The 109,692-nt window shown below is 48.0% G+C and overlaps 1 protein-coding gene across 6 annotated transcripts; it reads left to right on the plus strand.

Moving 5' to 3' along the window:
- The first annotated feature begins 8,048 nt into the window (after positions 1 to 8,048).
- On the plus strand, positions 8,049 to 84,017 carry LOC122163709 (gamma-aminobutyric acid receptor subunit alpha-3-like). 6 transcript variants are annotated; one of them, XM_042825151.1, is made up of 10 exons: positions 8,049 to 8,242; positions 35,562 to 35,684; positions 38,614 to 38,735; positions 57,173 to 57,240; positions 59,813 to 60,033; positions 68,086 to 68,168; positions 71,592 to 71,735; positions 72,878 to 73,030; positions 75,270 to 75,481; positions 83,520 to 84,017. In XM_042825151.1, the coding sequence occupies exons 2-10, from the start codon at positions 35,602 to 35,604 to the stop codon at positions 83,847 to 83,849; spliced, it is 1,416 nt and encodes a 471-aa protein (XP_042681085.1). In that variant the 5' UTR covers positions 8,049 to 8,242; positions 35,562 to 35,601; the 3' UTR covers positions 83,850 to 84,017. The 6 variants fall into 6 exon arrangements, with proteins under 6 accessions (XP_042681085.1, XP_042681084.1, XP_042681086.1 ...); XM_042825150.1 differs by lacking the exon at positions 8,049 to 8,242 and adding an exon at positions 25,779 to 27,912; XM_042825152.1 differs by lacking the exon at positions 8,049 to 8,242 and adding an exon at positions 28,244 to 28,273.
- Positions 84,018 to 109,692: the final 25,675 nt, after the last annotated feature.

Raw genomic sequence — 109,692 nt, forward strand, 5'->3', positions numbered from 1 at the left:
ACTGAGGGACATGGTATAGTGGGCATGGTGGGGATGAGTTGACAGTTGGACTAGATGATCTTAGTGGTCTTTTCCAACCTTAATAACTCTATGACTCCAAGATCTAGATTTAAAAAGTGCCTTTGAACTCCATAGAGAGAGCTGGATGGCTTCAGCAACTTTTTCTGCCTCTATCCATGCAAATTTCTTGCTTTAAGGTCAGTTGAGAACAATCACCAAGGAGGAAGGAAAAGACAATAAATCCAGAACCTGGGCCCCACTGGCCACAGAAGCAGGGAGTTTCTAGAGTAAACCTTGAAGCTGTCTCCTCCAACTTAAATGTTGATGGGCTGAAGCCAATGCAATAGAAGAGATTGTTCCTGCCCTTTGCAGTTGTAGTGGAAATGCAAAGTCATTGAATTAGTGACTGATCACCTGGTGGGAAGGCAGGGCCAACCCAGAGGAGCTCAGGTGCATGCAATGTACCTGAGTGACAAGAAAGGTGGAGCCAGGATCCAACCCTTCCCAATCCTCATTTAAGGGTTGGCAATGGAGGTAAGTGTTTCTTGTTGGTGATCTCTCTGTTTCTGAGGCCTTCTAAAGGTAAGCAGCTTCTTCCCTTTATTTTTGTCCTTATGGCTGTTGTATCTGAATAAACTGTTGCTTGCTGCAGCCTAGGACTTTGCTGTTCTGCTGTCACTGCTGTGCTTTCCATGGTGTTATAGGAGGGTACCCATTTCCACCATTAGCCTGATGTTGTTCAAGTCCACATCTGCTTCAGCCCGGGCACATAGAACCCTGTATTTTATCCCAAGACAAAGCTCACAGTGGTCTCCTTCATGGGCTGGAACCACCTCAGCTGGGAGATCCTGTTTATTTCTGCACCTATGAAATGCTCTCCAGCTCTTATGTTTTCAGTCATTTCTTATGCTAGAGCCCAGCATGGAGCTCAGGCCCCAGCAAGGGCTAACTGGACCCCAAGCTTGAAGTTTGTTTGTAAACAGTGACCATGCATACAGGGCCTGTAAGGGTCATCTAGGCTCAATCATGTTCTGGAAATAACAGAAAAAGATGACCTTTACTGTCTCAGTGTGGAGGACAATGGTGAGTGATAACATCACAGAGGGCATGCACAGGAGGTGTCTGAGTAAGAGCATTACTAAAGGGAGGATCATGAAGACTGAGAGCTTCAGAATGACATTCATAAAGTCTCCTGGCTGGAAGATGACAGACACTGGTGTTACACACATCAAGGTGCTAATCTTGCCTTTCTAATCTGAGTAGAGATAAGGAGATAACATAAAACTGCTTTCAAACTTTCCAAGACTGTAGAAGGAACGACCCTACTCCTTTGTGTGTCATAAATTTCTGTTTTTATTTTTCAAGTGGGAAATTGAGGCAGATATGTGCTTCTTCCATGACTGCTCCTGACTGGAATGGGAACTTTGTAAAATGTTCTCACTGGGCACATGATGTGTGCTCCTCGTTAACTCAGTGTTTTATGTGAGATAATATTCATATGTGCTTTCCCATGGCCTTCAGCCTCTCTAGTGGTTCCAAAGGGCTTTATCTGATGGTTCTAAAACAGGTGGCTGAGGTTGAGTGACTTTTACAACCTGAGAAGGGTGATAATGGTGCCAGAACTTGCTCTCAGGAGTGTTATATTGCTGTCATGAAATGCAATTTGTACATTATAGAATGGAAGACAGTGCAACATGTATCTTGGTCCTGAAATAGGACTGACAGTCCATCAGTCTGCTGACAGCTAATAAGCTCCGGTCATGCCTCAACTTCTAAGTCATTCAAGCATTCACTTTGCAAGCATGAGAGCAAAACACCTGTGTAAGTCCCATATTTGTGTGCTAGGCATACCTCTGCCATGGAAAACAACTTAGATGGGTTCTGTGTTCCCTCTTGTACTGGTGAGAAACAGCCCTGAGTGGAACTAGATTATTCTGGATTTGAACCAGGCAGTGCAAACAGTGGCAGCTGGGGCACCTCACTGTCTTGGCTGCACCAATCCAATGTCTATGAGGTTCCTCTCCGGATAAGCAAGAGGAGAATTCCCTGTATATGCACTTCATTTTGGAGATTGAAAGTGAGATGTGTGTGATGCTGTGTTGCCTGGCAACAGGCTGGGAGCGATGGAGCACAGGGCAGATCTTACTGGGGGCTGTGCTGGAGAGGAGCATCTGGTGCATATGGCAGAGGGAAGGGGTGAGTGCTCCAGCAGAGAGGAATGTGCTTGGAGCAAGGTAGAGACACAAAAGTGTGGGAAGGACCATGGGGGAGATGGAAGTCCAATTGAGGAGGAAAAGAGAGAAGATAGTCACCTTTGGTGGGGAGTGGAAGGTGGAAGAGGTGCTGAGCTGTGAGAACTCATGGCCATCACCTTCCAGGGAGTGGCTGTGATCTCTCTTCAGATGTGTTGTGGCTTCAATCCAAAGAACAGCAGAAAGAGGCAGTTTTCCTCTGAATTGTGTCTGTTCTCCTGTAAGGAAGTCACATACTCCTGATGCTCCTGTGATGCCTGGATACTCTACGCAGGTTTCAAAGTTGATTGCAGTGACTTTTTCCTGAGTGACAAGAATCCACACAAGGCTTCACTGGGAATAACAGCACCTCTCTGACTAATCCCGAAAGGGTCCCAGTCCAGCTGTCCTGAGGGACCACGTTCAGCCTAACTGGTCAGTTTGGTCAACACAGCAAGAATCTGTCCTTCATTTCCTTCACTTTAAATTGCTTTGAAATTGCAATTAGGGGGGAAAAAAAGAGTTATGTAGGATCGGAGGAAACAGATGTGAAAAGCAATTAGTTTCCATCCACAAGAAATGTTCTTGGTCTGGGTATCCCCCCTCAAAGTCACAGGTCTCCCTGGACCTCTGTCCTCCCATTTGCATCCACAAGGACTTTTGGCTGTGCTCTCTGCACAAAGAAAGGAGGGGATTCTGTGCCCTGGCTTGGTTGCAGGTGAGGGAGGCATGCAGGGCACCAGCAGCCCTTGGGAAAGACCCCAAGCAGACCGCTTCCCCCACTGTTGGAGCAGTGCGAGCTCCTTTCTCACTGGGAATCCTTTCAGGTAGGTCCCTCCTGCATTACTACTGACCCCGCCAGGCAGAGGACTCCCCTATCTGGAGCATGGCACATTAAGTCCTGGCTGCAGACCTCCACCCCCAAAGAAATTCTTGGGGATGCTGTATTGTCCTATGCATGAGTCTTCCTTATTTCCTGCTTTTATTTTAGTCCATGTGCAGCACTGATTTGGGCAGGCGATAGAGCTCAGCCTTCTGCATCTGTCCCAGCTGCCATGCAGGAGCGTCTCTAAACACAAGGATGTCAGCCGACGTTCTGGCTGCTTGCTGCCTTCCCCCTTTTGCTTTTTCCAATAAGCACACCACCTCACGGTGTTCTCAGGACGAGGCATTCATCCACTCTGCCTCTGGGACACATAAAACAAGCTATCATGTTTGCTCTGACACAGCGAGCCAGTAGCAGCGATGCAATGGACTGTGGTTTCCCTGTACTCTGGTCTACAGTCTTAATTATTAAGATAAACCTTTTAGGTCAGTTCTTTCCATCTTGATACTTCTCCATCTTGACTAAAAGCAGCTTCGTAACAGGACTGCCACCTGGCAGAGAATTCCAAAACTTGTCCTTGATTTATCCCAACTTAAGAAGAAGAGCAAAAATACTTTTCCAGACCACAGCTACTTCTGAGATGTGCAGGATAAAGTTTTGTTTTGCCTTTCTTGTCATTTCCAATATCATATGATACTATATTTAAACTGACAGGGACTGTGACACTTATCAGAATAAAATCTATCTATGTCCCTTATGCAGGGCACAACATGGAGGAGCTGTGAATCCTTTCTAAGCCTTCCTCCTGCCAGGCCTTTCACTCCATTGCCCTTTTCTTAGGCAGGAAAATCTCTTCCTGGGAAGAACTGTATATCATGGCAGCAATAGCAGAAATACTTGATTTCCACCAGCCAAAACCTCCTGCTGCAGCTCGCACCAGCTTAAGGTGTGTGCAAAGGCAACACTTGAGTAGTGTGTTAACCTTGCTTTATGCTGGTGCCAGCTGCTGCAGAAGGTAGCATAAAGTGAGTTAAAGCTAGCACAAGAGCTTTGGGAAAGCTATTGACTTAAATTCAGGCTGTATCTGACATGTTTTGAACAAAGCCATGGTAGAGGGGCACAAGTTTTTTCAGTTTACACCCATTCTTTCTCCACCAAGGTAGAGAAAGAATTATTATGGAAAGGATTATTTTTATTCATGTTCCCAATTGAAGCTTTCTTTGCTCACCAAATCTGTTGGGGAGAAATGTTTTCATGTAAAGGAAGCCCAAGGCGAAAATTAAGTTTTCCAAGGAAACTGCAGAGAAGCAGGAAAACAAAGCAGCTGGAAATTCATGTGATGCTGTTGGAGTACAAACCTCCACTGGGAGGGAAAGGCAGTTTCCAATGTGAATGGGAACAGCAGTGGCCACAGTGCTCAGCATCTTTGTCCATGCAGGCAAGGAGCAGCCCAAGTGAGAACGACTGCAGGCTGCGCTGTGCTGGGACCATACCGGGCTCTGGCTGGTTGGTGCTCCCATAAGCTGATGTTTGAACGTGAGCTCCCTGTTCCTGGGAACTTCACCTTTCCGTTTTATTTCCTTATGACCCTCATTTGAAAATCGAAGGGCCGTAGGAGGTGGCCTAGGCTCACAAATCCTACCAGGTTCAGAGCTAAAACAGAACCCAGACCTTCCTTTCTTCCCTCCTTCCCTTTCCCCTTTCACTCCTGCTGCCAGCTTGCTGCACCTATTTGCATCTCCAGTGCACCGTTTCTCTTCTCTGTCAATTTGGTGCATCCTTCCCTCCTCCATCCCTGAGACTTCTTCAGAGCCAGCAGCCCAGCACTGTCCACACTGAGGTGATGTAACCTGTATTTCTGCTACTTCTTTCTTCCAATCTCTGCTGCCTAAAGCCAGGGCCACTTTTCTTCCACATTTGGAGAGAGCAATGCACTTTGCTAATGTAACCTTAAATGACATCTGAGCTGGATGTGTGTCCCCAAGGCACAGAGGACTTGGCCAGTAAATTATCTAGTCTGCCAACCCACTCCCACCATGCCTGCTAACCTGTGTTCCCCTGTGCCACATCTCCGTGTTTCCTGAACACCTCCAGGGACACTTGACTCCACCACCTTCCTGAGCAGCCTGTTCCAATGCTTTACCACTCTTTCAGAGAGGAAAATTTCCTAATATCCAATCTGAATATCCCCTGGCGCAACTTCAGGCCATCACCTTTTTGTTCTATTTCACCTGTGGGAAGAGACAACCCTCACCTTGCTACAACCTCCTTTCAGGTAGTTGTACAGAGCAATAAGGTCTCCCCTGAACACTGCTTACAAGGGAGCTCTGGAGATCACATTGTCCAACCTCCCATTCCCTTGCAAGTAATCCATACCTTGTAACAATCACAGCCCTGATCTAAGGGGATTCACATTTTCTCAGATAAGTGCTGTCTGCCAGTGTGCTCTCAATTTCTCTTCCATTGTAAGTCCTACGACCCCTCCCCAAATTGTCACAAGGACATTTCTCCCTCCAGGGAGAACAGCCTGGAACGTGCTGGGGACTAGATGACAGAGCCACTGCTTCCCCCCCTCCTCAGCTCCCTGGGGGAGGATGCTATCTCCTGATGCAGGCTCAGATCTACAGCTGCAATCCTCCTACCAGCATCTTCAATCTGATGGAGAGAAGCAAAGATCATCAAACTTTCCTGTGTGGCCCTGCAGGACATCTGCTTGACAAGTTTTAAACACACATGCTGGCACAGGGCCCCTCAGCTGCCCTGCACTGTAGGTTTGCTCCACCCCAGCCCTGCATGCTCCCTTCAGCTCTGCCTGCTCCACAACAGCAGTGTGAGCAGGGAGGTGGTGTGATGTTGCAGGGAGCGAAGAATTGTTTGCTTTGCTCTATCTGATTCACAATGGAAGTGCAGGGGTCAGGAGAAGGCTGTTTATCATGAGAAGGTGTCCTGATTAAGTCAAGCAATGATGATGGCATCTTAAAGGAGCAGATGAGAGGTAGATCATCGCCTGGGACTGGAAGATCTAGGGAAAAAACAACCCCAAAATCCCCTGGTGAGGGGTCAGCATCAGTTGGGCATGTTGCCAGCCTGTGGTCCCTAGGAAAGCAGAGCATTCTTTCACGATGCAGGGATGACAGCCTCTGTTGGCATGGCAACATGGGATGCTGCAGTGGGGATGGCCGGGCAGGAGTTTGCAGTCGGCAGAACGGTGAAATGTTTGATAGATTAAAAATCCACCAGCCGCACGCCATCGTCCTCCCTCACTCGCTCCACCTTGTGCTGCCAAGTTGAATAACTATGTTGTTATGGTGGGAGAAAAACAGCATAATCTGAGCCCAGGCTGTCAGGGAGGAAGGAGCGAGAGCATTTTCTGCTGATATCCTCTCATTTCCCTCTTTTCCTCCCCAGCACTTCTTTTGGGGAAGCAAAGCCAAGCAGTGAACAAGGATCTGGGGTACAAGTGGGAGACCCAGGCACTGTTTGGGCTGTGGTATCCCACAGATCTCATCATCACCATGCACAGCTTTAACATCCTCACTGCAGGTTGCACTCTAAATTAGATTAAAAAAAAACCAGCAACAACAAGGTTCAAGCATGAGGTAATTCTTGTTCACTTGGAAAGCCCGAGGAAACAAAAGAGTGAAGAAGTAGGGGGGTTAAAAAGCACATCTGTTTGCATGGCCAAACCTTCACTGTTTCCATGCAGAATCTCTGAAGTACTGGTGAGGACACCAGGGTTTTCTGTGCAATTGACAGTTGCAGAGCTCCCTGCTCCCACTCTGGATGTGATGTGACTCACAGGGGTTTGCCCATGCACCCTGAGCAGGAAGGTGTGTGTTAACCTCAGGCACATAATTTAGGATAATTTCAATTATTTTGGATAATACCGGGCTAAATATTTTGCTGTCTTTTATTCAAGTATCTCAAAGGGATGTTCTGCTTTCTCACGGGCTGGGTCCTCAGATTGGTCCTGGTTGCACTTCAGGTCTCTTATGAGGGTTCAGTGAGGTTTCCCCCCAAATTCTGAGCACCACCCAACTTTCTGAACAGCTCTGCAAGGCTTTTATTTCACACCTGCACTTTGCATACTGCTGCTTCCTGAACCACAATAGCATAAACCAAGAGATGACAAAAGGAAAAGTCACCTGTGACAGCAAAAAAAAACACAACCTCAGGACAGAGCAGCCTCTGGGGAGTTTTATCTCATGATGTGGCAGCTGTGCCAGGATCACGAGTGCACCACCAGACACTGACTGCCCCAGCCTGCTTCACCTGGGGCATCCTCCACCCACTCACACCACCCATTGGGCCATGGCTCCATTTAAGCTCAGGCTCATGCACCCACCCTTTGCTTTGGGCTGTGCTGTAGCTACCTCTGAACGTATCTCTTAGATGGTACCTAGATGTGCTTTGCAATCTTGTCTCTGACTGGGCATTCTGGTTCTCATTTGTGACAATAGGTAGGACGGTGCTCAGGTACAATGGAGCTGTACACCCTGGTCTCTTTGGTTCTGGCCTTATCCCTTCCTGTGGGGCAGTTCTGCTCTTGCTGCCTCCTTGATATGGAGTGGGGCAGCCTGCTGAGAACCCTTGCGTAGCCTGCATCCGAGAAGAAAGGCAGGTACCAGAAGTATAAGGAGATGCTTAGCTGAGTTCCCTACATCCCGTTTTCTCTTTGTAGTTGGGCAGAGCCTTTCATGGGGCTAGACAGAGCAGGAGACCATTTCCTAAACAACCCTTAAGGTAATAAATTAAGGGCTTTCACTTAAAATGAGGTGCTACACAAGGAGCAGGGGTCCCAAGGTCACTCAGGAAGTCTGTCAGAGAAAATCAGTGATTAGTTGTTAAGATTCGGCTTGAATCTAGATAGGGTTTTAGACTGTAAATTTTGCACTCTGGTGTGGTGCAGCACGATCATGAATGCGTGCGTGGTGTCACAGCTCCTTTTTACGACGAGGAAAGCCATAAAGGCTGGGCTGTGGGAAGCACAAAGAACAGCGTTTGCGTCTCCGGAGCTGCTTTGCTTGCCCCTGCTGTGCATGCAGGAGCACGGCGCCTTTGCAAGGCTGCTTGGCGCTGGCTGTCCTAACAGCTGCAGGATGGGATGCGTTGGTTCTCGCTGAAGGCTGAGCGCCCAGCACGGAACGGGGAGAGAATGCCGCTTCTCTGGAGGGGAGCGTCGGGGGTGAGGCTGCTGTTAACCGTGCATACAGGGAGAGCTCCGCTCCAGCAGCTTTTCGCCGGCAGTGGGTGGCGGAGGGAATCCCTTTACAGGAGGAGCACGGCTGAGCCCAGCTCCTGGCAGGGAACCTCCCCAGGGCCCGGTGAGCTGCGCCCTGCCGAGCCCTCTCCGAAGGAGTCTTTGAGCATCCGCTCCTCTGTTCTTTTCCATCTCCCCCAGCACATCCACCTCCCTCTCCTGCATTTCTTCTGCCTCGCTCCACACCGCTCTGCAGCTTTCTCTGCTCAAAATAATTTCTGCTCAGGGAATTCCTCTCCCTCCCTCTTCGCTCTCCTGCAGTATTTCTCTCTGGCCTTTGCCCCGGGATATGTAGCTGAGCATTAGCACAAACATCATCTCTCGCTGGTGATCTGGAGCAGACAAGATGACTTTAAAGCCCAGCGAAAAAGCCTTCCTGTGAAAACATCTTGTTGCAAAAGCAGGGCATTAGCGAGGAAGGCATTGCTCTCCAGGTGGGGTGTTTGCTGAGGAATTATTCTAAGCACTCATCGTCTCGGCGAAGTGCTGCGCTCACCCAGGGCGCTCACAGCCTGAGCAGGAACAAACCCCCGGCCTGGCAGCGGCAGCCCTGGGCGCTGCTGCCAGCATCCGTCTCCTGTGCTGCCACCGGGAGGTGCCACCTCCAGCAGCGCCGTGATGCTGGGGGGCAGCCCCGCAGCCACCCGCAGACTGCAGCAAAATCTGCGCTTAATCGCCGGCTGATCTCAATCGGGGCACTTACCGATTGTAAACGCTGTGTTTTTGTGGGAGGTCTCACAGGTTGGATTTGTTTTGTCTTTGTGGTGGGGCTGCGGGGTAGAGAGGAGACCTGGGTCCGTTGGTTTGTCTGCAGCCTGTTCTCATTCGGTGCTGTTCCCTGTTTCTGCTTTTCATTTCAGACTTCTTCCTTCTGCACTTCCATCTGCTGATGCTTTGTGGTTCCCCTGCTAAATGCTGAGGGGACCTGAGCAATTACTGCCTTATGGCACACGTTATGTCTGTGGTAAACCTATTTCTTCACCAAGCCTTACAGGCACAATTGTTAGGGCGCTGTGCATGCCACAGTGTGTTTGCAGCAGTTGCTGATTGGAAATTTCTTGAAGAGAAGAAAGCTGTGCCTGTAACCTTCCTTTTAAAATAGAACAGTCTAACCTGAGTGTGTGATGGGGTTAGAGGGGCTATTTTTAGCAAAGTGCTTCAGGTGAGTTGGAACTTTCCCTTTTGCCTGTGTCTTCAAAACACTGCTTCCAGTCTGGAGAAACAAGGCCAATAAGGTTCTGTTGCTTTTCAGCTCTCCTGGTGCTGAGTTTACTGTCCGATATGCTGCTGAAAATTTGGGCATGGTCTTTCAGCTGCAGCCTGAATTGCTCTGTGTCACAGTGTTAAGTAATAAAATGAAGAGAATTATCGTGGGTATGCAAGGTTTGCCAACCTTGTGGTCTTTCCTTGAAAACAAGCTAGGATGTGTTAGCAGCTGCTCTTCAAGGTTTCTAAGGAGAGTGACCTGCATGAGCTTAATATATTGCAAAAGGAGGTGATAACACTGTAGCCGACAGGAAGATGCAAAGTGTGCCCTTATCCTGCTGGGGTAAAGCATGGAGGGCTGGGGGTGCCATCCGCCCAGCTGGTGCTCCCAGCCACGGGGAGAAGCTGTGCTGATAAAGGACCATGATTTCAAAATGCATTAGGCAGCACTGAGAGCTGTGTAGCTTTTTCTAAAAAATGCTTTCCCCCGCTGACTGACAGACCAGTTCCTTGGGGAAAGTCCCATCTAACCCAGTTCTATACCCTGCACTTAACACAATGGATCTCCTTGCTTTCCCAAAAACTCCTCACTTACAGCAAGCTCAATTGGCACATTCCTGGGTCAGACATATCTTTTTTTCTTTTCCCAAAAAGTCGTGCTGTCATGCCTTCACTGGGCTGCTCTTAAAGCTGGCACAGATAGCAGCACAGAGAAGAGCTGCCATGAAGTTTGCATTCAGTTAGTAAATATTCATGCTGACTTTCTTAAGGTGAGTGGCTTAGCAGCTCAACCCTCAATAAGAGTGCAAGGCTTCAGCTCTTGGAGCTTGAGGCTAGAAAGGCTGATTAAATAAGGTCTGTATAGGGGGTCCTTACATTTTGGATGACTGACACTCCTCATCTGATGAGCCCAATAACTTTATGTGGATGAAGGCAGAGTATGTTTGGCAAGGCCAGCTTGTTACAGCAGCTGCTTTGATTTGCAGATATCTTGTCAACAGAAGCTCCCATGCAAGCAGCTAAATTAGGAATGCAGTTGCAGGGAATGTAATATTTAATTATCCTTGCCATTAAAAGTGTTGTATTTGATTTCTTTTCTTGGCTATTTCAAACCACGAAGGTCACTATTTTTTGGCAGAAATGAGGCAAGCAAGTCTTGTTTAGCCATGGGGAGAACAAGGGGTGAAACTAAGTCAACTTTTTGCTGCTGAATGTAGAGCTTTGTATTTGAAGCTTGGCAAAGGTGAGTGCTTGTGGTCCAGCACAGTGCCAGGTGTAGGAGTTGCTTAGCTGGGAGAGCGGGTCTGTAACTCATGGAAGTGTTTATTTGGCATTTAAGCTCTCCTCACTGGTAGCTGATAAGGATGTCCTGTGTTGGACCTGAAGTCCAGGGGATTACAAATGATCCTGAGGGAGACTGAGGGTGAATGCCGAGTAGTCTGTGCTGTCAGTGTGATGGGATATTACAAATGCAGCTTATCCTCACTCTGACTGTCTGGGGCATGATGGGTCAGGTAAGCACAAAGGGGCTGAGGAAATCTGTAGCTAAAGCTTTAACCAGAAGGCAGATGCTAACTGTCAGGGCTGCCACAGAAGCAGGTCCTGACCTGTATCAATTCTGGGACCTGTTTGCAGTGTCCTTGTCCCAGCTGGGCTAGTTCTGTTCTGCCAGAGCCTCCTGGGGCTGCAAAGTAATGCAGGAGGTACTGCTTATGTTAAAGGCAGCCCCTCAGCACTGCCTGCTGGGGTGCAACAAAGCTCTCTGAGCTGATCTCTGCACCAGGGCAAAAGTGATGCTTCTTGGAGCTTTCCTTAGCCAAGCACCAGGCTCCTACATGAGCACTACAGCATCTCCCTTCTGTATGCCATTACTATGAATGTATGCTTATTCAAGGCTTGTCTGCTGTTCTGCCTGAATGCAGTGGTTAGAGCACTGAGACCATGTGCTACCTGTCATGCCTTGTGTCAGCATATGGTTTTGAAAGGTCACTTAAAATATAGCTTCAGTTAATCTTATTGTGCTGGCTGTTCTGTGCCAGGGAATGTTGGGGGGCTGCACGCCTCCCAAGAGTCATCAAGTTAAATCTTCAGTCTTTCTGGAGCACTGATGTTTGGATCACCACCAGATTGTGGTGTAAATTGTGGTGTAAAGCTTCTCCAGCTCACCAGCAAAGTATCGCCATTGAGGTAAGGATCTTGGACCAGTAGGGTTGTAGGAGACTCCTTCCGAAAGCACTGTTCCTCTGCAACATGTCTATGGGATGCTTCTGCAGGAGATAGGACAGAAGATCAGGTAGGACTTCTGGAGCACAGAATGGAAAAGACTAAGATAGCTGGGAACTGGATAAGAAAAGGCTTTCCTTTATCAGACCAACTTCTGCTTTCTTCTTTCCTCCCTCCCGTTCAGCTGAGAGCACACTAGCATCTGGTGAGACACTGTTGTGACTCCTATAGAAAGGCATGTAATGAACACAATTTATATACCACTATCACACCTGGTAACATATAAAGACATTTAACACAGGAGAAACCGCCCGCTCCATGGGGATTGAGGACTGTGTTTGGCAAAGTAAGCACTCTGCCATAAAATGAAGAGATCAGCTATGCTTGCTGGAGCCAGCAATCCTCTGTTCTGTTTAACCCAGCAGTTTTCACACTGTGAGAGTAAGTATGCTCTTTATATCTCATTTCTGAGCTGGGTGCCCTGTTGCACTACAGCTGTGACAGAGGTGATATGTTTCCCATTAACACCTTTACAGGCTGCTTAGTGCATCTAGGGCTCCTAAAGGGTGGGAGAGAGGGAGATAGCAAAAGCCACTCTGGAACCTGAAGCTGCTGGCCATGGCTTATAACCAAGCTCTTCTCCCAACCCTGGTGGCCTGACATCTTTCCAGCTCTGCAGGTAGTGCAGAAGAGTCAACATGTTGAGTTCACTCTTGGTCTTTGGGAGTGTGGCAAGGCACTATAAGAAGGAGAGGAAGAGGCACAGGCTGCACAGAGAGGTGGGGGAGTCACTGTCCCTGGAGGTGTTCAGGAAACATGTGGATGTGGCACTGAGGGACATGGTTTAGTGCGTATGTGGCGATGGGTTGGTAGCTGAGCTTGGTGATCTCAGTGATCTTTTCCAATCCTAAGTGGAAGCTGCCAGGGAAGTGTGAGCAGACCTGGAGCGTGGAGACTTGCTGGTGGCTGCTGCAGCTGCCTGTATGGTGTTGAGCAGCACAGGAGATTGGGCATCACTCCCTGCTCCTTCATCCCTAGGGCATAGCAGGTTCAGAGCAGACATGGAGGGAGAGGTAAGGCAGTAGGGTCTGGAAGTCCCTGTGAATGGGGTGCTGCCCAGATGCATGCTGCAAACAACATTGTGTGTCTTGGCTGACAAGGAATTGCTATTTGAGAAATGGATTTGGGGCATGGGGTGAAAATGGGGGAAATGCTGGCAATTTCATTTCAGGTTAATGAAAATATGATTAACAGTTGTAATTAACTGATGAAACAGTGGCTAGTTCTCTGCCCCCTCCTGATGATTTATGAGATGCAGAGGTTACCTGTGCCCATGGTTTCTGCTTATGGCAGCACTTTACAACATCTCAAACTTTCTGCCTTAAAATCCCCTCCAGGCACGAGTTGCTGTGGCTTTAACTCCTGAGATACATGTGGGGATGTGCTGCACACCCAGCATAACTGCCTCTGATCCCAGTCCTGTTGTTGGGAGGCTCAACAGCAGAGCCAGAGGCTATGGGTGTGCTGAGGGAAGAGCTGGGAAAGGGTTACAATCTGAAAGAGTAGCTGCTCCACAGCAAAGCTGTGGGGAAACTCAGCCTTGATCTCAGATGGAGCTGAGAGCTGAGCACCTGGGAGAAGCGGGTGCTTTCTAGACACAGGAGATGCCTTTCAGCCTTAAGTATATATTTAAATATCTAGGTGGACTTGTACAAATGTGAGATCTTAACTTAGGGGAGAAAGAAACAGAAAAGCACTGTGTGCACAACCTCCTACCGTGAACAGGACAACTGCATGAGTAACAGACAACTTCCTTTGGCGTATTCCAGTATGAGGGCAGCATTTGTCCCTATGATGGAGACAGATGGCACTTCTGGTGTGTGTGCCCAAGGCAGACAAGAAAGCAATCCTCTGTCCCATCTGATCAGCTTCTGCTTTCTTTGGAGTCATTGTTAGGGATGTGCTTTTGGCTGTAGGGAAGAACAGGTGAGCTTTGCCTTGTTTGTCTGATTGCATATGCGTGATCTAAAAAAAGTGACTATCCATTTCTCTAAGGATACCTGATGAGCATTAAAAATACAATTGCAAGAATAATCAGGTCAGACTTCAAACAAATGCAAGGAAGCAGATCTGTTGAAGAAAGAGATACCTTGTTATGTCATTTTCTCTGAACAGTTCTTAAAGGCTGATCTTTCTCTTGGAGATCAAACTAAGGTTCTTCAGCCCAGGGATGGAACCCAGTACTCTTACCTACAAGCTATGGGCAGATAAGAAGTCCCAACATGAAAGATAAAAAATGAAACAAACAAACAAAAACAACAGAGAGGGATCTCTCCAGGGTTCGCACCAGTGTAGGACATGGCAGGAGTAGACTTCTAGGGATGGCCTGTGCCTCTGTGGTCTGTGTGTGTGCAGACATGGTTGGGAAGCACAGTGCACTGGGAGAAGTACCCTGAGGTCAGTGAATTGATCTGCTGGACATGGGGCTCTGCCAGCTTTGGGGGACACCTGGTTTGTGGCAATTTGAAGCCCTTGGAGAGGCATGAGGCTGTTGCTGTGAGCCCACGGTATCACAGAACCACAGAATGTCAGGGATTGGAAGGGACCTCAAAAGATCATCTAGTCCATCCCCCCTGCCAGAGCAGGAACACCTTGGTCAGGTCACACAGGAATGCGTCCAGGTGGGTTTTCAATGTCTCCAGAGAAAGAGACCCCACAACCTCTCTGGGCAGCCTGTTTCAGTGTTCTGTTACCCTCACTGTGAACAAGTTTTTTCTCATTTATATGGAACCTCCTATGCTCCAGCTTGTATCTCTTGCCCTAGAAAATGTTCCATTCCCTTAATTATCTTGGTGGCTCTGTGCTGGACTGTCTCAAGCAGATTCCTGTCCTTCTTGAACTGAGGGGGCTAGAACTGGACACAGTATTCCCCATGCAGTCATACCAGGGCAAAGCCTCTCTACCCTCTAAATACACCCTCTCTCCTACACCCCAGAATGCTATTATCCTTCTTGGCCACAAGAGCACAGTGCTATAGTGGTTCCTGGGGTTGTACTTGCCCCTGTTGTTTTTCATTATATTTGCCCTTGCCCAACTCTCCAGCCTGTCCAGGTCTCACTGGATGGCAGCACATCCTTCTAGCAGCCATTCCTCCCAGTTTTATGTCATCAGCAAACTTGTTGACAGTGCACCCTATTCCCTCATCCAAGTCGTTGATGAATATATTGAATAGTACTGGTCCCAGTAGTGACCCTCAAGGAACTCCACTAGATACAGGCCTCCAACTAGACTCTGTCCCATTGACCACAACTCTCTGGCTTCTTTCCTTCAGCCAGTTCACAGTCCACCTCACTACCCAACTCTTATCCTTGATGTGCCTAGAGACAGAGCCATGGATAAGTTGTTCCATCACCTTTCCAGGAATGGAAGTGAGGCTGAGTGATCTATAGTTACCTGGGTCCTCCTTGCCCTTTTTGAAGACTGGAATGACATTTGCTTTCCTCCAGTCCTCAGGCACCTCTCCCATTCCCCTTGACAGTATGTCTATACTGGTATAGTTGGAAAAAGTCTAGTGTTAAATTGCTGTTTGGTTGCAGCAGAAATGCAGAGTCATGGCTTGAAGCAGTGGTTGAGCACCTGGTGGGAAGGCAGGGCCAATCCTGGGGAGCTCAGGTGCATGCAATGTATGTGAATGACCAGAAAGGGTGCAGCCAGGATCCACCCCTTCCCAGACCTCATTTATGGGTTGGCAGTGGAGGTGAGGGTATCTTGCTGGAGATCTCTGCCTACCTGGGAAACCCATGATTTCCCAGATGTCCTGAGATATCGAGAGCAGTGTAAGCAAGGAACTTCTGCAGGTCTGTGGTTGCTGGGTTAAGAGGGCTGGCCAGAGGTTCTGTTGGTTTTGGCCCTAATGCTGATAGGTATCTTGACAGTCTGAGGTCTACTCTACTGGGTTAATGGAGCCTATAGTTTAAACCCTGAGTCTCCCTGGAGGAGGGAAAAACAACTTGAACAGCCAACCATAGCTCAGTTTTTGTTGTTGTTTTGTTTGTTTGTTTTGTTTTTGTTAAGTCTGGATGCAAAAGTATCATCTCATGGTCACTTCACCTACAAGAGGGATGCTTTCATGCATCCATCAATGGGATGCTAACGCTTGAATAAGCCTGTGTTTAAAGTGGAAGTTCATCTGAGAGAGCTGTCTCCCACGGATGTTTCCAGCTATGAGAAATGCACTCGCTGACCTGAATGGCTGTGACATGTGTGCAGGTGATATTATTTATCTACAGCCTCTCTTAGCACGTGTGCAACCTTAGAAAAGCACTCAGAAGCATGTGTTAACGGCTGCCAGAGGTGCTGTGTGTGAAGGGTGGAGTGGTCTCTGAAGACAAGATGCTCCGTCTGACTCAGGGCTTGGGTTTTGCTGGAGACCGGACAGCAAGCACTTCTCAAACCGTTTTCCTTCCTCAACAATCGGTGGCCAGCGATTCCCAGTGGGCGCTCGTTCCTACGAAGGAGCGTCGTGAAGGCTTCTCTGCGGCCGCAGCTGCGGCGCTTCCTTCGCACGGCTGGCAGAGGGCAGCAGAAGCCACGGAACCGGCGGCGGAGGCGGGGCGAGCGCGGCGGTGCTTCCCGCGGCTGTGGTGCCCGGGGCCGGGGGCTTTTCCTCCGCGGGAGCGCCGGGCTCCTTCAGGCACTGAGCTCGGCAGCATGTGTTGCGGTTTGCCCAGCCGCTTTGCGGAGTTCTTTCACTGTGTTCGTGTTGTGCGTCCCTCCAGGCTCCTTCCCTAGGCAAGCCTGCAGGCAGCGCTGCGGCTTTAAGGGCGTGGGCATAGGTTCCTAGTTAGAGCGGCTGTGGCTGAAGCCCGAGCAAAGGAGGGAGGAGAGCGGAAGGCAGATGTACGGGAAAAACTTGCTGCTGCGGTGAAGGGATTTGGAATCTCCCCCGGTGAACCGCTCCCTCCCCATGAGCCGTTTGGGGCCCTGGGACACCCCTTCTTGGCCCCAGGGTGGTACACAAACGGAGCCCCGGGCTTGGCTTTGCACAGAGCTTTTTCTCTCCAGAGCAGTGGAGTCCAGCCTCGCATTGATTTCCATTTGAGTCAGGCACTTCTTAAAAGCCCCAGGGGGAGCTTGCACAGCATCTGTGTCTCTGACGTTTCCAGAGAGAGCATCTTGCCAAGTATCTCGGTGTGTCAATAGCTGAGGGAATCCCTTGGTAACCTCCTTCCTGAGAATACTTCTCTCCAGGTCCTCTGAAACAGGGCACTCTGGTGCCAGACGTTCCCACAGGAACTGCAGCCCTGTTTGGAAAGAGGCCATGATGAACACACTCCATGGCCACTCTGGATGTGGCTCTCCTTCCCTTTGCATTTTAGGAAGGCTCTTTGCAAGCAGGCATAACCTCACGATATCTGAGTGACTTACACATGTGTTTAATCCCCTGTAGAGCTCCTCCTGCAGACAGTGTTGTTCTCTGACCCCATCCTGGGTGGCACCAGGGTTGCTCCTTGCAGTGCATCCATCTGCATGCAGCACTGCCTCTTTCTTGGGGCTCAGAGCTTTCTGTGAGGGTGAAGGCAGCTTTGCCATCTCCATACAGCGCATGACTTAATTCTGTAATGTTTTACAGTGATGTGATTATCAGCCCAAGTTAAAAATATTTTTAGCAGCAAGCACTAAGCCCTCTTCTTTAGGGGAATGTCTTGGCAGAGGAGTTGAAGCAGTTTTAAATAGGTGGCTTCTTGGTGAGAAGTAACCTTTCCCTGAATTGTCTCATCTGTTTTCACCTGACAAAACTTTCTTTGTTCTGGTTTATTATTATTATTATTTTCTCTTGGGGAGGCTTACCAGGCCTTATCAGCTTCCCAGCAATGGAAAGCCCACATTGCTTTTCAAGGTAAAATGAGAGTGGAGAAAGAGATTAAGGCAGAAGCTACTGAAAAATATTCTGACTTCTTTCTGATTCAGGTGGGGATGGAAAGATGAAAAGGAAGCAAATTTCCCTCTGAAAATTTCTTACTGTTCTATCTGGAAGAGAGCTTGAAGTAGGAATGCAAGTCCTTAAACAAAAATTCGAGTTCTTAAAAACATATATTTCTGAAGTCACTGAGGTGCCACTTCTTTCTAAAAGGTGATCTATTTTGATCTCAACAGGCTGCCACAACCCGTCCTTGTATCTGGTTCCTGCTAGCAGGGCAGTGCTGGAGCCCGGTGCAGCTGATGCACAGTGAGGTCTGTTTGGTTCCTGACAGCGGCGCCATCCTATGGCTGCAAACAGCTGCCCAGTGTCTGTGGTGAGAGCTGAAGGGCATTTCCATGGTAGGAAGGTTCAGCAGTGCTTGGTGAGCATGTCTTGGATGGCTTTAGGATGACTGGAGTCTGATAGCTCCACTTTCATGTATGTTTTCCTACTGAGAGATAGAAACCTCTCCCCTGCTCCCTCCCCTTTCTCTCTTACTACTGTATGTGTGGTACAGTGCTGTGTTCTTTCACAGCTTTCCTTCACAGCTGCAGTGTTTAGTGAATGAAGTACTGTCTCTTCAAACAGCCTTCTTGAGAAGCCATGCTTCTTTGTGAGCAGCCAAGCTATTTTGCAAGCCTGGTCATCTCTATCTTGATCCCACTGGTCTGTCTTCCTGGCCCAGTTTTTTTTCCTTGGCTTCATTTCTAACTTTCTTTGAGCAAGGCTTCGGTATTTTGCATGCTGATGTTAATGAAATGTTCAGGCAAAGAAGCCTAATCTTTAGGAGCTGGAGGAAGAAAATGAAACCCACATCTCCTTACCTTATCCTCTCCCCTGTACTGTGCATTTGCATCAATATATTGCAATTATCTGACCTCCCCATAGATCTCCTCTGAAGCACCTCTGCCTCACTGAATGCATGTGGTATCTGGTGCTTGCATTCAGTGTGGCTCTTCAGTCTTTCTTCTTTTGCCCATTGTAGGATCTGCTCCTTTGCCTATTCAGGTGCTGCACAGTAGTACTCACCACCATTGTATCTGACTGATTCACACATGGTAATGAACTTAATTTCACACCACCACTACAGGGAGTCAGGTTATTTTTATCTTACATTAGTGAAAATTGGCATGCAGTTCTTCAAGAAAAAAAAGCAGTGAATAGTTTAGGCTGTCAAACTGAAGATATATAGGGTCGTGATTCTGGAATACTTTACTCCCAAAGGTCCCTGCAGCGAAGCTTCTCCTGGGTAATAGTGGCTGCCCAGCACACCTGTAAGGCAAACCCAGGACATCTGTAAAGCAGGATCTGCTGTGCTTCATTGTGCTAATTCAGTCTGACTGTGAGGTGGAAAAGAAGTTGCTGCAGTGACTTTTTCTGCTGCAGCTTCTGGCACTTTGGCTGGCATCAGATCTGCAGTCCACTGAACAAGGTCTGCTGGGCTCCTGGCAAAGCACGTGGCCATGCACCATGTGTGTAAGCTGACTGCAGCCTCCTGGAATTAGCAAAGCTTTCATTTCTTACCTTTCTGATCACCTCTGCAACTGGAAATTATCAGGTCTTCATCAAAATCTTGGTGCTTTGGATGTGGAGAAATTTCTGCTTATGGATGAAAATGTCCTTTTGGAATCCTCTGATTGGAGACCTTTCAGACTTGCTCCAAAACATGTGCTTTTCTAAACCCCACCTCCACATCCTCCCTCCAGCCAAGGGGAGCTGTCTGGTGGTTGCATATGCGATGCCCAATGCTACCCCTTTTGTCTAAGAAATTAAAACAAAGTAACCTGATTAACTAGGATGGAAGGAATTAAGCCTGTGTTTGTGGAGATGAGGATCAACAAGGTCACTTAACAACACTTGTTACTCTGGGCTTCCTTTGATTGGCATATCAGCAGCTACATGCCATAAATTACCAGGATGGATTCTCCTGTGCATCTAAATGCAGAAGTGAGGCAAAGTGTTATTTTAATTAATATCTAGTGCGTGGTTTTCCAGGTGCTGTGCAGCTCCTATCTTGACTTGTAACCTCTGTTATTTCAATTCTAAAGTCCTATCTGTGCTAACAGTACTGCATGCCATCCTTGAACCTGCTCCTGGCTTTCTGTTGCTCCCATGTCCCTTGACAGAGACCTTTCCTTAAAGTGAGTATGTTTGTGTTGCCTTGAGGAGATAGGAGGGGCTTAGGGACTGAGTGACATGATCTCTTGGCAGGTTCTAGGAGTTCTCCCAGGTGATGGGCTGGAGCTGCTGGCGTGGATTCTGGAGTGAATTAGTTTGAGAGGTGTTCCTGGATGCCTGTGGGTCCACAGCAGAAATCTTGGTGCTCCCACTGTATTCCATTAGCAGCAAAGTGTGAGGTTGCATACCTTGGATTAGAAAGCACTTGAGGATGTCATTTACTCGGGCAGATTTCCCAGCTGACTGAGCATTCCTATTCCACTAATTATGAACCAAGAGGGTGTTGTATGCAGTGGCACCCAGACAAGAGGAGCTTTCCTCTCTAATGGGGGCAGGTTGGGAAAAAGCATAATGGATATGCTAATTGTTATCCTCTCCCATTATGTGCAATCAGTTGGAACAAAGTAAAGCTTCCTTTGGTAGCTCCTGAGAAATGTGGTGCTCAGATGCTGCAGCTGGCTCCTTCCAACAGCTGGCATCCGAGTCAGCACTGTAGATGAAGTGTATCAGGAAGGGATAGCTCAGAGCCAGGACTGGCTGGAACTGGCAGCTTTTCTGAAGTCACCTGGAATGCCAATGCAGGACTGTGTTGTTTTGTTTCTAGCTGGTGTGGGTCACAGGAAGATGAAGTTGCTTTTTCAAATTTCCCAGAACTGAAGTTTGGAAAGTGTAGGGCTGAGAGGAAGCAGTGACCTCAAAATCCTACCAACCTCTGGCTTCCCTCTGTGTAGGGCTGCTCTCGGTCAGCTTGTTTGATCTCACTCCTGCAGCTTTGGGGCAGTTTAAAGAATCCCTCTTCTCAACTCGAGTGTCCTTTAAATCCCCAGGCCCATGTTTTCCTATTTGGCATTGCCAGAAGCTGTGCATCCCCATGCCAGGCAGCTGATAGCAGCAGAACATCTGCCTGCTTCTGTGCCCCGTGGATCTTCCTCCTGAGCATAGCTGCCTCGCTCTGCCATGTGTCTTCCTATCATCAGATGCACAGCTCCTTTTGCTGGCTTGTGCTGTTTGTCTCTGATTTAGTTGCACTAAAAACCCTCCTGAAGCAGATAGGTCCTGGAAGGGCCTTGCCTGTTGGTGGTGCATTTGTAGTAGCAACTGGCAGATGGATCCTCAGTGCTCTGCGCTGGAAAAGGTACCAGATCCTGCCCTGGTGCTTAATGCTGTTTGCTGGTGGGCAGCCTGGTCGGGGGACGGGATGAAGAGAGGCAAAGAGGACTATTTAAGCCTCCACTTTGCCCCAGTTCTGACAGGCAGCTGGTGTTGTGGTTTCCAACATACATCTGAAGGTGTTTCTGAGAGTGGGAGTCACTGACAGTGGTAAGGAATTAGGGATGAAGTGGACTGGAACTGGTGGCTAAGCTGTCCTCCAGCATGCTTCCACCCCTGGTACTAGCAGTTGCATATGGCAGATGCATGAGGAACTGCCTAAGTGCCAGGGAGATAGCCCATGGGCATGCTTGGGGCTGGAGCTGTCCCTTTTTTGGTTGCTTCACTGCTTGCCAAGAGAAGGTTATCACAAACCTTTCTAAGCAGCTCCTTCTCTCATTAAGTGAGCTCTGGCTCAATGTTGCTTCCCACGGGGCTGCTCCAGGAGGCAGAGATTGGAGAGTCCTGTCTCCTGCAGCCACCACTCACCTTAATCTCATGAAGAGCTCTTATTACCTGAGTCTCTGCTGTTTTGTTTCAGCTAATTAGTGTTGATGAGATCCACTCACTATTAGGCAGTCTCCTGTTCTTCAGCTTCCTGCAGTCCTCATAAAGCTTACCAAACATGGCAAGATATTAAACCTTTCAGGCACCATAGCACATGCACTGCAGTGGCATTTAGAATCCTTGTTAAAGCAGCAGATTCAGCTGATGTCTTTAGGAAGAGCCTTTAGGAACTTCTTCTCTCCTGCTGACAGGCTCCATCTACAACAGAGTTGTGTGGCTAACTATCCTGCCTGATGGAGAGGATCCTAGAATTGCTACTTCAATGAAAGTACAGCCAATCTCTAATGCAGTAAGTTCTGGATTACGTCAGAATTGATACTTCCCTTGGAATTTATGGTCTTGGTGCCCAAAGCTCAGCCACATCTTTGGGCCAGGAGGTTTGCTGCTGTTTGGTGTACAACTATGAAAAGGGCTCAGTTTCATTAAGCTGTGATGAGACCAGTTTCTTTAAAAGGAGAGACTCAATCTGGCACAGAAAGCTGAGGAAGGTGTTTAGAGGGAAGGTAGGACATGGGATAACATTCTGTGTAATTTGAGCATATGGCATTTTCCTGAGACTTTGGCTAATGCTGTCAACTCCTGCAATTTAGTGTGAATCTCCTGTTGTTTGGCTCTGTTTCAAGCTCCTGGTTTTGGCTTAGTGTCATGTCACTCTCCACACAAAATAAGTTCAGTTTTCTGGAGCCCAGAAGGATCCCAGATCAGAAAAGCAAGCCAGCAGCCATGCTAAAGCCAGTCCTCCCTAAAACCAGCCTTCCTATGCAGTTGATTTATTAGCGTTATGCACCTAAATTGCTTAAGCATATTTGGATTTCACAGGCATACACAATGTTAGAAATAGAAGTGCTGAAGCATCTAAAACCTCATGACTCCACAGGGGGTTTTTTGAACTGATGCTGCTATTGTAACTGCAAAAGAGATGTGCCTGTGTCTAGGTCTTTCTCTCCAGGTTCAGTTTTGCCCTTGCCAATGGACTGCAGGACAAATACAGTTTCTTTCAGGCCCATTAGTTTTTATGAATTTGTTCTACTGCCAGCTTATATTTCTTGAAATTCAAGGCGATGAGCTAGCCCTCCTAAAAGAGCTCTGGTGCTTCTCCATGTAGCTGGGTCTGCCTTCTGGATTTTTGGATGGATGCATTCTGTCAGAGAAACAAGGCTCCTGCTCTTTGCTCTTACAGCATCCGGGGGCACAGACCTGGAGCTCAGCAATGGCGTGTAGGAAGCTTTTTAGCTCGTTGAGTTGTTGGGTGGATGTATGAGCTGAGCATCTATGTAAGACGGAGATATAGCCATCCCAATGGCCATGTGGATTTTATTGTACGTGTTTGAATATGGTAAAACTCCAGATACACTGGGGTTCTTGTCTGAAGCAGCAAGGATTATGTGATGCTGTAGTGTTGTGTAGCACCTTGGGCATCCCTTGGCATTGCATGTAGATCAGCACCTATCAGGTCTAGGAAAAGCAAAGGTGATTTTCCTCAACCTTTCCACACTTCCTGTTTGCTCAGTCATGGCTTGCCTCGGATCTCAAGTTGAACCATCTGAAAGCTATGCTCTGGCCCATTGCCCTCCTGTTTCCCTCCTGCACACTGCTGCAATGCACCAACACCTTCTACAGGCGGTGCTTCCCTTCTTGACTGCTTTGCCAGGTTTATGGAGACTGCACTCCTGGTGGTGGGAGCCACCTTGGCATTTGATTCCAAGGTTAAGCCCCACCATTGAGTTCTTGAAGTGTATGCATGAAGTGACAAACTACATAATGTATGTTGTGGAATATAAAGATAAAGCTGTCTCCTTTCACAAACCCTGAGATTTAGGGTAGGAGACTTTCAGTGTGGGAAAGTTTGTTTCTTATAGGAACCAGAAGGTTTTTAGCTCCACCTGCTTCCAACCACCCAGCACAGGAGATGCCAGCCAATGGGTTTACTGGTAAAGCGGTACCCAGAGGGCAGTCCTGCTGAAATAAAGCTTTGAAGAGGGCTACCACTTTACACTGTGCTGGGGGAAAGATTGTTCTTAGGTGTTTCTGAGGCACCAGGGAGAGCAGAATGCTTTAGGTGGCTTTTGTCCCCTTTAGGAGCTTCACTGTGGACGTGCTGGAGTGGAGAAGGGAGGAGGATTGCTTACCATGGAGAAAGTTGTTACCTTTCTACCTCAGCCCGGTGCTGTGCCTGCTTGCTAGGTTCTGGCCAGTGATGCAGCCCTTCTTGCACACTGCTTAAGACTGAAGTTCTGCATTACTGCAGCAGCAACCCCAGGCTCTTCTCCCTGCACAAAGGAGGAAGACTTTGTACGGGTGGCTCCAGTTTGCCTGCGCACTGGGAAAACCAACATCATTTTGGTTCTGTTCCTTTGTGTCGCTGCTAGACTCTGCTTGAGGGCTGCAGTGTGGTGCACAGCACTCTGCCTGTGTTGGACAGCCCTGAAGGTTGGGATGGCAGTCGCAAAGCTGCCAGCGGTGTGCAGGATGAGCCGTGACCCCCATCTCTGACCGAGGTTGCAGGCAGGTGGCTGATTTATGGCCGTGGTGAGATAGGGGTCTCTCAGAGTTAAGCTGTAGGCGAGTTGCCATGGAGACAGGCTAATAAAGCACCAGGCAGCAGCCGGCTCTGACGATGGAAGCCCTGCTACGGGTGCAAGGAGCAGGTGGGTGGAGAGAAGGAGCAGCTGGTATGGTGGGGATGGAGGGTGAGCACCAGGAGAGTGGGACAGGAGTTGGGTTTTTGAGATGGCCCTGCATGCTCTGAGAGGGAAAGGGATGAAGGGAGAAGAGATTCTTCTTCCAGCCCTTTTTGGGAGGAGTATGTCAACATGGTGCTTTTTGGGGTAAGCGGCAGCCTTTGATGAAGGAGCTGGGCCTGTGTGCATCATGGAGCATCTCCTGTTTTTGCATTAGCTACTTGTTTGCTTACTGTATGCAGGTTGGTTTCTTTCTCAGCAGCTCAGAGGGCCTCAGAGAGGATGAGTGGGGGTGTCAGCTTGCAGAGGCCACCCAGTGCAGGACTGGTGCAACAGACCTGTGGCCATGCTCATGGCTAGATTGTTTGTAGAGAAAATGGGACTTGCCCCATGCCAAAGCGTGTGCCTGCATGCAAGAACCACTCTGACTGGAATACTCTCCTAGTGCTGATGAGCCTTCAGCCTCAGAGCAGGTTTCCAGCACCCAACAACTCTGGGGAGCCACATGTCACTGGGTCACATCTCCATCAACACACTGTTTCTGCCCTTTGGTGTTCCTTGGATCAGCGCTGTACCCTGACTGCTGCTATGTAGGAGCTGCAGCTCCCTTGAGTGCTGGATCTGGGTGTCAGCTGGAATGAATGCGGATGGCACAAGCTTGCTTCAAAGAGCTTGGATGTGCAAGACCTGTGCTGCACATCCCTAATCCCGTGATCCAGCCTGTACCTTCAGAAAGGACCATCCAGTCTAAATGCTTCACTAGGCCAGCAGTTATTAAATCTGCAATCCCTCTCAGTGCAAGGGCACTGTAGTATAGATCTAAAACTAAGCACACTTCTATTCTGGCTGGTTGAACAGGGTGGCAGAAGTGAAAGGCTTAGCTAATTATAAGCAAGATATTCCCAGGCTGCTGTACTTCCATTTTGAGAGATTACTCTTCAGTAATATGGTGACAGCCTGAAAGTTTAACCTTGATCATCATAAAAAGGGTTTTGCCTCAATGCCATCTCATTCTGGAGTGTGCCAGAGTTCAGGTAAGCATTTCAACAAGTAAAGGAGAGGGTTTTTTTTTTCAGTAGTATATTTTAAGAAGGATATAAAGCTTTATGATGGAGGGATGCATTAAAAGATAATTGATCACAGGTCTCACATGATGTTTTTATGCCTCTGAAATAGATGGATGTTATCTACAGAGACTGATTTTTAGGGTAGGGCTGTATTCTTCCAAACAGAGCAAAGGTCAAGATGATTCTGGCTGACTATGAGCAGCTATTGATAACATTGCCTTCTCTTTCAGAAAAGGTTTCCTAAAGCAGGGCTTCCTGAGCTGGTTAATGCCTTCTCCCCTGGCCAGAGTCTCAGCTCCCCTGTTGATTACAGTTATCATGTGCTTCTGCTGAAGACCCTTGTGTCTTTATGTCCCTATCCAGATGACAGGAGCACTCTTCACACATAATCTCTATGATTAGTTGGAATCTTCACTTGCTAGGATGAAAGAGGTCCATTTCTTCCGTTAGAATTGGGGCTTCCATTGATATCCCCATTGCAAGGAGGGCTGGCCAGCCCTTAAGGGGCACAAATCATGCAAGGCTTTGGAGCCTTTCCAGGAGGAGTGGTGTCTGTGACTTGGCTGGTAGAGATTCTGATTACTGCTGCTTGGTTGGCTGGTGGTAGACCTTGCTGTGGGGCACAGGTTCCTGCTCTGCCAAGGGTCTGAGTGTGATATGACCTGGATCCAGTGCATCTGGAAGGATGAGAGGGGTGCAGTGTGCACATCCACTGACCTCCTTCTCACTTATAGTGGCTTTAGGTGGGGTACCTTTTGCAGTGCTGACAGCTGTCACTGCTCATGTGACAACATCCTTCAGTTTGTGCTTCTTTCTGTCTCTGAGAGGGAAAGGGGTGAAGGGAGGAGAGATTCCCCTTCCAGCCCTTTTGGGGAGGAGTGTGTCAACATGATGCTCCTCGGGGTAAGCAGCAGCCTTTCTGTCTGACCCCAGTTATGGCCACTTCCCCCCTTTTACAAAGGGAGTCTACTACATGTTATGGCTGCAAAGGGAGGAATTTTGTATAATTTTGGACTTGTTAGGAAAACTTTTTCAATAAAGAGCTTCATGCCCAAGACTATTTCAGGCTGCTGGCAGTGGCAGAGGAGACCTCTCAGAGAGCCAAGAAGGCATCTGGGAGTGGAGTGAGCTATGCTGTTCCTGGGGAAGTCTGTATTGCTGTTGCTTATGGATGAACAGGCCTCAAGAGAACCACATTCTCTGTTGCCTGAGACTATTGTTAGCGCTACTTAAACCTATAAATCTTGGAATGTTCTTCAATATGAGCCATTTAGGTCTTGAGTCACTTGTCTCCGGATACGCTTGTCTTGCTGATTGTGTTTCATGACTCTTCTACCCAAGGCAGCTCTTGCCAACAGCTGAGTCAGATTGGAAAGGAGGAAGAACAAGCATGAGGGCCTCCTCTGCTCTGATCCTATAGGGAATCAATGCTCCTGAGTTATCAGGGTCCTGTGCGTTGCCCTACCCCTGGGAATGGTTCACAGCAGTGTTTTCCCATGGAGTGTCACTTCCCCATGGGAAGGTCGTAGCTCAGGTCTTCAGGACTCTTACTTCTCTGTGTGTTGGGCCTCCTGCTGCGCTCTCTCCTGTTCCCTTGCCAACACTTATTTACAAGCATATAAATTAGGAACAGAAGGAGATGTGCTGTGGAAGAAACTCTGAAGTAAGCAGAAACTTGGTGTCAATAAGTATGGCTGGCTTTTGTTGTTCCCTGGACTCTTCTGTGTGCTTTGAGTGGGAGATGGGACTCGATGATCTGAAATCTCTTCCAATGTGAATTTTCCTATGTTTTCCCACAACTGTGAAGGAAAAAATATAAAGGTCCTTTACTGGCTGCACATATATCTCACTCTTCTCTTGAGTAATGCTTTAGATTCTCCTGGGAAGCAAGGATTGGGCTATGGAAATGCAGAGAACTGATACTTGGACTGGATTTAACTGTTTACGTGCTCTCCTTCAGATTCTTGCCACAACATTTTTAGTGCTCAAAGGTATTTTTGAGAAGGGAGTGATACTTATGGTTATCATCCTTCCTCATCCCAGACCCTCACTGGCAGAGCAGTGGTTATGTGCCACAAAGTCACAGCTGCGGCTGAGTCCTGCAGAGTGTTCCACAAGGAGAGCTCTGCAGGGACAATATATTTTGAGTGCGCCTTACTGTCAGCTGTTGTCTGCCCAGCTTCAGCTGTGGGGCTCTGCAGAGCCTCCTGATCCCATCTGGCTCTGGCCGGTGCGTCCTGCATTGCTTTGTCTGGCATCGCGCTTCCTCTGGGATCCCCTCACCGCCACTTCGTCCTTGCTTTTACTGCCTACTCCTCGGAGCATCTGAACCTGTCTTCCTCCTCCCGCCCTTCCTCTGCGTTTGTTTTCCTCTGCGCGCCGTTTTATTGCAATATAAATCTCCTGGCAATTCCAAGTTGCAGTCCCAACTTTCCTGCCAGGATTTGGGCCTTGCGGGGACGAGGTAGCAGCCTGATAGGGTTCGGGGTACAGCACCCTTCGGGGTGCCGGCTGCCTCCTTGCAGAGCCTCAGCGCCTCGGGGAGCGCCCACACTTCAACAGGTAGGTGCTGTGAGCAGCCCGCTGTGCTCCGCTCGTCCGGCGCTACGGAAAGGATGCTGGGCTTCAGCGGAGGGCTGTGACATCGCTTGGGGCAGGGAGGGCGGCGGGGTAAGGGAGCTGCCTCCCGCTCCGATCAGCGCAAAGCGGGTGGTTAAACCCTCCTCCGGGCCGCGGGGAGGAGGAGGAGGAGGAGGAAGGCGGGGGGATGCTGCTTCCCTCCCTCCCTCTCTCCCTCCCTCGCCGCGGCCGGAGGATCGCGCAGGCGGCGGCTGGCAGCCCGGGCACGGCGGGCTCGGGGCCGCGGAGCGGTGCGGGCTCCGGCCCCCCCCTCCCCCCCCCGTCTGGGGCAGCCGGCGCAGCGGTGAGTGCTCCGCGGGGGTCCCCGTTTTGTTGGGTGGGTATTCCTCGCCGGGCGTGGAGATGGGCGTGCGGGGAGGGGCTGCACCCCCGGCTATTGTCTGTCGGCCGGTGAGCGGTGGGGGGAGAAAGGAAGAGGACGGGGCGTTGAGAGGGAGCATCCTTGATGCCGCAGCAACTCCGGAGCACGTTCGTCCGGAGCAGAGCGGCAGCCCGAGCTGTGCGGGGGACCCCCGGCCCGGCCCACCCGTGCGGGGAACGGGGAGAGAGCAAATGCCTGAAAGAGAACGAGATGAGCCCGGGTCCTGGAGCCGGACGGCATATACAGGGGAAGGGCTGAACAGAGAGAACAGCGTAGTAAAGCAAAGTCAAATTTCCCCCTGAATCCCATAGCCAGGCCTAATGGACATCGATGCTGAGTTGGGATTGGGATGAGGAAGAAAGGGAAGGAGTGGGGTGGTCTCTGAGAACACTATAGGAGGGAAGGGAAAAAGGCTCCAGATCCTCCTCCTGCAAATTAATGGGACTGAGATATGGATCATTTAAAAGGAGCAGCGTAATGCAATTATACATTAGACAGTTCTCACTGCAACGTTTATCCATTGTTCCCTGCTTTGCCTTCTGCCAGAATGATTCTGGTCTGGACGAGGGGAGTATAATTGAGGAAATAATTCATTTCCCTGGCCGGTTGCAGCCACAGTCTCTCCTGAACCTTCAGGCTACCTGTATTTGCAGCAGAGTCCTCAGGCAGAGAGGGGGATCTGGGACCCTCAGTGAGGCTGCTGCTGCCATGGGCTGGTTGGTGGGAGCAGCTCTGGTCCCTACTCACCTGAGCAGCTCTGACAGTGGCAGCGGCGCAGGTTTGTTCCCTCACCTCTCAATCCTTGCACTGAGTGAGAAGAAGACAAATAACAGGTGGTGAGGCAGGAGCAGCCTGCAATAAGAGATGCTGCGTGTGCTTCGGGCAAGTCCTCTTTTTTCTGTAGTCTGTCTTTTAACTCTCTTTATCCCAATGGATAAAAGATCTCAGACTGTTTTGAGAAGATGCTGTTGTGGAGGATGGAGCTCTGTCTGCTGCCCTTCCGCCAGTGTCTGTGGTGGCTGTCTGCCCTGCAACGTGTGCACACAAGTGCAGTGCAAGGAGAACGCAAACGTGCCGCTCCTGCTTACATCCAGAGATGGGAGCAGCTGGGGTGGTTGTGGCTGCACCTGGGCCCTGTGGCACACGCTTGGCTGGGGGCTGCATCCCTTTCCATTCGATCTCCTCCCAGTTCACAGCAGCGCTCAGTGCTGTGGGTATGCACACATGCATTTGCTGCACCGCTGCACTGGGGGGCTGCTGCTTTTGCTTCTGGAGCTTTTATCAGCACTCTGCATCAAGCAGCTTTCCTCCTCCTGTTTTCTCCTCTCCTTTCTTCTTTGTTTGAAGCTGCCACCTATCCCACTTCACTGTCAGCTTCCCCTTAGCCTTTTTCTGCTTAATTCATTCTTTCACCTTGGTTTCTTTTTCACTAAACAGACCTCTTCCTCTTCACTCTGCTCCCTCTCAACACTGTAGAAGAAGCCCAGCTCCTCATCTCAGTAGGAGTATTCCTGCCAACTGTTTACAAAAAGTAGCACAATACCCAGGCTGAATACTGACATAATTACATACCCAGCCAGAGTGTAGTAAATAATCCTGCTTTCAAGCTTTTGCCCAGTGGAGAGTCTTTTGCCATCTCCTTTAGCCCAGGGGTGAATGTATTCTACTTGGCTGCTTTTACTTATATTCTGGAAATAAAGTCAGTGCAGTCAGTGCACATATATGGTATTGCCATATAAATTTCCCATCTACACATTACGTGTCTGAATGTGCATCGTACATCTCTGCTCCTGGTGCGGGCTGTGAGAATAGTGCTGGGCAAGCATGAAGTCAGGGAAGGAGCAACTGCTGAGCTGTGGTTATTGTTCCATCAGTAAGGAAAGATGGCTGTGGGGTGAAGGTCAGGAGCACGGGGTTGGCTGGCTGCTTGGTTGGGGTGCTGGCTGGTTTCCCAAGGATTTGTGTATGTACAGTGTGAATGCTGACTGTGGGCATTGTCAGCACAGTTGTATTTCCAGTAGTGCTCTGAGCCCGAGTCTGTCTGCAGTTGCTCTGATTGTGAGTCAGTCTGTCTGCAGTTGCAGTAGCCGTGAATCAGTGTCTGCCTGTAATTGTGTGGGTGAATCAGTGTTGGCTTGTTACACTTGTGAGTGCAAGCGGTTTCCTGTAGCGGCTGTGGGTGTGAATCACTCTACAGTCCCTCTGGATGTGTTTTCAAGTGGAGAACTGCAATACTGAGATTAGTTTTGTTTTGATGAGAAACTGTCAGGCAGCTCCTTGTTTTGAAAAATTAAAGCTAAGCTGGGAGTTGGACATGGAGCTCGCTCAACTCCATCACCAGCCTTCTGCAGCAGGGACCCAGATCAACACTTGCTTTTGCGATCTGTGTTAATCTGAACCTTTAAATTTCCTTCCCTTGTGCCTCTGATTTCAAGTGTCCCATTATGCTGGTGTCTCTTGCAGAGCCGCAGACATCACATTTGGTAACCATCACGTGTGCCTTGTACCTTGCATGGCAGATTGATGGAAGGTTGTTTATGGCCTGTGCGGGGTGTGCATTGATAGGGACTGCTCAATGCGCTCCTCTCGGGTGGAAAGCACAAACGGTTTCATGTCTGAGCTGAAAACTGTGGTTCCTCTGCCGTGTGCAGCTTGCTGTGAGCCAGAGCTGTTCCTCTGAGATGGTAAACAGCAAGTTTGATTCACGTAGGCAGGGGTACTGCTGCCTTCTCCTTGTTCTCTGATCCTTATAAATGCTCTGGTAGCTGTTGGGCTTCTGGCAGCATCTATTTAGCACAAAGCAGAGCTAAGCAGAGAGCCAAGTCAGAAATCTGGGCTATGTTAGATGATGGAAGCAGAGCACTCCCGTTGGTCCAAGCTGACAGACAGCCTTCCCTGTGCTTGCTGGTACAGGTGGAGTGGTGCTGGTGGGGCTGGAGTGCTTCCAGTGCATGCTGGCTTGGTGTCTGTGCTGTGCAGGGTGTGTGTGCCTCCTGGTTAGCTCATCTCATAGCAGGGAGCCTGTCAGACAAGAGTCTTGTGAAGCATCATGCTTACTCCACTATTTCCAGGCTCCCAGACAAACAGTGTCTGCTCACTGCAACCCCTGCATCTCCCCCAAAAATAGTTTTATTCAAAGAAACTCTTCTTTTTCACTGAAGCTATTGAGAATTGAAGTGAAACCTTCCCAGCCGGGGACACAAGGCAGCATGTGTATCATCTGCCTTTATTGCTGCTGCACCGTGTGGTCACTGACTGCCCATCCCTGCAGAGAGCTCCAAGCCTTCCCCACAGCAGTGATGACCGCAAGGCTGGTGTGTTGCAGAGGATTGTGGCCAGCTGTTACGTCTGAACAGCTCTGCGATTTTTGAGGAATGTCAGAGGACCTCTCCTGATGACTGGGACCTGGTTTGAAAGGCTCCAAGGCAATAAAGAAGGGCTCTGAGGAGCCACTTGTGCTGTGTGAATGCACCTGATCTGGAGATAAATATGCAGTTGTTGTGAGGTCACCTGCAGTGCTTGGCTGTGCTACTGTGCAGGTGGTGGATGTGCTCGGCACCAGCCGGGTTGAGATAACACTTTTCCCCCAGTGTGGGAGTGTTTCTATCTGAGCCTTTGGATTATGGATGCCTCTGCTTCCCAGCCTGTTTTCCAGCTGGCTTCCCAGCAGTAGCTCCTCTTTGCACATACCCCCTGAGATACCTGATTTGGCAGAGATGCAGAGCAGCTGCAGGTCCTGGGGGCTGTGGACAGAGTGGGAGCTGCAGTGCTCAGCACTCCTCCAGCTGATGCGACTGATAAAGGTATGTGGCACATGGGCACGGCAGCTCAGTGACACTGCAGGTACACCGAGACTCTTGGTGTGGTAACGGTGGGCAGATGTGTCCTATGGGCTGCTGCTTCATCAGTGCCACCTGCATGATGAGCCTGGCTAAGTGAATCAAATTGCTCCCTTGGCTGTGTGTGTTTCAAGGAGGTGGTAATTTGAGGAAGATGCCAGTGTGACTCTTGGAAATGTACCTGTGTGGTTTTGCAGGGCTCTTCACTCTCTATTTGCTCTCCTTTGCTTGCATTCTCCCTCCCTGAGTTGTTCTCCCAAGGTTTTTTTTTTTTGCAAGCTGTACCTTTCATTCTCCACCTCCAGAGCTCTTTCCCTTGTCAGCATGAAACCTGTGCTAATCATAATTTCCTAGGAAATAATTTCAGAATATTTAATGGCTTCTACGATAAGGAGTGCTTGAAAGATTAGGCCCAGCATGCAGAGTCAGGAGATCCCCATTGTTAACGTAGCTACATGGAGATCCTGCTGATCCAAAAGGTGCCAGAACCCATTGGTTCCCAAATCTCATCACAGGAGGAACCAATGTATCACTGTCTTGGGGAGAGGGAAGCTTTTCCAATTCCTCCTTCCAAAACTGCATATCCAGCAGGAAAGCTCTGTTTCTTGGGAGTGTTGTTTTGCTATGGTGCTCTGGAGATTGGGCACGCAGCATGTGTTGGAGAGGAGTGGGCATATTTATGATGCCTTTAGGTATCTGGCTATAAAGAAACCTGCCAAAACCCCAAGTGCACTGAATTGTACTTTAAGTATTGCCGAATCCCAGCTGCAAAATGTTAGCGGGGCTCCTTAGAAAATCTGCATTTGATTCAGCTGTGGAGGTTACCAGCAACTGCAGAATTAGTGATGAATGTGTTTGCTAAGCGTGCCATTAAGAAATGAGCCATGGGCAGATGGAGGAAGGAAGTGCAGAGCTGCTTTGAGCACTTCCCATGCTCATAGAGAAGATGCTGGGAGCTGCTGTGCCATGGGGATCAACTGGGCTCTGGCTAAGCACTATTTAAAACTGTACATTTTAGGGGAAGGAGGAGTGAAGACATCCTCTGCTGAGGTTTCCTTGTGTTCTTCAGAGATGCAGTCCTTGCCTGGGAATGGGGTGACGAACACCAGAGCTGGAAGGAGGTTGCTCCTTCTGTGTCTGCCCCAGTACTGCTTGGCTCAGCATCTTGAGGCCACCAGGGTTCACCACCAGCAGCCCCTCTGTCAGTCAGGAATACCAACCACGGTCTTTCAGACTGGGTCTGCTTTGCAGTCCATGTCTAAGAAGTGTAACAGAGCCAAAGAGTAAGGAAAATGCAGCATAGTCTCTTCTGTCCAAATCCCTCAGGCAAAACATGAAACAAGAACAAACAGAGAGAGCTAGAAAACAGTGCCAAGCTATTTCCCATGCTGTGCAGTCCTTCCTGAGCCCATAAGAGCCTTCTCAGTGAACCAGCCATGCATGTGCTCTCATGCCCTATCTCAGGGGCATCCTGTGTGCTAGAACACTGAGCTCTCAGAACAGGGGGCTGGTGAGGACAGATATTCTCTTAACGCAGGTGTGCAGAGCGGTTTCTGATCCTTAAAATGAGTCTTGAGCATGTGTTTAACTTGATTCAGGAAGCCCTGCTATCCTTGGCTAGCACCTTCAGCGGAGCAAGAAGTACAGAATTGACCATTCATCTCCCATGTAAGGAAAACTGCATGAACAAGTGGAAATGTGGTTGTCTTGAATTTCTTGGTTCAGACAGCCATCAGGTAGCTTTTATCACTTCTCCTGGCCTTATCTTTTCCTGAATTACTTCAGCTGCCCTGTCCCAGTCTAGGTGCATCATCTTCCAGCCTGTGATCTCACCAAATCCAGGAGTTCCTGCAAAGCTGTGAAGCATCTGCTGTGAAATGGGATGGTCCTGATTCACGTGGATAGCACTGGTTAAAAATGCTGGCAGTGCAAATTCTGCCAAAACAAACAGTTCATTGAAATCTGTTGAATGGGAAAGCGATTTCAATAAGATTTCTTTAGCGGTGATGTGGAGAGGGAAGCCAGCAGTGGGTTTTTGCTTTTGGCTGGTGATTGAAGTTGTCTTAGGAAAAAAAAAAATAAATTAAATCCTATTGTATAATCTTCAAGTTAAAGAGAATTGAAAGGAAATCTGTTGAGGAGCTGCTAATTGAAGGAGTTCTGAATTTGCCTTGTAAGAAACATCAACACTTTAGCTGTCCTTGTTCTGTTTTGGAACAAGCTTCCCCAAACTGATGGAGTTTCCCACAGAGCAGATGTTCATTCCCTAATTTGTACTTCATCAGCAAATACTTGAAATCCAACCTGTGTCCTTGCTCAGCTATAGGGTGGCAGGAGTCAGAAGATTGATTTCAAAGCAGGGCTCATTGCCTATGATGGTGCAGGTGTGCCCGTGCCAGGACAGCTTCCCCCAGAGTGTTTGCTTATTGGTAGTGGGAGGGTTGTGCTCCACTTGGTAGCCTTCCACTTGAATAAGGCCCTGAACCTACAGCCAAACTTTCAGCTGCACAGCATCAATCCATGCGCTGAGGCAGAGGCTTTAAATGAGTAATGGGGAGGAAGACAAAGGTAACATGTGAAATATGCTCCATGCAAGGCTGTGGTCAAAAGGAGTCCCTGGCTGTGGCTCTGGGCTCATGGCTGTGCCCGGCTGATGCAGCACCAAGCCGCCCGTGTGTGCCAGGCAGGAGCTGTCTGTCGGGCAGATGTCATGACAAGCTGTATTTATCCTGGCTGTTGCTTGGCAGTACTGTTCTGAGGTGCATCAACATAATGAGATACATAAAAGGGGAAAGGCAGTTAAATGTGTAATTGCATCACAATAAACATAAAACTGAACATTAATGAAAAAATCTGAGCACGCTTAGTGTGGTACAGTTGAACACTCCCACTACCTCGGGCCCTGGTACCCTAAGTTTATGATAATTTCTGGTGATGTCGTTAGCAGAATTAAATGAGTGTCTAACTGTCCAGAAAGACATTAGAAAGAGAAAAAAATGGGTTTTGAGACTTGTGGGTGTCCCTGGGCAGCATGAGTTGGGGAGCTGCTGCCGGGTGATGCCTGAGCATGAGAGGTGAGGAGAAGGAAAGGATGGGTGCAAGAAGCAGTGTGATCACTTTGGAAATGGAACTGTGCAATGACTGGGAGGGATCAAAGCACCTGAGGGGCTGCTGGATGCTCAATGAACATGTATATGTGTACGTACATTCCTGGCTCTGACCCTACAGTGCTGCCTCTGGTCCAACAAATGTGACACTCCAGAAAGAGTATAATGGCTGACATGGATGAACCACTGGGAAAAAAATGGAAGCAAATCAATTGCTTTCCTCCTAGTAAATTAAATCTTCTCTCTTCTGTGCCCCCATGGCAGGTTTTGGAGGCTCGCTTGCTGCTCGCTGCGCGTTGAGGCCATGGCACCGCAGCTCACTGGAATGGCATCTCTCTCTCTTGTTGCCCTTGGACTCCTGCTGTCAGCTGTCCCTGCTGATGCTGGGTAAGGTGGCAAGAGGCAAGGCCTTTGGCCAAGGCTGCTGTTCTTTCTCAGTGCTTCAATATACCTGTGCTGGTACCTGCATGAAGCAGTTCAGGGCATAATCCTGAAAAGATTCTCTGCCATTTCTTTGGTTGTGCTCCTGGGCAGCCTTTGTAGGCATGTAACACAACAGCAGTGACTGCTGCCAGTGCCTCTGCTCTCAGCCCCTGTGCCTTTCACCCAGTGACTGCTCAGTCTTGCACAGCTGAGCTGACTGATTACATTAACACTAGTTGAGCTGTTCTTGCTAAGGACGGTTGTCAGCATCTTTTGCAACAAAACCAGTTTTCAAACATAGCCTTTCTGCATCTCAACTTTGGGTGAGGAGTGTGCTTGGATGATTTTTAACCTGAAAGTGACACACGCACCTCTTTCCAGCTCTGGTTTTTTAAAATACTCTTTAAAAACAAGCAATCTAGAAAACAATACTGCTTCAGCAGTTTGGCTGTTCATGATGTAGGGAGAACTGTGCACGTAGGATCATAGACTCATAGAATGGCTGAGGTTGGAAGGGATCTTAAGCCAATCTAGTTCCAGTGGGGATGTAATGACTTTTTTTCCCAGCCTCTCCTAATTAAATGTGCTGTATAACTGTCTTCCCTGCCTAAAGGCTTTTAATTCATCCCTCCTTGGAGTGTTGCACTGGCTCTGCAGTTTCCCCCCCTGCCCGTGCCACTCCCCTGGTGCCTTCCAAGTAGATCCTATACAGCTCGCGTTGAAGTCAAAACCTCAAATGTCAGCCTAAGTAAAACCACTTTGAAATCTGTAAACTCATTTTTTCCCATTGCTACTGAGTCTCTGTCAGGAGTTCTTTCACAAAAATCTGTCCTCTCGCTCTTTATATTATGGGTAATTTTTAAAGATAGCTTATAAAACATTAATGAATGAGCTTTCACGAGCGTGCTAGCTATTCATAAGTTATAGATGGTTATATACCCATCAGCAGACACGGTTACAGATTGCTTTTAACTGTGACATCCAGTGAAAGCTGGCACAATTGAAACCTCGCTAATTACAGCAGGCACTTGTTAAATTCCTCAAAATCCCCTTTACTTGGGGAAGTGCAGGTATTTCAGATTTCCTTTGTGCTCAAGTCCAGGTGAAAACCAGAACCACTGTTTTGGTTCAGATAAGTATTAAAGGCTGAGATGCTGAGGGGTTTTGCTGTTTCAGCATTGTGATGTTGCATGGGGCTGAGGGATGCATCTCAAGTGCTTCATGGCTTCGTGCAGCTGCTGGAGGCTGAGCTTCCTGCCTTGACCACTGCTCCCATAAGAGCTGGTATTGGTTCACTACAAATCAGACACCAAGAGCCCTTGTGAGATGTGAGATCTGATCCCTGGAGAAACAAACCACAAGTACTTGAAAGCCAATTTCCCACTGTCTTTGGTCACTGATGCAGACAGATTAATGTCAAAATTGCTCAAAATGAGATATTTCAATTAACGGCGACATGCTGAATAACATCGATTCAGCCTCTCTCTAAAAATAACTACAACAGTACTTGCTCTTTTTTTTTTTGGTAGAAATCAGATTTTATTATTCCTTTATCTTACAGGAAAGGGACTTTGTGTTGGGGAATCATTTTGGTACAAAACTCCCAGCAGCTCTGCTACTTGTCACCCTCTCGACCCTTCCTAGAATCTTTACAAGTGGACTCATAACGTCAGAGGTGGCTCATCTAACCAGACGGGATGCTGCAGGATTATGCTTTGAACAGCTTCACTAATATTGCACCCTTCTGCTTCCTCTTCCTTTTTTTTTTTTTTTTTTTTCCATTCTTCTTCATAATGATTTCTCAATCCTTGCACTTCATTTCTGTGGTCATAGCGAAGTCATGGCTGCACCCCATGAGCGGAGCAGAGCTTGATGGGCTGAGTGAGCCCTGTGCTGCTCTCTGGGGCTGCTCCCACCTCCTGAACAGAATTCTAGAGCACTGGTTTGATGGCATTGACCTTCCTTATGCTTTGCACCTAGGAGGAGTTTGTTGGGCTTTCTCCAGTGTTATGCCACGTCCCTTATTTTTTTATTTTTATTCTTTAGTATTTTTATTGCCTTCTCCATCTTTCCTGCATTCTCAGCATCTCTACTGAGTTTTGTTTTGTTTTCTGTTTCTTAGTCTTCTGCCTTTCCATTAGTTTTGTTCCTACCAGTTATTTCTGCTGGGAAAAGCTGTGCTTGGAACTTCAGCACTGATAGATACCCTGTGCTGTTTAAAATCTTTGAAGCAGCCGGTTTTGTGAGGATTCGTAGGCTTCTTTCTGTTGATTGAAAGGGAGACGCAAAATGCAAATGTGCAATTTGAGCCCCTTGGGCTTGCGAAATTGCGCTGGATATTTTGTTTGGTGATATGAGTTTTGTTTGAGAAATGTGCTGCTTATTTTGCTCCACCTGGGGCAGAAAATGCCCCAAGGAAATCATCTTATTTGGGGCTCCTAGGCTTCTTGCATTGAGCGGAGATAGGAGCATGAAAACTCATTTGATTTTATAAACAGGGAAAGTTCAACAAACTGCAGAAATGGCTCACATAGGGTTTTAATGGCAGACTCAGCCTCCCAGCCTGCTTTACTGATTTCCTATTTTTCTGCCCCTCTTTCCTTTTCCCAGGGAAGAATGCTTGGAAATGGGCTGATGTGGTAAATAACTGGCAGCACTTGCTGCGTGCTCCCACAAGGAGAAGACAGCACTTGAATAACCCTCAGATTCCCAGAAGCTCTGTTCCTCCAACTGCCTTTCATAGGGGCAGGAGAGGGACACCAGCACAGGGCACTCCTAGTTGGGCCGGGACATGGATAAGTGTCCTTTCATTTCCATACTTAGAATGTATAAAGAGTATTTCTATTCTGATTGTGGCTTTTTTCCTCTCTCATCTTTTTCCCAAACACACCAGGCTTTCTCAGAAGCATGTTTCAGACGTCGTCGATGACAGCAAAGACAACATCACCATTTTCACGCGCATCCTGGACAGGCTGTTGGATGGCTATGACAACCGCCTAAGGCCTGGACTCGGAGGTCAGTTGGTTGGAATGATGATGTTCTCTGCATCTGTACAGCTTTAGAAATGAGGGGCTGGCTGTACAGATGACTTTTTGACAAAACTGATGGTTCTGGGAGGAAAGCCAGAGCCAGTCTCTTGTTGGTTGTGTTGTTTTGGGTCCGTTGTATCTCGTTGTTTGGTATTTTGTGAGAAGAGAGGCACACGTCTCTACAACTGTTGTGGCCTTCTGTGACATTACATTGGTAGGCCTGTAGATGGAGCAAATATAATTTTATTTTTTTCTGCTACTTTAATAGGCAGTATCATGTCCTAAATTATGACACCACCAGCTTGCAGAACCTTCCATCCACATTGGCTTTGCTTTTTAGTTGCTGAGTTTTGCTGCAGAACCTCTCTCTTGATGTCCTCTCAGCTGCTCCCCAGGTAGCTGTTAGCTGGGGGGATCTTCTATGTGTACTGATCTGGATAGCATGCACTCAGCCAGGCTCTGCTATCTCCTGAGCTTCCTTCAGCATTGCCATTACAGTAGCTGCTGAGCTCTTATCCAAGCACCTGCAGATGTTCAAGTGCTTTAGAAAGCAAAACCCTAGATAGTCACCTTCCAGTGCTCATGGCATGCATCTAGCATGTTGTATGGAGGAAGAATCAGCAGGGAGATGTTCCTTCCTACTGGAGGAAATGCAGTTCCTACCCAGAGCCGGACTTGCCATGCATCTGTCATTCCCTGTACCTCTCACTGCTAAGCTTTCTGTCTTCCTGCATGCTGGTTAGAAAGCAATAGCCAGGAATTGCACCCTGTGTTCCTCTGCGCACCCCCTTGTCCCCACCTTGTCGTGGCCTTCTTGTATCTCTCCTAGAGAGCTATGGCCCTAAGAAGAGGCTATGGAAAATCTGGAAAAGAATGGTTTCTCCAGCGAGCATCCTCACTTCAGATGGGCTGCCATGCCACAGAGCCCAGCTGGGAAAGGGTTACTCTATCTGCATAGGCTATCCATCAGTTTTATTGCTTTTGTTGCTTGTTTCTTTCCCCCAGAATTAACTGCGGTCCCACTAATAGCTTTGCTTCCTCAAGTCTCCCCGATGGCTCTATTGATTTAACTCAAATGATTCTGAGAGGGGACTGAGGGGGCATTTATGTTCACCGTAGGCTCAGTTGCAGACAGCCCTGTGCTAAGTATTAACAAGAGGACTCCCAAGAGCCCCCTTGCTGGGAAAGTTAAAACCTTTCTTGGAATATCTCTGCTCTGTTGCTTTAGATCCTTTAATAATGTGCTTAACATAATAAATTGTCTTTGGAATCTGAGCCAGACATTGCATGCTCAAAGGCTGCTTTCACCTCCGACTTTCCCTCATGGAACACTCTGGCAGATGCAGATAGGAGGTTGTAACAAAGGCTGTGGGTTTGGGGGGCTCAGGCAGAAATGGACCTGCTGCAAACTAGGAGCCATCCTGGGGTGACTGTCAGCAAGAGATGGGCTTCCAATGTCCAAGGTTACGCAAGAACCAGTGGATAACCAGACAGCAGGGCTTGCAGGCTCACTTCTTGGCCTTGTTTTCCTCACCTTGTGTCAGATGTGTTCTTCTGAACCCCCTTGTCAGCACATGGGAGCAGTATGGGGCTGGCTGTGCCCAGGCTCCTGCCCCCGCATCCAGCAAAGTCTTTTCCGTGCCCACTGGGAACTGAGCAATGTTTGTTTAGACTTTGGAAAAGGAGTCTGTGTAAGCAACAGAGTGTTGATGTGGCGACTTCTCCCCTCAAGATAGCCTCTTTGTATTTATTTTCTTATCCCCTCTGCTTCCACCATCTGGTGCCACCCACTCTAATAGCTGCCATGCCAAAGCTCCTCTTCCCACCAGGATGCTGCAGACTCAGACTGAAGCACAGCAGTGCTGAGGCTGCTTAGCACCCAGAACTGCAGAGATTGTGGCCCCGTGCCTGGATGCTACCCCATCCCTGAGATGTGGCTCAGGGCATCCTCTTAAGTGAGGAGTCCTTGCAGTCCTGGTGATTCTTGGATATCTGGGAGCATGCACCAAGCCATGTTGGAAGAAAGGCTGAGGGTCCCTTCTTCAGGAACACCCACAGCAGCGGGGACACAACCACTTGTGTCAGCAAGAAGTCTTCCATGCCTGGTAGGAGGTTTTTCCCCTGTTTCTGTCATGTGCCCTGGGAATGGCTTGCTCCAATGGGCTGAGTCCTCTGTTCTGTCTGACCCCATGACCGCTGAAATGGTCTGGGCTTGGGAAAGGAGTAGCTACATAAATGGATCGTGTTATGGAGCGTGGAGAGGAAGGAACTTTCAGCAGATAACCTGTCTTTCCCCTGGGTAAACACAGTGCAGATGGGTTATTAAGTCAGAAGAGGAATAGAAATGGACCCTGAGGGAATGGAGACATCTGTTGTCATGGCCAACCTTGTGGGAGAAGAAAATCTCCTGCAGAGTGAGGTTCTATATGGGCAGCTTTGGCCTCCCCTCTCAGTCTGGAGTAGTGGATCACATGGATGCTCTGCCTGGCCCCTCAGGGTTGATGAGGGGCATCTATTTATAGCTCACAAATTCTCTTTGCTGCAGGGGCTTCCTGCAGAGAGGGCCTCTGCTTTGAACCTGGTGCTTGCCTTACTGCAAGGGCTGGAGTGAAAAGTTATGGCCAGGAGAAATAGGTCGGACTGGCTGACGAAGGGAGAGATGTCATACACCTGGCCAGGAAGGGTGTGAATGTGAGTGATGGGACACTGAGTAACACTCTGAGAATGACTGATGCACACACAACTCTGTGGGTTCTTTGGCTGCTTACTGTGAAGAGTGATGTTCTGCAGGCCTTGCACGGCCAGCTGGATGCCCACAGCATCACCTCAGAGAGCTCACAGTGCCTGTCGCTGGGTTGTTTGAGGTTCAGCGATGGTCCCTGTGCAGCTCTCACCTCCAGCAGCATTATTTCCATCTGGTAGTTGTAGGGTTTGTTCTGTTGCAACTTAAATACATCGATCCTGTGAATGCCAGGGGAGGAGTAGAAGGGAGGTTTCCAGACTTTTCACAGCCTTTTCCTTCCTTTTAATGCTCTTTGGCAATACCACATGGAGAGTTTCAGCATTTCTTTCCTTTTCTATCAGGAAGAAGACACAGGGGCTTTTCTATAGCTGTTTCCAAAGCAGGGGAAGAATTTATCCCATCTCATCCTCCAAAGCTATCTGCTTTGGAGGAGATGAGGGAGTCTGAGGTGCTGCTCAGTGTAAGTGTGAGGTTCTGAGTGAGTCTGGAGCAGCGTTGGACTAAACTCCCATACTGGGTGGTCAGAGAAGCCTGCACTCCAGAAAGCTGCTGGCCTTTCCTAGGGGCTGCCAAGAAGGGCAGGGTTTTGTCACAAGGAGAAGGTCCATGAGGACGCAGTTATTAAGAGATGGACTTTAAACTTTCTGGATAAGCCAGTTTCTCCAACTGCAATTTAATTGTAATTTGTAGCATGTTAAGCAGCTGGTCTGGTCTCGATGGCTGTTCTCCCACCTGGATGCAGCATCACCTTCAGGGTAATCTGTGGCATTTCCTTGGAAAATCTCCTACTTCATCACTCTGGAGTCCCCAGATGTCTGTCCACACGCTGCCCCATCAGCAGGACCAGGTCAGATGTCTTGCTGGTCTGTGTCCCCATGATGCGATGAGAGTTAGGAGCCTACTGCAGGGCAAGGGATCAGCAAATACAGGCAGTTGGATTAAAGCAATGCCATTCCCTAAGAGCAAGGTATGTGGCCCTTATGATCTCTTCTCTCCTGGTGGCAGGGCATCATCCTCAGGGCTGGCAGCAAGTGAGTCCCCCCAGGCAGAGAGAAAGTCCCAGCTTGTGTCCTCACAGCTGGGGATATTGATTGCCTCCTCTTCTTCATCTCCAGTGGGATGTTGTTCTTCATGCCTTGCTGTCAACATCTTTGTGCTCGCAGTGGGCGCAGTGCAGAAACCCTTTGGCTCAAATGGGTTTCAGGCTCTGCCTCTTGTACAGCACTCAAACCAAGAATGCCCAACACAGGCACCCCGGTGCCTTTTATCTGGCCTTGCTACGTCAGCTCTGCCTTGCAATTGGTTTTGATCTGTAACCACCTGTTAATATTTATCCTACTAATAGATTCTCTTTATTATTCTCTAAGTGAAGTGCACCCCAACTGGAGCTTTCCCTGTTTTCTTTCCATGGTTCAGTGTTTTTTTCTGTTTGTTTTACTGATGGTGCAGTTTGGCATGATGTCTTCTGAGCAAGCAGAAGTCTGTATCCCTCTTTTACCACCCATGTGTCACTGACTCAAGTGCTGATGGCCAAATGTTTTGGTCTTGGGTTCAGAGTGGCTCCATCTGGGTTGACACACTCCTGTGAGCCACTCAGTGCATTACACCCAGTGCCTCTGTCTTCTTGTCATGACCTCCTGCAAGTAACGGCTTCTCAGTTATTACATGGCCATTCAGGCAGAGGGGCTGAGATAGAACGAAAGAATTACAGAAGTGCTCCCTGCAGCTGATTCCAGGAACCAGGGGGGCTGGGCTCTGTCTGCCCTCCAGTTCCTTTTCTCTCCAAGGTGCAGTTTTTCCCGTGTGTCATGAAGGTACCTACGACTCATGTCATAAACATTATCTCGATCTGTTGTTTGTGCAGGAGAAGCATTAGATGACAAGCCCAGCGGTCCATTGTGTTTTGTTATGATTTCCAGGATTTCAGGGCTATGCTTAATCTGTTTCTCTGCCTCAATATTCCACCTCTTCTAAATTCTCATCTTTTCTCTCTGATCTGACTTCATGCCTTGCATTGATTACTCCGGGGAGGAATTTTCCTCTTTCTTAGAGGAAAATCCATGTCTTATCTCAGCTTTTTGTCTTTGTATGAGATTCCTTGATGAGTTTTAATTTGAAGCTGAGACATTGCCTGAGCAGTGATTTCTTCTATTTACCTTTCTGGGCAACAGGGACCCTGCTCTGTCTTGTCAAATTTCTGAAGTTAAGATCTGTGAACAAAAAAAAAAAAAAAAAAAAAAAAAAAGTTGTTTTCCCCTTGAGTGCAGCTCTCTGAAGGCAGCTTTGCCATGGATTTGCACAGCCCCTGATGCTCCCCTCTCTTTTGCAGAAATCCCTGGTGCTGCTGTTTAAACCCCTGGTGTAGAGGGAGAGGGAGCTCAGTGTGTAAAGGCATGTACACATCAGAAGGCAAGTGAGGAATATGGGCTTGACAGCTGTGCCTAAGGGTGAAAGTCTTCTCTTAAATAAGTTATGAATTTGCTTAGGGCAACGGGCTTGTTATCAGAGCTTCAGGGATATCACAAACACTCCGGAGGGGTCAGAAACCCATCGTGAAAAGATTCATTGCTGCCAGTATGAAGCAGCACCTGAGCTTTAGGTGAGTGCCGTGTCCCTTGGGGGCAGGGGCAGGTGGGGCAGACACCGTGTGGGTCCCTGCCAGCAGCCCTGTCCAGGCAGTAGCTGTGCAGCTGAATGATCCCCAGTGATTAAGCTGTCCTTGGTCACCTCGGTTCTTCATGGGGGAGTGACCAAGCTTTCAGATTGCAGGCAACTGGAGAGGGTAAAGGTGTTTTTCAAGCTGCTTTGGGTGCCTTTTTTAGACAGTACCTTAATTTACTGTGTTTGCAATGAGGAGTGTGTCCCAAGCCACTTACCCCACTGTGCATATATGCATGTTAGCAAGATTTTGCTAAAGGTTGAGAAATTTTTCCAGGAGAGTAAGTTTTTGGAGGACTTTTGATCCAACTCATTTATACCTCTCAAAGCTTCAGTCCTAGACTTGTCTGAAGCAGTGCTGAGATCAGGCAGCTTGTTCCTCCCCACAGGGGAAACTGTGGATATGAGCTAGAGATAGGATGATGCCATTTGTGTTTATGACGACTCTGGAAGGCATGAGCTGGTGTATAGGCATGCTGAACATGTGTTCGATGGTTCTAAGAACATTAGTAGATGGTGTTATAGATGGCTATAAACTGCTTACAAGGATGTCTTTATTGATCTGTTGGACCATGGCAGCTAGACATTTATTAGAGCTTCCATCCGTTCAGTTCCATGTAAGGGATTTGTAATGTGACTTTAATTCTGATTGTGAAATAAGATTTTTTCTTTTTATTAGCTTCTACTGAGTTTAAAAACAACTTTAATTGGTTAATTCTGGGAAATTGGTGTTGAAACAACTGGTCAGATATTGAGGAAAGAGCAGTTATTTTATTCATTGCACCAGAAGACAAAATGCTTGCAGCAATTCATGTATCTATACAGAGGCACCAATTGTGTCTGCTTGATGAGGAAAAGTCACTGATTGTGCTGGTGGTGGATTTCAGACCAGTTTCATCTGGAAGGAGAGTTCAAATCACATCTTCACGGCTCCCTGTGACGAGGGGACTGATGCTGCTGATTTAGACCAGTTAGCGTGTTAATGCTGTTTTGTTTGTTTAAGGGTTACTATCTGATTAAATCAAACTATTGGAGTGTTTATGGGGCTTTGGGAAGTGAACTGCTACAAGGCTGTGTGGGCTGAGCCTATGGGTTCCCTTAGCCAAGCTCTGCTGCAAGTGAAATTCTCACTTTGTTGTCGGTGAATAGCAAAACTCTCACCTAGTCTGTTGGGGCCAGGAATTTACCCTGCTGATGTATTTGTCCCTAACCTTCAAAAGTGGGACTCCGAAAGACATACAACTAATGGTTATTTTAAAAAAAGAAATGCTTCTGTGGTTTACTGCTAATTGCAAACATGGGGCATAGCTTAGTTCTGAGTCTGCAATTTGCTTTGTGAGAAAAGGACATCCTGTTCACTTTACTTTCTAGAATAGCATAATTCAAACCAACAACATGGGTAAAGCAGTGTTTTTTTTCCCTCCAAGTCGACTGGAAAATCCCATTGATGACAAAGTTCAGATTGAATCAGTGGATGGGATGATTCACGGCTGGAGCGAAATAAATTGAAAATTCAGGAGGCATTATTTCAACTGCAAAAGTAATTTCAGGTGCTTCTTTTTTGAAAGGATCAGTTGCAATTCTGGTAAACTTTCTAAGGGAAGGGATGCAGTGTCAATAAAGAAAAGGAAGAACCTCCACACACGGCAGTTTGCAAAGGGGGAATATGGCAAAGGCTCCGCACTGAGGAAATGATCTGCATTCACACACACCAGGTCAGCTTTTTGCAGTCCTGAATTCATGCTTACCTGAAGACACGTCTCCTGTAGTGCTGTGAGTGCCGTGTTAGTCACTTAACAGCCACTGTTCTGCCAAAAATGAGGTGTAAACTTCTCGTTCCAGACGTTTGGTTTTCTATAGAGGGACTTGCACATGTGGGCATTAAATTAGAGGTGTTCCAGTTAGAGAGATCAGAGCCCTTCCCTCTGGAGAGATGTACCTGTTCTCATGCTGAGAATTTGGAAAAATCTTTTCCCAGAAAAGGATCCTGCCTGTCTGTGAGAGCCTTAAGGAACAAAAGTATGAAACCTCAGCTCTTCTTCTCCCATCGATCTCACTGTCATTACAAGAAAGCTTTTCTGATCACTTTTCTTTGTCATGTAACTCTAATACCATTAGGTCCACTTTGGCAAGGAAAGCGACATATAATTAATTTGCACATCAGGAGGGTAGCTATGTGATTTTTGTACAAACGAGAAGCTCCTCAGATGCAGAAGGCACTGCTTGGGCATGGCCATGGTGTAGGTGGGAACCTGCCTCTACCCAGGCAGGGATGGGACTGAAGGGAGCAGGTGAGAAGGGAGAGAAGAAGATGGGGTGGGTTAGGAGCGTGCAGTTGGTGTGAATGTGTGCTGAGTGGTTGTTTGAGGCAGGTGGAAGTATTTTCAAGCCTCTGCCTCCATCCACTGTTTTGTTGGTGGTTGGTTTTTTTGTTTTTTTTTTTTTTTTTTTTTTTTTTAATCCACAGCTGTATTAGAATTATTATTTTGATGCACAATGCATTAAAAAGGGGAAGAAGAAACCCCAAACCCTATCCTGACTGATTTGTTCCCAGAAAGATGTTTAATTTTGTATGTATAATTGAAAGGGGCTAAATATAGCTGTATTAATATTTATGGGCCTGCTGCTGGAGTCAATACAAGAGTTGCTGTTCAAGGCAATTAAGCTTTACCTTTTCACGTCCAAGATTTCGGTGTTTGGAGATGACATTAGCTGTGTGACCTGCATCCAAGAGAGAATAAACTAAAAGCATGCCATTATCTGTTGAATATGATACCCTGTGTTTAATGCTGTTTGCTGACAGGCATTTTGTCTCCAGCACAGGTAATCTCTTGGAAGGACACCTGCTTGAACAGGAGCGGATCAGTAGGCTCAGGGTTTTGCGGGACTGTCCCCAGATGATGTGGATAAGGAGGAATTCAGTGACTGGACACACATAGGGTTGGAAAGTGGGCACTGTTCATCTCTGGGGATAAGGGGAAGGAGTTAGGGTTGCAGTTTGTGGGCTGTATTCATCTCCAGCCTGGAGCTGGGGCATTGGAAACAAGGTTGTCGCTGCCTCGGGAGGGCAGGGAATGCTCTTTGCACCTTTTTCTCAGTCCTAGGCTTTCTGGGGCTAGTCACAGCCTTCATGTCACGAAAGCACAGAGAAAGCAAATCCTGTCCAGAGATCTGAGCCACTGTAGGGAGCGTGTGCACGGGGAATTAGGTCGAGGCTGTAACGATGAAAACAAGTCAGTTTGCGTTAATAGCAGAAGCAAAATGATGATGCACTTGATTTCCAAAGAACTGCCTTTCAAGAGAAGGGTATCACTAGGATAACGTGACAGCAGTCCTGGCAGCAGCTGAATTGCCCTGCATTGCTGCTTTTTGGAAGCCGCAGCTCCTTGCAGCTCCAGTTAACAATGAAGCTGTTAGACACCATACAAGTCCCACACTGATAAGGGCTGTCTGGATCCAGCCTTTCTACTAAATTTGATCAATGTGTCAGGTTTTACTTGCTTCCATCTGGATGCTAATAGCTGCCTCTGAGGGGGAGAGCTGCAGGAAGGAGCCTTGGGCACTGCTGTCCTGCAGCTGCCCCAGGGTGAGTGCTGGCTGCAAGTGCTGCAGAAGAGAGGTGGTCCCCGTGGGAGTGAGCCTGGTGCTTGGCTCTGCTCCCAGCCCTTGTGCCCTGTGCATTTCGAAGCGTTGTGTGGGTGTGTTTCACTGCTGTGCTAGCTTGGTTGCTTTTCACCCCCTTCAATAAGCATCCAGGAGAAGAATTTCCCATGGCTTTCATTTGCTTTTGGAGCACAACAGTTGCTTAAACAAGGAGGGAAAAGCATAAATCAAATGGCACCGTGGAGGTAGAAATGGCAGCCACACTGTTAGTGGCTTAATGTGAGGTTTGCACTCCAGGTAGTTCTCCTGAATCCTGAAGCTGTGGTTCTGGGGATTTGCACCAGGTCACCGTGACCCCAGCAGACTCATCATACCAATGACAGCATCCTTGCCAAAAGGTGTCGGCCTGAAAGCAAGGCACTGCTCCTTGGTATGCCACCAAGCGCCCTGAACAAGGGCAAGCCAAGCTTTATATTAAGGAGCATGGGAATTGCACCAGTTAATTTTAAAAATCTCGTTTAGCTAAAGCAGCACAAGCCTCCATGAATATTTATCTGGTGTTACAGAAGCATGTGGACTCCCACCTACTTTATTAAATTGATTTTCAATAAAAATGCCAGTGGAAGACATTTGATTAATGGCTGGTGGGACAGCACAATTAATGTGAAGCCTGGAGTCAGCAAGAAGTGTCCCCTGGGCTGCATGTCCCTGCTGGAGGCTGGGCTAAGAAAACATGGAGCAATTTCTCTGGGGGACAGTGGTAACATTTATCTATATGGTGTCTGTGATGACATGAGCAGGAGCTTTACTGAGGGCTAGTGGGGCCTGCTCCCTATTCTCTGCCTTGTTTTGTGCTTTCTGCTCAGGCTGCATCCAAGAATGGAGCAGAGCAGTGAGCTTCAGTGGTCGTGTAGGGTCTGAGTGAGGCTCCCTGGGCGTTTTCATTTAAACGTGTGTGGGATTAGCTCTGTCAGCTGGATCCTTGCAGCTCCCGGTGATTTGCCTGCCTGGATTTGTCTCCTGGTGGCAGGCAATTTGAAGCTGCGATGTTACAGCTCTATTAGGGAGCTCTGACGTGGTTTCCTGCCAGAATGCCCTCCAAGACCAGCACCGCCTGTGTGCTGTGCACTGGTGGGGGGTGCTGGATGTGGTGCAAGCAGGGGTCACTGACTGTGATACAGGGCAGAGCATCACCACCAGTGGGGTGGTGCATCAGGGCCAAAGCAACTGGGAGCAGAAAGGCGACTGGAGCTCCTGATGCTGCTCCACCCTCCCTTCCAAGGCTGAGGGACTGTTGCAATAGTTTCTATTTTGCAATCCTTTTTTTTATATATTTTTGCTGGTTTTTTTTTTCTTGTGTAAGTGTTCTGAGGCCTGCTGCAGTGCTATTCCTGCAGGTGAAAAGGGGATCTCTGGATATCACTTGCCATGGGAATGCAGCTTTCCTTGGAGGTTGATGCTATGACTCTGCCACTGCCCTTTGCTGCATCAGAGCCTGAGAGAGATGGGTACAGAAAACTGTGGGATGGAGCCTGGCTCAGCTCCTGCCCAGTACTGGGTTCCTACTGTGTGTTTGCAAAACTCACAGGCAACCCCTGTGTCAGCAAGGAGCTAGGTATAGGGGAGTGATGGGAACAGGGGACTGAGGGGAAAAAAGGAGACAAGACAAAGCAGGTTCTGGCTTTTATGTGGCAAGTAAAAAGAAAGAGTCTTTGCTGAAAAGAGGCAGAGAAAAGGCAGTGTGGCAGCCAACATATTCTGGAGACAGCTCTCTCCATTGTAGGCTGCAAATCGCCAAAAAACATGTCAGTAAAGAACACTGGCATACACTGCCTCTAATAAATACATATTTGAGAAAGACATTTCTTCAAAACTTCTGCGAGGAGATGTCTAATTCTGATGGGATGGGATGAGAAATGACATCTAAATGGAAGCAGGGAGTTGCTATGGGAACTGGGATGGTTTGAACGCATGTTGCTAAAACAAGAAAACATTATCCCCAGCAAAGGAAATTAAAAATCACATCTAGAGGCATCTGCCCTCCGTGCTTCTCTGCTGGGAGTGTTGTTGTGTGGTGCAGCACGTCGTAATTCACGTAGTGGGCAGGACTGAGAATTCAGTATTTACTGCCCTGTGTAACTGCAGTGAGCAAAGAGCCTTCCTGCCCACGGGGCAGGCAGTGCTGTTGTCTAAAAGCTGCTGTGGAGTGGAAGATTTGGAATCGTGATGGAGTCTCCTCTCAGAGGATTTTCCTCACTTGGGGGTGAAACAGCAGCCAAGCTGACCAGGGCCAAGCAACGTGAATTTAAAAGTTTATTTGTACCTCATATTGGTATGGCTACCAGCTAAATGAGCAGTGGCTGTGTAGCCAAGCAACCCATGCATCGGAGGGGAGAGACAGCACCTCAAAACCTTGCCTCAGCCTTCAGAAAGGCAAAGGCAGTGCTGGGGGCTGTGCCACTACCTCGAGGATCAGTGAAGGATGCTCGCAGTGTCACCAGCAGCTCGCTGCTGCAGGGGCTGATTGAGTTCTCCCACTGATGGACATGCGAGGCAGGAGCTCACAGGGGAAATAAGGGAGCCAGCGTGCAAATTACCGTGCTGCTCCCTGCTATGGTTTGCTTGTATCTTTCTCTCTGTACCTGGCGCTGGCCTCAGGGGACACGCTTGAGAATTAAATGGACTTTTGCTCTGAGCCATACAGCAAGCCCCAGGAGCTGCTGCCTTTTGCTGCTTTTTGTGCACTGCTGTCCATCACCCAAGCTGGGGCAAAGTACAGCCAGGGACATGGGAAAGCACTGCTGAGGCAAAGGGACATGGGAAAACTGAGGCACGGCAGAGATGTGTGTCTCTTCCAGGGCAGGTTGGCACTGCCAGTGAGCTCAGAGCTCAGGCTCAGCCTGCAACCCACATGCTCTGGAGAGCTTGTATTGTTCTCTCTCCCTCTGCATTGACATAAAATTAATGTAATGCAGCAAGTCTCTATATTTTTTTCCCTGCTTGTTTCCTAGTGTTTCAGCCTTTCCACTGGTTTTCTACATCTCAATGATTATCAGGTTAGCAATAGCAGTTCTGTATTTCACCCTTGTGTTATCTGTTTCCTGGAACTCTGATGAGTTACAGACTTCAGCAATCAGTACAAAGCTGGGGATTCCACTGGCAGTGTGCTGAGGTTTTTGCAGCTCATATCTGAGCATGTGAATGGTTTCTGGGGGCCAGAGAGATGAGTTTGTGTTAAAGAAGGGCTTCCTGGCTCTGAGCTAGGCAGAGTGTATGACAGCCCAATGGGGCTGGGGCAGAAGGGGCCAAACTGTGCCCATGCCAGGACTGCCTTCCCCAAGCACCCCTGGCTGAGCCATTGAGGGCAGATATCAGTACTGAATTTGTTGTTATGTATTCTAATTAACATTTACACATTTTCTCGCTGTTCTTATAATATTTAACAAACATGTTTGCATAGCATCTCTTTTCCTTTACCACAGGGTTTCAAAGAGCTGGAGCTCTAAAAGCACGCTCACACATACATATTCCTCCTCTGTCTTTACAGCATCTGAGGGTGTCCTGAGTCCTTAAAATAGAAACTACAGTAGCTTTGTTCATTCTCTTGTTTCTGTCTGTAGCAAAAATAGCTCAGCTAATTTGTAGTCACTGTTTGTAGTCTGGATGTGTGAGGATGAGGGCTGCGTGTGAAGCCTCCATGACTGCACATCCTTGCACCTTGCTTCTTCTGACTCTTCTCTGCATGGATATTTTAATTTTTATATATATATATGTTGCCAAAAGCTTGCACCATATACTGATTCTAGCCTCTGAGCCTGTTTTTGATGTCACTCATTTAATGCAGTAATATGTGCATGTCTACATGGAGCAATGAGGGGAAGCTAAATTAAATTACATGAGCCGTGCCTGTGGTTCTGTGAAGCCTTTTTGGTAGTTCTTTCTGCCTGGGCTCCTGATGGGGCAAGGTTTATCGCAGCTTGCTTTCTGTCTTTTGTTTTCTGAAAGCTTCAGAGCTGATTTGCTGATCTGAACAAAGGCTGGCAGAAAAGCAGGTACCTCAAAGATGTTAAGTGCCTGCAAGACTTGTGAAATTATGCAGATGAATGGAAAAAGTAAGAGAAAGGGTTGCTGGATGGGATCAGCTGGTGTGAGGCACTGGAACAAAGAGGCAGGGAGGCTGCTCTGTTCCAAAGGCTGAGCTGGCCCTCCCCATGTAACCTGCAGAGCTCGTGCCCAGCAGGGGTCCTCGGGGATGAGCATCCATAGGCATGGAGGTGCTGTACGTCCTGGATGCGCTGTGCTCAGGTGGTGACTGGCTCACCTCTTGGTCCCCTGTCCAGTTCCTGTAAAGGACACTGGATGCAGCCAGCTGAAATTTCAAGGAGAGTGACCAACAGCCTTGATTCCTTTACATTTGTGAGGCCTGTTTGATTCCAAGCCTTCAGAAGTCACCAGGAGTGTAATGGAGAGGGGTCGGATCCCTTACATGGGCTGAGTTATCTCCACTTTGTGAGACTGTTTCTGAAAGCAAGCTAATGGCTGAGCAAACCACATTAGACAAATAGTTGATGACATATAGGCAGAGCTAGATACAGATCTGATCCAAACGTCTCATTGGCAATCCCCTGCAGGCTTTTACTCACCCCTGCTTTTGCTGAGATAAGACATTTATTTCAGACATTTATATTGTTTCTTTCCTCGCTCTGTGGTTTATTTTGCAGTGAGCAAGTTTTCCTGTGCACAGTCCTTGGCTGACCCCACTCTGCAGTGGGTGAGCATCCCGTTGTTTTTAACCCCACTGCCCTTTATAGGTGGGAGCATGAGGCTAATGCCAGCCTTCCTCCATGAGACCCTCAAACTCCTCTCCTTCTGTGCTCAATAGAGAGAGGCAGATGCCACCAGAGGTGGCAACTCTGGGTGGCACAACTGCCTCCAGGATTGCCCTCCCTTTGGAGACAACAAGCTTCATCACATAGCTCTCTATTGTTTGTGTTCTTCACGGAGGTGGTGGCAATTTATTCCTCTGTGAAGGAGGCAGATTAGATGACCAAAGTATCTTATGTATATTCTTGTTTCACTTGGCATACCTGTATATGCTGCCATCCAATTTGGGGAAGGATTCAGAGGATGAATTTGTGAAACCTGGGCACGTGCATGTAGCGTGAGAGTGGCCACTGCTTCTGGACAAGTCATTTTGTATTCAAGGATGCTGAGGCACTAAAGCTGCCAAATGGCATTTGGAAATACAGACGCTGAGTTTGGTTCAATGGGACCGAGGTGCCAATGAGAGGAGGGGGCTCAGGGTGAGGTGTGGGCTGCAGTTACAGCATGCCACCTCCGAGGGCGGCACAGCCAAGGGCAGTGGCATAGGTCATCTCTGTGTTCCTCAGAAGGCTGCACTCCTGGGGCTGCAGCACAGGATGTGGGAGGAGAGGATGTCCTATTCCTCCTTTGTTCCACAGTCTGACACTGGAAGGAAATTAAATCCGCACAGTAAAAAGCTGAGAAAATGAAGGCGAAGACACCCAAAAAGCAACTGCAAAAATGATCTTCTGCTGCTTATTAGTTAGCGAGGCAAGAGCTTTGGGAGAAGGCAGGAGGTGGGGCTGGCTGTACTGACTGCCCTTCTGTGTTTTTCCCTTCCTGGAGATGCTGGCTCCAACGCACCATGCCGCCCGGCACGGTCGCTCTGATGTGCTGCAGGGATGGCTGTGCCATCCCCTCTCTTTGCACGGTGACGCTGCCCTCACCACATGCATGCGGAAACTGTATGTGAGCAGATTTGGGGCTGGTACCCTTGGGTGCTGCGACAGCACCGTCTTGCTCTCTGCTTGCTGCAGTTATCTCAGAAACCCCCGTCCTTCTCTCACCCAGCTCCTCGGCGAGCTGAGGCTGCGCAGCCTTCCCTACGTCAGCATGGAAGCCCGGAATCCCCAGCACGGAGCTGCTGCGGCTTTGCCCCCGTTTTAGCAGCACACAGCAGCGGGGAACCTCCGGTGCATCACTCTGCAGACTGACGGCAAGGCTTCGGGAGCCCCGGCTGGGAAACGTGACCTTGTTTGGCACATCCAGAGCCAAAATGCAACCGGACGAGTCGGTTATAATACGGGTGAGATTCTTAAATAAGCAGCACTCGATGAGCGCATCAAGACGTTTAGTAAGAGCCTTCATAGTCGTTCCCACCCCCGCCCCTGAGCCCCCCTACAAGCGCTCGAGGCAGCGCTGCCATCCACAGCCGGGAGGAGAGAGGCGCAGTGATTTGTATTCCGGCTCTGCCTCTGCTCCCAGAGCAGAAGCGAGTAAAAATAGCACTCAGTCATTTGGTAAATAATAACCATCTCCTCACGGGCCCGGGGAGCCGTGAGCACTTAAAGGGGGGAGTGCGGGGAGGGGGATGCCTGCCTCTGCCTGGCTGTGTGCAGAGAAACCAGGGCTGGGAGGGGATGGGCGACTGGTTGCTGTGGAATGGGAACCCCAAAGCACTGCTTTACACTGCATATGAAAGGGAGGCAGCCCACCCTGCTGGCATGGGGTGGCAGAATCCAGCCCTCCGCATAATGCTAATAGAGGGTTTGTTGCCTGCACGGGGGAAGTAGCAAATTCCTGAAGAAAGAAAGGAGCGGCTTTAAGGAGCAGGCAGGTGTAGGGAGTGCCATGGTAACGCTGTGAGAAAGGATGTTGCAGCATTTGTTTTACATTTGCATTGCAGATCTGCCCAGCAGTGGAATGTGAGCAGTAGAAGCAAAGCATTACCCACAGGGAGGGACTTTGTGCCTGGGAGAGAAGGGGCAGTGCTGATGGGTCGACTGTTGGACTAGATGACCTTAGTGGTCTTTTCCAACCTTATTGATTCTGTGGTTCTAAATGGCTCAGGAGCAGGATATGCCACTTGGCTGACTTAACTCTGCCCGTGTTCAACAATGCTGAGCCCAAAAATCCCTTACTCTTCTAGTCCCATTGCTGTTTCTAGGTTCTGTCTTCTATTCCCAGTCCTCAGGTGGCAGCAGATGGGAACATAGTGCTCCTACATGTTCTGCAACAGGTCTGGGGATAATGCCTAACTCTCTGCTTAGTTATCATATCTGTTGGCAAGGCAGCTGGCTGCGGGCTGGGAAGGAATTGGCGTTTCCCTGCTGTACCTCTGAAACCGGGGCAGGCAGTTCTGCTCTGATGCTGCCCGGGTGTGTGCAGATCCTTCTTGCTGGGGATGCAGGGGCAAGGAGGTATCACTGTCATGCGGCTGTGAGCTGTGCAGGCACCCTCAGATTTCAGCCTCATGCAGGAAGCAAATCTCAGGGGCTCAAACTGCTCTGCTGGTGTTTTCATCATCGCAGGATTCTCCTGCTCTGCTAAAATCCCTGCTTGCTCAGGAATGGTTCAATTTTAGAAATCCCTTTGGATCCTGGCCAGTTCCTGCCCTGCCTTGATGCACTTATTAATGGAAAGGTTCGGTCTGGTTTTTGCCATGAGGGCTGCAGGGTGCCCAATTTCCTCAATTTTCTGGGGCAGATCAATAACCCAGTGTCTGAGCCCAGAACCCCAGCATGTGCCAATGATGGAGCTGCCCTGCAATATGCAGAGCTCCCACCAGGCTCACCTGGCTGCTGCATTGCATGGCCAGCCGTGGAGCTACTCTGAGATGTACAGCTGCAAATTATTTATGGTGAGCAAGCTGAGCACCAGGAAAAGAGGAGGGGAGGGAGAAATACTGTGTTTTCTCTGAAGTATAATGAGTTTTCTCTCGCAGCATACGTTGAAGAGCCTCGCTTCACTGGAGGTTTCTTCTCTGCTACGTGTCTCATTTGGGGACTAGCTTGGAGGAAGGTGGAGAGAATTTCCCGAGTATTTAAGTCTTACAGAGCTCACTTTGCTGAGGATGCTGTCTCATTTGCTTCTGGGTGTTTCAGAAAGATATGTATTGCATACATATTTCTCTTTAACCTTCTTTTCATCACATCCAGACAAGATCAAGGGTTACTTATATAGCACAATAATACCAGCCACAGGCTGTGTCAGATGCTCGCCAGCCATAATAACTAAAGACATGTATATGTATAGTTGAGCCATTAAGGAGAAAACCCTGACAGAATGCATTATCTTATTTTTGGATACAAAACTTTGAAGCACAAAGCTAAGCTTCATAATAGAGCAAAATAACTGTCAGAGGATGGAAGGATTTCCGTAGCTGAGCTGAGCAATGGGCCATCCAGGCTACCTTCAAAGCTGTTGCAGTAGCCACAATGGGACACTACAGATAAATATATATAATAAAGCTCTTACTTGTGGTTCTAAATTGATTCTTCCATTGGGAAAGTAGCTCCCAGCCAGCGCTGTACAAAAGGAGCACAACTGCATGATCTATCCGTAAAGCAGAAAGGATTTATGTTAGCATAGTGCTGAACTCATCTCATTCATCATTTTCCAGTATAACCCAGTGGGCAGAGAGCATAGCGATGTGAATCCAGAATGTCACCCACTTGCTGTGCCTTGTTTTCCCTGCAAAATGGGACAGCAGCAGAGATTTGATATAGCAAACAAGCCAAGATTGCAATGAAGGCAGTCAAAATGAGACCAATGTGTGTGCTGCTTGGAGCGAACGATGCCTGCTGTTGGCCCTGTTCTGGGTAGCACTTCAGTTCTTCTTGACCTGAAGGCACATGAGTAACACTGCCCCAAGTCTTGCTGCTCCAAGAAGGAACTGAGGCAATGGGCAGTGTCTGGAGCTCAGCATCCACGAGGGCAGCACACTGGGGTGCAGCTGTTTGTGTGATGCATGGGGACAGCAGCTTTGCAGGAGCAGTTGCTCGTCAGGAGAACAGCAAGCACGGTGTGAGAAAAAAGGCAATCCGAATATTGATTCTTTTTATGTACAGACAAGCCTGAAGCTGTAACAAAACCCAGGTTTCCTAAAACTGGTAGAACATTCCTCAGCTGTTTATCAGGCTGGGAGGCACAAAGGCATTGCAGATTAAAAGGCATTTCAGCACATACCTCTATACTGAAAATGGATCTGTACTGTGTTGTGTATTGAGTAGCTGCCTGCATTTCGTAAACACACAGCATCAGGCTGTGTGGGACAAACTCATCTTGGTGTAACTGGAGAGCAGCGGAGCTGCTTAGAGATGGTTTTGCTCAATTGCAACTAATAAAGGCAGCTATTGTGCTGGATGCAGTAGGGACTGTGGTGCCAGTTCACCAAGGGCTTTGCCAGGGTGGCATCTGCCATGAAAACACACCACACCAAAACCCAACCTCCTTCTTGGACAATGAACTCTATAATATAATTGCTTTTTCCTCTTTCTTTCTTTGTGTTTTTTGTTGTTGGTTTTTTTTTTTTTTTTTTTTTTTTTTTTTTTTTTTTTTTTTTTTTTTTGGTTTTGTTTTTTTTTGTTTTCTTTTTTTTGTTTGTTTTTTTCCAGACAGTGTAACTGAAGTCAAGACAGATATTTACGTGACAAGTTTTGGCCCCGTCTCAGACACAGACATGGTAAGTGCCACTGGGAAGCTGCCTGACAGGGGAGGGTTGCTTGGTCCTGGGAGAAGGGAGGACACTCAGACCTGGCCTTTGTGGATGACAGTGCCAGGGGAGGATGGATTCCTCCAACAAACAGTCCCCAGTGCTTGAACCAGAAAGGAGGCAAAGCAGAAAAAAGAAAAAGAGTGAACTGACTGCAGTATTTTGACATGTTCAGGGAAAATTATTAATGAAAAGGCCTGAGGTCTGAATCTAGGCTTGTATTCCCACATCAGTTTGTCTTCTAATTAAAGCAGGACGGTGGAGCATAATTAATAGTGAGCTTTCTCAACAGTGCTTCTTGCAGCCTGGGCTCCATGTGCGCCCCGCTGCACAGGAGCTGCCTGGCCATGGCTGCTCAGCATTTCAGGCTGCCACATGAGGACATCCCATAAGACTGGGACCCTTCTGCAGATGGGATCTGACTACTGGGTCCAGATGATGGGAAGTGCTGGGCTTGGAGAGAGCCGTTGCCTTCTCCAGTTGGGCCAAGCAATGTCCTCCAGCCTCTTGTAGCCCCTCCAAAGAAGGGAAAGTTTAATTTTCTGTGCTCACATGGTTGTGAGCATTTCTTTGGCTGCCTCACCAACAGTCTGGTGGAGAACTAAGTCTCTCTGCAGTGCTAGCTCCACCACACAGCCCCATGTGGCTTTGAAAAGATCAATTCTTCTGGGGTGAAAAGTTAACTTAATGTTGAGTATGAATCTCATCTGAGTTCTCTCCATTTCTCTCACTATCCTGCTGCAGCAGACCCATAATACATTCAGCAATCTTAGCCTGTGGGGAGTATCTGATAATTACTTCCAAGGTGGAGCATATTTGATTAAGGGAGCGTGTATAATGAACTGTGAAGAAGAAATTTGAGGTATTGAAAAGAGGAAGGTATTCTCCGTGATGTGATTCTACAAAATGAATTTAAAATTAGAGAGACAGTTAAAGAATAATAAATTATTTCCCCCGCGCATGCTTTGGTTCCGTGTATTTTACAAACGTGTGGCGAATGTGTTTGAGCGTGCCGTTCTGGTGTTAAATGCTCTCAGGGATGTGTGAGGAAAACCCCATCTCCCCTGGAAGCGTGGGGAGAGCCCCTTCCTCCGCAGGGGTTCCTTTCATCTCAGGAGCAGGGAAGTCCCTCCCTCCCAGCTCACTCTGCCCGATGAGCTGGCTCCGTCCCTCCCACAGCCATTACTCATCGCGATGGAAAGCTGCTCTTGTGCATCGTGATGCAGACACAGACTGTAATTATGATGATGGAGGAGAGGCAGGTAGAGCTGTTGTGCAGCGCGGAGGACAGCAGCTGGTAACGAAATGCGGAGGAGGACGTGTGTGCCTTCTCCAGATGCTCTGAGGGACTTCTTGTCTCATTTTCAATTTGGTTGGGAAAGAAGAGGCTGATGGGACCTGACGTACACCCAAATCTTCAGTTGTGACCTCCTGCAGCTTGGCCTTAGTCCCTGGGAAATTTGGGAAAAAGAAAAGTAATTTCATGCTTTGGATGGAATCAGGAGAAGGACTCAGTTGTCATGTGCTCAGTTACTTCTATAAGGCAGAGAAGAACATACTGTAGAAGCTAGTGTGTTCCTTGGAAGAAATGACCTGGAAATGATGCTCTTGTGGAAAGAAGGGAAAGAATATCTACATGGTATCTCTTTTCTTTGGGAGTGTTTCCTTAGCTTTAATAGGGATGAAGGTTTCTAAATAAGATAGGTTTTATCCCAATAAGTACTTTACCAGACCTACCTCCTATGGCTGGATACAGACTCATTCATTTGGACTAATGACTTTACTGAACTTAGGACCACTAAGGGCGGGTCATCCTCTGTGGAGGGGCAGAATATCCCCTATGAGTAAGAGCCATGGGACCAAAGGGTTCACTCTTTCTCTCTTCATATTTGAACAGAACGGCTCTGTAGCCAAGGAGAGAGGCTGAATTTCTTTACTGAGATGCTTTTGCTTAGCTTCCATCTGCTGCAAAACCTGTAGGTATTTCTGTGACCTATAAGAAAGTGACGTGCAGCAGCTTTTAAATGCTGCTGAGAAGAGCTGCAGGAAAGAAATCACTCACAATGATAAGTTTAGTTGGTTCTGCAGCCTCCAGGAGCCCATAAATAAAGTCTATAAAACTGCAGCGGCAGGGGAAGAACAGCTGGGACAGATTTTCCAAAGGCCCCTTCTCTCTCTGAAAACCTTGGGAACTAATGAGATCCTTTGTTAGCAGGACGAGGCGGGTGTCACAGAGGTGAGCAGTGCAGCAGCTTATGCTGATGGAATCAGGCAGTTCCCTTGAGTGATACAAGCCCAGAAAGGGCATAACGTGGTGTGGCTCAGAGGAATGGCAGCCCATGTGCAAGTGCCACATACTATACTCATTTTGCCTTGGGGTCACCACTGAGCTGTAGGGTTTCTGATGCTCTGGTCTGACTTGTGGCTGTCTGACAGGCTTGTAGATGACCAATGGTCCCCCAGCTTGTATCACTGACTGTGAAGTATTAGAAGTGTTGACAGAAAAGGGTAAGACTCACTTTTCTATCCTTTCTCCACAAAGGAATACACCATTGATGTCTTTTTCCGACAATCCTGGAGAGACGAGAGGCTGAAGTTCGATGGTCCCATGAAGATCCTTCCTCTGAACAACCTGCTGGCAAGCAAGATCTGGACTCCTGATACCTTCTTCCACAATGGGAAGAAATCTGTTGCCCACAACATGACAACACCCAACAAGCTGCTGCGCCTGGTGGATAATGGCACGCTCCTGTACACGATGAGGTGAGTTTGTGGCTCTGGGCCAGGGTATTTCAGGTACACATGCAAGCTATTACGGGACCAAAGGATATGTAACAACTGTGTGGACTCCTACTGGCTGTTAGCATAGCAGTGCTGCTATCCCTTCTATCCTTATTTCTTAGCTTTGTAGCGTCACTGGTCCTCCAGCACATTTGTGCAAGTAGCTTTTTTCTCATCATTCAAGTAGACTTTTTTCTTTTCTGTGATGAGGTGAAAGTATTTAATTCTATAGGTTGAGGAATTTCTTTGCCACTGTGGTTATTTTTGTTCCTGATCTCTGATGGGATATGAAGTCAGGATTTTGGTAATGGTAGGAAACATTAGGAGGGGAGAATTAGATATTCTCCAGCAGCTTGAGAACAGATTTGAATTTGTTCAGCATATTACCCCAGAGCCCTGTGGGGTTTGCTTGTGAGAACAGGGGTTTCTTCCTACTTCGTGGAATCCAAAATCCCAACCTGTCTAGTCAGTGATCATCTCTAGGAAAAAATCACCAGCTTTTAAAAAATGGTCTCCTGCAGAAGTCGCAGTCACAGGGCAGCCAAATGCATCATGAGTCCACAGACTGCCTCATTCTGCTGTGAGCTCCAGCAGTGGGGCCTTCCTTCCACAAATGGGGGGTTGCTGGGAACCATGCTCGGCATCCCTCAAGAACAGGTCTGGTACGTACACTTATCACAGACTGCGACAGGTGGAGGTTGTGTTAAGTATGTGTTCATTCTTGTTGAGAGGTTCCTGTATGCTTGATAGCTATTCACCCATGTAAATAATGTTTGCCACCTTGGAATGATGTGCTAATCCACTTTCCAAGGTAAATAGACCTGTAAGTGAAGCAGCAAGCTACTCATAGATGCACAAAAATGGTACTGAGGTGTTTATGGAAAGGTGTACATTTTTGTCTTAAAAAATTATTTCCTCTGCCTCCACCTTCAAGCCAATCCAGTCTAGTAACATGCTTCTCTGGGGGTTTGGTTGGCTGAGATGCTGTACTTTCACCTCTGCTTTTAAGAACCAGATAGGATTTCATCTCTTCATAGCTGCGCTGGCTGCTGATCTACAGTGTCAGCAAGTTTTACAGCCTACATTGATAAACAATGCTCTGCTTTTGTGCAGCAGCTCTCAGATATGAGCTAATCCCACCAGTGCCCTGGGGGTTTGGGTCTCTGAACATCAGGGATCTCATGTTACCGAGGCAGACGGGGTAAATGAAGAGAGAAGCCCAGTTTGACTTGAGGGCTCAGTTCTGTTCTTGGCTGTCTGACCTGCATGTGGATGACTAACACTCCCCCAGTTTGTATCACTGACTGTACAGTATTAGAGGAGCTACTGGCATAAGGCAGAAAAAAGACCCAATTTCAGGGTTTTTATATCACTTCACTTGTTCTTTATTCAGCAAACAACCATTACCTTCAGCAAGTTTTGTGTGACAGAGAAAGTATTGAATTTGCTCTTCCGTTTGCGGCTGGGCAGATGCCAGCATCACGAGGCTTTTGGGAATGAGCTTCTTGAAGGAAGCGGAGTCACAGGGGCTTTTAAGTAAATTCAGCACATTCTTCAGCTTAGCCCATTCTCATGGAAGGAGGGATGATGAAGGAAGTGTCACCTCTGTGTCTGCTCTTGTCCATCTTAAGTATACGTCTGTGCAAGGTGAAGACCCCACTCAGGTGAGGACCAGATATCTTATCACACACTGTTTTGCCCATCACTGAGAACCATAGTGCATGTGGACCTCCTGCTATCAGGATAGACAAGCTGGGCTGTCAGGGCTGCATGCTGCCTCTGGTCCAGGCAGCCCCTTCCAGGTTCGGTCAAGACTGGAACTTTGCCATGCAGTTTGACTCCTGAGACATATCCTTTACCTTGTACCAGGCAATATCCTTGAGGGATCAGCTCTGCTGATGTGCAATTAGAGATGTGTCTCTTGCTATTTATCCTGCTGTGAAAGCCAACTTCTCTTAGTCAAGGCTTACATTTATGGATGAAGTTGCTCTGGTGGAAGAGAACATCTGACACATGCATCCAGCAAAATTACACCTGAGTGACAATATTTATAACTCCCAGAGAGAGCCTCTTTGTCACTGATCTGAGCTTTGAGGAGTCACACACCTACTGTAGCCGGGCATCCAGAAACTGCCTTTAGTTCCACAATGGGAACACAGCCCACAGCACAGCCTCCTCACAGATCAGTGCAGTGCTACAGTGCAGACATCTGATCCCTGGCTCAGGCTTGGCACCGGGGTGATGAGATGACCTTTGTGATCACAGCACAAAATTGTGTTTCTCTATTCCCTTCCTTCTGGCTGCTGAGCCATGGACAGGGTTACTGATTCCTCAGCCTCTTCCCCGTTGCTCCAGCTGCCTTCGAGGGTGTAGGAAACACAGCCTTACCATGTAGCCCTGCCTCTGCTGTCTTGTTTCTGGAGCTCCTACACGATCTGAGTAGCTCACAAAGCCCAGCTAGGGCCTCAAAGCACTGGTGTCAGAGCTGAGTGCAGCAAACCAGGGATTGTGCATGGATTTACATAAGGCACGGACAAAAACTCAGCTGCTGCAGCAATCTCTGGATGTAATCTCAGCCTCAAATTGTGTGGGGCACATCAATAATGTTCTGGTTCTTCCTGGCCTTGAAACATGAAAACGGAGAAAGCTTGATGCTGTGCCGAAGGGATTCAACTGTGTGAATCCAGGCTTTAAAGAGCTCTTCTGCTCTTCAGAGGGGCTGTCACAGTGGCATGTGGAGGCTTTGTGCTTATTGTCAGAGTGTTTCCCAGACAATATGTGCTCAAGTTATGCACTCAGAGGATGTTTTCTTTAACTGTCGGGCTGACGCATTCAGCTGTGTGCCTCAGGAACCTGTATTGCTAAAGGCAACGTGCACCTGGAAAGGAGAAGTGAAACCTTGGGTGAATTAGGGGCAGAGCAGGAGGGAAAGCAAGTCACAAAGGTGTGCAGGGCACATGCAGTCCTGCTGAGCCATGGCCCTGGATAACAAGCCCCATACCTCACTGCAACATGCTTAGGACTGGTGACAGCCAGTCTGCTGTTTGAAGTCACAGGGTCTTGCAGGGTCACTCCCAGCCAAGCCTTTGTGTTGTCTTTACTGTCTTTACTCTACATGATGGAAGTGCAACCATAATTCTTTGCCAGAGAAGCAGCTCAGACACTACAGAACCAGCTCCTGTGGGCATTTTGGACTATTTGACAGCTCTCTGGCTTCATCCCTCCTTGGCCTTAATTGTAGACAACAGCACAAACAGACCCAAGCAGACCAATGCACACAACTGATTAGATGGGCTGAGGTTTGCAGAGCCAGTTTGAAGCTTTTCCCTTCCAGACTGTTTCCAGAGAGGATCCAAAATAAAAAAAAACGACCTATTTTTCAGGCTTGGTTTTCTGCAGGCTGTCCCAAGAGGGAGAGATCTTCAGAGATCACCTCATCTCCCTGCATTCCTGCCATCACGGGCTGAAATGTCTGGAGGCTGCAGAGTGAATTTGGTGTTTTTCTATCTAGCACAAGGATTCCAGTAGCAACATGGCTTTCAAACTCAAACCTCAGCAATTAAACCTAACCTAGATTTGAGCACAGCCCAAGCCATGAACCACCTATCTGTCCTGACTGTGGTTATTAATGACTCTCCTGGAGGAGAAATCAGGACAAAACTCGAGCAATATCCTCAGCATAAACAAAGTTGGCTTTGCTGTGCAGGGTGCCGTCATGTTTTTGTGCCACGCGTACACCGAAGGATTATTACATTTTGCGTCCCAGAAATTGGACCACGGCTCTCGCTCATCCTGCAGCACGAGGCAGGTAACGACAGGAGCTCTAATGACACATCAAAGGCTTTGCTAAGCTGCCGGTAACCATGAGAACACAGCTGAAGAGGTTTGTTGTACTGCCAGCCCTGGGAGAGGTATGTTTAGCTTGACTCACGCTTCTTGCCATTGTGTTGAGCAGTTCAAAGGGCTTCCCGTGACTTTAAAGAGGAAAACATGGCTTCTCACTGGGTGTTCCATTTTTGGTGCTGCTGTGGCAACAAAGCAGAGGGAAAACACGAGGGGTCTGCACTTCTATTTCCAGACGGTTCTGAACAAGTTATTGCTTGTGGCTGGGACGGAAGAGCCAAAGGATACACCAGCTGGAGGATGTGGTTGCTGGCAGTCTGGCTATTTTTCACTTTCTGGTTAGGCTTTGTGATGGCATTTCTAGGCTCAGATGTCCAGACCTGAACCTGAGTGATGAAGCAAACCTCCGTGGCAAGCTGGTACAGGGTCAGGTGCAAAGATGAGGCTTTCTGCAAAAAACTGTTCTACCCAAATACTGCAGATGCAGTGGTAATTGTCTGGGAAGTGAGATACATTCCTCTTAGTCTGACATTTTGACGTTTCATTAGGCAGAGCATATGGTGCTGAGGAGTCTTCTTCCAGCAACAAGAGGTGGCAGGAAAGGCTGGGGGGGAGGGGGCGGGATGTGGGCACTCTGCTAAGCAGTGATTGATGCCTCAGCTCACCTAAATACTGCTGCTAATTAGTGCTGTGAAAGATGAGCGTGTGCTGGAGAGGGCATGGTGAAGGGGGGTGAAGGATAGCCAAGGGGTGCAGAGGGGTGGGAAGGAGTGAGCAGTGCCCATGGGGTGGTGGAACAGAGCTTCTCAGGGAGCTGGTGCACATGGGGCAAAGGCAGAGGCTTCAGGCCAAGGAGATTATCTGAGAACAGGAATGATGCACTCCTTTTCCCTTCAGCAAGCATTGTCTGTGAACGTGCTGACTTCAGGCTAGCTGAAATTGCTGAACCAGACTCATCTCACTGGGATGATACGGTGTTTTCCTTTTTATTTAATTTCAGGAAACTTAAAAACCCTCCTCCAATTGTGGGCAGTGAAGGTGGAAGATTAGGTTGCTTTTTCAGTAGTTTGTTGATGGATTTATTGTATTTTGTTTTTTCTTACTGACTCAGCTATTAAAACACACTTCAGATGTAAAATGTGATCGCTGTTTTCCCACACAACTAAAGTCATCTAGCACTGTCATAAAGTTGTCTCCTTCCCTTGACAACAGTTGCTTATGTTGGCTGTGGTCTGGATTGGGCAGCAGGGTATGGCCAAGACCAATTTGTGCCCAGATCTACTGCTTCCTGGCCCCCTCTGAGACTCTTTCTGGCTGTTCTGAATGGCACTCAGCCACTGGACTCATAATCTGTGGTCCCTTGAGTTAGTGTTCAGCCTTATCCATAGCCATGGATCACAGCCAAATTCTCATCCAGTACAGTGGATGAAAAAGGCCATTCTGCTTTTGGGGGATTCAGGACACATCAGAAGTGCTGAGCAGGAAGAAAAGTCCTTTGGAAAAGCTGGCTTTGAGAACACCCAGTTAAGAGCCTTTTGAAATAATAAAGCAATTGGTGAAGCCAAAGAAGTATCAGGAGGGTTAAAAGGAAAAGTCTTGTGCGGCCTCCTGAGGGAGACAGGTGGAATGCTAAATTTTGTGCATCAGCATTTCCTTTATGCAAGTGACAATGACAAATAGTAGAAGCAAAAAGTCCTGTGCAGTTGGAAAGGAAACAGAAAGAATGGAGTGATAAAGCTAGTGAGGACATGCTTGCAAGCAATGAAGCTCTCCATCTTCAAGCTGGCACATTTCACGAGAAACAGAATGAGAGGAGCAGAATGACACAAGCAATGTGTGTCTAACCCACACCTTGCTACCAGGTTTTTATACCTGCTTCATGAAGTCTTAATTTTCATCCAGATTGCAAAAAAAGAGACATTAAAGTGAAGGAGCAGTTTGTTGGTAGCATTATTTGGGTCCTCAGAAGGAAATCATTGCACCACTGTGCTCATACGCTTGTCAAGAGCTCTGAATTTGCCTGGGTTTTGTACTTCACCATAAACATCCACTTGTCTCATCTATTGGTCATGGAGTCTACCTGCACAGCTACACTAAACCTATGACTACTTGGCCAGAGTATGCAGCCTTGCATCAACCATAGTTGGGCTGAGAGCCGAACATCTCTGTAAGGGTGTATGGGGCCATGTCCCGCTGATGCTGAGTTAGCTGAGCCTGCCCTGTCTGTGGGAGATGCTGTTTGTATGGTTAATTCTGGGGTGGATGTGCCCGTTGGAGACAGGACAGTAGTACCTGGCACTGAAAAACAGCAGAAATGAGCGTTTACTTTTGTTGAATTACAGAACAGAGAGGTACCATTGACCTACCCTGGGGAGAGATGCAAAAGGTCACAGGAAACCACCTTCCTCATCTGTTTCCATTGCCATGTCATACAAGACTAAGGTGTAGACTGCAATGGGGCCATGTGCCTGTCCTTGCAGAGCTCTCCTAAGGATGGATTTACTGGATTTTATAGCCATTGTGAGTGCTTCTGGGGCTCCTGTTCATGCACTTTGGCCACCCTACTCCAGCGAAATTGTGGCAGCTTCCAGCTCTGCTCCTCCACCTCTTTAGTGCCTCTGCTGGGGATGCCAGCTTCTGCACATCCTCTAAAAGCAGCAAGTGAGACTGTAAATGGGTCCAAAATCAGGTTCCTTCCTTCACCCAGCAGAGCAAACTTCATAGCTGTCAGGGTGTTTCCATGGTACAACAGCCAAAGTGAAGCAGCTCTGCTCACTGCTGCTTCATCCCTGGCACAGAGCTCACTCCTGCCTGTCATCTGCCACGTGCAGTCATCATCACCACAGCCTCTGTCCTCACTGAGTAGTCCTGGAGCCCCACCGGCCCCAGACCGCTTTCCCTCTGCTTGGTTTCCCCACAAAGGTGCCTAGAGTTCTGGGAAGTGTTTGCTTCTGTCCAACAAAATACTTCAATGCCAACTTTAGAAAATAATCCTAATTTTTTTTTTTCTAGAATCATCGATGAAAACAACTGCTCTTTACTTTCCCTTTCTTTTTCTCTCTTTTAAAAAAAGTTTTTTTTTCTTCTTTCTTTGTCTTTATTTCTTGCAGGCAAAATCTGCACCCCTTATTTTTTCTAGGGTTCTAGCCTCAACATTTTCTGTGGAAGGTAACCCCAGCATTTTCTTTTTCTTAGAAGACCATTTTGCAGCTAAAGGAGTATGTCTTGCTGGAATATTTCCATTGTGCCTCTTGACCTGAGTTTTCCACAGGCAACCTTTACCCTTCAGGCTGTGCACTTGTCCTTTGAATCCTTCTCTTGCTTCTGTAAGAGGCTGCTTTTTCTGAGCCATCAGAAGTGGGTCTTTTTTAGACCAAACTGTACCACCAAAGAAGATGGTATTAGAAGTCTCCTGGGAAATCATCTGTTCTGGCTCTCCCTCCTAGTCTGCAGGCTTTTTAATACTTCAAGAAGGAAGAGTTTGGAGCTTCCTTTTTTAGAGCCCTTTATAATGGATCCTTTCATGCCTGGCCCCGTGTTCTGCAGCGTGCTGTGATGATGGCTGCACCACCCTTGTGAGGCTGTTTCCTGACAGGGCATCCCGCTGGGATAAGATGGACGCCTAAAGAGCACAAGTTGTCCTGCAGTCTCACAACAGCCCCAAGATGCATGATTCTGCATCTGCTGTGTGCATCTTCTGCAGTGCCACCACCACTGTCTGGGGACATAAGCTCTGGTGCCCCAAGTGCATGTGGCTCTGATTTTGTTCGGTGTACCTGAAGCACACTGTGGCTTCACTGAATAATCTGAGCTCTCAGCTTCTTCCAGGCCACTGGGAAGAAAAAGCCATGTTAGTTGTCCCTGGGAAGCACTGGCACCAGGCATTAATGAGCTCCTTGTGCACAGTTCATAAGCAAACAAAAGTCCTGGGCTTTGGCAGATTTTCTGATTGCACTGAGTAGATAAACTCAGTCAGTAGGGCTGAGTTCAAAATATGAAATGTGGCCAGCTTGGTGTGCCTGCTGCTCTCAGCAGCTGATGGCCTTCTGCCTAGAGACCCTTAGGTTAGTGACCACATCGAGGCCTTTGTTGCCTTTGATGGATGCAGCGTAAAGATGTCATGGCAGAAGGGCCAGGTGGGATCCACTGCAGCCTGGTATTTCTGATCATGCCTTGTGTTCTGTCTTGTAGGCTAACCATTCATGCAGAGTGCCCCATGCACCTGGAGGACTTCCCAATGGATGTGCACGCTTGCCCGCTGAAATTTGGGAGCTGTAAGTACCTTGATCAGTCTTTATAAGAAGGTGGCTTCAGAAGAAGAACTATCCATCACCTGGCCAGTGCCTTCCAGTGTTTTAGAAATTGTGTTATTAGTTACAGAATAGTTGATGATGGGAACACAACCAAAAATTTGTTTCTGGTATATTGCACAAAATTCCTGTTGTCATCAGAAATGAGCAAGGAACATCGTCAGGCAGCCTGCTCTCAACTGAAGAGCAGGCAGACTAGGAGTCTGAGTCCCAAAACCAACCAAGTCTTGATTTAGGGAAGATTTGCAGTCTGTTGATCACATACAGGTTGCTCCAAGGCTTAAGACTAGCAACTGCTCATCTGCTTGACAAATTATTATCTCCGTGGCTCCTCTGGGTATTTTTGACTGATTTCTCCTCTGAACGTTTGGAGGTCTGACACAAGCAGCTCAGAGAGCTGTCCCTGATTACTGCCAGAATTCAATGAATATTTCGCAAGCGCCCACCTGCGTGGCATCTGAGCTCACCTCTTCTGTTGGAGCAGGATTCAATCAGCGTTTGCACCAGCAAGCTGCCCACAGCTGGAAGCCGCTCCCTGGCAGGAAGCTCAGCATGGCTCGGGTTGGTGAGCAGAAGGGCAGTGCTGCTGCCAGACACATGCTGCTTGCAGGACAGCCGAATTCAGCTCCGTGACCACCAGGGATCCCCACAAGCTGAATGGCTCACTGCCACGGTGGCATCCACCCAGAGAGCACAGGCAGAGAGGAGGAAGGGGATCGGGTACCTGAGGCAGCTCCAGCTCACAGCCCGTACCTCCCCGCTCCTGCCGTGTGCTCCCATCATTGCTGGGCCCAGGTGAGAGAAATGAAACCTCCCTGAAGTACCGCCCACCCTTGGGCACAGGAAGAGCCACCGTCAAATGAGGAAACAGGACAGGCAACTGGAGAATATTTAGGATGTTTATTTCTGGAACTAATCTACTCTGTTCACTTGGAACCTAGGATCTCTATCTGCTATGGCATGAATTGTGCTGATGTCCAACTCGGTCGCCTCCAGCTCCGCTGTTGCTAGCGGCGGGCTCACTGCCCGCTGATGCTGCAGGGCCTCGCCGTCTGTTCGGAGGGCTGCTCACGGGGCCCTCCTCGAAATCCAGCTCTGGTGGGAATGCAGCTGATGCTCTCCTTCGTACGCCAGCGCTCCGCTTGAACCATTTCTGCAGACATGGGTACTCTTTCTTGAAACTGGGGTTGTAGTAGCAGAGCAACTGCAAAATGCAGAGGAGAAGAGTTAGATGCCACCGTTTCCAGATGGCAAAAGACAAAGCTACTTTAAGTAATAATCAGAAATTTTAGGATTGTCAAAGCAGGAAAGCGGGTTTGGAAACCCAAATACCACCAACTTGCAGCCCCCTCAGGTGGGACCGGCCACCAATGCACCTGTCCCGAGAGGTGTCCTATGGGCAGGGGGACTGCGTACCTCACTGCAAACAGACGCGGCTGCGCCTGCTGGGCATTTTGCCCGAGAGGCAGCTGTGGGCAAATCGCTGTCCACAATGAAGAAGCCGTGCAGGTGGAGCTGGCGAACGAAGGCTTTCATGCAGCCGATGCTGAGGTTGTGTAGAGGTCCTGTCCTTCCCAGCACTTCTGTTTTGAAGAGGGTTTCCTCAATCACAATGGTGTTCTCATCGTCGCCCCACCAGATGGACTGGAAGCAGTCGCTGTCCACAATTTTACGGAGCTTTGTTAGAAAGCAGCAGGCCGAGTCATGGGCTTTGCAGGAGCCCTCGGTGGAAAGATCAAGCCGTTGTCTTTTGGCACAGGATTGCTCCTGTGAACCTTGAGAAGTGTCTTCTTCTCGTGTCGGTCCTAAGGCAGCATCCCGAGCTGTTCTTTTACCCCGTCGTTGCGGGACAGAAGAAGCCGGGTCTGCCGAGCCAGCATTTGGAACAGAAACTCCAGGAGTTTCTGATGAAGATGTCTCCATCTTAATTATTAACTGTTTGCGCTGACAGAAATTTCTGTCCGCAGCGGTCTCCCCGGCCAACCAGGGTCGTCCTGCCAGCAGCAGGATGGAGCGCAATGGCAGCCGTGGTGTGAGGCGTGGGGAGTGGGCTGGGATGGTCACAGACGTCACCGTGGTGACCGTGCTGCACGACGGTGACATCACAGACCGGTGACTGTTTGCTGGGGAAATGGGGTGGCGGCATCCTTGTTAATTATGGAGATATGCAAGGAAATGTGATCCAAGCTATTTACGCTACCTAAAGTAGTAGGCAGAAAGAAACCTATAATTTCCCCAAGGAAGACTTTTCCAGCAATGCCTTCATTGGGTCCATTTCTGCAGGAAGTTTGTTTCCCCCTGTGAACCTGACTAGGTCTAGTGTTTCTTCTTCAATCTGCTTCTAGGTGACCGTATACCATCATGAGATGCTCTCAAGTTCTATTAAAGATCCAAAGAACCATTTTGTTTCTGGTTACCTAAGAATACAATCAACAACAAAATAGGAATTGAGAATTTTCCATAGTAGGCCTGATGTGACCCGAGGCAGAGATGTCTTAATACAAGAATCTGGTTGTACATATGAATGAAAAAATTCTTGTTAAAGCGTTTTGCAGATAGTGACCTTTGTTCTTTCGAAGATCAGTACTGCAAAGTGGGTATGGACAGGAAACTTGAGAATTATGAAGTGTCATAGCGCCTGGTAACATGTGATGAAAATTCATTTCTAGATACTGTAGGACTTGCGGCATTGAGAATGTGGCGGTTTTGTTGGGAAAGGGAGTAGCTTTGGGGAGGCAGACTTTTGAACAGAAAGGTGTCATGAAGACCATGATGACCGTGTTGGTTTTTGAGAAGTGTTGGGCAAACTGGACGGAGAGTGGATCTTCCAGATCCCTGGAAGGTTGCCCTTGCTCTGAGCCTAGTACTGCCGCTTACAGCAGTGCAGTAGCCCTGCCGGCTGTCCCTGTTGCAGTGTGGTGTCAAGCTCTGCTCAGCAGTGCTCTCCCTCACTGCCAGGAGGGCTGCCTGCATTCTGGCAAGCACGGGATCATGCAGTGGAAAAAGCAGATTGGTGGAAGGGCACACCCCCTCTGGAGCTGTGAGGCTTGGAGAGAGTTCTCCTGAAGGTAAATGCTTTTAATTTTTACTTTTAATTGAAGCAACAAAAATATCAACCCTATCTGTGTGTTAGCTGTCTTCACAGCCACTCCCAGCTGGTCTGTCACAGTCTTCGTCAGATCACGGTGGGGCTTTCCCAAAACTGTAGCTCCCTTTGGCTCATTTGATTAGCAGCTGCTGAACTGCTTTGGTCTCTGGCCATGCTTGGCTGTGCTCAGCCATGTGGCTCTGAGGAATGCATTGCAAGGATTAGTTTGGCCACAGGCTCATTTTGGTGTATTTTAGGTCAGCCAGAAGCATGAGCTCATTCTTCTTTTTCCTCCACAGATGCCTACACAAAAACAGAGGTAATCTACACCTGGACCCTGGGGAAGGATAAATCTGTGGAAGTAGCAAAGGGTGGATCTCGCCTGAACCAGTATGACCTGCTGGGCCATGTTGTTGGGACAGAGATGGTTCGATCCAGCACAGGTACTTGTGGGACCATATGATGCACAGGTTGAGAACACTGTAAGGCAAGATGGACCCATAGGCTTTGAATGCCACAATTTGGCATAATAATAGTAGTAGGACCTGCAGGCTGCGAGCACCGTGGTGCTGTTGGAGAATGTAGCTGGGAACATCTGGGGCAGTTACTATAAGGCAGTAAGTTGTTTAGCTTTTAGTGCTTTCACCCATACTCTGTAGAAATGATGTGTTGTGTGGAAAATTTGCCCCATTTTGTCCAGCTAGTCCTTGGTACTGCAGATTCATTTGTCTTGGATCCCTTTTCAGCCCCTCAGGAGAGCATTGCAGGCAGGGGAGGCAAGTGGAACATGATGATGTGTGATTTTCACTGCATCTGCTTACACAAATATTATCGTAGCTAATAGAAGATTCTCCCAAACAATTGCTTCCTCTGATTAATGACCAATATTAATCATCTTTCTCTCCCATCTGCTCCTCCTCCCTTTCCCTCTGAATTCAGGTACCAATAGCTTCTGTTATCTTGTGTGTTTCTCTCATTTCTCCCGTTTTCTGTGCTTTTTTTTTTTTTTCCTTCTGCTGTATGCACCAGTAGTTCTCTCATTTGAGAATATTTCCTCTCTGGTGCACTTGATTTTAATAGTGTCTGTCTGTAACAACTCGTATCACCTCCCTTGGGGAAACGTACGGAGTCCAGGGGACTAAATGTCATCATATCTGGCCCATCTCTCTACTTAAGTTGTAGTAAAATGTACAGATGAATAACCTGAAATGGCAAGAAAGCTGCTAAAGGCTCTTGTGTGTAATGACTTAGCAGAGCCATACTCACAACAAAAAGGCACAATAACCCAGCAAAATATCCAAAGCCTTGGTGCATTTCTTTGAGAGGATGAATAGGGCACTGAGGGAAAATAGAGACAGCTGCTCTTTTGGTCTACAGCCCAGACCTTGAACCACAGAACTTGCCCTATTTTCTGAGATCATTAAAGTGAGGAAAAGCAGAATATTTTCAGGCTTGTCACAGAAAACCTAAGAGTTTGCAGGTTCACTCAACACAGACCTTTATTGCTTCAGAGATGGGCTAGCACTCAGTTGGCCCATCCTGGAACACCCAGTGGATCTGTGCCTCTAACTGGTTATTTCCCTAGGGGAGTATGTTGTCATGACCACGCACTTTCACCTCAAGAGGAAGATCGGGTACTTCGTCATCCAGACCTACCTGCCCTGCATCATGACTGTAATCCTGTCCCAGGTCTCCTTCTGGTTGAACAGGGAATCTGTCCCCGCCAGAACAGTTTTTGGTGAGTCTGTGAGCATGGGGCTCCCCAGACAGGCTGGAGAGAGAGGTAAATGATGGGAATTAGCCCTTTGTCTAGATTCATAGGGCAGAACAATTTGGTACATGCAACAGACTATCTGCCTCCAATATCCCTTTGGCAGATGAACAAGTTCAGTGCCCACTGGAGCCAGCTCCCCTTGCCCGAGTGACCTGGGGGTTTCCAGGGTGTTGGCCTGGGCTGATGGGGCTGGTGGCATCTGTGGTTCAAACACCAGTGTCCACACCCACAGAGAGGAAGATAAGGCAGTGTATAGGCTGCTGCCTTCCAGGGAGTTTCTGACTTCGACTCCAGTGGATGGTTTCTCCTTCCATAGGATGCCTTATTAATACACAGCAGGCAGAAAAACCCAAATTATCGAGAATCCCAATTTCCAGCACGCATTGGCTGCCATGAGTTGAGTCAGCATTTTCTGCTTGGAGCAGGTCTCAGCAGGGGAAAAGAGCCAATGGGAAAATAAGGAAACGGGCTCCAGGGGATGGCTGAGAAACAAGAAGGAAGGACCAGCCATCAATGCTAGTCTTCTCCAATCTCCAATTCGCTGGCATTGATGAAGCTGATGTCCATTTCTCAGAATAGCTCTTAGTGTCTTCCTAGTGCTTCTTCCACTATATCACTGCAAAAAATACTCCTCTCCATGTTTTGCTACAAGCCAAGTCATAAATATTAACAGTAATCAAGGTATTGATCATCTAATTATATGTATTTGACTGTGTCTGCTTATCTGTATTGGCTTTTGAGTTGAGGAGAGGATAGATACATGGGGAGGCAGTTAATGCACTACCTTTGAAGTTGCTAATGTGCCCCTGGTCAGACCTCCATGTAACAGGCTCCTGAGCTGAGGCAGTATAACTACATGGTAAATATATTATTATTTTCTTCAACTGGTTTCAGATTCCTTCTCTGAGGCAAAGTCTCAGGCATTGCACTTACATTAATAGCTTTCACAAATATATAACAGAACTGCTCTGTGCTTTTCTGCCAAGACTTTAAGTTCAGGATTTACACCTCATGCACATAAACCCCCTGCTGTACCCCGCTGCCTGGGGGCAGGCAGAGCCCTGGTGCTGGAACACCATCCCAGGCATCTGTCCTTATACCCTGATCTGCTGATGCCAGAAGGAATGTTTCCTGGAAATAACAGTGCCCTGCAGATACAGCCTAACAGAGCATACTGCACAAAAGTCACCAAACAGAGAAGAGGTTTATATCTTACCACTAGCTCATCTTTGACAGAGAGTGGTGTGGTTTCCAACATCTCAAAGCTCAGACAGATATCACAAGAAAACGGGACCAGCGCCTGCATGAAGAAATGCACTGATAAGCTTTTCCAACTCACCTTCCTGTGAATCATTTGCAATTTGCCCCTCCAGAGCCAACACCCAGGTACCACAGCTTGTCTGTGCCCCAGGTGGGCTCCCACATCTGCACCAGCTCAGGGTGTGTCTGCTCTCCTCTCCCAGTGCCTGGGGCAAGATCTTCCCTGAGGATATTTGATTCCCTTTTGTGTTATCCTGATTTTTGCAATTAAAAAGGTTTCTTCAAGTAGCAACTAGGATTCAGCTAGGAAAGAGCTGATTGAAAAATTAAAAGCTACCTTTGTGAAAAATGTCTGAGCTCCCAAATTGCTTTGCTTTGCTATTAAGAAAATAATGAGAGTTCCAGTTGTTTATTCTTTTTTTTCCTCTCTGAAAGTATTGCCAACAATATTATTGAAATTCTTCAATTACCAGAAGTATAGCTTAAGGGAAGTGAAATTTAGTCAATATTTTTATAATGTTTTTAATGCATTTTTAATTGAAAAGCATATTATTGGAGAAAATGGATAGCAGTGGCTGCTTGCTTTAATGAAAAAAGCTTTAAAAGGCATTTTGCTGCAGATCGTTTTATAAGATAAATCCTAGTGACACTCATTCTGGCATGTTGGGCCACTGATGTGTGCCTGGCCGTGTAGGCAGGACCCGCAGTCCCAGTGTCCATCCGCTTGGGCTCCTGCCTACAGTTCTTGTCTCTTTGTTCATGCGTGTGGTGGACAGAATCTCCCCGTTTCTGTGGAGACAAACATATCCGTGGGCCAGTGTAACCCATGACAAGTTTTCTTGCTGACTCTTTCCTAGGAAGGACAGAGGACAAGCATGCTAGGGATGGGTGACTGCAAGTGCGCGGTCTGACAGCATCCTCATCTTCTGCTGTGTTTCCACAGGTGTCACCACTGTGCTCACCATGACCACGCTAAGCATCAGCGCAAGAAACTCGTTACCTAAAGTGGCGTACGCGACGGCCATGGACTGGTTCATAGCCGTCTGTTATGCCTTTGTGTTTTCTGCGCTGATTGAATTTGCCACTGTCAACTACTTCACCAAGCGCAGCTGGGCTTGGGATGGCAAGAAGGTGTTGGAGGCCCAGGAGATGAAGGTGAGCCCCGTGGCCAAGGCCAGGGTGGAGTGACAGAGAAAGAAACGCTGCACAAGAGAGCTGCGCTGGGACCAGGAGTGGGTAGCATGCAGCTCCACAGCACTTCAGGAGGCTGGATGCTACTTACTGGGGTCCCCAGTTCAGGCCTTGACTGGAGCGGTTCTTGAGTTGTGATGGAGGAGGGCTGGTCATTGTGCTTAGATGGAGAAAAACACCCAGATTGAATAGCTCGCTTTTCCCTCTGTCCTTCTGCATGACCATTTGCCAGGGGAAAAGGAAATGCATGCATGTTGTGGTCTTGCTCCACTGGTGATCTCCTTTCTCTGTCTCTATCTATCCCGCTGTATATTGCCTGCATGCTGCACAAACACACATATACCACGGGATACCAACCTTGCTGTGTCCCTGCAGTGGGTACCCCTTGCTGTAGGTCTCCCTCCACATGGACAAGCATGGTGCAGCAGTGGGGAGCTCCTAGTACTCGTGTTATTGACCACAGCTGTTGCTTTGTAAGCTTGGGCAAAGAGGGTGGGTGGGAAGCAAGCAATCGGAAACAGCTACTGGCTGCAAATTAGTGCCTGGCATCACCCACGTTTTCCCTTCAGCCTCTCTGGTAGCATCCTTCCTGACAGCCATCACCATTCCTGCCCAATCCCCCTCCCTCCTCACTGACTTAATCTCAGCTGTGCAGAGAAATCGCTTACTGTAGCATGCTGCTCCTTGCTTGTATTTATTGAATCAATTTGAAAATCATATTTGTCCTTGTTCTTGGTTCTGGAGCCTCTATATTTTTCTCCTTTGCATTTTAATGTGTTGTTTATAATTGTGAAGCTCTACCTGGCAGAATTGCATTAACTTTTAGGAGGACAACAGTCAGTCTTCTCGCTGGTATGGAGGTCCCAGCAAGAGGACAGAGGCCTTATGGAGAACCACAGCCATCACTGGGTGCTGAATGCCTTTGTCTTGTATTTCTTGGACTCTCCATCTGCTTATGCAGCTATGGTCTGAGCACCAGACTCATGGCAGAAAGGCTCCAGAGGAGGCCTGCTGGTGGTCTTCCACCTCCATCATATACAATAACTGGGTCTCTAGAGATGGGAGGAACTTTTGTCAGAGATAAGAGGAACTTTTCTGGGGTCATTGGCATGCGCAAAGAATCAAGCAGGTTCTCAAAGCAGCTGTGCCCCTTTCAGTGCAAAGTCAGGATTCACACAGATGTGCGCAATTTGTGTGAATTGAGCACAGTCAAAAAAGCAGCAAGGGCTCCAAAGTTTTTGATTCATCATAAAAGTGGCACTCTCCTCAATTTATTTATTGACCTGACGCTGTCAAAGTAATCATGCTGAAACAATAGGGTGAAAGTGTTTGCACATATGGTAATTGAACAAGAAAACAATGCAGGACCAGAAATGTTTCAGAGGGAGCAGTCCTTGTGAGAGTTTGCTGTCAGATGAAGAATCAGGAAGGACTCCAAATCTATAGGTGCTTTTTCAAGCCAACCCTATTCCTTACCTGATCCAAAGTCAGACAGCTCACTCTCTCCTGGTCTCTGCAGCTCAGAAGCTCCGACTGCCCCATTCTCTCCATCACAATTTTATATATGTGCTACAAATAGTCACATCTGACAGCACTCCTTGAAGGAGAATTCCCTGACCAGCTGTGGACTTTTGGAGAGCTTGTGAATATGATGCGTCACCATATTTGCTTTCATCTTTATTCTACTGAATATTTCCAAGCAGTGAATTTGCTACAGAATGAAGGTGCCTTGTTGGCCCAGCTCCAGCCTTTAATTAGCTCTTCTTGAAACAATTGACAAGCCAGGTGGTTGAAACCACAAAAGAAAGAGGAGGTAAAAAAAAAACTATTGGCGTTTTTAAGCATTGGTACGAGGAGTAAAACTGTCAGTGACAAGCCCACGCTGAGCTCTGGTCTCTGGAGAGCCTTCCCCCAGCCAAAGAAAGTGTTCTTCATTGATGGGATAGCAAGGATCCTCACTCAGTCCAGGTTTGATTGTTTCCTTGCGTGGATGCGAGCAAAATCAATAGGTGTCAGCCCTGCTCTCACCTTAAATGCAGGCACAGCAGCAATGCTTCTCTTCTGATTTAAAATAAATCAGTGCCTTGCAAAAGCTGCTGGTTGCTGACAGGTGCTCCAGAACTTCCAGTTTCTCAGGGCTCATCCTGTTCTTTCTTTCTCTTCTTTGTCCATTCCATCAATTTAGAGGGAGAATTCTGTGGGGAAAAGCAAGTTTTGGGGTGTATAATATAAATGGTGGGCTGATCTTGGTGAGTCACTGATCTCTACATCATAAATGATCATGCTGTGGCTACAACCACAGTTGGGTTTTGATTCTGGCTGGGAGCTACTCTGCACATACTCTGCAGTCCTTCTCTCATGCAAATCAGACAGATACCGCCATTGATCTCACAAAAAAATTCTTTTAATGCACACTTTAATATGATTTGACTAATACTTCTTGGGCCCAAATATTTTCCAAGCTTTTCCTGTCCTCTACTACTACTTTTTCATTGTAGATGATTCTGTATTTTTGTGTGCATAGCAGCTTCAACCAACGTAGAGGTGCCAATTGAACTGGAAGGAGTATCTGAATCCAATGCAGAAAACTTCTTTATTAGGGATGAATTTTAAGAAAACATCACTGGGAAGAAGATAGAAAACGACAGTAGCTGGAGAGAAGTGAAAGGCCAAAGAGATTGGCTCCAGTAGTCAGTGAAACTCCCTATCTCCAGCATCCGTAAAGAATCTTGCTAAAAGGACCCACAAATATGTACAAATATGCTCCAGGACAGAGGGACTGTGTATGAGGCCCTGCTGCACTGCATCCATCTCAGCCATGGGGGTGGCTGTCTTTGGAGCCAACAAGGTCTCAGGAAGCTGAGAGAGGCAACCCTTAATGGTGATTTCTCCATTGGAAACTCATGAACGCTGTCATCTCTCCCTCATGTTGGAGCATACTTGGAAGACAGTAGCCTAAACTTATTTCCACTGGCATGTCACAGCTGTGCATAAAGTCCATTTTAGCTCTGTATCTGTGCAATGCTCTGCAGTGATGCTTGGTGGAAAGACACAATAAAAACAATTCAATTAGCTGCACTCAGACACGTGACAACAAGTAAGAATACACTTCAAATGGAGTGAAGCCAAGCTTTTTGTCCAGCCTACCCTTTAGCAATTCTAAGTCTGCCCCTTGACCATGGTCATCTGAGAATCATTAGTTTTTCCCCTTTGTTTCTTTCTACCCATGGCATCTTTGTTTCAGTTCCCTCCTTCCAATAGAGGAAGAACAAAATTTCATAGGCCTCCATCTTCAACCAATTTACAGACTCACAGAGTGGTTCAGACCCATCTCTTTTTTTTCTTTTTCTGCTTAGTTATGATAAATATGTTTTCGATGGGACTTTTTCCTTTTCACTGCAGCCCATGTCTCCTTCTTTGTCCTACCACATTCACACGTGACCTGTGGCTCCTCACAGTACTGCAGGTGATTCATGTTTTCAGCATCTTCACTAGACTCCACACATCATTCTTCCACACCATTTCACCCTCTTTCTCTCAACACTATCCACGTGGCATATTGGGCTGACCAAACTTCTGAGCCTTTGTCTGCAGATCCAGAAATCATAAAATCATCAATCAGTCACATGTAATCAGAATGAAGGCAAGATGGGAGAGGTGAGTGATGCACCACAAATACTGTGTTCGTTTTTAGGTTCAGTTTCTCTCATTACAGGAAAGACACTGAGTTGCTGAAGTGCATTCAGAGAAGAGCAGTGAAGCTGCTGACGGGACTGGAAGACAAAATGTTTGAGAAATGGCTGAAGGAACTGGGGTCGTTTAGTCTGCAGAAAAAGAGGTTGAGAGGAATCCTAGCTGCTTTTTCTAGTTAGCTGAGAGGAGGTTGTAGTGAGATGAGTGTCGATCTCTTTTTTTCAGGTGACAAGTGCTAGAATGCAAGGAAACATCCTCTAGTTGCACCAGGGGAAGTTTAGATTGCATGTCAGGAAGCATTTCTTAAGGGAAAGGATGGTTAGACATAAAATAGGCTGCCCAGGGCTGTGGTGGAGTCGCCATCACTGAATGTATTTAGGAGATGTGTGGATGTGGTGCTTAGGGACATGGCTCAGCTGTGGACTCGTAGTGGAAGGCTGATGGTTAGAGTTGATGATTGTAAGGGTATTTTCCAGTGTAAATGATTCTGTGATGCCAGGGGTCACACCAGCAGGTGACAGTATCCTGACTTCAACATAGACTGCTTGTCAGTGCAATATTACATTGCCACAAGCCCTTATCTCTTCTCAGTCTGTGGACATCTCAATGTAAAACACCTCATTCCTCAGGCACAATCAAGGTTCTGGCACACTCCAGAGGGGAGCTATGGCTGGCATGAGGGAGAGGTGCCGTGTTTGCTGGAACATCAATTGCAGTTATAGAGTACAAATATGCTCCAGACTGGGGCTACTTGGAGGCATTAAGATGACTTTTCTCTGCAATAGCAGGAGGCAAATACATTGCATTTCTCCAGTAAAATCCGTGACCCAGAGGCGATGGTGACTCTCAGTGTCCCATCAGGGCAAGAATGCTTCCAACCCAAACTTCTAAGCAGGGAGCAGCTGCAGAGAGCTAAGTCTCCAACAGGTCATCAGCAGAACCAATAATTCCCACAATTGCAGGGCTTTATCCTTTAGCTCCTCAATAGAGGGCCTGGGAGACAAGAATATCTGACAGCTGCCATTGTAATCCAGCGTGTGTATTTGTGGAAGAACTTGTCAGACTACAGTATCCAGGGAACATGTTTATCTTTAGACCAGGTTTCACAGCTTTTCCCTCAAGACAGCAGCTCAGACTTGGTCTCCCAGAGCCCAAACTGGGCCACAGAATCAGTAAAAGCTTTTCAGCATAGATGTGTTAACTAGGACAAGTTTTCAAATGCAAATGTGGGGTTTCCTCCTGTTTTTCTATTCTTCTTCTGTTCCAGTCTGACATGAAACTCCTTGCAGATAAGTATGCAGGGGGAAAGCGGAGGGCTACTTTGCAGCTGATAAGCACATTTTGCTTTGTTTAATTATCAAAATCTTGCCTGAAACACTTATTTACAAAATGCAATTTAGTGACTTCAGGCTGAACCATTCCTTCCCATATCTCAGGAGCCTGTTTTCTCACATGTGTGCCTTGATGGGAAGCTGGTACCCTGGAGGTTTAGCAAAGGCTCCCAGCTCTGTCCAGAGCAGAAGATAGCTGTGGACAACTGGAAAAAGTCACTCTAAAAGTTCTGGAGCAGAAAAGCTAGCCAAGGCTGAGAATGTCATGTCACTTACAGACATCTTATTCATGTAATGTGGCTGATTAGTACTCAAATAATCACAGTGCACTTCAAATTACATTCTGCAAACAAGTGTTTTTCATTTCATTACTGATTATTAATTATTGTATTGCCTCCAGTAGCTATGTTATTAACTAATCGTACTAAAACATATTTGAATGCTTTAGAAAGTAGAGCACCTTTTGTCCTTCATTTGCTTCTTGTCAGCTCTTTAGCAGGAAAAGTTCACCTCCTGTATAGAGGGTAAAGGCTGACATGGTTCCAACAATTGCGGGAATCAGTCACTCAGTTAATCATTAAAGATCATAACAACCTCTTCCACATTATCCATAAAGGAGTATGAATACGGTCTGATCAGTGGTTTAGTCTGATCTGGACACTAAAGACCTCATTCTAACAGCAGGTTAATTTCTGTAATTGCTGTAATTACTGTGAGGCTGCAGTCTGAGCTACGGTGTTATTGGAGAGGGATTTAAAGATTGCACAGAAGTCTGCTTTTTCTAAGATAACCAGAAATATTCCTGGTGGCTGTGGATGCATTTACAACAGAACTGCAGCCTGAAACTAAAACCCTTGGAGCATCTCTACAGGACGGATGGTCAATCTGCCTTTCCAGTTCCCTGTGCTACCCAGAGGTACTGCCTGCTACTGGTTCCCAGGCGGGGAGGCTGAGATGAACATGTCCTGCTGGCTGTTTGCTCTCCCCTTCTCCTGGCTGTCATGTTGCACATGGCTCCCATGTGCTTACATGCAAGACCGTACCAAGCAATTCTAGGGAATGGTTGGATGGGCCTAATCTTGTGTTCCAGTTGTTTTTGAATAGAAGATGAGATCCAAAATCACACTTTATTCTGAGTTTACATTTTAGATTCCCACTCTGATTCATTGCTGTGTCTAGCTCTGACTCTGGGTGTCATTACAGTGGACACCATATGGATGCACAGAGGTGCTGGGATGTGTAGGATGTCTGATGTCTGCACATGAACAGATTTCATTCAGTGGGCTTTTCCCAATAGATTTGAATTGTCTCATACACTATAGCCTATAGTGCATCTGGTCCCAAGTCCCTGTCAGTAACAGAAAGATCTCCAGAGTAGGGGAAACATCCATCATTATTTCTAGCTCTATCTTCCTGTCCACTCATCTTCACTAACACTGGAATTTTCTGCCTTAAGCATTCTCCTTCATCCTTCAACACGTTACATCAAACACGTAAGTGCATCCTTTCCGTTTCTTATAGAAGCTCTCCACCCTTCAGCACAGACAGCATTGATGTCCCTGCAGCCCGTGGCAGGGCTGTACTTATCTGCCTTGATTTGCAGCAATCCTTAGATATGAAGGCAAGATGAAAGTGAGTAAGGGCTGACAACAGCAGGACTAGGGGAAATGGATCGAAGTTGAAGGAGGGAAGATTTAGGTTGGATGTTAGGGGGAAGTTCTATACAAGGAGAGTGGTTAGGCCCTGGAACGGGCTGCCCAGGGAGGTTGTGGATGCCCCGTCCTTGGATGTGTTTAAGGCCAGGTTGGACGGGGTCCTGGGCAACCTGATCTGAATGTGTGTGTTTGGTGGCCCTGCTAGGCAGGGGGGTTGGAACTACATGATCCTTGAGGTCCCTTCCAACCCGGGTGATTCTGTGATTCTGTGATTCTGTGATTCTGTGAAAGGTTTCTCTCTACTCCTATAGCATCTGAAATCCTCAAATCCAGGGCTATGGCAAACGCTTCCTGTTGGCTCTATATCGTACTTAGGAGGCCATGCAATGCCCTAAGGAATCCCAGAGGCATTTTGGACATCATGATGTCCTTGTGAAATACGCAGGCCACCAAGGCAGTGTAAGATAGAGCCTTTTAGGATCATGGTTCAAAAATACTGCAGTGCAGTCAGACACATTATTAAGGCCACTGGCTTCCTGCTTAAAAACAAAACAAAACAAAACAACAACAAAACAAAAAAACCATAATTGTCAATGGATGTTTCTTTTTCTCACCTGATTTGGGAAACAGACTGGCAAAGCAGAAAATCAAGTTATTCTCCTAGGATGACCACAGTGGTTCTCATTCCTTTCTAAAGAGTGCATTCCTGATTCATCTCTCCATGGCTGAACCTTAAATGCAACAGAAAACAGAACCCAACTGAGGTAGAAATCAAGGAGTTTGTATATAGTTTGAGCTTGCCTTCACTTCTACTGACCTGGCAATATGCAATATAGACTTGGCAGCACTCAGTTAACCAAAGCAAAGGATCACCCATCTTGGGCAGATCTTGCTGAAGTGCAGCTGCACACAACTTCACATATCACGGCCCTGATGTAAGGAACTGCAAGGAGGCCACAAACATAGCTGTGTGGCTACAGTTATAGGACCTGAAACCAGACCTAGCACCTAGCTGCTAGGCCAGGACTTCTTTGTACTCCATGCTTCATGCCAGGCTTACACAGATCAGGTGATGTAATTGAAGGAGATGTGGTCCAGCACATCCCTCTGCTCCAGCAGCCCTTGTGGCAGATGTCACAAGTTCTGGTCACCTTCTCACCACATTCTCCTTCCTTCCACAATGCTGCCTTCTCAGTCTCTTGCTCCTTGCATCCTTTCCCACCTTCTCAACCAGTCAGGCAAGTGAACTCAGAGGACAAAATGTTCTCTGTGCAATTCTACAGTCACTTCATCTCTGTTATGTTCTTCTTCCACCTTCCCTAGAAAAAAGAGCCAGTGGCACTAGCGAAGAAAACCAACAACACCTACAACATAGTTGGCACCACATATCCCCTCAACATTGCCAAGGACCCTGGCCTGCCCACCATCTCCAAGAGTGCTGCTGCCACTGCTACTGCCACCAACGTACCCCCCAAGATGCCCCGCTTAGAGGAGAAGTTCCCAGAGAGTAAGAAGACGTACAACAGCGTCAGCAAGGTAGACAAGATGTCCCGCATCGTCTTTCCAGTCCTCTTTGCCATTTTCAACTTGGTCTACTGGGCCACCTACGTAAACCGGGAGTCAGCTATCAAAGGAATGATCCCCAAACAATAAAACGAATCAAACAAACCTTCCATCAGTGAGCACCATCCAGGCAGGAATTCTCCAGGGCTTTCTTCTTTTCCTGTTTTGTTTAATTATTTTTGTTCATTTGAAATTAATACTATTATTACTATTAGACCATTCTTTTACAATGTCAACAAAACTGTGATTTTAATTTAATCCTGTATATGTCTATTTTTGTTTTACTTTGATGATAAAAGGAAAGGAAAAGGATCATAACAAGTTGTGCCTCTGACATCGTGAGTCTGATGTCCCCCATCTGTCCAAGTCACCCTGCGCTTCCATCTCTCCCACTTCCTGCCATCTGCATGATCTGCACAACACTGCCATCCCATGCTCCACTCCACTGGGGGCTGCTACTATTGCCTCCCTCCTCTTCTGTGATGGACTGCCCTAGCGTGATGGATTCTCCTAGTGGCTTGGACTCAAGGACATGGAAGCCTCCAAGGCAGTCTGCTAGGCTGCTTTTTGGTGCCCAGGCTGTCAGCAGAACCATGGCAAGAGTAGAACAGTGTGATAGTATCTTGTAGTCACCTATAGGGCTTCCTCTTCTCTGTCACCACCAAACCCAGCTGCTGGTTTCCTCCATGTCTCTTCCCAGATGAGAACAGGTGAGAAAGGCCTTGTCCATTGTCCTATATTCTTGGGGCAATCCATCTTAGAGGATGTTTTCTGCCAGAGAAATAATTTTTCTGAGTCATTCAGCAAGTCTGATGCCTTGGACAGGATACAGTAGCTTTAAGGCCACATGCATTCAGCCCCAGGACTGGAAGCCATAGAGATCATGTTCAGATGTTCAGATGATTTATCACTTTCTCTCTGTCCACTTCCCCTTCTTGGCATCTCCTGTGCTCCCCATTCATCGTCCTTTGGTTATTCAGCAGCCCTCAGCAATATCTCACTGTTTGAAGAGGGATTTAGGCATATAAGCCCATGCCTTTCAGAAGAGCCTCACTAACAGAGAGGAGCACAGCTGTGGCGTGTCCCATGGTACATTCTTCTCTGATGCCCTAGAGCAGCAGCAGTGGTGATTCAGGCCCTTTCCTTCCATGGTGCACCATGAATCACTTTGCCATCTGTGGGAGATGAGGCTGCAGTTGATCCCCAAGAACCTACCTGTCCCCCATGAGTACAGCTGAGCATCCTCACTACCCAGGGAGAACAGCAGAAGGGGTCCTTTGAAACAGCAGGGTGAATTTGCTGTCCAAGAGAGATGTGTGAGTCAGGTGCCATCCCACAAAACCACTGAGACGAGACCCAGCTTTAACACCTGCAAACTCTTCCAAGAAAAGCCCTCTAGTACTTTCTGCTGCCCTTCTGACCACCCCCTCGACCTGCCCCCAGCACATTTTGGGTCCATACAGTCTGCCCAGGGACTCGGAACCCCCAGGTTGATGTCTTCAGCATTGCTTTGAGCCTCTGCACCTAGCTCAGTTCTCCATCTGGTGCATGAGCAGGGCTCACCCCACCTGGAATATCCATGGGGACAGTGCAGGGCAGAGCAGGATGCTTTGTCCTGTGGTATGTGCGGCATTGATGGTGTCCTGCCTGTCCCTTACCTCTCTTGCTGGCTCAGCAGCAGTGCACGAGGAGAGGAACTCAGAGTCATTTGGCTCAGCCCCTGGCATGGTCCATTCATGAGCACATCCCCACCAGCAGACAGCATGGGGTGAGAGACAGCACATTCCCAAAACAGATGCTGAGGAAACTGCCTCTATTCCCAGCATCCGCACCCCAAGCTGCCCATGACATTTCTACAGTGCCTTTCATTCCCAAGGGCTGTGAGGAGGGAAAAGCCCCAGCATCAGGTTGGAGGAGTGAAGGGAGGGTGCACCATCCCCAGCTCTTCTGCTGGACAGGGGGCACAGCCATGCTGCTTTCAAGCCACCTGAGCACTGCTCCACACCCATTGCTCCCCTAGGACCCTCCTGCTCTCCCCATGCCAACACCATCCTCTCCAGCAGCGAGTACCACTGCTGCTGCCCTCCGTCTCCTGGGCTCCCTGGCAGTCACTGCTGCACTAACTGCCGTGAGGCTGTTTGGTTTGTACTTGGATGTCATTTTCTTAAATAAGCTAGATGAAGTGTATCTCATAAAACATTCATGTCACTATAATACTCAGGCCTAAGTGAATGAAATAGAAACCCTATAAAAAGCAAAACAAACACAATAAAATGGTAACAAAGAGTATACTGTGTTTACTAATGGAATTATGTCAAAGGCAAGCCTAAATATGAGATGCAGTGACTTGGGTCTCCTCCTTAGTCCCCTCTGCTCCCCAGGCAATCCCCGGAATCCCCTCTGTCTGAGGGTGATCCCGCCTGGCTCATTGCACTCAGGTGCACTTCTTCTCCCCTCCAGTTGCCCAAGGCTTTCATTCCTCCCCAGGATGCTGCCCTCCAGTGCCACCCGCCTGCTGGCCTGCCTTTGCTCTCCTGACTCTGAAAACTTTGCTCTCTGCTGGGTAAAAGCTCCCTCCCTGGATCAGTGTGAACGCGCCTTGAAAGCCAAGCCTGTTCCCACCACAGCCTGGCACTGGTGCTGAGTCTTCCTGCCAACTGGAAGCAGAAGTACCGGCATCCTTTGGTTAAAGACAACAAACCAAACAGGATTTGTAGTTTGGCTTCCAAGCAGGGAAGCATTTCAGGAAGATAGTTATAAATAAGTGGTTTAGCATCTCCTGCCAGCAGACATCACAGAGAAGATAATGTTCTTTTTTTAAAATCTGTCAGAGGCTCAAATTGGGATGTTTCCCTCCCAGCTAACATGAAGCTGCTGATGGGTCCTTTTTCTACAGTGCTAGCCCAGCACCAGCTACTGGGGTTGGATCCTCATTGTGGCAGCAGCTAAGGGCTCTGCTTTCATAACTGGGGCTGTGCAGGAATGGACCTGCATACAGCCACCACTTGTTTGCTCCACAGAAAGCCAGTTGTGCACTTCAGTGCTCCAATATTTATTTTCTTTTGGCAAGACCCAAAGCCCTCTGACTTGAGGAGAGTCTCCCAGGAAGGAACTAGAAGTCCATATAAGTGACCAAAATGATCTGTTATTCTGCACCCCTGCTCTGCAGCCTTAGACAGTGCAGTTCCAACCTGCAGCTACATTCCTCCTCAAAATGGCAGGTGGATGTCTTGGCATTGATACCTTGCCTCTCCCCTGCTCTGAAACCACATGTAGGCACAATCAGTGTGTTTTTGGAGTGCTCTGTGCTCAGGAAGGCAGGGGCTGGCTGGGCTGAGGCCATCCAGGCAGGCAGGAGAGGCAGTGCATGCTGTTTGTGGTGTAGGAGGGAGGGGAGAAGTAGTCACTGGGTGCCACTCACTATAAAGGGCTGATAGAGATACCTCCACATGATTGCTCTGAAAATCTTGAACATCACCAAGCAGGACTGTGACACTTGAGTGCTCCTCCATGCACCAACTCAATGTGAGCAAAGACAGCTCCACCACTCTCTAAGTTGTACAGAAAGTGTTGAGGCCAACACAGTTCATCTTCTCCTGACCTCCACCAGCCTGGTGGCACTGGTGAGGACCCAGTTCATTTGTTGTAGGACCTTGCCAGTATGAGCACACCCCGTGCTTGCTGTTCCCAAACACAAACCATGTAGCCCCTTTGTGCATGCCAGGTGCTTGGGACAGTGGGCAGCCAATATGTGGCCATAGCAAAGGTCCATCACAGCAGGGCAACCCTTGCTGCAGTCCTCTTCCCTAAACACTGTGTCTCTCTTGAACCCCCCCGATCCAGTATCTACACGGGCTTTGCAGCCTTGAGAGAGACATTTCCCTGCCTCCTTGGTGGTAGGGAGGGCTCAGCCAGGGGGAGAGGCATATTCATGAAAATGGAAATGCTCTATTAATGCTGATGTAGGGGAAAAAACATTGAACAGTTCACTAAGCTTCTCTCTGTATCAAGCTAAGCTACCCCAAAGGCATTTTTGGCTAGATGCCACAGCGCAGATGGGATTGATGGCTTCAAGGTATAAATATTTACTGTTTGACCTTGTTGTTGTTCAGTCAGCCAAGGTTTTTATACATATATATACGTGTGTGTGTGTGTGTGTATAGTTATGCTCACGAACTCTTTATATCTAAAAGTCACACTTCTTTCTCTTTGGAAGGGAAAACTGCCACTTTAAATTGTTTTACTTTATTCTCATTCTCTTTGCTAAATCTTCTGTAAAGAGATTCATCTGTCTCTGCAGATCTTCTGATGGCTTCGGGAGGCAGAGGGAGTGAGAGGAGCAAGGCAGGAGATTCTCTGCACTCCCAGCCCTTAATGGAGACATGCTAGCTGAGACCAAGGTCACTGCTGGCAGCATTGCTCACACCTTTTGGGAAAACTTAGTGCTGCATGTCACAATTTCTTTAACACAGCCTTTTTATTCCTGCCCCTGACGCTAGGGAGCACTCAGGAAGGCAGCACAGCTTTTTCAGCAGATGAATGCCACGAACCTTTAGCTCTCCCACAGCCACACAACCTGAGTGCATGCAGCTGAGGTGCTGCAGCAAAGGGCTGCAGACTGAGCCCACTTTGGGAGGGAGCACAGAGCCTGGCTGGCTCCATTTTTGTCATGCCCCATGGCCAAAGGAATGCTGCAGGTAAGAGGAGCACCTGAGCTTTTAAGATCCCATCTGCCTGGAGAGGGAAGCCTGGGCCTCAGTTGGCCACATGAGCCAGGATGCTCTCACTGTCTTCGAAGGCTCTTAGCTCTTCACTGCTGCCTGAAGGTCCTGTCAGCTTGCTAAGCCCATTGGCTCACATTATACTGCTGGCAGCACTGAAGTCTGTTGTTTTCTTCAGTGTTTTTGCAGGGAACCAGCAAACATAAAGGCAATCATATACTGAATAACTTGATTTTGCAACCACAAAAGTAGTAAGAGTAGAGTTGGGAAACCTCAGTCACTACCAGGTTGCCTTCGCCAGGCTGCCTTTGGAGTGGAAAAATTCCTCTTGGTTGGCACAAGGCAGGTTCTGAGCCCACCAAATCTGGGGGTTGGCACAAGTACCCCCACATTCTAGAATTTCATCTAGAACTCTGGGGCACCCGCAGGCCAATGTCCTCTCTGAAGGTGAGATACCTGCTGCTTATTAGCTGAAGCCTTTGTGTCGCTGCTAGGAACACTGCATTAGCATCACACTAGGGCAGCCCATTGAAAGAAAGAGCAACAAAATGCCAGAGGGTTTGCTCGTTTTCCCTGCCTCAGGTTGAATCCATGCTTCTGCTTTGTCTTCTGTATTGTTTTCCATCTTGTGAGACTCTTTATTCCACTATGAGAAAGAATCTAGCTGGCAGCAGATTAATGCATGACAATCCTGTTATTACAGCTGTAAATAATTAACAACTAGAAAAAAAAAACAAACAACATTTTAAAATCTTTTGTTGACTTTCTTTTCTCTATTTACTATCTGGTAGCCACTTTCTTAAGGGATTTCTCATGGAAACTGTGACTTTCCTCTTTCACTCTGTTTTCCCTTTCTTTTTCTCTCTCTCTTTCTGAGGTTTATGTTTCAGATGCTTTTTGGTGCAATGTTCAATGCCTGTTTGTATTTTTGAACCGTATTTTTCAACCTTTGCTGGAAAAAAAATATATATTGCCCATTCTAACGAGCAGGATTTTGAGTCCTGCGATTTTTTTCAGCTTTTAGCTTTTTCAGCAAGTTAAAGCAACAGAAAAATGTCTCAAAAATTACAGTGAAGTTCTGAAGAGAGATTAAAAAACGTCAGAAACAAGAGCTATGTGAATGACATCAACAGGCTGAGTGGATGAGGAGGACTCTTCTGACCACCTACTGAATTCCTGACCTAACAGTAAGGCAGGACTAGACCTTTTCACTGAATGAATTCACTCCGCTTTTCCACTCTACCCACTCTCTTGAACTCTGATCAACAAATAAAAATTCATATTTTAAAAAAACCCCACACCTCTGCACTGTTGTTTTTTGTTTTTTGGTTTCTTTTTTCTAAGGTCTGATTCTCAAAACCAAAGAGAGAAAGTCCTGCAGGCTTCAGGCAGCCTGCGCAGCTGGAGAGTTTGTCCCTGAGATGAGCAGGAAAAAAACCCCAAGTATTCCAGGGGAAAATAAAAAGGCATACAAATATGCTGTGGTTGCCACTGTACCATATTTAAAATGCTTTTATTTCCAGTGGCAGGGGAGCAGAGAGCACAGTATACGTTCAAGGCCGATTGGCTGGAGAGTTTGGAGTCCAACCGAAGGCAGGAAGGTGGTGGTGTGATAGGTGGGCAGGGAGGAGACCTGGAGGTGTCCTTGCCTGTCGTGTTAGCTATGGATAGACCCTGGTTTTCCAGTAAAGCACTTTGGTATTTCACTATGTACAACATGAACTGTGCTTTCCGCTGATCAAGGGGCAGTCAGAAGAGGCCCTGGCCAAGATGCTGGTTTATGCAGCATACCACGTACGTTTCTGCTGGTGAAACATACCATAAAGTGACCCTGATGGGCAGAAGGACACGGAAGGCCCTGAGCCCCAGTGTCTTAGGCCGTGTGGTAGGCTGAACACACAATAAGGAAAAGTGAAGGGCGGTTCAAGCCATGCTACTATGCTGCTCAGCTGTTACAACAGCCAGCATCACTTTGGTCACTCATGCAGCTTCCAGGAGTGATTTAAGACTTAGCGTAGACCAGATACCTTTGCATCAGTGGGTTTTGATTGTGGCTGCCCTGGTTCTAGAGAATTAATTGTAGCTAGCTGATCATGCCACAACACTCAGCCAGAATTGGCACGTCCAGGTGACTGTGCTGTCTGCTAGCAAGGAAATTTAAGGTGTAGGGACTTCATTTGGATTTCCGATCCCAATTTGAGTAGGAAATAATTCCAGTATCATCATTAGTTTTCTGCACCTGAAGAAGTGGAGCTCTCTTCCCTTTCCCAGAGCACCATCTGGAAGCTGCACCAGGGACTTGCTGGCGGGACAGTATCTCCAAGCATATTGCAACCTTGAACAGGAAAGTTGCACATTTGAATTTGCTGCTTTCAGCGGAATCCTCCTTCTTGCTCAGACTCGGATGACAGAAGAGGCTCAGGAGCGGCGGGCTCGCAGCTGCTGTGGCAGATGGATGGTTACCACAGGTCTTAGCAGTACAGACTGCATATTTATGTCTTCCCAAGGAAGGAGCATAGCTCGTGACCTCAGTGAGAGCATATGAGGAAGGAGCCCACTATGTTTTCAGTGATTAAAGCTGGAACCTGGAGCTTTCACCCCTTTCCCCGAGCCCTCCCTCAATCAAAACAGCACAGGATTGCACCCAGCCTGAAAAGATCTTCCTGACTCAGGAGACAAAAATAAACAGCGATGTAAAAAGCTTCCCTGCATTATCACTTTTCTATTTGAACCTGGAACAAGGGCCCTGAAGAGGAACAGACTGTAATTGCAGTGTCCACAGAAAAGAAATACTAATGAAAACAGGCAGAGCTGGGAGAATTCAAGAAGAAAGGCAGAGCAGAACAAGTATTTATTACTCTGCCACTTAGCACATGAGCTGACAGGTGTCTTAGGGAAGCAATAGCCAGCTTTTATTATTAGGTGCTTATAGCACAGCAGTGCTCAGGGAGGGAACTGTTGATGTGCGGCTCCTGCAGTGCACGATATTGGGAAGACAGAAATGTGTCCTGTGTGCCCAGACAGCCCCACAGCCACAGTGCTGCACACTGCCTCCTCATGGGGTAGGGGGAGAGCCCAACACCAGCCTTCAGTCAGCTTTCACGCATCCATGTGCTGAGATCAGAAACCCAACATAGTGTAGGGTTCCCTCTCTCATCTCTCCCCTCTCCCTGTAAGACAGGTAGGGCTGATGCTTCAGGACTCCCCGACTTATGGGGCTCTTCCATTTCCATGCTTTCTTCTGCAAAGTCCTGAACAAACTTGTCCATCAGCAGCTTGTCAGCAAGAACATGATCTAAGCCTTTGCAGTTGCCCCACTGCATGGAGTACATCCACGCTTGCTGGATTTATGGCTTGCTGGAATTCACTCCTCCTTAAACTTTCACACATTGGCAGGCTGCAGAAGCCTCACAGGGAGCACCAGACTTTGACACCTGAAGCACATCCTCCTGGGAACTGGAGGTAGAAAAAGGCTGCAACTTCTCCCCTGCTCCATCCCAACCTCCTCTTGTCACACTAGTCAGACAGGTGAAGTGCTAGCAGCAAGGCACACTGCTTCCCAGCTCCATCCGTGGATGCTCACAGTCCTTCATGGGGATGGAGATGTCCTCCCCCACCATCACACCAGCATCAAGCAGTGGGCTGCAGGGGGGGTTGGATGGTGCACCTGGAGTTGTGGCTATCAGCCACAGGAAATCTCCCTCCCTGCCGTCAGTGGGAAACATCACCCTCCTGGGTGCCAGAGAAAAAACATCTGATAAACAGTACTGGGTGATTTCCTTTGGAAGGGAAGACATGTAGGAACTGTCTGAGCATTAGGCATTCAATAAAAGCACTTTGGAGTCCTGGATAAATAACAGTCTAGGAACGGCCAGCCATGGTTTGAGCAGAGGTAGTGCTGTAGCCATGATAGTCTAAGGATGTAAGTGAGGAAAGGCTGGTAGGAAGAAGCAATGTATTTTTATTATTCATGTAACACAGACAGGGAAAAGAAGCCAAGTTGTCAAGATCACAAAGTCCTCTTCTGATGTGGTGCCATGAAGGAGTGGGCTGGGCTGGGCTGTCTTCAGTAATGAGGCAATTGGAGAGCAAAGGCTCCTCGCTCCAAGCAGCATGGCAAGTCACTTACAAGGGAAAAAGTGTTCCTTTGGGTTTGTCAAGAATGAGGGAGCACAGGAGACGAAAAAAGAAAAAGAAAAGCAAACAAACAAAAAAAAATCCCAACCCACTGTTGTGTTTCTTCAGAGAAAGAAAGAAAACCATGCAATATTCATGATGGAAAAAATAATAATAAAAGAGAGAGAACATTACATGTAGTACAGATACCTCCTCTGAAATCAGCACATAATTTTTCAGCATGTGCAGGGTTTACATTTGCAAGAGGAGCAGTAAGTCTCAAGACTGGTCCCAGCTCAGCCATGTATCAGCCCAGCCCTGCACTGGAAATGACTGTAACTCATCAGCCCATCTCTCAGAGCTCAAGGGGAGCTGTTTAGGATCCTCTTACAATTTCTCTTTGCTGTTGTGAATCTTTAAATATCTGTGCCAGACTGTAATCCCCAGTTTGACCATAAAACTAGCCCTTGCCTTCATGCTGCCTTATTACACCATGCTTAAATTATGAGGGGTAGTGAGACAGGGTTGATAAGGAGGATTTATTAAGCTTGAATAACCATCTATAGCAGTGTAACATAGTGCTGAGAGATTTCCTTTCCCCAAGAACAGCTGCTGTCAGAACAGACTTGCTATCAGTTAGGAGCCCTCAAGCAACTGGTGCTGCAGGACCTCACTCAGGTCCCTCCAGGAGGGGTGATGGGATGAGGCCAGCTTCCTCAGGAGGGTTTGAAAGATATTACTGATCAGGATTTGGGTGACATTACCTATCTTAAGTTGAGGGTAGTTGCTGTGTTCTTTGTTGGGAGATCATTTGCATAATTTTGTTAGCGCCCAGCTAATAATGACATCACCTTCATTCTGCTGGACTGAGTGGGCTCTGTTGTCCTGGTAACCTTGGCTTTGAAGACTCATAGGAAGGAGGCAGGTAAGTGCTTGAAATTGCCATGTTTCAGCATGGCTTCAAATGCCTCTGATGGCTCAAGCCAGCTTTCCATAAATGAATTGGTAAACAAAATTCATTTGTTGCCTGAGGAAAACTGAGTGGAATTCAGTTAAAGAAAATACTTGTATAAAAAGGAAGGCTTCGTGAAGCACTTCCCCAACGACCTGGAGCATAACACAAATGAGATGTTCAGCGCTTCACCGCTCCCAAAGCCCTCCTTCCCCTGTGAGCGACGTTGGTCCCACAGCCAGGAGAAGGGATCTGTTTGTGTGCTGCAGGGCCTCTGGAGTTATGGAGAGGAATGGATGCATGTCTGATAAGAGAAATCTTTAATTACTTTCAAGTGCAACCCCAAGTGTGCTGTGCTTTACTCAGCCTGGATCAAAGAACCTCTCTGTTCCCAAAATTCGTGTTGCATTAGCCAAAGCACTTTGGATGGCACTGTCAGAGCTCGAGGCTTACCTGTTTATAATGAACCATTCTGACTGTGAACGCTTGTGGATTCTGTGGAAATCAGACCCATATGGTGTTAGTCCCTCTTCAAGGCCAGGTGGTATGGGGCCCTGGTTAGCCTGATCTGGTGGGGGCAACCAGCCCACAGAGGGGGCTGGAACTGGGTGGGTTTTAAGGTCTCTTGCAACCCAACCATTTTGTGATTCTATAATACGAGTCAACCAGGTCTGGGCTTTTAGAGGTGCTTCCAACTGGGAAGCCCTAGCATTCTGATGGAAGATGTGCAGTTTGGGGATGCTGTGTGCCATCTACAAAAGCTGTATCGATCTGATTTCATTGCAAAGTGAAAAATCACTAATACTGTGGTCAGGGGCTCTGTTTCTGCAGCCCCTAAATATTTTCCATGGGGGCACCCGAGGATCTGCAAGCAGAGTTATTTGGAAAGGCCACAGCATGTCAGGAGTGGTTGGTGTGTTACTGTCAGTAGGAAGTGGGTTGCAGCATTTATCCAAGCCCTGCACAGTGTAACTGGTACCTCCCTGAAACTCTGCATCTCTTCACTTGCCTGGAACAAGTTGGTCACATGGAAAGATATTTCCTTCAAAGCTGAATCATTTGGCCCCTAAACAGGGGGACAGAAAGACACTTTTTTCAAGGCACAGAGAAAAGCAAGTTTCAGCTCCGTAATCTGGCATCTCCAAGACAAAGAGGACCTTGTTGTGAAGGTTTTGGCAGAGCTGGCATCACCTCCTGCCCATTGCAGGTCCTGAGCCAATCTGATGGATGCTCAGAGCAGCTCCAGAGAACAGCCCTGGCTGCTGCAGGTGAGAGCAGAGCTGGGGAGGGAGCCCTGAGCGCTGTAACCCTGGGGAGAGCAGGGAATGGGGTCTGCATTTCTCATGCTCACAAAACGTCACAGAAAGTGCCTGAAATAGAAGTATTTTGGAAATAGTGAAAAAGGAGATTTCGGAAGGACTCCAACCGTTCTCCATGTGATTTGCTCAACCCTTCAGAGCATTTGTAGCTTTTTTTGGTGGTGGAAGCTATTCAGGGAATCTGACCTGGATTTTTACATCACTTTGGATGCCTGGAAATTGCACGTATTTAAAGCAAATAAGCCATTTGCTGAAAAAATATTACCCAGCTATGTGTAAGGGAAAAGCAGGTATTAAGAAAAATTAAACTAGCTTTAGTGCAGGTATTTTCTGGGCTCACAGTTTCCCATGTGTCACTGGTAAAGTGGAAGAACTAAAATTCTTGCCTGAAAAGTATCTGCTTCCTGATAGTAGTCAAATAGCAGATACATGAGAGGCTAAAATGCATGAGAGGCTCCGTAGTCACAGAGCCTCTAGCAATCTGTGACTCAGGGATTTGCCAGCAGAAGTCCTTGTGCTTAATAGTTCTCAATGGATTTTGTGCTGCTGTTCTGTGAGTTGGTCTAGCAGCTCCTTAAACTCATACCTGTGTCCACATCTGGCTGAGGGGAGTTTCCCCACTTCTTTTGGGATAAAGAACTTTCCTTTAGGATTGGGGACTATGTTTTTTCCTTTTCATTTGATGGCCATGGGTGAGCTTGCATCAGAACAGAAGCCCTGGGTCCTCACCCATCCTTTCCCTGCCTCATGTAATCATGCAGTTAGCATTTGTGCTAGTATTTAGCTTTGTGCACTTTGTTTCCATGTAAGCATCTCTTCAGATGGAAGAACTGACTTTGGGCTCCTTGGAGTGCCTCCAGTGATGCCTCCTCCAGCAAAGCACCCAGGACCCTGTTCTTACATGCCATGTTTTCCCTGTGACCAGTGGGATGTGCAGTGCTCCAGAGCACAGATGGCTTCTATGCTCCAGGGCAGCATTTCCAAAAATCAGCCTAGGCAGCCCCAGAGCATGCTGTGACCTACAGCACCCAGGCTCAACCTCCTTGCTTCTTTTATTTCTTGTCCTCTGAAAGGACTGCAGCTCTCTAGTGGTCATGCCCCAATGGTGGTATTCACCTGGTGGTGCAAAGTGCCTTCTCAACCCACACTTACATAGCAGAAGTTGACCAGAGCCCGCCGTGCAGGGCAGGGATCACATCTCCCCACATCCTTCAGTGTTCTCCACCCCTGGAAGATGCTCTAAAAGAGCAGAGCCTGTTTGGCAAAGCACTGCTGTTTGCCGAAGCCCATTGGATATGTGTTGGTAGACTATAGCTCTCTGCTTGCAGCACTTGGAGTAAATGAGATTGACACAAAGGACAGATGGACCAAAGCTACATGTGGGCAGCAGAGTGCGTGGAACCATCGCCTCCAAGCCCCACCCTGCAGCTCTGCCCTAACCCAACCATCCCTGCCACCAGGGCCACTAATGGTACTGCTAGAGCTCCAATGAGCAGCACCCCAGCTATTCCCACCATCCCCTCGCCCTTGCCCTGCCCTGAGAGGCACTTCCATCTCATACCAGAGGACTATTGACCACTTTGCTCCCGGCTGCTGCCTGCCAGAGGTGCCCAACAATGCTGGGGAGATTAAATGATGTAGATAAATATTTCTCAAGAGCACAATTTTCTTTGTTAGTGATCAGGACAGCTTTTTGAGGACAAAACATGGATTTAGAGCTTAATCTCTGGCTCTTGCTGTGTCACAAGCACTCTCTAACCTTTGAAGAAACCATGGTCGTTTTGGAGTTTCATAGTTAGACAATACCTTTCTCACCCTCCTTGTAATCACCAGCAAGAGTTCTGGGGAACCCAAGACTCAGATGCAAATGTGTCTCCCTGCCTTGAACCTGCTTGCATGGCATGTCTCCAACTCTCCCGAGCTTGAGCTGGTCGGAGAAGTTCAAAGCAATCGCAGTCCCTCTGATACATGGATATGTTACAAATAAAAGTGATGATGCGTTTTAGCATAAATAAATATTAATTTGATTTTTTTTTCCCACCATTTCATTTATTTGCCATCTGTGGTTCTCCTGATTAGAAAAGCATGTCATCATTTAATCAAGGACAGGAAAGGACGAGCTGGGGCTTGCCTGGCTGGTCCTGCAGCACAGGGATCACCTTGCAGATGGATGAATCCAGTGGTTAATCCGTGGCTGACATTGCTCATTAAATTACAGGGCAAGGAGTTAAAAGTTTGCTAGGGTGACTTCAAACGATGCAGTTCAGCTGCAGAGCACAGTTAATGTGTCTCTTAGCAGTAGGGATTCAGATCCAGAAAGCCCTGGCTGTGGATTGCCAGCCCTAAATTTCTGGAGATATCCTCCAAACTGAGCAATGAGGTGTTGGAGAGAGAGGGGAAAACACAGAAGGCAGCCAGTAAAGTAATCTGCAAAGGGGAAAAAAACATTGGACAAAAGGCTTTGCTGTGCCAGCATTACAGCCACTCAGGCAGCCACAATAGAGTGCTTCCTCCCCATTCTTTGCACCCCAGCCCCAGACATTTGTGGTTATTATCTTGCCTGGACCATATGGATGTTGACAAACAAAAATGCAGGTAGTTCTGATTTTTCTTCTGTGTGTGGTCAAAGGGACAGAGTCATCTGCCCTTCAGTGTCTGATTTTTCATTGTCCTGGCACTGCTTTATTCCCGCTGCTACACAGTATGAAACAAAGACCTGAATTATGGCAGAAGATAAATGGAGGCTTTGAGAAACTATTAGAACAATTAGGCACTGAGGAACAGAACGGGGGGAGAGCAGAGGGCTTGCTGCTATGAAGGCCTGAGTGTTAGGAGCACTGGGGAGGTTTGGAGCTGCTCCTCCAGGTGGGAAGAGGGAGAGAAATGCAGAGAAAAGCCTGAAATGGTGGCAGCTACCGGCCACTGAGGTGAGACAGCCTGACAGCAGCCTGAGTCTGAGCAGGGTACTGCCATGCCATTTCTGTGGCCCTGCACCTCCTGTATCACCTCTCAGATCCTGTATCACCTGAGCCAGGGTGAGAGGGTGAGAAGTAACTCCCTGTCCTGCCAAGACAGAAGGGCAAGCAGGAGACTGGGAAAGAACATGGCCAAGGGGCAGCTCATCACGGGTGAGTTCTGGGAACATGGAAGCTTCTCCCAAAAAGGAAGGAAGACTCCATATACATGCGCCTTTCCTCAGCTTCCCCTCCAGGTGGCTGCTGGAGATGGTACTTGGAATTACCTACAATGGCCTCTTCTAAAATTACAAAATTTAGGTAGCAAAATACGACAAAGATCACCATGCCCAGTGGTCAACTCATGCCCCCCATGCCCAGTGACTGTGTCCCTCAGTGCCACTTCTTCATGTTTCTTGAAAACCTCCAGGAATGGTGACATCCCCATCTCACCAAGCAGCCTGTGCCAATACATCACCACTCTATTGGAAAGGAAATTTGTACTAATATCCAACAGGAACCTCCTGTGGCACATCTTAAGGCCATTACATCTCATCCTATCTCTGTTAATGACAAAAGAGGCTGATCCCCCTTTACTACAACTTCCTTTCAGGTCAGTGTAGAGAGAGAGATAGTCCTTGCATATCTCCATAATTAACAAGGATGCCGCCACCCCATTTCCCCAGCAAACAGTCACCGGTCTGTGATGTCACCGTCGTGCAGCACGGTCACCACGGTGACGTCTGTGACCATCCCAGCCCACTCCCCACGCCTCACACCACGGCTGCCATTGCGCTCCATCCTGCTGCTGGCAGGACGACCCTGGTTGGCCGGGGAGACCGCTGCGGACAGAAATTTCTGTCAGCGCAAACAGTTAATAATTAAGATGGAGACATCTTCATCAGAAACTCCTGGAGTTTCTGTTCCAAATGCTGGCTCGGCAGACCCGGCTTCTTCTGTCCCGCAAAGACGGGGTAAAAGAACAGCTCGGGATGCTGCCTTAGGACCGACACGAGAAGAAGACACTTCTCAGGGTTCACAGGAGCAATCCTGTGCCAAAAAACAACGGCTTGATCTTTCCACCAAGGCCTCCTGCAAAGCCCATGACTCGGCCTGCTGCTTTCTAACAAAGCTCCGTAAAATTGTGGAAAGCGACTGCTTCCAGTCCATCTGGTGGGGCGACGATGAGAACACCATTGTGATTGAGGAAACCCTCTTCAAAACAGAAGTGCTGGGAAGGACAGGACCTCTACACAACCTCAGCATCGGCTGCATGAAAGCCTTCGTTTGCCAGCTCCACCTGCACGGCTTCTTCACTGTGGACAGCGATTTGCCCACAGCTGCCTCTCGGGCAAAATGCCCAGCAGGCGCAGCCGCGTCTGTTTGCAGTGAGGTACGCAGTCCCCCTGCCCATAGGACACCTCTCGGGACAGGTGCATTGGTGGCCGGTCCCACCTGAGGGGGCTGCAAGCTGGTGGTATTTGGGTTTTCAAACCCGCTTTCCTGCTTTGACAATCCTAAAATTTCTGATTATTACTTAAAGTAGCTTTGTCTTTTGCCATCTGGAAACGGTGGCATCTAACTCTTCTCCTCTGCATTTTGCAGTTGCTCTGCTACTACAACCCCAGTTTCAAGAAAGAGTACCCATGTCTGCAGAAATGGTTCAAGTGGAGCGCTGGCGTACGAAGGAGAGCATCAGCTGCATTCCCACCAGAGCTGGATTTCGAGGAGGGCCCTGTGAGCAGCCCTCCGAACAGACGGCGAGGCCCTGCAGCATCAGCGGGCAGTGAGCCCGCCACTAGCAACAGCGGAGCTGGAGGCGACCGAGTTGGACATCAGCACAATTCATGCCATAGCAGATAGAGATCCTAGGTTCCAAGTGAACAGACTAGATTAGTTCCAGAAATAAACATCCTAAATATTCTCCAGTTGCCTGTCCTGTTTCCTCATTTGACGGTGGCTCTTCCTGTGCCCAAGGGTGGGCGGTACTTCAGGGAGGTTTCATTTCTCTCACCTGGGCCCAGCAATGATGGGAGCACACGGCAGGAGCGGGGAGGTACGGGCTGTGAGCTGGAGCTGCCTCAGGTACCCGATCCCCTTCCTCCTCTCTGCCTGTGCTCTCTGGGTGGATGCCACCGTGGCAGTGAGCCATTCAGCTTGTGGGGATCCCTGGTGGTCACGGAGCTGAATTCGGCTGTCCTGCAAGCAGCATGTGTCTGGCAGCAGCACTGCCCTTCTGCTCACCAACCCGAGCCATGCTGAGCTTCCTGCCAGGGAGCGGCTTCCAGCTGTGGGCAGCTTGCTGGTGCAAACGCTGATTGAATCCTGCTCCAACAGAAGAGGTGAGCTCAGATGCCACGCAGGTGGGCGCTTCAGAAATATTCATTGAATTCTGGCAGTAATCAGGGACAGCTCTCTGAGCTGCTTGTGTCAGACCTCCCAACTTTTAGAGGAGCCCTAAAGGGTGCTGTAGCAGAAATACCACATCCATCTCTTTTCCTCACTGAGAAAGTAATTAGATATAAGAGTCATCTGCCCTCCTGAACATCTGATAATAATCCCAAAGTTTAAGCCTTAGTCTGAGATTTTCTCTGGCTTGGGAAGAGATTGTATTCCCCCCAGATCAGACTTTGTGGCAATGGAAGATGGGATCGTGACTCTCCTGCTGGTAGAGTGGTGCGTAACAGTGTTGATATAAAAAATTTGTAATCTCTTTAGAAAGGAAAGGCCTGGTTTTGCTTGGCAGGTGTTATTTATTTTTCCTAGCAGAGGGTGTGAGAAGCTGCAGTTGGAATTTCTGGTTGGCTTCCCAAGATACTACTGTGACATTTTAATGATGTAATTCCCCTCAAAGGTGGCATTTTCACTTGTTCTCCTGACCTATTGCTGTACATTTGGTGTGAAACAAACTGCATAGCTATCAGCCCTGACATCTCAGGCCCAGAGAAAAAAAATAAGGCTGTGATAGTGATGCAGTGAATGGGATCTTCATCCTGTTAATCCCTATCAGGGTGCAGAGGGATGTCTTGCCAGCACACTCCAGAGCCATGGTCTCTTCAGGTGAACACAAATGTGATGCTGTTCACCTTTGCAGCTCCCACTGGCAGAGGTCCTGATCCAAGGAGCAATAATTTGGTGATTGCTGGCCTGATTAGATCTTGCTCCTGCAAAGCTGCAGGTGATATTAGTGCTGTTTGGACCCTTTTCTCACCTTGCTTCATCAGATGAGATGCACCAGGGCATAATGTGGATGCAAGTCCTTCCCATGCATCCAGCTCTCAGAAACACCCTGGAGACATAGGAGGTGCCCAGTGGAGGAACGGGCTTTGCAGGATGTCCTACAGCCAACACTCTGCTTTCTGCTCTCCTGGGACAAACCAGATGATGCTGGTGTAAAATGCATACGATGAATAACACAACTGCAGCAAAATAGTTTATGTAAAGCACTGATGTGGGAGAAGTTTCATAAGAGGTTTCATACCTCAAAAAGGCCTTTTGTCAAAAATAGAAGCATTTTCTCTGAGGAAAAAAAAAACACGCAAGAGCTTCTTGCAGAGCGCTCCTGCCGTGCTGGTGCAGCGACCCTTTTTGAGAGTGAGAGACTCTGTCACTTCTCCCTTCTGAGCAGGTTAGAGCACAGCCAACCCTAATGCTCAGCCTGGGGACACGGAGCTCCCACCCCAGGGGCAGGGCAGTCGTGGTCACTGGGAGAATCCAGGCAGAGAATCCAGGCCATGGAAATCAATGCAAATGACTTCGCTTGCAGAGTTTCAGCCCATTTGCTCTGTAGGAAGCAGGGCTGTCAGCAGGGACAGGCAGTGAGAGGGGTGGGATCTCACAGCTTAGGAGAGGAGATGAGGAAGGCAGCAGATGAGGGTTTTCTGCCTTTGGAGAGGATGTCAGCTCTGAGCAGGCAGGCTGGGTGTGATAGGGACACGATGAGAGTAGCCAGCACATGGGAACAGGGAGCAGTGCCCCCAGATAGGCTCTGTACCACAATATTTGGACTGGTTGTTTCCCTTGTGCGGGGAAAAACTCCACCTGTGTCTCCAATAATTATTTCTAGATGCTTTAAAAGAACAGCACTCCCTTTGGAGAAGGGCTCTGTTTGCATTCATAGCTGCGTGTGATTAGATGCATGCCACAGCTACCACTGTCATTGTAGGTTAATTATCGGTAGTAATTAATCATCACCGCTTCAGAAGGGTTTTCCTGCTGATTGGCATTCTCAGTTTTCCCCCTGCCAGTGAAGCTTCAGTTTGGCAGGGATTTCTCCAGTCCCAGCAGGTGCTGGGAAGGTGGCACGGGAAGCTGGGTTGTCCTTCCTGGGGGATTCTGTAATTCTTAATTTAAATATAGCCAGCTGACATCTCTCTGTGCTCACATGAAGCTTTACACACAGTCTTCTACAATAAGTCTTGCTGACTTTCTCTGACTGAGGGGAGATCTTCTTGCTCTCTTCCAATACCTGAAAGATGATTGCAGCAAGAGTGAGGTTGGTCTCTTCTCACTGGTGGCAGGTGACAGGATGAGGGGAAATGGCCTCAAGTTGCACAAGAGGAGTTTAGGTTGGATATCAGGGACAACGTCTTTACAGAAAGAGCTGTTAAGCACTGGAATAGGCTGCCCAGGGAGGTGGTTCAGTCACCATCCCTGAATGTGCTTAAAACCCATTTGGATGTGGTGCTCAGGGGCATGATTTAGTGGGGGCTGTTAGAGTTAGGGTAGTATGGTTTGGTTGCGGTTGGGTTTGATGATCTTTAAGGTCTTTTCCAACCTGAGCAGTTCTATAATTCTATGATTCTAGGTAGTTAAGCAGTGGGAACAAACCCTGTGAAATATCTATCTGGTGGTAGCATATCAGTTCTCAAACACCTGTAGGCAACATCAGCTTAGAAGAGGAAGAAAGAGGTATCAGGAGGATCCAGGAGGCCACTCCAAGGATGGAGAGCCCCCAGGAGTGCTGCTGGCTGCAGGGCAAACAGACATAACCATGGCCACAAGCATCCATGCCTGGCAGAAGACACTTCCAGCATCGGCCTCTCCACAACACTTTGGTTTTCTTTCTTTTTTTCTGGCAGATCCATGTGCCGGATCCTAAAATGGGGTCAGGCATATGGGATGGTGGTGTAAACAAATCCAACTGGCTCGAGTTCAGGTTCATAAGAAACTCAGTTGCCTTTTTATCTTTTTCGAACCAAATCTCAAGCATAAATGACACGGACGAGGCACCTCCTGGTGCCTGCAGCTGCTCCCCAACATTGCCTTTCCCATCCCTGTTCCTGCTGGTGGCAGGGAGCTGCCAGCTGAACGCCAGCCCCCCCGCAGCCCCACTCACATCCAGCAGCAGTTCAGCCAACTCAGAGCGCTTCAGACTCAGTGAATTATTTTCTGACAGAATGTTGGTTTATTGGGAAATTTCCGGCTGGCTCTAATTGGGACAGCTGTTGAGGCGGCAGTTTTCCTGAGAACTAAAAGTTGCTTTCAGATGAGTATGGCTCCTAAAATGGTGCTGCTTTGATAGCTGCTCACTGCCTTTCTTGTCTGATTATTGAGCTTAGCATCTCCTTGCGAGCTTTAAAAAAAATCCACTTTGCCTGTCTGATCTTCCTTTTCTCTTTACTAAACATTATCTTCTGTCCTCCCTCCTCCTTCAAGGAGAACCTGTCAGCTTCCGTTTCATCCTAAATTGGAGCTTTGCAGAAATTAACATGAATAGCATTTCACGTTAAGAGAATTTGTATTGTTTTCTATTTATTTTCATTTTTTAACTCTGTAGCAGAAATGCTAAGTCACAGCCTAAACCAGTGATTGAGCACCTGGTGGGAAGGCAGGGCCAACCCAGGGGAGCTCAGGTGCATGCAATGTATGTGAGTGACCAGAAGAGTGGAGCCAGGATCCACCCCTTCCCAGACCTCATTTAAGGGTTGGTAGTGGAGGTGTTGATATCCCACTGGAGTTTTGTCCCTACCTGAGGCTTTTCCAAGGTGAGCAGTTTTTCTTCCTTTGTTCCTGCATCCGTGGCTTCTACATTTGGTCTTGTCCTCTTTTGCTGTAGCCTAGGGTTGTGCCATCCTGCTATTATTGCTGTGCTTTCCATCATGTTATAGCATTGCATACCCCAAGCTTCCCGGTGTTCGCAAACACTGTCAAAAAAGTCAAAGCAAGCATTTGCATTGTTGCTTTAGTATGGGAGATCCTGCCAAGAAAATTAACGGGGCCTGTCGCCACGAAGCGAACAAACTCATCTCGTTCTGCTGATGGTATGAGACACACCGCCTGCTAGCTTCTGTAATGACTTGCTTTAAAAAAAAAAAAAAAAAAAAAAAAAAATTGTTTTTTTCTTTTCTTTCCCTCATAGACACTTGCCAAAGTAAAGGAGTTGGATAAAGGTGTATGAAGGCTCCCAAACAGCTCATTGGTCCCATAAGCTCTGTTTGTGTGATGAAAGCCTTTGATAAGACAGTATTATAAGCATCGCCAATTTGTTGATAGTGTCGGGGGAGGTTCAGGATGGATATCAAGAAAAATTCCTTCTCTGAAGGAGTGGTGAGGCAGTAGCACAGACTGACCAGGGAGGTGGGGGAGTCACCATCCCTGGAGGTGTTCAAGAATTGTGTTGGTGCCTCACTGAGGGACATGGTTAGTGGGCACAGTGAGGATGGGTTGAACTTGATGATCTTAGTGTTATTTTCCAACCTTAATGATTTCATGATTCTGTGATGTGGAAATTTTTCCTATATGGATTTTCAGCAAAATAGGGCAAATAAGAAAAAATTATCTTGGTATTTTGTTCAAGCCAAACAGTGGTTCTTTCTCCGTTCTTTTATTCAGAGCAGGTCACATTTTAAACGAACATTGGTGTGCTGAGGTGGAAGAACTTGAAGCATTTAATTTAGAAAATGGATTGATGTAACACTTTGGCATTCTTAAGCAAAACACTTCATTTCAAAACAGTGGCAAAAGAAAGAAAGTGTTTTGATTGCTGCTCTTTATTCTTGGATTGTGATTTTTTGTTTGTTTTTCTTCTAGCTTAAACTAATTGCCAAATTCTGCCTAAATTTGCTAATTGTTTAGATGCCACAGGACTCCGTTGTGCAGCTAAATTTGTGATTCATTTTGAATGAGAGATGTATGTGTGTGATTTGCAGTCAAACAAGGAGTTGAAGGGGAAGTTCTTATTTCTGGGTCCTAATGCACGGTTCTGTGTTGCTTACACCGAGAACGATTACCTGGCAGCACCACATCCTTTAATTCCCCACAGGCAATGCAGAGTGCTGCTCCTGTTCACAAAGGCTGCTGGAAAGTAATGCAGTGCCAGCACTGTCTCCTTGGGCTCAGTGCTGCTGTGTGGCCCTTCCTCATGGGTGAAGAGCCTGGCAGCCCCGTGGGGGCCACGTGGTGGTGGAGGGCCCTTCATTGTGTCTGTGCAACCTATGGGATGCACACAGCGCCTCGCTGCTGCTGACCAACAGTCGGTGGCAGCAGGAAGGGATGCAAGTAAAGAGGAGTGAAGTTTATATTTAGAGCCAGAGGATGCTCCTTCATCAGATTACAGCAGTTTTAAGTAGGTCAGGCTGGAGACCCAAGAAACCCGAGTCCCCTTCAAAGGCATCCGTCCGTCACTTATTATTCCAGGCATTTCCCTTTTGCTCTGCCTTCCTTTCACGGCCCTTTGTCACTGCTTCTGGGCCGTGCTGGCTCTCGCCGTGCTTCCCAACACTTGCTCCTTTCATTGCTTTTCCCTCTTGCCCCCTCCCAAGCCCTGGTTCCTCAGTGCTGGGACACCGATGGCACTAAGCCAGGGGATGCCTGTGGGTGCTGTTGTGGATGCAGTCCTACAGCTGTGTGCATGGGGTGTTCTGCAGCACCACATCCTTTCCATCCAGACAGGAACACTTTTGGGTGACAGAAATGAAAGTCTGCTTTCCCCTATCTCAGTTTTCAGTAGGATTTATTTTATTTTTTAAACTCCATGCCTCCTTCGAGCTAATCACAAGGGAACGCTGAGTGCTTGTTTTTCCATATTCTGACAGGTGCTATTTTGCTATTTGCTTGTGATGATTCAGGACATTTGCATCTCTTTGTCCTTAATTAAAAAGCACTTCACCCTTGCTGCAGGGATATGGCACATTTCTCTTGATCTATTCATTTTTGGGGATTTTTAATCAACATATCCACTCCATCAGCACGGATGCATTTCTGACGGGGGGGGGGGGGGGCAAAGCTCAGTGCAGTGTGTGGAGAGCTGTGTGGGTGTAATTATGGCTTGCTCTTTTCGGGGGGATTTGACTGCTGTTGGGAGGCATTCTCTAACAGCCTCCTGGGAGACAGAATCCCTTGTCCACCAAACTCATAGGCGATGAAAGAAGGGAAAATTGCTGCCTGGTTCTCCCAGGAGCCAGTGGTTTTGCTTTGCATGCTGCTCTCTTTTTAGACCCCCTTGGACTCCATTCTGCTTTGATGCATCCCCTGCACCTCAGTCTCTTCACCACATACCCCAGAACTGTGTGCTGAATGCATGCAGCTGCCTAAGGGGTGCTCCCTGACCTTCATCCCAGATGCACTTTCAGCAAGGTGAACTGCCTTTGGGGCAGAGCCTTACTGAACTGCAGTGCATCACCTGAGGCTGTTGGATAGATATGAGTACCTACGGCAGCAGGAGGTGAAAACACAGGTTCTGGAAGCTGCATCTGTCAGAGTACCTGGGTTGTACGGAGGGGGGAGACCCCAGTGCTGTAGCCCATGTGTGTTCCTGAACCTCTTTCCTTTATATCCTACAGACCCCAACACCAGGAACTCCGCTCCCATTGCTGTTCCCTGGTATTCCAGCCTCAAATCTCTTTCCTCCCACAGTCTATTAAGCTAAAACAAACCTTGTGAGGTTCCTGCTGCTTTCACAGTGTTTATCTGTGCAGCTCTTCCTGGCCAGAGTGTGTGGGTTCATGGGAACCTTTGAAGATTATTACTTTTCCATTTTTTGAACAGGCTTCAGTCTCTTCTCCAATCTTTTTATTTCACCTCCTTTCAACACATCGGCCCGATTTTTGCTGAGACTTAACAGCGACAAACAAGATTAAGACTAGAGCTTAGCCAGCATTAGGGGAAGATATCTCCTTCCTGATGTGCTGGCAATTATTAGACCCCGGTGCCAGAATCCCTCTCCAGAAATGCAGGCATTTCTGCCCAGTTGGTTTTGCAGTGTGGAGGCTGCAGGGCATCAAGCATGGCTCTGCGTCAGCTTCTCTGTGCCTCAGCTGCCACTGATTGCTTTTGGCAGCTGGAGGGGCTGGGGTGGTGGAGGAGAGCACCAAGAGGGTCAGCGTGGATGTTAGGAAAAAATCATTCTTAGAAAGTGTAGTGAGGCAGTGGAACAGGCTGCCCAGGAAGGTGGGGGAGTCACTGTCCCTGGAGGTGCTTAAGGAAAGTGTAGATGTGTCACTGAGAGTTGTGATATTGTGGGAACGCACTGATGGTAAGATTGGGTGATCTCTTAAGTGCTCCAGGTGGGAGCAGATGGCCCTACAGAGAGCCCATCAGAGTGCACTGAGGTATGGCATGGCTCATCTGCCCAAGAGCCACCTCCTTGGTGAGCTCTCACCAACACAACTGTGAGGGGGGGCACCAGGGACTGCAGCATCCCATGAGCTGCATCCCTAGCCCGTGCAGAAGCCAGCCCCTCCAAAACATGTTCCCGGGGTCCAGTACTTCAGTGTGTCCAGTACTTCAGATCTTCATGAGGGAGGGAAGTAAAGAGACCCTGAAATACCTCACAGCTTCCAAGAAGAGGTGTGAGAACATGGGCTAGTTGCAGGCATCTGTTGCAATTGCAGCAGCTGAGCTTGGCCACAGATGAGCAGTTAGCATTATTTACTGTTGTACAAACATTCCTGATACAGCATGGAGAGAAGTCATTGAAACCCTGCAGCTCCAAGCAGAAATGCCTAAGGACATTAACAACAAATAAACTGTGCTCCTCCTTTAAGTCCTGCTAGGGAGGCCAGTGGGTTCCTGAGGAGCTGCAGTACAGAGACAACTGAGCGCTGTTCTGGCTGGCTGCATCTCCCCATGAGGTTTTCTGGTGAGCCACAGCTTGTGCATGTGCAGGCTCTGCCCTGAACTCAGCCATGCCCTTTGGAGAGCCCTAAACCCACCTATTTCCCAGCTACTAGGAAGTCACAGTGTGAAATGTTATTGGCATTCCAATCCCAGTGTTTATCACCTTCTTCTCCTTCCTGATTCCTTTTCCTCCATGCTGAACTATTGTGACAAAGGTTGTCAAGGAGCCAGCTTGTTTGTGTCCAGGAGTAGCCACACTTCTGTAGTGAAGGGGAGCAATTGCTTCTGTTCCTGCAGCTGCGTGTCCCCAAAATTTACACCAGGAATTGCACAGCTTTCAGAACACGTCCTGTTTGGGAGTGATGCTGTTGTCTGCACACCCAACCACAGTTCTTGGTCCTGTGACAGACATGTGACATCCAGTGCATGGATGGCATAGCTGCGAATTCCCCTTTGAAACTCCAATGGAGCTCCTGCTGCTCAATTTGCTGAGATTTTTTTCCTTTTTCACCAAATGCTGCCAACTCTTTTCACCTCCGCACTCTTTCCTACGTACGTGTTCTCTTTTTATGTATTGATCCCGAGGAGGAATATAGCATTTTAAGCCCCAAGCTGGGGATAGAGCCAGAAGAACAGAACCATAAAGAAAAAAAAAAAGCCAGTGATGGCATCATTCCCATCCCCAGCATGACAGCAGGAACCATTTTGACACCCAGGATCAGATCACGTATCCACTTGGTGATCTCTTCCCACTAACTAGCTTAAAAGAGGGATTTTTCACACTGGAAATGGAAGGGAGACTCCTTCAGGCCCTGCCTGATGTAGTAGCGGAGGCTGAAAGCAAAGTTCTTGCTTCCATCAATGCCCCATGGGACAGCTTGCATCAGCTCTTGGCCTGGGCTGTCCTCCCTCACCCTTCATTCTCCTTGGAAAATCTTCATGTCACGTTTCTTCAGTCTCCAAATGATTTTATTTTTTTTAATCCACAAGTTCACTCCAGCACCTAAAAATCAAACTGTGTCCTCTCTGCTTCATCTATCATCACTGTCCGTATCGGTGGGAAGCTGAAGACCAGCTGGAGCAGTTATTGATGTCATGTGAGCCCAGATGCAGCATCTGCTGCTGTGCCCGGTCTGCCTGGTGAGCCTGAACAGACAAAACCTGGATGTGTTGAACAAATGCCCTCCGAGAGGAAACAAATGTCTCTACCATGCAGGACGTGCTCAGAGAAGAGAGTTTAGGCTTACGGAGGGGTTTTTCATCCTCTGAGTTTTCTAAGTGGACTCCTTGGACCAAGCTTCTGAGAAAGGCTCTGAGAAACGGCAGGGAAACCACATAGCTGCCAGGTCACCGCGTGGCCCCATTTTATTGCCAGGAGGAGAGCGAGCATCGGCAACGGCGACTCAAACCCTCCTCCGTCCTCCGACGGACGATGTGGAGCAAGGACAGGAGGCGGGAATAGCAAATGCCCCTCCGTGCCGCCCTCCAGAGCCTGATTTTTCCCAGCTCCTGACGCCTCACCTCAATGCTTCCCACACTTCGGTTCCCCCCCGCCCCCCGGTTTTCCATCAGCGCAGCCCACAGGAGCGGCCGCTGTCCATGGTGCTGCCCGCGCCCCGAGCGCTGCGGAGCGGAGCGCTTCTCCTTCCGCCTCCCCTGCGCCGCCGCACAGATTGCGCGGCTGACACTGCAAAGGAGATTCGGAGGGAGACCGGCGCAATTCAGAAGGTGCTGCACGTGTGCCTAGATTTGCACAGGGCTCTGCACAGGGTTATGGGGCGGCTCCCACGGGAATCCCGCTAGCCCTGCACC

Source organism: Centrocercus urophasianus, unplaced genomic scaffold, assembly GCF_019232065.1.
Source record: "Centrocercus urophasianus isolate 14NV4802_14NV808 unplaced genomic scaffold, USGS_Curo_1.0 seq_24, whole genome shotgun sequence".
NCBI lineage: Eukaryota > Metazoa > Chordata > Aves > Galliformes > Phasianidae > Centrocercus > Centrocercus urophasianus.

Coding starts and splice junctions, on each gene's coding strand:
- LOC122163709 (XM_042825149.1), top strand. Junction 35,685..38,613: donor GCTGTCCCTGCTGATGCTGG/GTAAGGTGGCAA, acceptor CAAACACACCAG/GCTTTCTCAGAAGCATGTTT. Junction 57,241..59,812: donor CCGTCTCAGACACAGACATG/GTAAGTGCCACT, acceptor TTCTCCACAAAG/GAATACACCATTGATGTCTT.